Raw genomic sequence first — 133077 nt, 5'->3', positions numbered from 1 at the left:
GCAGCCCAAAAACAGACAACATCCTCACTCTCTCCAAGAGATCTTATCGACTGTTATTACAAGTAACACCTACGATTACCATAATCGAAAGAAAAACGTTCCTCCTTTATCTCATCAGCGACTTGGCTGCGCTCTTGCAGACGGTTTCGCTGCTCCAACTGCCTGGGCACCGAGCGGCGGGCCCCGAGAGAGGAAAGGGGGTGTTGTTCCTTTTCTATTGCTTTTTTTAAAAGAGAAGAAAAAAAAAAATGAGAGAGAGAGAGAGAGAGACACGGTGTTGCTGTCAAACCACAAAAGGCGCCTGGGGGATAGTCAGGGGCAGGTGGAGGCCCTGTGAGCGCTCGAGATGCTGCTCTGAGCCTCCACGGCACGGCGGGGGCTTTCCTGCTCCTTTTCTCCTGCAAAACCGGAGTGGTGCCACCGGACCCGATCATCCCAGAAATTCCTGCTGCCGGGTGGCGGTGGGGGACAGCGGGATGGACGGCACGGGAGGGCGTCCCGCGGGGTTTATCGTGACGCCGCTCGCTGTCGCGAGGCTTCGCGCTGCGTCGCTGCCATCCTTCCACCACCCGAGCCTCTTCTGCTCCCCGTCCTCAAACTCCATCCTCGGCGGGGCGGGATCCTCGGGGACCTCCTCCATCCGCGGAGCCTTGGGGATGCTCTCCGGGATCCGCACCCGTGGGTGCATGGGTGACTCCGGCGGGGTCGAAGCGAGGCCGGTGCTGTCTGGACAGAGGCTGGCAGCCTCCTCCTCTGCCTCCTCGGCCCCTGCTGCTCTCGGCGAGCACACCACAGACCGCAGCCGACCCTCCAGCACCTCTCCAACCCTTCGCACCTGCGGCGCAACACCGGGCACCCACCGTGGCCACCACCAAGCGCCTCCCCAGCGCCCCACCGAGCAAAACCCTCAGCCTCCTGCCTGCCCCCCTGACCCCCCCTGTGCTCGCAGCCCCCCTCGGCTCCCCGGGGGCCATCCCTCAGCCCCCCCCCGGTCCCCTCCGGTCCCCCCCGGTCCCTCCCGGCCCCTCCCCGCCGCCGCCTGCGGTGATGCCGGGGTGGCCGTGGGGGGGTCGCACGGTGCCCAGCCCACCCCCAGCCCCTCTCCCAGCCCCGGGGGGGGGCTCCCCGCAGCCGGTACTCACCTCCCCGCGGAGGCCCCGAGGGAGGGGTCGAGGCCGGGCAGGGGGCCGGGGCCGGGCAGGGGCTCAGCCCGCCGCCGGGTACTCCATGCGGTGCCGCCGGGGGCCTCCGGGCTCGGGGGAGGGGGGCGGAAGGGGCGGAGGAAGGCGAGCGGCAGCCCGGCGGCTCCCAGCCCCGCCGAGCCCGGCGGGGAGACGACGGGGACGGGGAGGCCGGGACGGGCCGGGACGAGGCGCGCCCCGCTCCGGGGAGGGGGCTCCGGGGGAACCGGGAGGGCTCCGGGGGGCGCCCACGGGGACCGGGAGCCGCGCTCGGGGCCGCGGGGGGGTCCGGCCCGCTCCGGCCCGGGCCTGGCGGGGAGGAAGCGGCGGCCGGAATCGGGGAGCCCGGAGCACGGCGCCTGCGCCGCGCCCGGGGCCGGCCTCCGCCGCCGAGGCCCCGCCGCGCCCCCTGCCGGGCACCGGCACCGCCAGCGCCGGGCCCCGGGGCGGGAGCCCCCGCTGGGAGCCGTGAGGCAGCGCCCCGGGGCTCCTCAGGCTGCCCTCGGTCCCCTCCCGCATCGCCTTGGTGCCCTTCTTACACCGCCTTGGTTCCCTTCACCACCTTCACCACCTTCATCGCCTTCATCCCCTTCATCACCCTGACTCCCCTCATCACCCTCATGCCCTTCTTCGTCACCCCCATTCCCTTCGTCCTCACTGTTATCCCCTTCTCACGTCGCCTTCATCCCCTTCATCACCCTCACTGCCCTCTTACATCTCCTTTGCTCCCTTCTTACGTTGCCTTTCATCCCTCCTCCCATCACCTTCTCTCCTGTCTTACATTATCTTTACTCCCTTACACATCTTTACCCCCTTCTTACATCGCTTTTGGCCTCTTCTCCATCACCATTGATCCCCTCTTACACTGTCTTTACTCCCTTCTTACATCACCTTTGGTCCCTTCTTCATCACTTTTGGCCCTTTGGCTCCCTTCTCACCCCATCCTCACCCCTCCATCCACCATCTGTGCTCCCCCGTACACCATCCCCTGTACTCGGCTCTGGTGAGGCCGCCCCTCGAGTGCTGGGTTCAGTTTTGGGCCCCTCGCTACAAGGACATCGAGGTCTCGGAGTGTGTCCAGAGCTGGTGCAGGGCCTGGAGCACAAGGCCTGTGAGGGGCAGCTGAGGGAGCTGAGGGGTTTGGGCTGGGGAAGAGGAGGCTCAGGGAAGCTTTTTTGCTCCCTAAAGGAGGCTGTGGGGGGCTGGGGCCGGCCTCTTCTCACAGAGAACCGACATTAAGACCGTAGGGGACCGCCTGGATGCGTGCACACGTGGGGGGTGAGAGCAGCCCTGCAGAAAAAGGTTTTGGGGTTCTGCTCGGTGTCAGGCTGGATCCCAGTTGCTGGTGTGCTCTGGCTGCCAAAATCCCAACCGTGCCCTGGGGCTGCGACAGGACCCAAGGGAACGGCATGGAGCCGTGGCAGGGCAGCTTCTGAAAGAAAACAAACCAAAAAGGAAAAAAAAAAAAAATCGAAGAAAATGGGCCGATTCGCAAGAAAAGATGCTTGTCACTTCCTGCCCCGTGCGGCGAGGCGCCACAGCCATGTAGGGCCAAGCAGGAAGCCTGGGCACGGCGCTCACAGCCCCCTGGGACCCCCCAAATCCCAGTTCTCGTGTCCTCACTGGGGTGGGCACTGGGCTCAGGTGACCCCTGAGGGGGCAGGAGGGGACAGTGGGGACACGCTGGCTCTGGGGACACGGTGCTGGCAGCTCTGCCTGCAGACCAAGGATGATGCCACCGTGCCGTGGGGGATCCCCGTGGATTTTCCTGCGCCGAGCACGATGTCCCCAGGGATGCTGAGCGGGTGCAGGACGGGTCCTGCTCCCCTGCATCGCCTTTTTGCTGCCGGTTCCTGCCCAGCCGCCGAGCAGAGCGGTGCTGGGAGGAAATGAAAGCGGCTGGTGTGGCTGCCTGCACCAGAAAGGCAGCTGCGGATGCAGGCACAGACCCGTGCGGGATCCTCTGCACCCTGCCCAGGGCAGAAGCGCTGCAAGAGGAGCAAGCAACTCACCTGCAGGCTGAGAAAAAAAGACACAAAATCCCCAAAGGAAAGCAAGCCCGGCTGGTCCTGCAGCACCCAGAGCTCCAGGGGCGGTGGGGATGTGGGGTCCAGACCCTGCCGGGTTCCCCCTCCCCAAATGAGCATCCCCCTAAAAAATAAAACCTCGGGGAGGCAAGGCGCCCCGTGCGCACCAGAGCTGCTGTGAGAGATCCACACGAGGGCGTTCACGTCCCAAAGCCAGCGCAGAGGGGACAGAAGTGCTCCGGGAGGGGACGAAAAAGCTTCGGGAGCGATTTAGGATCCCGCACCGCCCTGCCTGGTGCTGTGCCCTGCTGGCATTCAGTCCTGTCCATCGGGGGGCTTCTCCCCCGCTGCTGGCCCCCAAATCCCTCTTTGGGATCTTGCCCTCATTTCAAAGCCTCCCCTCGTGCCCAGGAGGGTTTTAATTAAAGGAGAAAGGGTTGGGGACCCTGCCCCCCAGCCCCTGAGCTGGTTTTGGGGACCTGCGGCATCCCTGTCCCACACCTTTCTCCCCTCCTTTCCTCCCCTCGTGGCTGGGGGCTTTGCCGTGGGGGTTCCCCCCGTGTCGGATTTGGGGTGCGGGGAAGGGGAGGAGAGGCAGGATGGGGGACAGTCCCCGCAGCCCCCCTGTCTCGGGCAGATCTGTGCCATCAGGGGACTGCCACCAGCCTCGAGGACAGGCAGCCAAAGGGAGGTAGCACAAAGGTGGGTGACAGCTGGGGAACGCGCTTAAACCCCCAGCCAGGTTTCAGCACCATCCCCAACTACTCAGAAGCTGTGGTTTTATTCCCCCTTGGCAGAAATTTGCAAGTTTGGCCGTTTCTTACAGGCACCCAGGAGCTGATCCCCGTGGGGAGGCGGTTGCTGCTAACAGCTCCCCTGGGAATGAGCAAACAGCCAAGGGAACGAAGGAGCCAGCTGCAAGAAGACTGGAAATAGGTTGGAAATACGGGATGGGCTTTAACAAGGAGGGTCACTGAGTGTGGGAGCAAGCCCTCCGTCCCCTTCCTCTCCCCCTAAAGCAGGACCCGCAGTTTCCCACTGCAATTTAGCTTCTCCAAGAGTTTCCATCCCCGCTGGAGGTGTCCCTGTGGCTTCCAGGGACCTCCACCGTGGCAGGGGGGAGCGGAGCTGCCATCACTCAGCCTGCTGACTCACTTTAAAACCTCCCATAAAAGCAAGTGATAAAAGCTGCCCCGGCTTATCGCGGTTCCGGTTCCCATAAAGAAATCACAGCACTTGCAAGCTACCTGGGGAGTAAGCGGAGGCTTTAATTGAGGAAGATCATTAGGGAAGAGACGGAGATAGGGGATGTGTGCAATCGGGGCCGTCGTGGCAGTGATCAATGGATCTGCTTATCGGGAGCTGGCGGGGAAGGGGAGAAAGGGGAGAGTGTGTGGGTGCAGCACGGGGCACCTTGTGGGATGGGAACTGCCACGAGTGTGCAAGGAGATGTGTGCGTGCTCCCGGCCAAAATGGGGGCTCTGGGGGCTCCCCGTGCCCCTTGGTGTCCCGTGTGGGATGCTGCCATCGAAGGGAGAAAGATGGAGCCCCATAAAACCGTGCATTTCACCTCCATCAGCATGAAGAGGAGGGCTGGGTGGGAAGCCTGCCCAGTTTTCTCCCCTCCAACCCTATCCCTTCCTTCACCATCCTGGCATGGGGGTAACTTTTCTGCTTTTTCTCATTTTTCTCCTTTTTTCACCTCCCTTTTTTTTTTTTTTTTTTTCCCTGATCTCCAGTGCCAGGCTCTGCAGTCTGTCAGCGGTGACCCTGGGGGAGGCAATCAGAGGAGACCTTCCACCAACAAGGGGCTGTTTCACTCAGTAACGTTAATATTAATCTGCTTATCTGCCCCGGGGCTGTAAACCACTCATCTCCAAAGGGAAAAAAAAACTACCCCTCTGTTCTTTATTTCTCTCTACTGATTGCGGGCCTTATCAGCAGCCACCGCTGGGACTCAGGGCAGTGGAGTCACGCGATGGCTCCAGCCACCGGGGCTCTGGTCCTGCACCAGCACCGGAGTCATGGGTCCAAGTCCACGGGAAGCTCCCCACCCCATGGCGTGACACGCGGCCGGGGTGGCCCTGGTGGTCTTGCAAAGCACCAGGCTGAACACCGAGACGCCCAGCCCCATGTCCGTGCTGGATTCGGGATGTCCCACGAGTCTATTGCCTTTACCTACACCCCTGTGGGATGTAGGGGATGTGCAATTTGGCCAACAGATCTCATGCCTTGTCCTAAACCATCCTTCCACACTTTGCCTGAGCTCAGCCCCATCCCTCCAGCTGTGGTTTGGATCTCGTGGAAGCACAGAGAGACAAAGAGCTACTCCCTTGCTTGTTTAACGGGTCCGAACACCTCCCTGCTCTTGCTGGAATCTCCCCCAAGCTCTTGGGCAATCGGCTTCCCCGTTTCCTTCCCTTTTGTTTTTTCTCCCTTCTTGGAAGTTTTTGTGCAATGCAGGGTTGTGTGCGTGCAACTGCTGGGGCCTGGCATTCGGACCTGGAGGGAGCTCTCATCGGCCAGGGTTTGGGATCCTGGCCCATGGGAACAGCTTCAAGAGCTGTGTGTTGCACTCATTGTTGTTCCCATATGGCTGCCTGTTGGCCTTGGTGGGCCTTCTCCTCCAAAATGCTGGTCCCTGAAGAGCTCCTCCAGCCCAGCTCACCTTAACAACCCCTCTCGTTTTACTGAAAAATGAATCTGAGCAGCAGCAGAACCCCTGATATGCGAGGTTTTCTGGCAGATTCTCAAAGAGAGTTAAAGACAAACCTCCCCTGAATGGGGTCTTGGAGTGACATGACAACTCAGTTGGGCAATTAAAAACACACTGTGGACACAAGGAAACAAGTTCAGAGGACTTGGAGAAGTATTAGTGTTTTTCCAAGATGTTCTCCCAAAATCTCCAAGAGGAGCTTTGTGGTGCTAAGCCTAGACGCGATGGAATATCCAACAGCAGAAACGCCAGGAAATGAAAAGGGAGGAAAACGGTAGAAGGCAAACAAGATAAAAGGGGTGCTTCAATGGCTTCAGGTTATTGAGTGGCCCTGCAAGGTTGTGCCAGCCCCGGGGCTGGTACGAGGGCACCCACGGCTGGGGATGAGCCCGCTGCTCAGCTCAGGCTCGCCATGGGGAAGCGCTGCTTGACCTGGAAGTGCTCGCATCGCTTGTGCTTGAGGGACAGTCCGTAGCGCGGCGTCATGTCCACCTTCCTGCCGTCACGGACACTGAACTCCAGCTGCTGCAGCAAGGTGGTCAGGAAGAGGAAGACCTGCCTCCTGGCGATGAACTCCCCGATGCACCTCCTCTTCCCCAGGCCGAAGATCAGCACCTTCTCCCCGTCCTCTTTGTTCACCTCGGTCCCTTCGGCGTTGAGGAAACGCTCCGGGTTGAAAACGTGTGGGTCCTTCCAAAGTTTCCTGGGGTGGAGAAGGTCAGGTGCTGAGATGGAGTCTCCCGGCCATGTATGCAGGGGGGCTCTCCTGGGAGCCAGTTAGGATGTCCCTGGGTTTAGTAGATCCCTTACCCACCCCTTTTTCCCTTAAAGCAGGAGGTTTTCTGCCTCTGCAGGTACTCACTCGTCGTGGTTCACCTGCCACTGGTTGACGAACACGCAACGGCCCTTTGGGATGTAGTACCCATTCAGCACTGTGTCCTTGGTCGTGCTGGGGGGAGAAGAGAGGGCTGTGAGGTTTTGGAAAGCAAAAAGGCTCTTCCACATCCTCACAGACTCAACGTTTGCCCACGCTGCCCTGCACGAGAGCGGTGAGCTCCCTGTGTCCATGATGAAGCCATTATTGTACTAATTGATAGAATTTTCCCTGCTCTGCTGCTGGGCAGGCTGCACTGCGGGGCCTCAGGTCCTCCCCCCGGCAAACTCAGCCCGTCCCCACGCAGCACCTACCTGTGTGGGATGGTGAAGGGCAGGAAGGAAGAGTGCCTGAACACCTCCAGGATGAAGGCTTCCGTGTAGGGCAGCGTGCCTTGGTCCGACAGCCGCGGCCTCCTCTCCCGGCCGATGGTCTGATCTGTGGGAGGAGGGGAGGAGAAGCTGCTTGGGGCCAGCCCTCTCCTCACAGGTCCCAGCCCCAAAGAATCGGGTTCATCAGCTCACCCAGTTCGGCCTGGATCCTCTTCTGGATGTTGGGGTACGTCACCAGGTACATGAAGCACCAGGACAGGGAGTTTGTCACGCTTTCAAAGCCTGGGCGGAGAGGGGAGATCGTGCAGACCCCATGAGTGTCATGCACAACACGGGTTATGCATGACCCCATACGTGCTATGCTCGCTGCCAGACCGACACGTGGATGGCTAAGAAGGGAGAGGACATCCCGGGCACGCTGTAGGGCTTGGGTTTGTATCCTGTTGGAGGAAAGGAAGCTTTGCTAAAAGGTTCAGTTCTCATTTGTCCAGGATCGCCCTGGGGTTATGCCAGGTTTGTGTAAGATTTCAACTTCTTTGGAAGCGGGGGAGTTTCCACAGAGCTACTTAAGGGTGAATCAGGCAGCAGACATCTCCCTCAACCAGGAAAAGCCACCCTGACCAAGCTACCAACTGTGCCCCTGGTTTGTTCCTGAAGCTTCCTTCCAGACCTAATATCCCACATGGTCTCTGGGGGTGTCCTAAGAAGGTCCAGAGCAGGGAGGTGGGTGCTTGGACCCAAAGTGGCCACCTGGTGCTGGACAATTGGGGTCAGAGCTGTAAGGTGAGGAGCCTGAGGTGACCTGCCATAGCTGAGGGAGCAGCAGGGCAAGATACCTGCTCCGAAGAGGTCGTTGACCAGGTTGACAATCTTCTCATTAGGGATCCGTGCGGCGGTGCTGGCTTCTTTCTTATCCAGGCACTGCTCGATGAGGGAGTCGGTGATGTCTCGGATGTTGTCCTGAGGAAGAGAAGAGAAGAGAGGAGAGGAGAGGAGAGGAGAGGAGAGGAGAGGAGAGGAGAGGAGAGGAGAGGAGAGGAGAGGAGAGGAGAGGAGAGGAGAGGAGAGGAGAGGAGAGGAGAGGAGAGGAGAGGAGAGGAGAGGAGAGGAGAGGAGAGGAGAGGAGAGGAGAGGAGAGGAGAGGAGAGGAGAGGAGAGGAGAGGAGAGGAGAGGAGAGGAGAGGAGAGGAGAGGAGAAGCCAGTGGCCAAGCAGAGCGTTGGGTTACCAACTGGAGAACATCATCTTTCAACCCCTGTGGTGGTCCCTACTGATTTTGCAGCCAATGGAAATGAGGTGGCTCTGCAGGGCACCTGTGCAAGCAGCCTTGCTGACAGATCAGAATATTGCCCAACCAACTGCTCTTAGCACACAAGGCCACCAAGGAGCATGTGTACTGGCCCGCAACACGAAGAGGTTACAGCTGGACAGGCTGTACTCCTAGATGGAGCAATATCTGCAGGAACACCGATGGCCGTGGCCACTCAGGTGCGGGAGGACAACCAAGTCCCCATCGCAGAGTGGGACCCATCTCTGGGGCAGGCGGGGGTCCCCAAAGCTCTCACCTTGTCATAGGTCTCGTAGTGCTCCTTGACAATCGCCTGCAGGAAGCGCACGAACCGCTGGTTGTAATCTTTGAAGAGATCCATGGAGCGGCTGGGCAGGTAGCGCAGCAGCGGGATGAAGTCCGAGGGGTTGCCAGCAGCCGCCACCTCCCCGAACTTCTCGCTGTCGTTGACCAGGCTGAGCAGCTCCTGGTCGTTGTGGTCGTAGCGCTTGCCGAAGCACATGGCGCAGATGACGTTGGCCACCGAGACCACCAGGTAGCGGTACGGGTCGAAGCTCTGCTCCTCCTCCATCACCTGCAGGAACTTGGTGACCAGGTAGGCGGCCTCCTTGGAGACGTGCTCCTCCAGGAGGCAGCTGGAGGATGATGTGGAGCTGGCGGCGATGGAGAAAGTCTTCAGGGCATTCTGGGCCAGCTTGCGGCGCGCTTTCCACACTTCCCCCACCTCAGGGCTGAAGCCCAGGCTCTGCCCATCCGCGATGTGTCGGAAGCTGGGGAGGTCGGGGCGCCCCATGAAGTCCTCCCCTTGCCTCACCAGCGCCTGCCGCAGGGTGTCCAGCCCGCTCAGCACCAGCACGGGCTGGGTGCCGATGGCCACCTCCATCACGTCCCCGTACTTCTGGCTCAGCCGCGTCAGGGCCAGGTGCGGGTCCTTCCTCAGCTCCAGCACGTTGCCCACCACGGGGAGCCCGCGGGGACCCGGGGGGAGCTTCAGCCCCTTGGGCACGCGGCGCCGCAGGGGCTGGGCGAGCAGCAGGAGCAGGCAGAAGGCAGTGGCCACCAGCAGGACCCCGGTGGCCATGACGCTGCTGGGGCTCCCTGCCAGCCCCGTTGCAGCCTCCATCCCCGCTGCCATCTAGAAGGAGATATCGGGAAGCGAGGTGCAGGATTAGCACGGGGAACCCCAAAGAGCTCAGGGAGAGCCATAGCATGAATCCTCCCAGCCAGCTTTAAAACCTTCCACATCCGTGCTCAGAGCCACACACACACACGCCCCCGCCTACCTGCGGGTCCTCAGGTCACAGAGGGCTGGGGTCCCCGCAGAGCGAGGAGAAGGGGTCCCAAACCCCCGGATGGCTTCCTCTCCTCCTGCCTCCTGCTCCACTCAAGGCTTTAAACAAGCAGCCGGGTGCTTGCTTATCTGCTGGGTCACGGCGAGGAGGACCCACGGGACAGCTATCCATTAACAGAGGGGGCCGAGCCCCCGGAGCCAGCCCCGCAGCCCAGGGCAGACGTCCCCCAGCTCCAGCACGCCGCCGGGGAGGGGATGAGCAGGGTACTGGTGTCCCACGGTGGCAGGACCTCGCGGCCGGGGCCAGCCTCAGGTTAACGATTGGCCAGGGTTGCGTGAGAAGTCGCTGGCACGCTTCCTGACCACGGCACGCGACCGCCGCCTGGGCTCTGCCCCACGACCCTGTCCCCCCCCTCCAAAAAAAAAAAAAAAAACCCCGGTGGGGGACACGCAGGGTCCCGGCTCAGCCGGAGGGAGCGGGGCTGTTCGTTAGGTGGAGGGAATTTTTTTTTTTTTTCCTCCAAGTTTTCTTCCGTTCTTTGGAAAGCACGGGGGGAATCGTGCCCAGGTAGAAGCTGAGCTAATATTTAATAAAGGGCTTTCAACACCTGGCCCAAGCGGGATCATTAATGGCAGTGAGTAGGCTCATTAACGCTTGGCAGGGACAGTTACAAAACCCAGGCTGCTAAAATTCAGCCCAATAATTGCACACGCTGACGAGAGGCACCGTGCGGACGGCTCACGCGGGAGATGCCTCCCAGCCCTGCGTGGGGAGGACAGGACGCCTGTGGAGACACGGGGGATTCGCTCAAATACGTGGGAAACCCTAAAAAAAGAAAAAACAATAAATAAATAAAAGGCTTTGGGATGGCAAACACCCCAACGGCGTGGTGCGGGCGGTGGGCACGGGGGATGTGGGTGCTGAAAGGGCACGGCTGCAGCAGCTGTGGGCGTGCAAGGTGCGTGTGCACGGCGCTGTGCGGCAGCAGGAACCTATAGAGGTACCTATAGACAGAGAGGTGTGCTGCAGGGGGACGGGACTGCATGCCCTGCGTGTCCTGCATGCCCTGCATGTACTGCATGCCCTGCGTGTCCCCTGTCACCGGGACGTCCCCAAGCGTGGTGGCACTGCTGAGCCCCCCCATCCCCTTCTGGGGTCCCATGGGGGGGACACAAGTGGGACCGAGCCCCGTTACCCGCTGCGGGAGGAGGAGAAGGGGATGGAGCGGGGGGGGGGGGGGGGCGATCCTGCCCGGCGCCACCCTGACCCCGGGCCGGGCTCCTGGACGTGGGGCCACCGCCCTGGCCCTTTATAAGCCATTTCCCCCCCCCACACCCATAGCGTGACAACGAGTGACCATCCCAGGTCCGTCCCGGCCCCTTCGCACGCGATGCTGTCCCCTTGTCCCCCCCCCCCCCCTCCGCCCCCCGACGTGACCCCAGCCCCCGTTGTCCCCGGGGGCCGGGGCTGGGGGGGGGGACAGAGGGCACGGCGGCTTCTCACGCGAACCTGGACAATTTTTAACCCGCAAGCCCCGGCCGTGACCCCCTCCCCCGCCGCCCCCCCCCCTTCCCCACGACGTGGCCCCCCGTGGACCTGCCCCGCATCCCCCACGGGGGTCTTGGGGGGATCGGGCCGGATCCGGGACCCCCCTTTTAGGGCACGTCCAGGGTGGGGGAGCCCCGAGAGGTGCGGGACGGAGCCGGTGCGTGCGCCCCCCCCCCGCGTGTTGGCGGATCCCCGTGGGGCTGCGGCTCCTTTAAGCGGCTCCCCGGTGGCGTGCCAGGGTGCCCAAACCTCCCTCCCGCTTCGCACGCGATGTCCCCTCCTTGTCACCCCTCCCCCGGGACCTCCGTATCCCCCCCCCGGTGTCCCCGCAGCCCCCGGTGCCGCGCACGCCCCCGCCGCCGTGCCGCCCGCCCCGTCGGGGCGGCCCCCGGGGAGCGCTGAGGGGGGATGGAGGGGGGGGGGTCCCGTAAATCCCGGGGGGGCTGTTCGGGAGATTGGCCGCTCGGCAGCTTTGATTAGGCTTCGGTCACGTGGGGGGGAGGCGGCCCGGCCAATCAGAGCGGGAGGCGATGCATATAAAGCAGGGCCGGCGGGGCGCACGGTACCTGGCGGCGGGATCGGGCCCCCGAGGGAACGCTGCGCCCCGAGGTGAGCACCGCTGGGAGAGGGACCCCCCCCGAAAATCCCCGAAAACCCACCCTGACAGCATCCTGCTGAGAGCTAGCGCTTGTGGGGTGCAGGGGGGCTTCTGTAGGATCCTCGCTGCCCCCTCCCTAATTGCTGCCCTTCTCCCCTAGGATCCTCGATGGCAGCAGGGATGGAGACTGCGATGGGGCTGGTGGGGAGCGCCGGTGGTGTCTCAGCCACCGAGGTCCTGCTGGCAGCCACCGTCTTCTGCCTGCTCCTGCTGCTCACCCAGCCCCTGCGGCGCCGCGTGCCCAAGGGGCTGAAGCCCCCCCCGGGTCCCCGCGGGCTCCCCGTGGTGGGCAACGTGCTGGAGCTGAGGAAGGACCCGCACCTGGCCCTGACGAGGCTGAGCCAGAAGTACGGGGACGTGATGGAGGTGGCCATCGGCACCCAGCCCGTGCTGGTGCTGAGCGGGCTGGACACCCTGCGGCAGGCGCTGGTGAGGCAAGGGGAGGACTTCATGGGGCGCCCCGACCTCCCCAGCTTCCGACTCATCGCGAACGGGCAGAGCTTGGCCTTCAGCCCTGAGGCGGGGGATGCGTGGAAAGCGCGCCGCAAGCTGGCCCAGAACGCCCTGAAGACTTTCTCCATCGCCGCCAGCCCCGTGTCGTCCTCCAGCTGCCTCCTGGAGGAGCACGTCTCCAAGGAGGCCACCTACCTGGTCACCAAGTTCCTGCAGGTGATGGAGGAGGAGCAGAGCTTCGACCCGTGCCGCTACCTGGTGGTCTCGGTGGCCAACGTCATCTGCGCCATGTGCTTCGGCAAGCGCTACGACCACAACGACCAGGAGCTGCTCAGCCTGGTCAATGACAGCAACGAATTTGGGGAGGTGGCGGCTGCTGGCAACCCCTCGGACTTCATCCCGCTGCTGCGCTACCTGCCCAGCCGCACCATGGATCTCTTTAAGGACATCAACAGGCGCTTCAACGTGTTCATAGAGAAAATTGTCCAGGAGCATTACGCCACCTTTAACAAGGTAAGAGCTTGGACGCTGTTCTGGGGCAAAGCTTTCCCTCACTTCGCTGCTTGTTCTCTTATTGCATTCTTTTTGTCATGGTCCCATTCATTGAAATCATTAGAAGAGGGCACAGAAGTAGAGCTTTGTGCTTAATGAAATTGAGCTTCTGAGGAGGAAGCCCAAATCCAATTCTGCTGCTTATGGGATGTGGTAGAGCCTCTTGAGCTGCTGACTTTGCTGCAGCTGGTTCCCAGTTCCCTAACGGAGCTGATCCCACCAGCTTGGCTCTGCAGCCTGTCCTCCACCAAACCCCGCTGCCCCTTGCTGGGTGCTGAACCTGGCACCCCCCTGCCTCCAGCATCCCCCTTTGTGCTCGTGAGGGAAGGAAGAGCTGGTGCCTCCTGGAGCTGGGTAACGGGGGGTTTCACCTGCCCTGCTGCCTCTGACCCCTTGGCTCTTCCCCAGGAGCACATCAGGGACATCACAGACTCGCTGATCGGGCACTGCCAGGAGAGGAAGACGGCAGGGGAGGACACCAACCTCCAGCTCTCCAACCAGAGCATCATTGCCATTGTCAACGACCTCTTTGGGGCAGGTGAGGCCATCTCTGTGGGTGCAGCCCCCTCCCCTGGCTGAGCTGGGGGCTTTGGAGCTGATGCTGGGCTCACAGGCAGTCATGGGTACAGGAGGTGGCTTTTGAAGGGCAGCTGATGGGGGAAGCTCTCCCAGGCTGTGTGTCACCAGCCAACACATGCAGGGTGCTGGGATTTGTGAATATCCTGCCTTTCGGTAGCTAAATGCCTTTCTTTGTGTCCGTCCAGGCTTTGACACCGTGACAACCGCCCTGTCCTGGTGCCTCATGTATGCTGCTTCATACCCTGACATGCAGAAGAGGATCCAGGATGAGCTGGGTGAGCTGACGAGCCCGATTCTTTGGGGCTGGGACCTGTGAGGCGAGGGCTGGCCCCAAGCAGCTTCTCCTCCCACAGATCAGACTATCGGCAGGGAGAGGAGGCCACGGCTGTCGGACCGAGGCACGCTGCCCTACACGGAAGCCTTCATCCTGGAGATGTTCAGGCACTCTTCCTTCCTGCCCTTCACCATCCCACACAGGTAGGTGCTGAGTGGGGTTTTGGAGGTCCCAGCAAACAGCACCTCCAGAACTTGTGCTTGTTTCACCACGAGGCTGTGAGTTTCCTCTGAACCTCTCCCCTCTGCCTGTATTTCTTCCAGGACGACGAAAGCCACTGCTCTGAACGGCTACTACATCCCCAAGGACACCTGCGTGTTCGTCAACCAGTGGCAGGTGAACCACGACGAGTGAGTACACCACGGCGTTCCTGTTTGGGGTGCAGTCGGCTGGCTTGGGATGAAGATTGCACGGATCTGTCCTTAAAAGTCTGATCAAGTCCCAGACCGAGTGCTTTGGGTCAGAAGCTTTGCTCTGCAACAGGAGCATGGTCTTTCCCCATGTCTGAGCGGCAGTTCCTTGGTTAAGGTGCTGGAAAAATCCCTCAGGTCTCCATCCTTCCTTTGTCAAAGTTCCTGCCTGATTCCTGCGCTCCCATTTCAGCTGGAGGCACAGGACCTCTCTAGATGTTACGTGCTGATTTCAGCCGTCCGTGGTATCTGCGTAGGCAAACACAATCCGGGGCTGAAGTGGAGCCTTCAATGGGCTGAGCTGATAGGGGCTGACATGCAGCTGGCATTTCGAGTGGGGAACAGGGGCCACAGCAGGCTGCCAGCCTTTCAGGGTGGTGAAATGAGACAACATTGCAACACTCTGCACAAAGAGGGCTCTCTTTTTGCCTGCTGTCCCCAGCAGCTCGCTCAGGTCTCTCCTTTCTGCTGCAGGAAGCTCTGGCAGGACCCCTCCGCCTTCAAGCCTGAGCGGTTTCTCAACACAGCCGGGACCGAGATCAACAGGACGGAGAGCGACAAAGTGCTGACGTTTGGCCTGGGGAGGAGGCGCTGCATCGGCGAGTCCATCGGCCGCTGGGAGGTCTTCCTCTTCCTCACCACCCTGCTGCAGCAGCTGGAGTTCAGCCTGGCCCCCGGCGAGGCGGTGGACCTCACCCCTCAGTACGGGCTGACCATGAAGTACAAGAAGTGCGAGCGCTTCCAGATAAAGAGGCGCCTCCCCTCCAACGGCTCGCTGTGAGGCAGCGAAAAATAAAGGCGATAAATGACTTTTTGGGTCGGGCGCCTCCGCTTGTGCTCCCGGCGTGGAGCTGCTCCTGGTACCACCTTGCTTCACCACAGGCATCCTTGTGCTCAGGCTGAAGAGGAATTTGCACAACGAATCCCTGAGGGTTTGCACCCTGGAGGTGCCCTGAGGACTGGAAATGTGTGGTTTAGGTCATGCTGCTCACAGGTCATGGTGTTAGCTGCCCCCGAAGGAGAAGCCTCCTGGGCAATACCAAATGAACAAGAGCCAGGGATGCAAAGCGATGAGAGGCACAGTAAAATGCTTCTGGACTATGTATTTGCTGCTTCAACTAGTATTTTTCTAACAATAGATTGGTATATTCTGCCTAATAAGAAGAGGAGCAGATCGAGGGCTGCAGGAGATGCATGGAGCAAGTCTTCCTGGCACACGGAGCAGGAATTTGTGCTGCTTTCTGGGGGCTGCATGGAGATGCATCCATCTGCAGAGAGAAATGGCACAGGATTTCTAACCCAATAAATGCTTTTATGAAAATTTCTTCCTCCTTGCTGCTTCTATTCCTCTAGGGGGGTGGATGGGGTGACACAAATCACATCTGTCCTTAAAGATCTAACAGGGCTGCGTTGGATTCTTCTGGGGGGAGCTAATTGGGATGCTCACATGAAGGAGAGCTTCCCTGTCCTTGGGGGTACGTGATCCAGGTGAGAAAAGACCTTTGAGGTCATCAAGTCCAACCACCAACCTGACCTGGGTCCTGTCACCAAGCCCTGCCCCTCAGTGCCACATCTGAAGAATGAGGTCCCCTCCTGGTGTGTACAGGGAGGACCAGGGTATTGACAGCAGTGTGTTTCCCTAAAAACCCTCTGCAGTGATCTTCTCCACCCGATAAAGCAGCAAAGGGACCGTGGGTGCTCCTGGTGCCCCCCAGCTGCTCTGAGCTTCTTGGGTGCCTCTTAAAGCGGTGATAAACTCACAGCAGTCACACAAACAATGAGCAGCTTCGTGTGTTTCAGGGATTCTTGTAAATTTTTTAAAAAGTGATCACAGTTGGCATGTGAAGAACTGAATCCAGACCCTGTGTGGGAAGAAAATACTGAACAAAGCAAAAAAAAAAATCATGTTTGCCTCACTGCATCCTCTGAGACAAGCCTTCCTCCTGCTGTGACCTGTCTTGTGGAGATCATGGGGGTGAGGTGGAGCTGTCACGGAGATGGAAGAGGTGTCATGCAGGTGTTATAGAAATGGTGGAGGTCTCATGGAGTTGGTGGAGGTGTCATGGAGGTGCTATGGAGATGGTGGAAGTGTCATGGGGATGCTGTGGAGGTGGTGGAGGTGCCATGGAGGTATTATGGGATGGGGGAGGTAGCATGGAGGTATTTTGACACCGTTTCCCACAGCATTCTCCTCAAGAAACTGGCTGCTCTTGGCTTGGACTGGTGTATGCTTCGTTAGGTTAGAAACTGGCTGGATAGCCAGGCCCAAAGAGTCGTGGTGAATGGAGTCAAACCCAGCTGGAGGCCAGTCACTAGTGGTGTTCCCCAGGGCTCGGTGCTGGGGCCGGTCCTCTTTAATATCTTCATCGATGATGTGGACGAGGGCATTGAGGGCACCCTCAGTAAGTTCGCAGATGACACCAAGTTAGGTGCGTGTGTCGATCTGCTCGAGGGTAGGAAGGCTCTGCAGGAGGATCTGGATAGGCTGCACCGATGGGCTGAGGTCGACTGCATGAAGTTCAACAAGGCCAAGTGCCGGGTCCTGCACCTGGGGCGCAATAACCCCAAGCAGAGCTACAGGCTGGGAGAGGAGTGGTTGGAGAGCTGCCAGGCAGAGAAGGACCTGGGAGTATTGGTGGATAGTCGGCTGAATATGAGCCAGCAGTGTGCTCAGGTGGCCAAGAAGGCCAACGGCATCTGGGCTTGTATAAGAAGCAGTGTGGCCAGCAGGGCTAGGGAGGTGATCGTCCCCCTGTACTCAGCTCTGGTGAGGCCGCACCTCGAGTACTGTGTTCAGTTTTGGGCCCCTCGCTACAAGAAGGACATCGAGGTGCTTGAGCGGGTGCAGAGAAGGGCAACGAAGCTGGAGAGGGGCCTGGAGAACAAGTCCTACGAGGAGCTGCTGAGGGAGCTGGGCTTGTTCAGCCTGGAGAAGAGGAGGCTCAGGGGCGACCTTATCGCTCTCTATAGGTACCTCAAGGGAGGCTGTAGCGAGGTGGGGGTTGGTCTGTTCTCCCACGTGCCTGGTGACAGGACGAGGGGGAATGGGCTTAAGTTGAGCCAGGGGAGTTTTAGGTTAGATGTTAGGAAGAACTTCTTTACTGAAAGGGTTGTGAGGCACTGGAACAGGCTGCCCAGGGAAGTGGTGGAGTCACCATCCCTGGAAGTCTTCAAAAGACATTTAGATGTAGAGCTTAGGGATATGGTTTAGTGGGGACTGCTAGCGTTAGGTCAGAGGTTGGACTCGATGATCTTGAGGTCTCTTCCAACCTAGAAATTCTGTGATTCTGTATTATGGGATGGTGGAGGTGCCATGGGGGTGTCACACAGGTATTATGGGATGGCAGTGGCACCATGGAGGTGCCATGGGGGTGTCACACAGGTATTATGGGATGGTGGGGGTGCTTTGGGGGTGTCACACAGATATTATGGGATGGTGGGGGTGCTATGGAGGTGTCACACAGGTATTATGGGATGGCAGGGGTGCCATGGAGGTGCCATGGGGGTGTCACACAGGTATTATGGGATGGTGGTGGCGCCATGGAGGTGCTATGGAGGTGTCACACAGGTATTATGGGATGGCGGAGGTGCCATAGAGGAGCCATGGGGGTGTCACACAGGTATTATGGGATGGCGGAGGTGCCATGGAGGTGCCATGGGGGTGTCACACAGGTATTATGGGATGGCGGAGGTGCCATAGAGGAGCCATGGGGGTGTCACACAGGTATTATGGGATGGCGGAGGTGCCATGGAGGTGCCACGGGGGTGTCACACAGGTATTATGGGATGGCGGAGGTGCCATAGAGGAGCCATGGGGGTGTCACACAGGTATTATGGGATGGCTGGGGTGCCATGGAGGTGCCATGGGGGTGTCACACAGATATTATGGGATGGTGGAGGTGCCATGGAGGCGCCCCTGAGGTACGGCCGAGGCACCTGGAGGTGTGACGTAGCAGCCCCGCCCCGCCCCGCCCCACCCTGCGCATGCGCCACTCAGCGCTCGGCGCTGCACCTTGTGCCCGCCGCCCGCCCACCCCGCCCCCTTCCCCCGCGGTGCGCATGCGCCACGCTCTATTCCTCCACGCCTCTCTATGATCTTCCGCCGGCGGCTAGAGCGGCGCGGCGCGGCGGGGCAGGAAGTGACGCAGCGGGCGGGCGGCGCGGAGGCGGAGGGGCGGCGGGCGGCGAGCGGCGGCCGCAGGTGAGGCGGGGCCGGGCCGGGCCGGGGGGGCCGGGAGGGGACCGGGGAGGGGCCGGGCCTGGCACGGAGCCGCCGGGACGCGAGGCCGCGGCGCCGGGACCCGCGCGGGGCCGCTCCGGTGGCGGCCGGGGCCTGAGGGGAGCGGCCGAGGGGGGCCGCGGCCTGGTCCCGGGCCTGGTCCCGGGCCTGGTCCCGGCCTCCCTCGGGCCCCGGCTCGGCCCCTCGCGGCCCGGGCCCGCCCCCTGCGGCTCCCCCAGCCCCTGCGGCCGCCCCTCGGGCCCGTCGGGTCTCGGCCCGCTGCAACCCCGTGCGGAGCCAGCGCTGTGAGGGGCTCGGTTCTGGGGGGTGCGGGGCGGTGACGGGCTGCTGGGGCAGCCTGCGGGGGTTGTGAGGCCCTCCCGAAGCACGGGCGTCGCCAACAGCCGCTTGAAAGGGGTTGGGGGGATGCAAGGGGCGTGCGGACAGTAACTCGTGATGTAAAGGTGTTGGGGGGGAGGTTTGGCTTCGCAGGCGGGGTGAACAAATGAACGTTTTCCTATTTCCCACCCGTGCCCGAGTAAATCATCTGCTGCCCGTGTGACTCCTTCTTTCTCCAAGTGACCAAGCACACGAGCGAGGTGCTGTGAGGCGGTTCCCCTCCTTTGGGTTTGTTTGCAAGCACACAGAGGGAGCTGTTTGTGTATTTGTAAAGGGCCAGGGCCTTCTTTAAAGGGTTCCTCTTGAAGTGGTCTCTGAAAGTGTTCTCTGAAAGCTTTGCCTCCTTTTCAAAGAGATGCAAACGGTGGGAAAGTGAATGAGGTTTTAGCCGTGCTGCAGGTTCTCCAAAATGCATTATCGATGTTCTGCAAATACTTCTTATCAGCCATCATCTGGGAGTCCAGGTGGTGTTGTCGTGGGTAAATATAAACACACAGAAATGGGCAAGGGCTGGTCCTGAGGAACACGTGGCTTGGTGACCAGATCCCTGTTGGTTTCTTCTTGAAGCCTCCCTGAAGTCTCCTGAAAGCTGGGGGAAGGGAGCTTTTATTGTTCCTGGTGGCATGCACATGTCCTAGCTCTCTCTAGGTGTTTTTTCTTGCATCTTTATTTTCCATAAAGCTCAGGACAGAAAGGGCCTGAAGAGACCTGAAATGTTGCCCACAGAAGCGTGCTTTATGTGCTGATTGTCCCAGGTCACGTCCCAGCCTTCCTACCCCTGTGTGCCCCATAACTGAGTGAATTCCCAGCGTGTTCCCTCTTCCCGAGGGTGACGGCACAAGAGGCAGATAACGTGCAGTGGCTGTTCTCTCCTGTGAGCCTGTCAGCTCTCCTGTGGTGCCAGCGAGGCTGTCACCTTCCCAGAGCTGTGTCCTTCCTGGAGCTCGGTGCGGGTGCTGGAAAGCAGCGTGGCTTTGTTTGGCCATCACATTGTGACAGCAATGCTAATCCTGGCCCTGGACAGCGCAAAGACTGCTGTGCTGGGCTCCAGCATTGTTTTCTTACCCCCTCTGCACTGTCTGTGCTCCTTAAGGTGTTGGTTTTAATTTGGAGGTGCTGAGGTCAATGCCCTCGCTGCCAAGTGCTCACAAAAGCTGTTCTGCTCCGCTGTGTGCACGCCAAAGCTTTACAGAGGGAAGGAAAAATTCCCTGGTTGAAGCTCCAGAGAAAACATACCCAGGCAAAGCTCAATGCTCTGTTTGGAAGCTGTTAGCCTTGAAATCCGCTACCGAACTATTTCTTCAGTCATGCAAACTGCGGCAGGGCTTCCAAATGTGCAGGCAGAGCCCTGCGCAGGGCTTTAACGTGTTGCTGAGGGAACAACGGGTTGTTGTTCCCTCACCTTACGGCCAGGCCTGTGCCTCTTTGCAGGATTCGAGTCCCGGGATCATGGCTACGGACTGGCTGGGGAGCATCGTGTCCATCAACTGCGGAGAGAGCCTGGGCGTCTACCAGGGGCGAGTGTCTGCCGTGGACCAGGTCAGCCAGACCATCTCCCTGACCCGGCCCTTCCACAATGGGGTCAAGTGCCTCGTGCCAGAAGTCACCTTCAGGTTAGTGCTGGTATTTCTCCCGCGTTTGCCAGTCTGGGTGGATATTTTGGGTCGTTTTCCCTCAGAAATGTGCTCGGCGCCTTAAATCTTCCTCCTGCTACTGAGGAGCTTCAGGTGAGAAGCACCACTGGCGTTTCTCTTGGCTTGTGTGCAGAAGAGTGCTATTGTTTGGTCTCTGCTCTGTTAGAAGTGCTGTGAGGATCCGTGTGAGCATGTGTGAATATATTTGTGTGGGTATTTTCTGTGTATTCTGTGTATGTGTGCACTTTTTGGGTAGTTGAGGGATTGGCCTACTCTTCATGCTGTGCCCTCAGCAACTCATGTTATTAAAGTGTCAGGGAAAGCAGAGGGGGCCACTTAAAATGATGGCCAGCACAGGTAAACGGCATGCAGGGGTTAAATCCAGAGCCATCTCCTTTCTCTCCCTGTGTTCTTCCCTCTGTGCAGACAGGGAATGGTTTGGGACCAGGGCGCTGGGTCAGTGCAGTGCTGTTGTGGCTCTCCTGAGTCCCTTCCCACCAGCTCCTGCTAACGCTGCGCTCAAAAAAAAAGAATAAATAGGAGTCATTTGTCACTGGACACCTTCCTGTTACCTCTGCAACTTCCATATCACAACAGCGAAGTGCCTGAGTCCCCGATTTTAAAAATAAGACCAAGTGCTGACTGCAGGGAATCTTTTTTTTCCTAGAAAACTCTGATTTTTGAAGAGAGTGGGAAGGATGATTCTTTCAGGGCTCTTGCTAACTTCCAGGCTGTTAGTTTTATATCCCAGTTGGACACAAACTTTAAAAGGTTAAATTGAACACCCCAACTTCTGGTTCCTGTCTTGCAGTCAGTGCAGATGGAGGAGAGGAGGTCTTCGTGACCACTTCTTTGTTTCACTTTGGCTCGTGCTCAGTGCTGTGTTTTTTTTTTTTATCCTATGTCTTGAGAAACAGCGAGCACACCCTTGTCTGAGCACGAATAGCACTCATTTAAGGAGAGCTTTATGTAGGAAGGGATTAAAAGTAGTAGCACCCTCCAGGCTGAGGTTAATTATAATAGCTAGAAACTGCTGAATTAACGCAGACTTTCTCAAAGAGCTGTGCTGGCTGCTTCAATTTTCTGCTTGACCAATCCCTGCTTCAGCTAGGGACAGAACCTACACCAAATCCAGGTGCAGTTTAGAAATACTTGAGATTTTATTTAAAGTTTATGTAATTTCAGGTGAATATTTCGATGCCTGGCATGTAGCCTGTGTTTGAGTATTAAAATGTTTTTTCCCTTTTGTTTTATTGACTATGACATCCAAAAACCTCTGGTTAATGTTGCACGATTTTCTTTCAAGGCTGTTTCTTTAAAAGTACCCCGAACACCAAGTTCCTGAATGTCTGTTTTTCTATTCCTTTTGTTATTTTAGGGCAGGTGACATCACTGAGCTGAAGATTCTGGAGATTCCAGGCCCGGAGGACAGCAGGCCATGCGGGGAGCTGCAGCAGACAGAACTGGGCATCCCGGGGGTCGGCTGCCAGGTGGGGCCCAGCCAGAACGGCACCGGCAAGATGTTAAAGAAGCCCATGTGCAGCAGCGCCCCGCAGAACATCCCCAGGAGGACGGACGTGAAGAGCCAGGACATCATCATCTCCCCCCAGCAGCAGTGCTCCAAGAGCTACATGGATCGCCATGTGGAAACCCTGACTCAGTCCAAAGGCTTTCGGCGCAGGCACAATTCCTGTGAGTATGTGTTCTGTGTTCTGCAGCTCTCCTCTTCGCCTGGGTCGCTGCTGCAGCGTGTGCCCCAGTTCAGCTAAAACATCTCAAACGGGTCTGGAAACTTAGGTTTGTTTCCTTTTGTACGTGTGTTGCCACCTGAAGGGCTGGATTTTACCAGTATAGATCTTCCGAGGGTCTTGCACATGCCTGACGTTGTACAGGGAGGTGATGTAACCTCTGCCAGAACCTGGGACGAGCATACAGACAGCAGCACTAAAAGGTGCAGCACCTGCCTTACAAACAGAGGTGTGGGTACTGCACAACAAGCCCAGTACAGCGATCCAAAACGCTTTGTTGGGTGAGTGTCATCAGCTGAAGCAGGCTGTTGGGTCTGATCTGTCGTTGCTGGCTTGATGTGGTTGTTTTTATTTTTTATGTTGTTTACAAAAGACGTTCTGTTTCTGTAAGCTTGCAGCTACCTTACTGAAAGGCCAGCAGGGAACGTTGTGCAGAGCTGCTTCTCTGCTGTCCCTGTTGCCGTTGCACTGCTGCTAAGAGTTCTTTGGAGGCAGATGCTCCCTACCCTTCCTTGCTGCTGTTTCCAGGTGAAACACCTTTCCTGCTGGACACAGAAGTCAGTGCTGCTCAGCTGAGTAGCGAGAGCAGGGAGCTTTAACTCAGGTGTGCAGCGAGCCTGGTTTGCAGGCTGGGAGGGCTGCAGCAGAACTCACAGTGCTGTCATTTGTCAGTAAAGGCTGGTGTTACTTAGGCTGCACGCAGGCATGGTGCTCGCTGTTTCAGAAGTGTCTGTCCAAACTAACCTGCAGAATCGTACAGGTAAGAGGGAACTACATACATGACTTCGTTTATTTAGTTCAGGAGCATTTTGGATCTGATGTTGGTTGTGGTGTGGGAATTTGACGAGCTTTCCAGGGCTAACCTGAGTTGAAACTCTTTTCCCCTCTCAAGGGCTGTTGAAGGAAAACCTCAGAACTTTGAAATGCTGCAGACTGTTCTGTGTGTCTCTTGTGAACGAGGTAGAATAAAGCGGAATGTTCACAAAAACTCTCCTGTTGCTTAACCTACTGGTGTGAGGTTAAGAGGTTGGGCTGAAAAGAAGAGGGAACCCACTACAGGAGGCGACGGGGAAAAGGTGTATGGGCACGGGGTGGAAAGGAGGCAGTTGTTTATCAGTGGGACTGCAGTTCTGCCGTGTTGCTGCTGTGTAATACTTTACCCATCCCTGTTTCAGTCTGCTGGAGAGCAACACGCTGGTGTCTTCTTTGCTGCAGCGTTTCTCAGAGAAGTGTGGTTGACACCTGTTTGTAAAAAGTCAATTCTTCAACCATTTCTTTGTCAAAGTGAATTTTCAAATCTAATTAGCGGAGATCTCACCCCGCGCATTAATCTGCTTCATCAGCATTAAAGGCTGCGAAATGTAGAACTGAATAGTGCTATTTCATACGAGTTCCTCATTCCTCTTGCGCTTCCTGATTGAAAACGGCCCAGTTGCCAGCCTGTTTTTCTCTACAAGGAACTAGAAACAACTGATGATGTTGCAAAGCTTTTCTATTTAAAGCCTGCACAACCATGACCTATCACAACAGCCCCCTACGAGTCATTACAAACGGTATTTGCTGTGCTGCATTGGTTAAAAAAAACACAAATTAACGCGCTCTAGTGAGGATGATGTAAAGATAGGATCAGCACGTCTCAAAGCCAGGCATCCGTTATTTTTATTTCTGATCATAAATCTCCAGCCAGCCCTCACGCTGTGCCAAGGCTGGCTGTGCTCGCTTTTTTTTGCCCTCAGAGCCCCCTGGGCTGCAATTACTGAAACATCAGGATACATCTAGTGTAGTTCATGACTCAAATGTTGAAGCATCAGGATGTATCAAGCGTATTTCCATGATTTAGTTCTTTCCATTGCCTTTTTTTTTTTTTGTTTTGTCTTGAAAAGAAATGAAAGCAAGGTGAGCAGGGCCAATTAAACAGCGAGATCAAAGGCTGCGCCTTATCTGGAGAACTTCCTGGGCCTCTGGAAGTCTTCCTCCCCCACCAACAGCTCTCATTTTCTGAAACAGTTGCAGCTCTTCTGATTTCTGTTAATTTAAATCAGTTTACAAGGTTGAGCAGCCTTTTGTTTTAAGTTTTCAGAAGGACAAATTCTTAAGTTTCTTATTCCCTTCTGTTTTAAAGTGATGGCCAAGCAGGGTTGGTAGGAGGAGGAAGGCCAGAAAGGTGGGGGGGGGCGGATGAAGGCATGTTTTGAGGAAAATCTCTTTTCAAACTACACTGCCAGCTACCTGGTTATCTGAAGTAACCCCTGCTTTGCTTTCTTGCTGGGCAGAGCCCAGCTGGATTACCTCGCGTAGCACTGTTCAGGCAGCACCTGGTAGGTGTGGGGTGAGCAGCGAGCCTTTCAAACCCCTTCAGCACACCAACAGCTCGCAGCAGTTTTACAGAAGCCTGACAGCAGGTCAAAGCCTGTAAGAGAAAATCTGAAACAGGTTGAGCAAGGTGCGGACCGTAAGTGAGGTAGAAAATTGAACCCTTGCTCTCTGCAGTGTGCGTGGAGAGCAAGGCGAGCGATGCCTGAAAGGCTCCAGCGTGGAACAGAAGAGGTGGCGGCTGCAGGGATCGAGGCAAGGCCGGGCTGTGATGTCAGCCTGACCCGAAGCTGTGCGGTGCCTGGGCTGGAAGCTAACCTCTCGATGCCCTTTAGCGTGCTAAGTCAGGGACAAAGTTCCCCCTCGGAGCACTTGTGTGACAGAAATCAATAAACAACAAATAGCAGCCCAGATTACACAACAATGGGTTGTGTGCCCTGCTGGCACGGGGCTCGTTCATGCCAGGGCTGGCGGTAAAAGCTCCTGCAGGGATCTCACAGGAAGGCAGCCAACTCGCTAGAGACTTTACATTTGCTTGTGTGCTATACGTGAGGTTTTTTTTCCAATGAAAAAAAAATATTTGGGAAGTATTGTTTAGAGGGAGGCACTTTTCTGTGCGGTGCTGAGCTGCCAGCTTGATGGGGAGCCGTGTGCTGTTCTCCTTAGCAAGCTGTGCACAGATGGAGGAGCCGGGCTGGGAGCTCAGGGTTTCGGTAGCCCTGGAAGGCAGTGATCCTCCTGCTGGCCTTCTCTCTCACATTCTTTGAGTTTTCCCCTGCTCCACGGGGTAACGCAGCCCCTCGGGTGGGTCAGCAGGATGGTGGGGTTGGCACCCGCCGCATTAGCGAGCTGCTTGGGACAACGCCAGCACGTCTCGATTTGATGAGGTCTGCTCTTGGCTCGCAGTCGTTGTGTCTGCAGGGAGCCCGGGAGCTTTCCAGCCATTGTTCCTGCAGCTTTCCTAACGCGCCGTTTGGTTCTGTCAGCATTGGCATGCTGCTCGCATCAGCTGCTTCTCTCCCCTGGGCCCGTCGCATGGTGATGCTGCCGGCCCCACGTTTTGTTCCGCAGGTCAGCTGAGGGGAGAGTGGAGTTGTTTGCAGAAGAACCTGGCAGGCGGTGTAGAACTCTTGTTGGGGAACAGGAACGGAGTTGCCAAAACGTTGGAGAGCTGCACAAGAGGCAGGCTTGTTCCCATTGTGCTCAGAGCAGGCTCCAGCTTCTTCATCTCAACTTTGAGTCCCTCGCCTGTTGCTTCGCCTGGCAGTCACGGAAGTGTTTGGAGGGCTCGGCCAGCTGTGTAGCTCTGGGCTTTTGTTTCTCGTGCCGCTGTTAGCAGTGTTAGCTGTGTGTGGTGCTGGCCGCCAGCTCCAGCCCAAGCTGTGTGCAACTTCGGAGCGCTTGGTGTGCCCCCTTTGGTTTGGGAATCAATGGGGCTACTGAAAAGCTTTCCCTTTCTCAAAGCTGTACGCGTAAAGGCCTGGCCGCAGCTTCTGGGCTGAAATCATCCTTGCCAGGAGGCCTCACCCTTTCCCTCCCCCAAGCTGTGTTGAGTTGCTAGAAATCCTTGAATTCTGTCCTTCTTGACAAAAGGTGCGTTGCAGCAGTCTGTTCTCACCCAGCTGTTTATAAAATCCCCAAAGTCCCGAGCAGCTTGAGAATCACTGCGTCTGAAAACGAGCTGCCTGCTATAATTAGTAATAATTTCAAATAATTATAAATAGGCTCCAGAAATAGAGTTCTGACAAAGTGTGGTGATGCTGACCGCATGACGCCGCGGCGCTGGTTTCGGTTGCCCCAGCGTGCACAGCAGAAATGTTCCTGACTGGCCCTCGTGCTGAGAGCAGCAGCTTTGAAGCGGCTTTGTGCTACGGCCGGTGGGGTTCTGGCATGGGGAGGTTAGCCTAAATCCTGCAGGCTGCAGGGAAGTGGTCACTGGAAAGGGATTTGCTTTGTTTCTTTACAGGGAAGAAGGGCTCCGCGAAGCCTTTGGAAGGTTTGGGGTCTTGTCACCCTCATTTCGAGGTGTGAAGAAGTGGCCTCTGGCTTGCCTGCGTTCTCAGTTGTTGCTGGACTCGTGAATTGCTGTGTGGTTGGAGACTGGAGGTGCCTGAGAGTGTTGAGGTCTGTTTTGTTCAGCTCAGGTTCTCGAGGCACTCTGCTGGCTGTTTCAGAGAGCATCCCTGCTGTGGGGGCTGGGAAAGCTTTTGGGTGAGTCACCTCAGCAGCAGAAACAAGTGACGGGCTGCCTAAAATAGGGGCAAAACTAACCAAGAGGGAAAATCCTTCCTGAGACAAAGCTTTCCTAACAGAATAAAAGCAGTGAGGTGTTCCACGCTGCACCGTGACTTTCCAGGGATAGGTTAGACGTGGTGTTAGGGGAGCTCATGGTGAGCTCTGGCAAATTTGTTTTACTGTGACAAAGTCCTCAGTAAGCACCTGAGAGACCCAGGTGAGGCCACCTTCCAGGAAGGGGTTCCCTGCTCTGGGCTGCAGAGCCTCTGCTGGGTAGGGAAAGTGGAGGGAACTGCTTTTTATGGATTCTTCTCTGGAGGATTTGGGTAGTTGTAAATGTTCTAAGCTAACTGCTGCAATTTAAGTGGTGTAATTGAGCTACTGAGTAACTTTGTGGTGGAGAAATGAGTTCTGCTCGTTAACTTGGCCAAAATCGACACGTTGGCCTCGAACAGACCGGTTCCTGGCCTGGTTCTGAAATGGGTGAGTGCTCCTGCAGGAGCTGGGGCCAGGCTCCTCTGCTGTCCAGGCGACGTGCTCTTCTGTTGCTGGAGCACAGGACTTCACGCCTGGGAAATGGGGGAAGTGAGAGATGAGATTTGGTGGGAGAGAAAGCGGTCTGCCAAGACCAAGCTGGACCTGTCTGTGCTTTTGAGGCTAACAGGTAACTCTGTGGGACACCACGAAGCTTTGGCATATTGCAGGTCTTCTGGGGTTGGTTTCTAAATATCCTCAGATGACTTGAAGTTCTTCTTGTGCCCTTTCATTGATTGCCAGTAACATGTAAAACAACAAAAGTTACGTTTTCAGCCAGAGCTGTATGCAGGGTGATGGACGAGAGGCACGTGTCATCTTGGTGACTTGGTGGTGAGTTGGTTGTGTGTCAGCAAACAGGTTCTGTCCGCAAGCTCATCTGTATAAATAACATTCAGGGGGGTAAAATCTCTCCTAAAACGTGAGAAATACGTTAGGGAAGCAAACGCTTCTGGTGTGGTAACAGTTACTCCATCTGTTGGGCAGTGGAGGTGATAACTAATTGCTGAAATGGGCCTGAAATCTTTCCTAGTGTCGGCAGGTTTAACGATGGGTATAACTAACAGGTTAACGTCGTCTGGTCTTGACTGCGTGTGGGTGACCTGCAGAATAATGTAAGAAGTGAATAACGGGGTACGTCAGCCTTGTGACTGCGTTTGGGTTTGTACCAGCCCTCAGAGTGAGACTTCTTCATCTTCATGTGAGGGAAATCCGGCTGGCATGGTTACTGATTGGAAATAATTCCCCTTAAACGTGTGATACGATGAATAAGTAGAAAAATGCAATATGGGAAAGGGCTTCATCTTGGCTTAGAGAAATACACACCTAGTGATGGCGAACGAGAGAGAAATACTTTCAGGGGCTTAAGTTCTCCATCAGTAGGTGGCTTACCTGTTTCAGAAGAAAACACCCACGGTAGCCTCTGAAATTTAGGGAAATTCCATGACAGTCTTGGGCCACATGCCTGCACAAACACGAGCCCAGTGCAGCAGGAATAGTGCAGCCCTAGCCTAGGGCTTGCTCAATACCTCAACACTACCATAACGCTCTCTTACGTTAAATGAGCAGAAATGTTTATTTTGCTACTGGGGTCGAGCTTGTTTTTCCTGCCCTTGCCAGAGGAAAGTCCCTGAAATCTCTTTCCCGGTGCCTCGCGTTGGGTTTTCTGTTGGTGTTACTCACGCCCAGATAAGCTAAAGACGAGGCCTGCGGGTTCTTTGGGAAGCAACAATCCCTCGAGTCAATAGGCACCAAACGTGAGCTTTCCTCTTACAAAATTTCCTGAGAAAGCAGGCAAGAAACATGGCTTTGTCCACTGATTACACTTTTTTTTTTTCCATTTGTGTATTTTCAACTTGCCTGTATTTTTGTTTAGGGTCGTCCAGCAGCCGCCACCCCAACCAGGTGACCCCGAAGAAGAGCGGCCTGAAAAACGGGCAGATGAAGAGCAAAGACGATGAGTGCTTCGGGGACGACATCGATGAAATCCCAGACACGGATTTCGATTTCGAGGGGAACCTGGCCCTTTTCGACAAGGCAGCTGTGTTTGAAGAGATTGAGACTTACGAGAGGCGGAGCGGCACCCGCTCCCGGGGCACCCCAAGCGAGAAGCCGGCTCGCTACCGGCACGACGAGAACATCCTGGAGTCGGAGCCCATCGTCTACAGACGGATTGTCGTACCCCAGAACGCGAACAAAGAGTTCTGCACTGGTATGCCAGATCCCTTACTGATAAGGATGCACACTCTGCAGCTCTGTTGGGGCACGTGTGGTGGATTGTTTTTCCCCCGGGGGTGTCTGTCAGCTTAACGGGGTACGAGCAGGGGCATCCACGTGTGTAAGGTCGGATCTGAGCCTTGCATCTCCATACAACCTTTATTTGCCATATTTCTGAGGTCAGAAATACTCAGGGCAACAAGGTAAGTTGTTTGCAGGGAGGGACGAAGCTGGAGGTTGCATTAAAAAGAACAGAAACCCAAGTGGAACCACTTGAATCCGTGCTTTGATTTCAGTGGCGTGACGAGCGTGCGTGGGCTTGACTGCTGGCTGCTGGGAAGGAGGGCTCTTCTTGGGGCTCCAGCGTACGGGAGCGTGTCGTAATTCCTGCTCTTTTGGTAGAAGGCAGGGGACTTCAGGTGTTCCTGGTGCTGCTTGGGCAGCAGTTAGAGACTTCTGTGTGGTTGTAAGGAACTTTAAATGTCATTGGTATGAAAAGAAATGGTTCTGGCTCTTCCTGTCCGTATTTCCAGCCACTAGAGTACAAACAGCTTTTTACGGGGGTTTTGGTTCCCCCTTGCCTCTATTGCCTGTGTGGTGTTTGTGTGAAAGAAGCAGAGCCTGCAAGCCTGGTGTGTGCAGAAGGGTTTGTGTGAGGGGCTGACTGTTAGGAATCTTCTCATACACGTGCCACGAGGCATGGCGTGTTCACTTCATGCTGCTTTGTACATGTTCCCTGTAACTTCAGTCTGGGTGTGGTGCCCTGCCCTCAGCTTGCATCCCTTGTAGCACTTGCAAAACGTAGCCGTAAAGGAGGTTCAGCATCCCAGCAACGTTTCTTTTCCACGTCAGAATAAAATCAAATTTCAGGTCTCTTTGTAGAGAGAGACTGAAGTGCTGCACCCTGGTGGTCTGCGTGCTGGGCACGAGGGTAAGCAGGTCCCTGGCCTGTCATTCCTTCTGCTCTGTCATTCTTCTCCTCTCAGAAACTCCAGCAGGGTGTGAAGTGCGTGGTGGAAGGAAGCTGATTTACAGTGATTGGCTGCTGTGCAATTAAAAAATGTCAGTTCTTAATGGTTCTGCTGTACTGCGGTATCTTGGCTTTCCACTTGTGTCCTCTGTTGCCCTGCTGATCCGTTGTGATCCAGGTAAAAATGTCCTGGGTCAGTCTGAACTCGTCCGACTCGGTGTTCTGATTCCAGCAGCTACTTAAGGACAAGTGAAAGACGGGAGGAAGCATGTGGTGAGACTTTCCCCTGAGCGCTCTCTTTGACGATTTTAAGACTTCCTGAAGCAGAAGTGGTATTTTAGTATTAAGAGCTTTTGATGACTTTTTTTTTTTCTTCTGCTTAATTTAACCTATTCCTCTTTGAGCCTGTGTGATCTCTGTGTTGCTGCAGCATCCTGCGGCATGAAGCTCCCGCAGCTGACTGTGTACTGTGTGAATAAGTGCTTCTTCCTTTTTGTGTGAGCTTTTCTTGGTGGTAAACTGGCTACTTGTCAATTCATCTCCCAGCTGGCATGTTCCAGAGGAGCCAGGGCCTCTGTGTGGGTCTGAAACAAAAGCTACCCGAGCGTTAGCTGCCAGTTTGAGAAGTACAGCTGATGCAGGATTCTAGAAGCACGGTTCCTGGAGGAGAAACGTTGTGCAACAACCAGTAAGCACCAGGACATAATTCAGGGGATGGAAATGGAATTGTTGGCTAATCTGTGTTGTCCTTTCCTTTGGAAGCTCCTGGCTCCCTGTTTGCAGCCCGCTGAAAGGGCTGCTCTTGGCTTGTTTTGCTCTTGGCAAGCCCACCCAGGGAGGTGGCAAACCCCTCTCCTTTGTAGTTGTGGGGTCTCGCCAGGCTCATTAACTCCTGGGGGGTGCTGAGACTCCCAGATGGGTTCTAGATTGGTTTGGAGGAGAAGCTGTGGTGTTAGGGGCACTGCCAACCGCTGCTCCCTGCCTCCCATGCCCAGCAGGGCACGGCCCCAGTCCTGCGAGCGGTGCTAGAAGGGTCCCACCGCTGCGTATCGGTGTTCCCACAGAGGGTGGCTTCCTTTGTGTCAGCAGAGGAAGTTTGCTTCTGCTTCGGAAATGCTTCGGGCCGTCTAGCAAAAGCTCTTGTAAACAGCTGTAACTGGCCTGCTGCTGCCAGCCTTCAGCCTGCTGTAGCCAGAAGGACAGAGGGATGGTCAGTGTGCTTGGGCAGTCAGGGGCTGTCACTCAAAAAGCCCAGATCTCTTTGTTTAGCAGCTGGAAGGAGGATGCTGAGCTACAGGCAGGCTGCCTCTCTCAGCAGCTCAGAGAGCAGCAGCTGCAGAAATGAGCTGAGAGTGCCAACAGCCCTGAATGCCGTTACTCTGGGTATATCTGTCACAGGATTTCTTCTTATTATTCTGAATTCTCTTTGTGGAGTTGTTTTTAGACTCCTATAGGGATCTCTGGAAGAAAAAAAAAAAAAACAAAAAAAAAACACAAAACAAAACACATTTTGTTAGCTATAGGGGAAATAAGTACTTTATATTTCTTCCCTAGGCCAGTCTTGAAGATGAGTATCTTAAAAGAGCTCTGGCCGACAGACTAATCGTTCTGTCTGCTGTAATCCCACAGAGTGATGCTGCTTGGTGACTGACAGCCAGCTAACATCCAGCTCTCGTCACCGTGGGAGAGGAGAAAGGTCTGTGGGATCCTCGCATGCTCTTTTATGCCGTGTTTCCATGGAGCTCGGAAATAAGCAGACCTGTGCAGCAGGAAAACCAGCAGAGTGCTGGTGCCCGTCCTCCAAAAGCTGAATCTGCAGGGCTCCCAGTCTGTGTGGTGGCTGCCGGCTGAAAGAAGCCGAGCCGTGTGGGATGTAAGCAAAGCTTGACAGGCACTCGAGTCCCTCAAGATGCTTCTCTGAGAGCTAATTTTGTGGTGCCAGGCACTCAAGTGTGCGTGCTAGTATGTTCGGAAGTAGAGCAGTAAGTCGTTGGGTCTGCTGAGGCTTTTGGCTCAAATTCAGCACTGGAGGTTGGATGAAAGCAGCTTGGGTTTGTGTTTCCTTGGGTCCCTTTGTGATTTTTCTTTCTTACCCTCCCAGAAGTTATCACGGTCATCCCCGACAGCCTGCAGGTCAGTTGTCCTCGGTGACAAGAACTTGGGAAAGGCAGTTTTTCTTCCCTCCTTTGCCTGCTGTCTTTACAGTATTTTGTGCCTGAAATGATCCTGGAAATGCTGAGGGCTGCTTGGTCCTTCAGCATATCTCCTCTTCGCAGGCCGTGTGCTGTCCTCCGTGGCATGAAACTTGTGTCTGGCCCAGACAAAACGTGGTCAGACTGTACAGGGCAAGAGGGCAGCTTCCCGTGCTGCTGCCCGCTTTCCTGGTGAGGAAAGGATGAGTTGTGCAGGGAGAATGGCAAGAATGGGCACGAGAGGGCTGATGTGGATTCCTCATTCAGCACACCCCTGGCTTCACCTGCATGCTGGAGGCTACCTCGGTGTTCCCACGGTGTGAAACGCTTTGGGGTTTGCCCTGCTGGCTCGAGAAGGTGATGCTGGGATGGACAGGAAGAGGGGAAATAGTGCTGGGTGTCTGCCCAGAGGTCTGGAGGAGGGGATTATGGTGGAGAAAGTGGGAATGAAGGTGGGGATCTGCTCCCAGTGTAAATGAGAGCTGGAAGCTGGGAGCTTGGCAGCTCTCTGGTGGTGACCGACTCGTGCCTGTTCCTGGGGGCTCCACGTGTGCCTTGTTCCCTGGTATTTCGCTGCTCTGTCCTCTGTGGGGCTGGGGCCTGTTGACCTGTCTCTCTGTTTACCATTAAGCTGCATTGAAAAGGGGAAGTGCAACTGTTTAACAAACATCTGCCTCCCTGGCAAGGCCGGTTGGTGATGCTTTCGTGAAGTGTGAGCTGTCTTTTCTGCTCCTGGAGCCGTGGGGGTGTGAGCTCAGAGGAGTTCCTGGCAGGATGGAGTGCCTCGGTTCACCATCAGTGGCTCTGTGTAATCTCAGGCATATCGGGCTCTCCAAACTTTCCTTTTGCATTTCTCTCTTCTTCCCTCCTAACTGTGCTTAATCACTGCTAGCACATGCCACGTGCGTACCGGGAGTTCTGGTTCACGATGATTAAACCAAATCAAAATCTCCCTTTTCAGCCCAGTTTGGGAGACATCCTCGCACCCCACAAGACCCAATCTTCCTGCTTTCGCACAGGTGCACGCAGTGGGCTTGCGCCCGAAGCCTGGCTTGGCGAGCAGTGGATGTTGCTGAAGCAGCACCTTCAGGGGCATGCCGGGCTGAGGAGAGGATGGCCGTGTGCCAGGTGGATGAGGTATTCCTTCCTTTCCCTGCAGTGCTGCTGAGGCTTTGTGCAAAGCGGGTTTTCTTCCAGATACCGCCGGTGGTGTGGGATGTGAGCTGTTGCCATCGCAGTGCCTCTTCTGGAAAGTAAGCAGGATTTGTTTCCAGCTCAGCTGCAGGAGAAATTTGAGCTATCTGTTTGTCAAGTTCAAGCTCAAATATCAGGCCAAGAGTTGATATTTGTTTCTCTGCTTTCCCTACCCACACTTCAGGCCTGTCCTTAAAGAAACTCCTTTTCCACGTGGTAAGGAGATGGAGGAAGAAAATGCGTGCGTTGGGGCAGATCGGTGCAGAGGGGCCGGGCTCCGGAGCTGGGGCTGGTTCTGTCCTGCGTGGTGACAGAGGCAGTGTGGCTTTTCTTGTGCCACGTCCTTTTCTCTCAGCTTTTAGCTCTTCAGGCTGTGGATGACTGGCTCAGGGACTGTGTATTGTGAATGTGGGTGGTGTTTTGGGATCTCTGAGTAGGGTGCAGGTGAAGTTAACTTCACCCAACCATGGGACAAAACAAAGCAGTTGTGGGGCAAAGCTGCTGCTCAGCCCACGTGGATTGTGCGTTGATGCTGGGAGAGGTTACGTTGGGATGGCAGCCAGAGCTTCCACAGAATGTGTCCTAATTAACAATAATGACAATTAAAAAAAATCAGTCTAGCCCTTAAGGTTGTGGGGGAGATGATTCCCCTTTGGAACAACGTGTGGGGCAAGTAGCTGTGTTTTCCCGAGGCCGCAGGCAGGTGGCTCCAGCCTTGCAGCCAGCACAGGGCAGCAAACAGCCCAGGGATGTTCTGTCTGCCCCAAATGCACGTGGTCTGTACCCGCCTCGTGTCGCTGCCGCATGGTCCTGCGGCCACGGGGGTGGTTTTCCTCCAGCCTCTGTGCGTGTAGCGTGGCACAGGGGAGCTTGAGGAGGTGACTTGTTTGTGCTGAGGGCACAGCGTGCCCCGTAAGCCGAGTGCACTTCGTGTGTAATCAGGCCCCAGCAATACCCTGCGTGTCACAAAACTGTTCAGTCTTTATCTTTTTTTTCCCAGGCAGCTGTAAAATACATTTATTTAATATTAAAAGGCCCGAGCTAATTTATTTTATTGCCTCCATTACCAAACAATAAAGACGCGCTGTCCAACCCAAACATAATTAAAGTTGGCAGGGGTTCAGTTCTATTGCAGCCGTGTTATTGTTTGTGGCTTTACACGTCGCCTCCTGGATTGCTTTCTGCCCGAGTTTGTTTAACTCCCTCGGCCTGGCTCCGATAAGCCCGTCTGACTGGTCGGCCCTTGCGTGAGCGCGGAGAAGGGAAGTTCTCTTGGCATCGGAGCCTGCTCTGGAGAGGGAGCAATTAGGACAAAGTGTAGCACACTAAATACAAGTCCCTCCCGTGCCAGTAAGCCCCTCTGCATTAACCCACTGGGCACTGGGTTTCCTCCGGCCGGTGGGAGCTGTGAAACCTCGTGGTGCCGGGCGAGGAGGAGCTGGAGATGGTGGCGCTGCACCAGGTAGGTAAGGACCAAAAGTTGGCTCTTCCACCGCCTCGTGCAAAGGTTGAGCAGGGAATTGGTTGAGCAGCCCCTCTCTGTGGGTCCCTCGCTTCGTGTCAGCAGAGGATGCGCCTCGCCAAGCTCGCGGGCGACACCCTGACCTCGGGTGGCTGGTTCCGTGCCCTCCCTCCGGCTTGAGAAACACAGCCCGGGGAAGGAGCAAAAATGTGAATGGGAACGAGCCCGAGCTGAGCCTTGCGTGACTCCGGAGGCTAAGAGGGTGTGTGAACGGCGGGCAGGTGCGTGACTGGTGTGACAGGCTTAGGATTATTAGTGGCTTATGACTCCAAACGTTCGGCGGCTGCTATCAGGAGCCTGAAATGACTTTGATAATGTGCATGCTTGCATGTGTGCTGCATGTAATAAAAGATTATTAGCAGAGGTAGCTTAATCGGCTGTTAGCATGCGAGGTCAAGTGTTTGAACACGTTTGGTCCCTCCGTGGCTGCGGAGCCCTCGGCTGGCGAGCTCGGAGGCGAAAGCCGGAGGGATTCAGCGGAGCAGCCAGGCTGGATGTGCTGATACCTCGCAGGAATACCTGCCACGTGCTCCAAAAACCTCAGGGTGCACAGACCCTGCCGTTACCGCGGCGGCTCGGCTTAGTGGTTTGTGACCAGCACCCCGAGGAAGCGTGGCAGTACGAATGAGAATCCCTTGCGATTAGCAGTGCGCCTTGCCTTGCCTTTCTCATTTGAATGTGGCGACTGCTCGTTACCGCTGGTTCTCATGCTCTTTTTCTGCAAAGGAGCCCGAGCCTGTGAGTAACTGTTAGGTTTCCTCTCAGCGGATGTGCGCTGTGGCTGTTCCCCTTTGAACCCCTATCGCTGCAGAGCATTTTCACCGGCCCTTTATTATTGCTGTGACTCTGCTCAGCTCTTCTCTCTGAAACGTGAGCGAGGAAGTCTTGCAAAGAATTTCCAGCGGAGCTGAAGCAGCTTTCTGCCTTCGCTTCTGTAAACAACCGGCTCTGTAATGCGGTCCTGGGCACCAAAAATGCCAGTAAGGTCCCAGTCAGTGCTGGTTTATAGGGCGAGCAGCTGGTGATGCTCTGCCGTTTGCCTGAGCTGCAGCAGAAGTCTGAGTCCTGAACCCTTTTCCACCCGTTGTGCCTGTCCCCCTGCACTTTTCCTGCCCGTCCCACGGAGCAGGAGCTACCAGCCTGTTTCCCAGTAGGTCCAGAGCCCTCACTCATCTGGATGCTGCTGGGGTTGCTTGTTGGGCTCAGAGCAGTGCTCGTGAGTGACCTGGGCAGGCACTCACGTTGGATTAAAGAGGTGGTGTCTGTGGCTGAAGGTATTCAGGGGTGTCTTGCTGGCTGCAGCAGCAGCAATTTTCTTACCCAACACTTAGCTTTTGCACTCTTTTCTCCGTGTAACTGGAAATAGTACTCAAGGTTCCTTGTCCTCTGCTACTGAGCACGCCAACAAGCAAGTGCTGTTGCCCTTCTGAGCAAGCTGCTTTTTTTTGCGGCCTGGAATCCTTGGTATTTATTTCCAGGTGAGTTTACTGCAGGGTTGATTTGTGAAATCAATGCCAGACTGACCTGCCTGGAGAAGGAGCATGTAAAGAATTGGCCAGAAATGCAGAAGAATTGTATCCTCCTGCAGGGGCTGCTCTCCGTGCTTGACAAAACCTCCCTTGTCTGTTTGTCTGTCTGCCTCCTCAGCCGTGTGCTGGAGCAGTTCCTGGCTCACAGACCAGGATCCAGGATCGCTGAAGCCTTTTCCAGGTGCTGCCATACGAAATCTCACCAGGCTGCACCGTCCTGGGAAACGTCTCTGATCATGTCTTTGTCTTCCTCCCTCCCCTCTCTGAATCCTAGACTCCGGGCTGGTGGTTCCGAGCGTGTCCTACGAGCTGCACAAAAAGCTGCTGTCGGTGGCCGAGAAGCACGGGCTGACTCTGGAGCGCAGGCTGGAGATGACGGGAGTGTGCGCGAGCCAGATGGCGCTCAGCCTCCTCGGGGGGCCCAACAGGTAAAGCTCTTCCCTCGAGCTCCCCGGGGATTTGCCCTCTCTAAGCAGAGCTCGCTGCTCTGACCTTGCTCCTCCAAGTGGGGGCAATGTAAAAGAGACTCAGAGGTTACGTGGGAGGTGAGTGTGGTGTGGCTGCCACCCGTGCCTTGTGCTGGCCCTGCAGCTGGAGGCAGCTGTCTGCTTCCTTGAAAGAAAAACCTCACCCAGATGCTGTGCAGACCTGTGGTACCTCACACATCAGCTCATGTCCCAGGGATCACGCAAACAAGCGTGAGGCTCAGGGTCCTGAAACGGGAGGAAGCCTTGCAGGTTTTTGTGTTCTCATTCCCTGTTTTTTAATATTCAGCCTCTCTAGGAAGGAACTGGTTGATTTTGCTATCTTGGATGGGTGATTGGATGCTTAAGGGCTTCCCTTTGTCTCCTTTGTCCTGGAAATAGAAGTCTCTTGGGCCAAAGATGAAGCAGAGCTGCTGTTTTCTCTCTCCATTTCATGAGCATTTTTTCAGGGAACTTAGTTTTGCACCAATGTAACCCACAGCTGCTGAAACCCTTTCAGAATTTCAGTGAGCTGGCCCTTTTTTGCAAACAACTCAACTTTTCCTTTGTCTAATGGCATCAACAAAACAAAAGTTGGCCAGTGAGAGCGAGCCGTTCAGCTCCTCACAATGCTGAGCTGGCTTTTAGGCGTCTGCGAACATCCTGCCCTTTTGGGGTGCCTGGTTTGGGGGCAGGCTTGGAGTGTGCTTGCTGCTCTTTGCACGAGTGATGTGCTTACTCTGAAAAAGGTCTGTTCTGGGCCTGCACTTACAGGTTTGTTGGTGTGGGCAGGCACTCACACGTCTTCTTGTGCTGCTGGTAGGTGCTCTGCATGATTTGTTCTTAAAACAGAAGGTAAACCTGAGCGGTCTCAGTCTCCTGGTCACGCAGTAGCACGGTACTTGCAGCCCAGGACACAAGTGCTGGATTTAAAGCAGTAAGGGGTGAGCTACCAGGCAGTGCTGACCCTCTCAGATGAGAAATCTGAGTGCAGAACTGCTCAGCTCTCGTGCTGGCTTTGGAGCACTCCTGTTCTTCACACTGCATCAAACTACTGCAGTTCTTAAAATGTCCTTCACAACCAGAGGGGCAGAAGGGGGAAAAGAAGCCTCCTGAAAGTGAAAAGGCACCAAATTGAAGCTTGCTTTGTGACTAGTGAAAACGCATCGTCAAAGCAGGGAACAAGCTGGCTGTGTGAGGAGCCAGGCGAGGCTGGGACTGCTCTGCTGCGGGTGCAGAGAGGTCTCGGAGGGAACCTGCAGGCAGAACAGCTCTCTGCTGTCAGCACTACAAAAGGATGTGGGTTCCTTCTTCTTCAGAGGTGACGGAAGGCTTGTAAAGCACCTGTTGATTTGCATCTCGCAGGACCAAGGCGGGAGATCCTTGGCTTTTACTGATGTTTCCCTTCGGTCTCCCCTCAGGCTGAACCCGAAGAACGTGCACCAGCGGCCCACGGTGGCCCTGCTGTGCGGCCCCCACGTCAAGGGGGCGCAGGGCATCAGCTGCGGGCGGCACCTCTCCAATCACGACGTCCACGTCATCCTCTTCCTGCCCAACTTCGTCAAGATGCTGGAGTCCATCACCAACGAGCTGAACCTCTTCAGCAAGACGCAAGGCCAGCAGGTCTCCAGCGTCAAAGGTAAGCGAGGGGCAGAGCTGCTCGTCAGCCCTGCGCCGAGCCGGCGGCACCATCTAGCGGCCCCGCAGGGCAGCAGAGCCTCGAGAGGTCCGACAGTGGAGCAGTTGTGCTGCTGCAGATGTTTCCGGTCTGAAGGAACACAAGAGCTGCTGTCTGGGGCTGAGTCAGACCAGCCATTCTCCCAGGATAAGGCTCGCCTTGTTCGGCACGTCGAAGCAGCAAGTAGATGAGCATCCAACTGCTGTTTCGCACCAAGCACGCATCCTCGCTGAGCTGTCAGGGTGCTGGTTTGGAATCCACCACACAGTGCGGCGGTGCTCTGCCTTCTGTGAGCCGGCTGGCTTCTGCTTGGCGCTCCACCAGCATTATTTTCAGACCTAGCTCTTTTAAAATGATTTCCAAACCTTGCTCTTTTAAATGTTGGGGGAGAAAGAAGCCTGGGAATTAGGGCATGATTTGTGCTGCAGCAGGGTGGGGGGCTGTGCAGTGCTGGTGGAGCCGTGTGCTCGTTATAATAAAATAGCAGACCTTGCACTGAGTGCTTCGTGAAGAGAGTGCAGCAGGTGAGTGCAGCAAGACCAACAGGTCTCGGTGGGGCAGGCAACACCTGCAGCTCCCACTTTGCCATTCCGTAGCAAAGCTAATCAGTGTGCTCCAGAGCAATACATGTTTTTTTCCAATCATGCAGGCTAGAAAACAGCTTTTTTTTTAGTGGACAAAGTCATCCCCTGCTTCCCTGGGCTGCCCGGGCTGGAGAAGCCAGCTCAGCAGTGCCATCTGGGGCAGGTCTGCTGAACTGCTGGCCGCTCAGTGAGGTTTTGTTTGGTATCTGGAAGGCTGTGGATGTTCTCCAGCAAGTTCAGGAGCTTTTAAATATTGATGTCGGTGTCTCCTGCAGAAGGACAGTAATAACAGCCTGGGAGGCCAGACTGCGTGCAGCAAGCCTGTGGGTGCTGGAGGCAAAAAGAAGTCTCTGCTGGCAGCAGGGGAGGAAAAGGGAAGGAAAAAGAAAAAGGAAAGAGAAGGAAAAGGAGGGAAGGCACCGAGCCTTGGATCGTGTTTTCAGGCTGGTCCTCGGTGCTCACAGTGCTTGTATTTCTTTCAGATCTCCCCGATACCCCCGTTGACCTAGTGATCAACTGCCTGGATTGTCACGAAAATGCCTTTCTGAGAGATCAGCCTTGGTACAAAGCAGTCGTGGACTGGGCCAACCAGAACCGGGCACCCGTCCTCAGCATAGACCCTCCCATCAGCGAAATGGAGCAGGGCATCGATGCCAAGTGGTCGCTGGCCTTGGGGCTGCCCCTGCCGCTGGGCGAGAGGGCAGGGCGCGTGTACCTCTGTGACATTGGCATTCCCCAGAAGGTCTTTCAGGAGGTGGGGATAAACTACCACTCGCCCTTCGGCAGCAAATTCGTCATCCCCCTGCACTCCACTTAGAGCCCGTCCAGCCCCGCGGATCTGAAGGGAGAGAAGAGAGCAGGATGTCTGTCAAATAAAGCTGTCTGGTGGATCCCGGCTAGTAAACTCGTGACGCCTTAAGGATGTGAAGTTCTGGAGAGTTTTCCTTCCAGAAGAAAAGTTGTGTATTTAAAAAAAAAAAAAAAAAAGTCATAAAGTGAAAGCAAAAAAGAAGAAAGCAAACCTTCCTGCAGAGCTGTCTTCATTCTCTTGTGCCATTGTGTGAAGGGACACGCAGGAAGGTGGTGCCTGTCCCTGGCCAAGGCAGCCAGCGCTGCCCCAGCCTGGCCGGGGGGCTGTTGGAGGGGCTGTTTGAGAGGGTCTGCTACAAGCAGCGGGTGGCTCGGAGGCTTGAGACTGATTTCCCAGCCCTTCAAGGTGTCCTGCTGGGAACAGCAGCCCTTGGTTGTGTAGAAATAACCTTTTGTTGCAGTCGTACCGGGAGGGAGGAGTTGGTTTTGCTCGGTTCTTTTGGATCCCCCCCTCTGTTTTTTGTTCACAAAGGCAGCTGCAGCTCGCTGGCTCTCCTGGCCCTCCGCTCCTCAAGGAGAGAGCTCCCTCTTCAGAAAGCTCGTGCCAGGGGCCAGAAGCTCTCAGGTAGCACATGCTCCAGGAACACCCGTGTCCTCAGCTAGGTTTTACTCCTGCCCTCTGGCTTTTTCTTTGTTCGGGGAGCGAGGTGTGGTTTGGAAAATAATTATTCTTTTTTTTTTTTTTTCCTTTCTGGCACAGTGGTTGTGTGAACTGGGGGAGGCGCAGGGAAGCATCGCTCTGCCTGTTCCCTGCTGCGGGTGATGTTCGGGTGAGCTCCCTGTTCGTGCTCTTCGTGCACCCGCAGCTGGCCCTGGGGTGACACAGGAGGTGCCGTGAGCTGAGCTGCGTCTGCCTGCTCCTGGTGCCGTGGGCACGGACAGGAGGCGAAGCTCTGCCACCCTCCTGGGCCCTTTCATCTCCCCAAAGCTTCTGCTGGTCCTGAACCTGCCCCAGAGCCTGTTCTGGCAGCTTCCAGAGCTTCAGAGGGTGCCTTTCCTCCGGGGTAGCCGGCTTCCAGCTGGGGCTGGAGCATGGGGACAGCTGCGCTGTGCGGGGGAACAGCAGCGCAGTCGGGGCTGGGCTCGTTTGGGTGGCGGGCAGCTGCGAGTCCACAGGTCGGGCACCTGCATTTATTTGCCTTTTATCTGCCTTAGAACACGGGCTGAGTGTCGGAGGAGGAAGGAGACTGCCCCGGTGGAGCAGGAATTTGCCTGGGAGTGCAGGTGTGACCCTGGGTATGGGGAGAGAGAGAGAGAGAGAGAGCGAGAGCTGCTTTCTAAGAGCACAGGAGCAGGAGGTGCCAAAGTGGCAGAACTTGAGCAAGGTGGGCAGGGATGTTATAGGGCTGAGGTGGAAAAGGGAAGGGTTTGGGCACTGGGAGTGAGGCCGAGCACTGCCGAGTGAGGCTGTGACTGCGGGAAGGACAAACCCCAGCACGCCCCGAGCGGGGTCTGCTGCAGCTGGGTGTGTGTAAGGCCGTGGCCCCATGGGATTCAGCCCAGGGTGCTCAGAGAGCTGGCTGGTGTCGCTGGGAGACCTCGCCAGTATTTTTTTTCAAGAGTCTTGAGAATCTGGAGAGCTCCCAGTCGACCAGAGGCTGGTAAAGGTCAGCACTGGTGAGAAGGAAGGCCCTGGTAATTACAGGGCTGCCAGGCTCACTGCAGTGCCTGGTGAGGTTAGGGAAAAGGTTATTCTGGAGCTAGTGAAAAATGCTTGAAAGACAATTTTACTCCCTTTTAGGGCCAGTTCTCTGTGATGCTTTTATAAATGACCTGGGCATGCATGAAGTGCCCCATCAGCTGCAGCTTCCCCTGCCACATCTACCTCAGCAGCACCCAGGCTCTGCCCCTTTCGGTGTCCGGACCCCTGATCCTAAAGCTTTTTCTGAAAAAATGCTCAGCCGTGGGGCTGGCTGGGTGATGTATAAGTGCAAGGCTTCTCTCTGCCTTTTTGTTTCCTCAGCTCATCTTTAACCAGGCTGAGGAGCAGCACCTGGGTGGAAAAGGTGGGCAGTCAGCTGCAGCCTGGTGCTTTAGTACAGCGTTACTCCTAATCCCTGCATTAATCCCTGCATTTTTCTCTTTCCTTACTCAAGACGCTGGGTAGGAGACCCTGCTGCTTAAATCCCTGCTTTTCTTGGCTCCTTGGGGTTTGGCTGCTGAACTGCAGATTGTGCCCGTGGGGCAGTAACAGTGTATAAAATATCCAAGGCTTAATCCCAGGGGCCTTGTCTGAAGCTGCATGAGCCAGGTACCGCCACCCGTGCAGGTTTGGTGGCTGAGCCCAGCTCTGTTCTCACTGCGGGGTGGTTTGGGGGAGCACTGGGGTCCTGTGCATGGCCAGCCATGCAGCAGGAGGGCCCCCACCTTTAAGAAAAAAAAAAAAGGAAGAGGTAGAAGGGGAGGGCAGGAGCCCTGATGTAAGGAAAAAGCTTCCCCATCCCTACCTGGGTGGGGTGTGGGGCACAGCAGGGAGCCTTTACACTGCGCTGCCCTGCTGAAGGTGAGAGATGGGGGTGTTGGGCTGGGCTTCTTCTCAGCAGGTTACTGGAGGAAGGACGCAGGGGCCTTGCCCACACGAAATGCATCTTAGTTACAGGGGTTACTCTTCTGGAACACCCCGCAGCACCCTGAGGGGCCGGGTCCCCTGGTTCCCCCTTCCCTCACCACACTTTTTAACTCTGTTTGAGGTCGTTTCTGTCCCCGCACAGGCCCTGCCCGTGAGTGCTGCTCTGCTCAGTGCCACGTGAAGATCACTGCCCGGCCTCACCGCTCGGTGTTCCACGTGTGACCCCTGTTTGTAATGACTGACTCCTGCCTCTGCGGGGGGCTGCCCTGAAATAAAGTGCAACTATTCATGTGTGCTACGCCCGTGCAGCTCTTCATTTGTCTGACCCCACAGGCACAGCAAGCCTGCCTGCTGCTCCATGCTGCTCCGAGGCACAAGGGCAGGGACCAGGGAATTCAGTTTTTGCCCTCCCCTGAAGCAAAGTATCCTGCTGCCTCCTTTCCTGTCTATTTTTCAACAGCTCCACCTTCTGCACAGAAAAGAGAGAGCTGGGAGCAAGCGAGCCCTCCACCCTGCCTACCAGGGAAGTATGAAACAATAAGAAACACTTTATTTTAACTTTACAACATATAAATAGACAAATCTGTGCTTTCCAACGGAGCTGTTCTTCCCCTCCCCTGCCCAGGGTTCGTGTCACAGTGTCCCTCTGAACTCCGAGGGGGTGGAGCTGAGCTGCAGAGGTCAGCCTGAGCCCGTCTGTCCCAACCCGGCCCCTGCCACCTCCCCGGCTGTCATCTGCTCAGGTCCCGGCTGGCGCTGCGCCCGCACAGCATCCGCTCCTCCGCAGAGAGGCCCGCAAAGAAGGGATGCAGGAGGGCTTCCGAAAACGTGATCCTCTGGGAAGGGTCGAACTCGAGCATCCTCCTCATCAAGTCGAAGAGCTGCGCGTGCTCCAGCGAGTCGTGCAGCATGTATGTCTGAAACAGAAGGGCGGGCGAGATGCGTGTAGGCTCCGGTACAACAGGGAGCACGCAGCAGCCCCCAGTTCTGTGACGTACAGCGAGGCTGTGGCTGTCACCTCGCCCCCAGCAGAGATGATTCCCTTCCTGACCCCTGTGGCTCTCAGGAAGGGAGCCTCAGAGCACAGCCAGCACCCGCTCAGAGCTGCCCTCTGCCACCTACCCGCAGGGGCTTGCAGTTCTCTTGCACGTATCTCCCATCGGATGTGTTCTCGTCCCATACCAGGTTCCCGTTGTGGAAATATTTCTGCTTCCTGGGGAGGAGGAAAGGTGCTCAGGGGGCTGCCCCAGGGAGCTCACCCCCACCACAAGGAAGAGCAGCAGCCTGTGAGACTCGATGACAATTAATACTAATTATTAATTACTCCCTCAGCAGCTGAACCACTGCCCCTAAAACCAGAGATCAGGCTCAGAACCCCAACTTCCAGCGAGTTCCCTGTGGTTATAGGGGTGGTTAGCCTGGGTGTGCAAACACAACTGGCACCCTGACTCGTTAGCCACCACAACCACTTAACCTGGGCGCTGGCGGTGCAGTTGCAGGCTCTCACCGAGTTCTGTGGATCATGTGAGAGGGAAGGGGCCCAAGGATTTTCTCCATCATGACCAGATGCTCACGGTTCTCGTGGGTCTGCGAAGGAAAAGAGCAGCAGCGCATTGCTTCAGAGCTTGGAGAGCTGCTGACACCAGCCCGTCACTTAGACAGGTAGAGAGGATGAGAGAGAGGCCAGGAGTGGTGCAGGTCCTGTCCAGCTCTGCTTCCTCTCCTGCTTTTTCTATCCTTTCATTTCCCCTCCCTGTACCTAATTGTAGCCTTTTTTTTGACAGTAAGAACTCTCAGTTTGGCCAAAGAACACGATGCCTTTTGCAAGTCATACCTGGAAGAGCGTGAAGCCCCGGTAGTACTCGAACAAGATGCAGCCGGTACTCCAGACATCACAGGGCTGTGCCCAGCCCAGCTCTGCAGAGAGAACAAAGCTAGCCCCGTGCTCGCAGCAGCTCCCACCACGCCTCCTTCCAGCCGCCCCCTGCCACCCCGCGCTGCTCACCGAGAATCACTTCGGGGGGGCGGTAGTGCCGGGTGGCCACGATGGTGGTGTGGTGCTCGTGGTCGAAGGTGGCACTTCCAAAATCAGCCACGCGGATGCTCGTGTTCCGGATGGATTTCTCCTCGCAGCTCTGCGAGCAAAGGAGAAGGCCTCGGAGCTTTTAGCAGCTGGTTCAGGCTCTGACGGGAGCCCTCTGTCCCCACGCTGTTAATCAGAAGGATCCCAAGTGGGAAGCTCTGAGCTGTTGACATCCCGTGTCCGTGTTAAGGGCAGCAGCTGAACTGCGGCTGGAGCCACTGAAGCAGAGCCTCAAGGCTCTTAAAAAACAGGGGGGAAAGAAGGGGCCCAGCTCCCAGGTTGTTCTTGCTGAACAGGCTTGTGAGGGATGCTCAGAAGAGGGAAGATCCACCTTCTGCAGCGAGGGGGCAGGCAGCCGTCCCTGCTTCTGTCACCTCCCTCAGCCATAACCCACCTTTTTCTCGTTGTACAGAGTGTCGAAGTCAGAGTTGACAAACAAGATGTTTTCTGGCTTGAGGTCAGTGTGAGTCAGCTGGTTGTCGTGTAGAACTGCACGGGGGGAAGAGGAGAGGGAAAAAAACACGTCAGAGCCCGGCACTGGAGCACCAGGTCCATGTACTGGACACCCTGACGCAAGCTGACTCTTTGCTTCCATCCCAGCCCATTCTGGAGAGGCAAAGCCTAGCAGTGACTATGCATTTCTAACAGGGAAGACACAAAAGAGCTCACAAGCCTCTCCTCCTTTCTTTTCACAAGGAAAAGAAAGCAAATCTAAAGACTACTCCACAGAAATCATCGTATCTTATCTTCTTAGAAGCTTCAGAGAAGGAAGCTAGGACATTCAGGTCCTATTAGAGGTTGAAACAACCCAAAAAAAGCACATGCTGAAGAACAAGCAGCTGCTGGCAACCCTAAAGGCTGGCTCCAGGTCACTCACATCTCAAGGCGTGGCAGAGCTGGTAGGCCATGTGCCGGATCTGAGGGAGAGGGTAGGGCTGGAAGTTGTTCTCTTTCAGGAACTCAAAAGTGTTCTTGCCGAGAAGCTCGAAGGCGATGCACATGTGGCCGTGGAAGTTGAACCAGTCCGACATCAGGACGCACAAGCTAGGCAGAGAGAACGGCACGAGGATTAACCGAGTTCAGAGGCTCGACACAAGTCATTCTCCCAGTTTTTGGTGAACAAAAGCCCTGAGCCGGCTGACCTGGAAGCACAGCAATCCCTCCACTGATGCTGCAGACAAACCTCCCGCCCACTTTGCTCACCCAGCGAGCAGCAGGTACATCCAGTCCTCAGCTCTGGGCGGCTTTGGACCTCGTTCAGGCAGGCTGAACGTCTCTGAGGACGCGGCACTGGCTGCCTGGGAGCTTCGCAGCAACTCACAATTTGTTCTCCTTGTCCTTCTCCTTGATCTTCTTCAGGACGTTAATTTCCAGCCTGGCTGCTTCTCGGTACTTCCCAACATTTTTTATGATTTTCAGTGCCACCTGGGATTTGCCTCTGCGAGGGAAGAGACAAAGGAGTCAGAGAAGAAGCCGCTGTCACCGGCACACACACCCCACAGGGCACTGCAGGAGCCTGCAGGATGATGAGGAGATTCCCAAGGGTACATTCAGACCACGTCCCCACTGGCTTCCCTTAGCTCAGCCGTGCAGCGCTGCGAGCAGGCGCGTGGCAATCTAATAAATAAAAGCAGGCGGAGGAAGGAGACGGCCTCCAGCAAGCTCAGGATGAGGGAGTGGTAGTGCAGGGAAAACAAAAACGAGGTCTGGGTAGGAGATCAGCTGTTCTGCCCTTGTCCCAACCTTGGCAAGCAATTAAATACCGCGGGGATTTGAAGTGCTCAAGCCACGTCCCGACCCGGCAGCCCCCCAGCAGGTCAGGAGAAGAGAGGAAGGGACAGGGGTCGGGTGTAACCACAGGAGAGGAGCAGAAAAAGAAGCACCCTGGCAGATTTAGAGGCCATCTCCCCGTCTGGCTGGCCCGTCCCGAAGCCCTCAGCCGCTGAGCGAGCACAGATCCTGCCACGACAGAGGAGAAACAGGGAAGGGAGGGCTGCCCACCTGGCATGATCGACGCACTCCACCACTTTGCCAAAAGTGCCTTCGCCAAGGCTGCCAACGATCTCATCTAGGAGAGAGAAGAGGAGCGGGCGTGAGCCTCGGGGGCCGGGCGAGAGCCGGGGTCCTGCAAATCTCCCAGCAATAACACGTCAAAACAGAAACGTCTCTGGCTGCTACGCTCTTTAAAGCTCACGCCTCTATTGTCTGCCTCAGGCAATTTACTGGCGAGTCCGTTATAACAAACGCTAGAGACCCCTCCGGTACGGGGGGGAGAGATCTCGGCTAACACGGGGGGAGGAAGTAGAGGTAAAGTTTTACGCAAGGTGGCTGTACATCGCTCGTGAAGCCAATCGCCGGTCCTGCACACCAGGTGGCCTTCCTTGTCATCTTCCACGCTCCTGCTGCGCTTACTGCTCTGCTGGCTTCTCTGCACACACCGCCCCCCGGCACGGCGTGCGGCCCAGCGCGCGCAGCGGGCAGTCCCCGGTGGCAGATTGTGGTGTCAGTCAAAGGTGGAGAGGCGGCGGCGCGGCGGCGGGCGGGTTTTCCAGATGCCAGCATTTCATAAGGCACACGGCATATATAACGATAGGGATAGTGCAAGGGACACGTCAAGACACAAACCGACTTCAACACAAAAGTAATCAACAGCTACAGGCACGTAAAGAACACCCTCCGTCAGCTGCGGCGCCTGCTGCCACCAAACGCCCCCCTCTTTGCTGCAGGGCAGCAGCTGGGGGGCTCTGGGGGGTGCCCCAGGGGAGCAGCGACCTCGGCAGCACCCAAGGGTGCCCTGGGAGGTGCAGGAAGGAGGGCTCGGCCAGAGGAACGCCCTCTTCTCCGCTGGGGAACCTGAGCTGGCAGCTCGGAGGAGCCATCCAGCAGCCGGAGCAGCAGCTCTGCCCCTTGGCTAACGGGTGCCCAGCTCCTGGTCCACTGAGAGGGGACCCAGCGCTGCTCCTCCTCCTCCTCGGGGGCAGGCTGAAGCCTGCAAGAGCCTGAGGGAGGCTTCGAGTGAGTCCCCAGGGAGCATTTTGCTCCCCTTCAAGCTTCCACTAAAAGACGCGAGCTCACGGTCACCCCTGCTACTGCAAAACCAGCCCAGCGGGCCCGCAAGGACCGGGGTCTGCAGAGTGAGCTGCCCTGATCCCTGGTGTTTCCTATTTAGCCCTAAAAATGGTCACAGTCTCTACAGCGAAAGAAATGCAAACAAAGCTCTGCGTTTCCACGCCTGGCTTTCTATCAGGCTTCTCTTCTGCACCCCTTGTCCCCCACCTGGTCCAAAATAAGGAGCTGCGAGCCCTGCAAGGTGAGCTGAGCCAGAAGGAGGCGCAGGGGAGAGCTGCGAGCCTCACAAGGAGCCCGCTCAGGCCACCCAAACCCCGCACACCGCCTCACCGCACGCGCACACGCAAACCACAGCACAGCATTTGAGCCAGAACCCTGCCTCTGAGACCTCCACGAAAACATCAGTGGGGGAGGAAGGAAAGCGAGGAGAGCAGCAGGCTGACAGAGCCCCCGTGCCATGCAGGAGTCCGCGGGAACTGCGGGGATCGGGACGTGGTCACTGTGCTGTGACAATATCTGAAGGGGAGCAGCGGACAAAACTGGCAGCGACAAGAACTTCCCCTGCCGCAGGGCAGCAGCGAGGCAGAGACGCTCGGGCCCACGCCTCGCAGCGCCCCCAGGCTGCTCCAGGCCCGGGGAGAAGCCCCCCTGCCCTGCCCCGAGTGTTCCCCAGCAGTCCTTGGACCGTCTCTGGCAGGGAACGCCACGAATCCGTACAGCCGGGTGGGAAAGCTGCACAGCACCAGGCACAGAGGACGCGGGTGGGTTTTTGGGAGGTGGGAGCCGAGTGCAGGGGGCCGGGGCTGGCAACCACAGGGCTCACGGCTCACACAAGGCTCGCTGAGGCTGACAGATGCCACGTGGGACGGGGCACAAACCACTCAGCACCCGCCAGCAGCGCTCCGAACCCTTGCTGCCTGCCAGACCCCCCTAGCAGCACCAGCACGCGGAGGCGAGGCCCTCACCACGGAGAGACCTGCACGGGGACGGGGACACCGCAGCCTGGCTGTCCCCGTGCCACCCGTGTGCCACCCGGAGCCTTGGCTCACCCCAAAGCCGTGAAGAACGCAGCTCCATTTCCTCACCTACCGCAGCTTTTGGGGGCTGGGCCACCAAAATCACCAGCCACCGCCTCTCCCAGCACCCCAGCACACAGGTTCGGGACCGCACGCCCCCCGTAACGAGGTGTACACGAGGAGGGGGCAGAGGTACTCACCCGGAGCGCTCCGAGCTGCAAGGAGGGGAGAAGGGTTAGGGCCCCAAGCGCCCCCGCGCTCGTTCCGGCTGCTACTCACCGAGGAGGCGCTGCTACAAGACCTGGTCCTGCGCTTTCTGCAGCGGTGCTGGTGCTGCCTGGCTCGGTGCTGCTCTCGGCCCCGCGGGCGGGGCGGGCAGCAGTCGTCCCCCCAGGACGGGCTGCGCTCCTCGAACCTGCAGGCGTCGCTGCCCCGCCTGTCCCGGTACCTCCTGCGCGGCGGCGTCCTGTCCCGGCTGCGGCACAAGCGACACGTCAACGTGCGGAGCTGCACCAGGATGGCAAATCCCCCCCCGCTGCCAGCCCCCACGGGGGCTGTCTCCTCACAGCCAAGTCGCTCAGGGAAACAGCAAAGCTTTGCCAGAGGGAAAATCGCGTGGTGCTCCCACCTTTCGAGGAGCCGGGGGGAAAGGAGGTGCCTGCTTCGAGCTGCCCGCCTCACGGAGCCTCCCCCTGCACCCACGGGGGCTCTCCCAGCACCGTTTGTCCCCCCCCAGGAAGGCCTCTCGGTTGTTTTTTTAATGAGCGAGGAGCCGAGCCAGCAGCGGTGCCCGAAACATCGCCCCAGCAGGGATGGGAGCCCCCAGACACCCGGCCTTGGGTGTCCGTGTGCCTCCGGTGATGGCTCCAACGAGCCAGGAGGAGAATTCAGCCCCTGCCCTCCAGATAAACCCTGCGGCCCCCACAGCGAGCCCTGCTGCCGAAGGAGCAGCCTCCTTTAAGGCAGAAAACGTCACAACGCAGAAGAAAACCACGGCACGCTGGTGCCAAACCCACAGAACGTGACCAAAGCAGCGTTTCGGGCACGTGTCCAGCCAGGCTGGACCAAGGCCTCGTCACAGCCGCCTCCCTCTGCAAAAAGCAGCTTTTGGGGTTTGTTTCCCCTCCGCTTTGGCCACGCCTGGCTTTCTTGCTGACGGCCCAACAGGACGCAGACGTGCACAGGTTCATTTCAGCTTGGGTCAGGAACCAAATCTCACCTTGCCTGCTAAATTACCCACAATGGAAAAAAAAACAAACACTAAAACCCCAAACCCACCTCTTTGAAACCTCAGTCTGAACTTTTAAGGTAGAGAGGACTCAGAAATAACAGCCCGAAGGACTGGAGGGTACTGAGGGACCTCCAGGAGGCTCACAGCCTGGGGATGGAAGGGCAGACAGGTTCTCACCCGGCAGCTGTCTGCTTTCACCCAAATCCCACCTCCGCAATCCGTTAATTAAAAAAAATGGGGAAAGCCAATTGTGGGCACAATTCATTTGCTTCATTAAACCAAATCCAGACCCCGAACGATTAAGGCATCCCCTCCCAGCTGCACCCGCCCTGGGGTGAGGATGAGCGCCGAGATCCTGCCCCCCAGCCCCCGGGGGAAGCCCCCCTGCAGCCCTCACCTTCTGGATCGCGACCTCCTGGCCGGGTCCCTGCGGGGCGGGCAGCGCAGCCTGCCCTCGGGGGCCCTGCTCCGGGACCGCCGCCGCTTCCACCGCTGGCCCCAGCAGGGCTCCTGCTCCGGGGACCGGTACCGCCTGCAGTGGTGCATCTGCGGGCACACACACAGCCTGCTCAGCTCCCTGCCCCAAGCCCCCTCAGGGTGGCCCCGATACCCTCAGGGTACCCCCAGAGCCCCTTCGGGTGCCCAAAGTTTCCTTTAGGATGCCCAAAAGCTCCCTTCAGCCATCCCCAGACCCCTTCAGGCCTCCCCCAGACTCCTTTGAGGTGCCCCTAGAACCCCTCAGGCCTCCTCCTGAGCCTCTTTAGGGTGCCTCCAGACCCAGTCAGGCCTCCCCCAGAGCCTTTTGGGGTACCTGCAGAGCTCTTAAACCTCCCCCAGACCCCTACAGGGTGCCCCATGACCCCCATAGGGTGCTCCCAGGCCCCTTTAAGACACCCAAAGCCCCTTTAGGTCACCCCCCGGACCATAAAACCACCCTAGACCCCTTCACAGTACCCCCAGACCCCCTTAGGCCCCACCAGAGCCTTCTGGGGCACCTGCAGGACCCTAAAACCACCCCCAGACCCCCTTAGGGTGCCCAAAGGCCACCTTAAGGCACCCCTGACCCCTTTAGGCCTCCCCCAGAGCCTTTTGGGGCACCCCCAGACCCTCCAAACCTCCCCCAGACCCCCTTAGGGCACCCCATGACCCCCTCAGGCTGCTTCCAGGCCCCTTTAGGACACCCAAAGCCCCTTTAGGTCACCCCCAGGACCCTAAAACCACCCCCAGATCCTCTTAGGGTGCCCAGAGGCTCCTTTAGGCCACTCAAAGGCCCCCTTAAACCACCCCCGACCCCTCCAGGCCTCCCCCAGAGCCTTTGGGGGCACCCCCAGCCCCCCTTAGCGTGCCCCATGACCCCCTTAGGCCACCCCCAGGCCCCCCAAACCTCCCCCAGCCCCCTTAAACTGCCCCCAGACCCCCTTAAGCCACCCCCTGACCCCTCCAGGCCTCCCTCAGAGCCTCTGAGGGCACCCCCAGACCCCCTTAGTGTGCCCCATGACCCCCTTAGGCCACCCCCAGCCCCCCCACACCTCCCCCAGCCCCCTCAGGCCGCCCCCTGACCCCTTCAGGCCTCCCCCAGGACCTTTTGAGGCGCCCCCAGACCCCTTAAACCGCCCCTGGACCCCTTTAGGGCGCCCCATGACCCCCTGAGGCTGCCCCCCGGCCCCTTTAGGACCCCTCCAGCCCCCCTGGGACCCCCTCCAGGCCCCCGCTCACCTCCGCCGGGCCCCGCAGCGCCCCCGGGTGCGGCCCGGCCCGGCCCGGCCCCCCTCAGCCGCCCTCCGCTCACTTCCGCTTCCGGTAGGGCCGCTCTAGCCGCCCGTCTCGTTGGTCCGGAGGTTAACCCCTTGCGCGCCGCGGGGGAGGCGAAGGGCCCTGCCCAGCCCCCAACACGGGGCAGGGAGCGCGGAGCCCCTCGGGCTTCGTGCCTCTGAGCTGCCCAAGGGGAGCAGCGAGGCCTTGGAAATTTGGGGCTAAAAGGGCTGGAAACCAGCTCCCGCCCGACATCAGAACCGCCACAGCTTGCTCCGAGAGTTTTAGGTTAAAAGCTTGAAGTTTAGGTTAAAGCGGCTGCAGCTGAGCAGGGCTCAACCAGTGCCCTGCTCACACCCAGCCCCATGCGGGAACCGTCCCAGGACACGAGGCACGGCCACACGGCCACCATGGTCCCCCCCCAGGCCCCAAATGACGCTGGCAGGGTCCCGGTGTGAAGAGGTAGAAGTTTATTGGAATATAAACATTCAGAGAACGTGTAAGATAGAAAAAACCCAACAACAACATATACAGACACTTGTTGGAAGGAGACGTTGAGGTATTTATCCACCGCCTAGGCTATCACATTTCTTTTTTTTTTTTATTATTTTTTTTTAATTTTTTTTTTTTCTTAATTTTCTTTCTTTTAAATAGGTAAGAAAACGAGTAGCAAGGCTGCTGCAGCTGTTTGGTGAGCACAATCCGGTCTGACTCCGCAGAGGGACGCGGTGTGAACGCCCCCGCGTAGCCCCCCCGGCCCCGTCCCCCTGGCCCCGAGCCTCTGCCCTCGCCTCCCCGCAGCAGGCTGGAGGGCGAGCAGCTTGGTTTTCATCCCCACCCGCTCCCTTAGCAGCTGGGGGCTTTTTCTTTGACTTTTTTTTTTTTCTTCTTCTTAATTTCTTTTTTTTTTTTTTTAATTTTTTGGCTGCTCGCTGTGAAACCTTCGCTGGTCCGGAGCTCGAAGAGAAGCAGACGCACTGCCGGGCGGGAACGGTCCCGAGCCCGCAGTGCCAAAACCCCTGAGTACTAATTACAATCCAACACGCGCTCGAGTGAAATGAATCGCAGCCGGCCTCCCCCCCGGCCCCCCGCTCCTCCACCCCCTCGCTGCTGCTGGTTTCTCTGCCCCTGTCCCCGCGGCCTGGCAGCTCAGTAGGAGACCCGGGGCTCGGCGTCGAGCCGGGCGCCGGGATCAAAGCCAGGCCAGGGGAAGGGTTCCTCTTCACAGTCTGAGTGGTCCTCGTCAGCGCGGGGCGACGGAGGACCGGGTATGGTTGCAGCTTATTTTACTGAGGTATCTGTTACGCATCCCGACTTGTTGCTTTCCCTGAATCGGATACAAAACAATCTGTTAGTCCCTGTCTATTTCCAGTCTAGTTGTGTAAAGCTTATAAACATTAATACTCTAGTAGTGTCGAAGCCGTTTAGCAGTTCAGTGATTCGAGTGCCTTTCTGTGCAAGAAAACACAATGTTAGCATGTGATACATAAGCAAAAACACCCATTACTAACCTCTGCTCCCCAGGACCAGAGAAGAAAGCATAAGGAAAAGCCAAAAGTCCCCCAGTCCCACTCTTAGGAAACAGCCCCCAAACCCACCCCCCATCTCCAAAAAAAAAAACCTAACCAAAAGGAAAAAAAAAAAAAAAAGGAAAAAATAAAAACAGAACAGTCTGAATGAGTCGGAGTCTGGAAAATCCTCTGAGTGGAGACAATGAAATGCCTCGGAGGTGCGCGGCCAAGCAGCAGCTCTGCCTCCCCACTGAACGCAGGCGGAGGTGGGACATCGTGGAGCAGAACCATCCCAGGACATGCGCCTTCCTGTCGCTCCCTCCCGCTGCAGGTAACTCGAGTCACATAAACTGACAGCCAGGGAGCGGGGCCGCTGCGAGCAGGAGCTGCTGCCTGTGGTCGTGCAGCCTCACCCTAGGGATGGGGCCACCCCTGCACCAGGGCTCTGAACAAGGAGAACCTCCCTGCTGCGCAGCTCTGCCAAGGGCAAGCACAGATCACGGGGGATGGAGAAATCCAACAGAGCCTCTGGAGACAGCCTCCTGTCCGAGGCGAAGGATGGGTCCTCTAACTCAGCTGTCGCCCTTGCCCTCTGTTCCTACCTCTACCTGTCCTGTCGTGCGCATGTCCTGGGATGGTGGTGCTCGGCGTGTCTCCTGGCTAGCCTAAAGGATGGGGAAGCCGCTGCTCCTTCGCTCAGCTTTGTGTTTTTTTGTTTTTTTCTGTCTTTGGTGCTACAATTAAAAATAAAAAAAAAATAAACACAACGTCAGCAAAACCACATATATATATATATATAAAAAATCAAGCGATAAGATATGCCAATACTTCCTGAAGAGGTTAAAAAAAAAAACAAACAACCCAAAACAAACAAACAAAAAAAAAAACACCCAACAACAAGTACATATCTGAGGTATTTCATCTGCTCAAAAAACCTGACTCGGGCCCGGAGGATGGAAAGGACGTCACCAGGGCAGGAGGGAGGGTGCTGGGATCTGACCTCCAGGCGGGGGAGGACGTGTGCGGGGCGGCAGGACGAGAGGGGACACAGCGAGGCCACGCCAGCAGGGGCTGAGCTCGCGGAGCCACGGGGTCTTGTGTCAAATGGGGCAGAGGATCAAACCCAAGAGAAAACAAGTTCAGGGGAAATGTCAGCGGGATGAGTTCGCCAAGGGCAGAGAGACAAGGTCGAGGGCATTTGGAACTTGGCTGAAAGCCTGAAAAAGGCAACGACAGTAGGGAACGGGTCAGCACCAGCCAGGAGAACGAAGCAGCTGAACGAGAGGGGGCTTTTCTGTGTCTGGGGCTCCTTCCCCTGCGGCCAAGACCTCCGAGAGGGGGAAAGGAGGTTCCTCAAGTCTCTCGGGACTCCGCAAGCAAGAACTGTTGGCCCGAGGGGAGGACCAGAGCACGGCAGAGCCTGAAGAAAAGCGAGGCAGCTCGCCTGCTCGGCAGCTGCGAGCCCGGCAGGAGAGGGGCAAGGCAGCCTGCCGGCCGTTCGGATTGTCAACACACGGGGTTGGTTTGTGGGAAGAGCCCGCGTGGCTGCTGGCTCAAGGAGAACCCCGCTGCCCTGCCCGGCCTCGGCCCCGGCCCCTTCCACCTGCCTTGGTGACGTCTCTGCCATCTCTGGGCCCGCCGCTCCTAGAGACGATCCCTGATTGAAAAACGCCAGGGGTGCCCCCTCTCCACGTCCCACCCCCAGCGGGAACACGGCCAACCCCGGGAGGAAAAGGAGGAGGAGGAGGAGGAGGAGGAAGAAAACGGAAGAGAAAGGGAGGAAGAAAGGGGAGAAGGGAGGAAAAGGCTGGACAAACGGACGATGAAGAACGACTCGCTGGCGCGGAAAGGTTTCAGCATCATCATCTTGCCGTCGGCCAGCCGCAAAGCAGGTTCCTTGAGATGAGGTAACGTGTGCGACTCCTGCCCGGCGCGCTCCCCGCCGCGAGCAGAGAGGGAGAGCTGCCGGGGGCCAGTGTGAGACAGCGAGCGCGGCCGGCCGTCAGAGAGACCAGCTGGTGGAGGGCTCGGCGCCGGGCGTTCCCCGCGATGAGGTAGGGCTGGCAGAGCAGTGGGAGCTGCTGCTGCTGCTGCTGCAGGAGCTCTGCGTGCTGGAGCCCGCGATGAGATGGACGACTGGCTTCTGGGCAAAGAGCACTCCTGCAAGGCACGGAGAAGGAAGGAGAAGGGTTACGGGGTGACACGGCTCAGGAGGATACGGGGGAGAGCAACCCCAAAGGGTTCACCCTAACAGAAGGGGGCCCTGTGCAAGGCCAGCAGGCTTTGAGGCAGATCAGAGCATCAGTGATGGCAAGGATACAAGAGGGGGTGCTCTGGGACCTGCTCTGTCAGCCCCTGCCATGGGATCTTTTGCATGCAGAAGGCTGGAAGATCCCAAACACCACTGGAAAGAGCAGCACCAGGTCTCCCACTGTGGGCTTTGTCACGTAAATGTGACCTGCACAAGTCAAATGGCTTGAGCTGAGTACAGCAACAACTCTTGCCTCCCTACAGCGTGTGAGGAGAAGCTGGGTTAAGCTCCTCCTGATTAGGAGAAGGGGCACATTGCTCCTTCCTGCCAACACTTAACACAGTTCCCTCTCTGGAGAAGCTGGATTTCTCACCAGGTTCCCTCCTCCCTGCCACAGCAAAATGCCATGTGCGGACTGCCAGCAAAGTGCTTCCCCGGGGACAGCTCCAGAGTAGAGATCACGGCAGAAACACGAATGCCATTACAGCAACAGCTCCTTGCACAAACAGAAAATCACCGAGAACCGGCGTTCAGGAGCATCTGAGATTAAAATAATACCAACCACCCCCAGCCCCAGGAGGAAGGAGCACTCATCTTGACCAAAAAGAAAACAAATCAGCTCCTGCTGAGCTTTCTGAGCCAGACGAGCTGTGAGCTGTGCTTCGGTGAAAGGCCAGCCCCTGGCAGCACGCCACCCTCCGCACAGCCCGCTCAGCATCCCCACATGTCCCCAGGGGGCGGCTCCTCCTCACCAGCATAAATCGTGCCGTTAATCTCCACCGACATGTTGATGCTCCCAATGCCGTTAGGTGACAGGTTCAGCGCTGCCGCCGCCGCCGAGTCCGGTTTATCTTCTTCCCAGGAAAGAAAAGACAAAGTTAGAGAGGAGCGACACCATCTCCTGTGCTACCCAGAGCTGATCGGGTACCTTCACAGCCCTCCTTTTGGCTCTTATCTGATAAGGAAAAAAAAACAACACTGTCAGTCCTTTTACAAAGGTGTTTAAGTGCCCAGGAGTGAGCTGCACATGGGCTGGGATCCCACTGAAGCCCCCGACTCGGGCCAAACGAACAACCCCTCCACAGAAGCAGCCACCAGCACCCGAGACGTGTTTACCCAGCTGGATTGTGGCCGGGTTCGCAGCAGAGCTGGGGCTCAGGTTGCTGCTGCCACTCGTGGCGTGCCGAGCTCAGGCTGCAGCAGCTCCAGCGGCCGCTGGAGGGGGACTGCCTGAAGCATGACAGGCTCAAACCCAGGACGAGCACGCTCAGCTGCCCCTGGTGCGTGTGAAATCTGTTTTCTCTGTCCCTTCCACACGGACAGCCCTTTCTAAGGCATCCTGGGCAGTTCTGGAAGTGGCAGTGCCGAGCTGGGATCCATTCTGCTCTGATGCCTAAGGGGAGCTGAACATCAAACCCTCCTGGATGTTTCTGAACCCTCCAACCAAAACAGCCTGAGCTTGAGCCTGGGATTGCTCCTCACGCTCATGAATTCAGCCTTAGTTTGCACAGTGCCATGGTTACCGGCCCCCCGGTGTTGGTTTTGGGGCATTGTGCTATTAAAACACGGAGAGACGATGGAGACAGTCTGCCCAGGCTCTGGCACTGCATGCAAAGTGCGTGCTTGGAGCTCCCTTCCAGTCTGCTGGGACAGCAAGGCCGCTGTCCCTGTGAAGAATACAAGGGGCTTTGTTAACATTTAACCCAAACGGTCCTAGCAAGCTGGAGTGAGCTGGTGAGGTGCTTTTCAAAAGTGCCTCCCAAAGCACCTCCCAAAGCACAGCATTATTTTTATTTTGCAATCGGGAAATCAGAGTCTGAAAGACAGCACAGACTTGCCCAGTCCCCTGAGGAAGGTGGGAATAGCATCACTGACTCCTGCTGAGGGCTCAGTCCTCTGCCTGTTACTGATCGTGGAGACTAAAACTGATCCTAGCCTTTTGATTTGGAAGTTCAGCATGAAGCAGAAAAAAATGAAGTGAGACAAGGGAATGAACGTTACTTGATAAAACTTGTATTCCTCTTTCCTCAATTTTTTAATGTGAAAGTGAAGTTGAGGTGGATGCGCAGCTGTCAAGACTTGCAATTTGAGGTCTTGATGCCATTTAACTGGGCAGCAGGAGCATATGTATCTCTCACAAGTATCTCCACGAAGCACATCACTGCTAGCAAAAGCCTCAAGAACAACTTTTCCCCATCTAAGCAGTGCCAAACCTGCCCGGCCTTGTGCCTACATGCAAGTGGACACTTAATGGGGCTCCGAGACCTTTAATTTGAATGGATCAAAAGGTTCAGAGGAAGCAGCTGTTGGGACTGAACCTTCTGAGCCTTCGCCGTGCAGCCCCGGGACAGGTAGGGAGCCGTGGCATTTATCAGCTTTTGAAGCCACTCCGCAACAGTATTGATTCTGACAACGTGACCTTTATGGGGTGACTCCCCTTTCCCAAAGCATTTCAGGAGGGCATTTCCCTGGCCATGAATGCTGCTTCTCTCTGACCTCCTAACCCAGCCCTGCCAGGAGTTCTCTGCCTGCAGGGCTGCAGCAGATGCTGGCAGGAACCACCTGACTCGCTAAAAGCTCTGGGATGTGTAGGGCCCCCTGCAGATACACAGGGCTTTGTAGCCTCCTCAGCACACCTGCCAAGGGGATTCCTAAAAGCCGGGCATCTCTCTCCCCTAACTGCCACTTGTACAGACAGAGCTGTCACCTCCAGGATCAATTAACAGGGTTCCTGATGAGAAAAGGACGGGAATTCACTCCCTGCAGCACAACCCTGGATGAGGGCAGGGCTGGGGAAAGCGTGCTCTGCTGGAGAGGCTGAGCACCTGGCACAGGACCAGGCTTCCCCTCCAGAAGTCACCTTAGTGACCACATAAACTTCCTGAACATGCTTAGGGCAGATCTGCATCCAGGCTGGGCTATGCATCACCCAAAAAAGAATAACAGGTGCAGCCGTAAACTCTAACAAAACACTTCTCCGGTTTAGCTTTAGAGTGGTTCCTGTGCTCCATTTTAGGAACTTCGTGACACTGACCTCTGCCCAGCGCCCAGAGGTGGCCAAAAGGTGTTTGACACCCTGGGCTGGGAGCAGCAGCCTGCAAAGACCCTTCGTGCACCTCGAGACGCAGCTTACCCTTGCCATTGATTTTGATTTTCATGGGGATTTGCCGCGCCATGCTGAAGAGGTTGCGCTGCAGAGCCTGCTGGACGAGCCGCTGCTCCTCCTCCGTCATCCGCGAGACCTTCTTCTCCGGCGGCTCCCCGGACTCCAGCCGCTCCCTCAGCTGCTCCAGGGTGGCCGTTCTCGCTGCCACCGTCGCCTGCTGGCTCGCCAAGGTCACCGGCACAGCGATGCGATTTGGCATAGACACGGTCAAGGGCACTCCGTCGCCTGGAGAAGGACAGAGTCACTCAGTCTCTCCCGCAGCCCTTCCTAAAGCAGGCACGCAAAGGCTCGGCTGCAGGCAGAATATTCCGCGTATCCTCCCCCACCCGAGCCCCGTTACTCTCCAATCCCACACAGTTTGGGTGGGCAAAACTGCAACTCAGTGCAATAACCGCGTTTCTCTGCCCGGGACACAGCCACCCTCTCCGCTGCGGGCGCAAAGCCGACCTTTTCTGACAGCTGCTGCTGGAGACACGCGAGGATTGCTGGTCCCGCTGCCGGGCGCGACGCCGATGATCGGGAAGCGGATCTTTGGGGGAGACAGGAGGGAAGGAGGCCCCGTGGCGGTGGGCGAGTAGCTGAACAAGGAGGAGCTGTAGCTGGGCCGCCTGCCTTCCCGCCTGTTGCCGTCGATCGCAGCCTGAAGCTCGGCGGGAGAGCTGAGGGACTTCTTCTCGCACTCATAGGCGTACAGGTACTTCATATACCTGGGAGAAGGGCGAGCACAGGGAGACTCAGGCAGGTTTCTCGACAGAGCACGGAACGACAGGCTGCAGCACCCGCTGGGTCACCCAGGCAGGCTTTTAGACTGAGGCCCCTGCAGATTTGGAGTCTTTGCATCTCACGACTGCTGCTGCACTTGGTGTCGTGTTATGTGGTTTGGGTGTGAGGCACAGCTCTCATGAAGAAAGCACATGGCTGCATACCACTGCAGCTAAAATTTTAACAAGATCTTGAACCACAACACTTACCAGCAAGGAGGGTGACCTAGGAGTTACCTTGTCCAATTTGTACTGGGCAGCACCAAACCCATCACTTTCTCTGAATTCTGCCACACAAACTCGCAGCAAGCAGTCTGTTTGTACCAAAGGCTGGAAGAACAGCACGGATCTTCCCTCCCTGGGACTCCACAGCTCTAAAATCTAACAGCTAACTGCTCTCTAGAGTTACCAGCTCTAAGAACTGAGTTTCATTTTAACTGGGGTGTGCATTCCCAGAGTCCAGCCTCGCGTGCTCTAGTCACCTGAAAAAGCGCTGCTTTGCCTCGTTGCTTAAACTCTGCAGTAGGTTTAATTTACCAACCTCGTCTCATTCTACTTTTTCTTCCTTTTGGCTTGCCTAATCAACATGAGGTACTGCAGGCCAGAAAAGCAATCCTCACAGCAGGCAGGCACTAAATGCAAGTTTCCACAGCTTAGCAGTGCTGACATGAAATGATCGAGCTCATACTTGATGCCTACACATCAGCAGCCCCCCTGCCCGCTCATGGTGCCAAGGGGGACAGAGCAAGAGACCCTCCTGCCCCGAGGAGTTCAAGTCCCAGGGCACAAGGTGGTGGTGTGTAAGTGCTGGGGTTGTAGGGAGGGAAGAGGAGAGCGTTCAGGAAGGATCACTGCTCAGCAAAACAAGAGAAGGGATAGAAAGGGAAAACTGCAAGCTGTGGGTACGAGAGGAGGGATAAATAAAGCAATTCATCAGCTCCTCCCCAGCCACAAAATAGGACTCAGTCTCATTTTTAACACCTCAGTCCCTATTTTGTGCTCCCCAGATCCTGCTCTGCTCCTATCCATGCTTTTAGGCTCTCTAGACTCACTGGGTTCGAAGCGTGAACGCGGCACTGGTGATGGAGGTGGGCAGGTTAAGGCCTTTGGTGATCTCCCTCCAGATCTTCTTGTTGATGATTTCCACCAGCCCTCCTTTCTCGGTCACCAGTTTGTAGAGCATGTAGAGGTCCAGGATCTGCTTTGCCATGATGGGGATCCGATTGATGGGAGTTCCTGCAGGGAAACAGCAGGGAAGAAAACATGGAGGGAGAGAGAAAATGAGGCCGAGAAGGCTGGTGGGCTGGGGCTATCGATCTTCCTTCTAATAGGAAAGTCAGGCAACTCTATTTGTAGCCTGACTTGAGGCCTCTCTACGGGCGAGTAAATGAGCCAGAGAAGTGTAGCTACATGGCACGTCCTTTTCATGAAAAATCCTTTCCTGTAGGCAAAAGCAATTATCAGACAAATAATAACCTGCAGCTAAGAGCAACTCCTCGAATAGGAGAGGGGAAGTGGGGACTATTCAATCCTAGGGGCGAGGGAGCAGCAGAGAGGAATCATTTTTTATGAGCTCCCAGGGCAATCTCAGATAAAATCTGGATTGCTTGTGCTCAGGAAGGGGCCGAGCAGCCCGGCGGCTCGAGCTGCTCACGCGCTGGAACTCTGCTCCCTCGCTCCCCAGGATTTGCTCGGGAAGAGCGAACAAAAAGGGGACGTGACACTCGGCAGCATCTCCCCCCTCCACGCACATTTGCCTCCGTCCTCCCTCACGAACAGGCGCTCAGCTCTGGATCCTGCTCTTACAAAGCATTTCCAAAAGCTTCTGAAGCTCCCAAAAGATGCCCTGCTGCGGGTACGTGTCCCTCGGTGGGATGTCACCCGGGAGCAGTAACTTGTTGCAGGGTGGGGATGGTGCAGGTGAAAAAATGAAGGGTGTAACGGAGCATCTGCAACCCAGGCACTGCACTGACTGCGTCCCCATCGGTTTTAACCCGATAGGGCCCTTTTGGCTGCGCCTTTCAGCCCTCCAGGGTCTGAAAAGGTCAAACCGATGAGATTTCGGCAAGGAGAGGAAAGGGGAAAAAGATGCTGATGCAGCAAGCCTTTTATTTTGCATAGGAAATACTGTCCTGGATCAAAGAGCGGTCCATCGGAGGTCAGTATCCTGTCGACCACAATGCCCAGCACCAGCCGGTGCAGGAAAGCCGGCAAAATGCCGTAATGGACAATTATGGGATACCCAACCCACAGGGGAGGCTCCTGCCACTGCTCATCAGCCAGCGAGCCGGTTAATGCCCCGGAGCAGAGCAGTTTATGGCCCTTATAAATGGGTTTTATTCTGGTTAGTGAAAAGGAGCTCAGCGAGCTCTGCAGATGTCCTCATTATACATGTAAGTGTAATTTTTTTCCCCCCCCCCTTCCTTTTTGAAGCCTATTACGCATTAGCTCACGGCACCAATTCCCACAGGTTAACGAGATGCCGGATAAAGGCAGCAAACTTCTTCAGCTTTGAAAGGGCAGCCTTCAATTTCCCCCAGTCACCAACCCTTAAACGTAAACAGCAACCCGGTCAGGCTCACCCCGCGCGCCCCGTTACTTTCTCTCTCTCTCGTATCCTTTTTTCCTTCCCTGGCCGTGAAGCTGCCATTCCCAAGCTGCCATCCACCAGCGCATCAGGTCCTCTTCCTGCATTTCCCATGCGACAGCTCCCCGCGGGAGCAGAGGCTCCTGCTTGTTGGATGCCTTCTGGCTCCAGCCAGAGCCAGTCTGCCCGTGTAGACACAACCCTCGCTTCACTTCGTTTCTCCCCGGCACCATTTTGTCTCGGCGTGTCGCGAGGAGGACGAGGAGCGCGGCAGCAGCAGCGTTTCAGGCTGGGAGCGATCATGTTACCAGCCCCAAGTTATCATCCATCAGCCGAGCTGCAGCAACCAGTCACACCCAGCCCGCTCCCAGTGCAGAAGCAGGGGAAGATTTGTCTCAAAGGACCCCAGACAGAGCTAGGACTCGCTCTTCCCACCCCCAGAACCTCCTTCAGCAGCAGTTCAGCGTTTGTGCCCCGGCAGCGGGGGAAGCCAGAACATCCCAACAAGGGAAATCACCAAGAAAATGATTTGGGGCAAAGCCTGGGCGCTGCCAGAGCACGATTGAGACCTTTTCCTCCAGCAACCCCACTGCTACCCACTCGTCCCAGTCCCATTTAACGAAGGGCATGAGCTGGTCCAGGTGAAACTTCAGTTCAGCGACCAGATGGGGAGTTTAAGGGGTCATGTGTAAGGCTCCTCAACCCACTAACATGGAAGAAAAATTAAATACCTCCTTCTTAAAATGCTCCACTTATCCTCATCAGTTTTAGCTTTCTTCTAGACCTCCCCACCTCAGCAGCTGAAAACGTAAATTTACCCAAAAGCTCCGGTGACAGACGTTACCTACACGGGTGGGAAGTAAGGGCTTCACCAGCTCCTGAGAGCCTGCTCACAGCTGGAGTGGAAGCAGCTCCCAGAGCTGACCTCACGTTACCACCCCGTTGACACCCTGCCTTCCTGCAGTTTTCTTTTAAACAGACCCCACGGCCTGAAGTGCCCCAGAATTTAATCAGCAGCTTCATAACCCAAGCTAAAACCTGTTTTTTTTTTAATTCTTTAGTTTCTTGGAGCAGGCTGAAGAATTTTACAGCAGGGACACGACTTCCATCCTCACGCATGGGCACGCACTCATTTTCCTTCTGGGCTTTCCCTTAGGTGGAGACCACTCCAAGGAACACCCTCGGGCACGGGACGAGCGAGCCAAGCGTGATTTGCATCCCGCACCCCGTGAATTCCCCGTATTCCTCACCGCCTCGGCCCATTTCATAGCAGCTGCCTGCGAGCAGAGCTGGGAAGCCAGGACGAGCTGCTCGCGGAGCCCCCTCCTCCCCCAGCCCAGCTCCGAGGCGATAAAGTCTTTATTGGAAACCCCCAGCGCTCCAACAGGAAGGGCTGAAAAACGAGTGCCATGGGACGGCTGGATGCTGAAGGCGAGCGGATCCTTTCACAGGCGGCTGCGAGGCTTGTCAGGGGCCGTGATGGATTACTGTCATCTGGCAGCATCAGGATTAATGATCCCGAGGTCAGAGGGGAGAATTCCAGAGGGAAAGGTCAGCAGCCGGGGGCACAGCGTAAGACTTGTTGCCTTTTGATGGCAAACTCATTTTACTGTACTTTCAAGCTTGGGTTTTGCCGGCTCGCAGAAATGCTCCGCGTAGCACGGCTGCAAAGAGCCGGAAGCCTTGCTCGGCTCCAGAAGGGGCTGGGGAGGACGGGTGGCTCCTCTCCTCGGAGTTTTCCTGGGAAACAACTCGTGGTCCTTTCAGCCAAACCCCAGCTAGGCCAGCGTGGGCATCCCTGCAGGGCAGCAGCCGGGGTGGGGGGACACCGGAGGCTGCGCCCCCTGGAAAAAGGGGTGTGTGGTTGATATGCGTGGGAGACCTCGGGAAGAGAAGCTGTAGGACAAGCATAAATGTTCCCCCTTTCTGCTGTGTTAACTGCTGGGCTCTGAGCAGGGGACACAGCAAAGAGCCGAGAGTGGGAACACAGCCCCAGGGCAAGAGGCTGCTGACTCCAGCCAACCTGCCTCCCCCTGTGCTTACCACAGGGGCTGGGAACAGGACAAAAAGCCCCAAAACGGCACTGGAAGGAAAAGGACTCAGCCCCCAGCCCATACCATAGGGGAAGGGAAAGACAGCTGCAGCTACAATTCAGATTTCTGGCATAAAGAGGTTCCCTGGAGGAAGCCTGACTGTAGCTATAAACATCTCCGTCCTTCAAGGGAAAACAGCAGCCCCTTCTGCCAAGCTGTTTCACCCCTTTCAAAAGCTTCTTCTGTTTCAGGCAGACACAACAGAAGCCTAAAGGGCTTATATGGAGGGGCTTGAATGTCCCCTGTGTCGGAGAGGCTGACGGGGAAGCTGATGCTCGCTCTTTAAGAAGAGAGGGAGGAAGAAGTGAGCCCCAGATAATCCCTGAGTGACTGTTTTGACATCTTGTGGCAACGAAGCATTATCTGAGGAAGGGGTGCTGAGCACTCAGCACACGCAGGCTCTGCTCCCCTGCTCCCCTCTGATGACAGCCAGCACCCAGTGCGGGGGCTCGGCCTCCCCTTGTGTTCAACGGGACCCTATTTCCGACCAAAGTCTTCCTCGCCCACCCAGGCACGCTGCCCAAGGTGTTTTTTTCCGTGCTCTTCATCCTGACACAGCCAGGCTTCAGATTTATACCCAGATCTGAAGAGGCAGACTGACGTTAAACAAAGACAACTGCCCCCCTAAGACTGTAACAGGATCATGGAAGATGAGTTCCCTCCGGTTCGCAGGGATTTCCTCGGCTTTACGAGCCCTCCGTGACAGAGATCCCCTGCCAAGAGACTCACTCCTCTCCTTGGGCTGAGCAAAACCCACTGCAGGGAGTTCCCCATCACCAAGCAGCCTAAGCCACGACTTGTCCTGCACGCAAGAGACAAAGAGCAGTTAATTATACCCAGCCCCAAGCAGTATTTTTTTCAATCGCCTCCCAGTTTGTTGTTTTTTTTTTCCTACCCAATTTACTTTCAGAAGTATCCATTTTCAGGTAAAGAACAAAGCAGGCACGACTCCCAAAGGCTTACCCCACAGAATAACATTCGGAGCGTGATACAGCACATTCTGGAGTGAAAAAGTGCACGGGCAGAGAGGGGGCATTTAGGTGATACCCTGCACAAGGGAAGAGCTGCTCCTTCCCGTCTCCAGCAAGCACTCAGAAGAAACAAGAGACACCAGACGCCAAAAGGAAGAGGCTTTCCTTTTAGTCTGTGCGGATTTACAAGAATAGAATAGTTTTGAACCCAAGCTTGAAGAAATCTTGGTGTTCCTTCAGGAGACAGCACAATGACTTGGTGCGAACATCTCCCCACGCTCGAGCAGGTAAAACCCATTTCGACAGAAACCCAGCCCGCAGGGAGCATTCGGCCACCCCAGCTCCTCTACCTGCAGGTTTTACTTCTTGCTTTGAGCCCATCCTAAGGGCTAAGTCAGCGTTCGAATAAAAGGAAAGGTAGGCACAGAAGGGAAACAAGCTCTCCTCTCCTCGGTGCCCCAGCTGATCTAATCTCTCCTCGCATTCGTGGCATCTCCACAGCGGGCATTCGCGCCTCCCAATGGGAATGTCACCACCTGATCCGCGAGCCTGCAGACCATTAGACACTCCTCTCAAAGCGGGAGCCAGGCTGGAGGGTAATTAATCACCCTCTATTTGACAGGAGGCCCGCTTCTTATCGGCACCCCTCAAAACCCCATCAGTTTCGGCTTCCCTCGGCGGTAAGCGAGGCTGACAGCAGCCCCTTATCAGATTTCGGCTGCCGAACCGGAGGCAGCCTAACAGGCAGCCAGCAATACTGGATGAGGCTCCAGCTGCCTTAACCTCGCCTCATGGGGTGCTCCTCTGTCCCCCGAAACCGAGACCCCACGGAGATGGGCGCTCTCGCACCAAGCCCAATATCCTCACCCTAACAGATTTCTTCCCCCGATGTGGGACAGCCGTGGTGGGGGGGTTTCCAGGCGTACGACCTTCAAACCGAGCGGATAAACTCCTCTAGGTAGAGGTTGAGTTCCAAATACAGGAGGAAATGCAGAGAAATGGGGGCAGCTGGGGAGAATAAAGGGGGTCAGGCTGCGCCAAGTTAAAACCTGGAGCATCTTCACGCCCAACTGTTCCACCTTCCATCCAGCTGGGTATCTGCGGGGTCATCTCTTCAGTGCTGAGCTACCTCCGCTGGTCAAGTGCTCGAGTTCATCAATCATTGGGAAAACACGCTGTCAGGTTTAGGGGGGGAGGCTAAAACACCCATAACAAAACGCCCATATACAGAAGAGCTCTGGGAGTCCAGGATTTGAGACCCAGACACCAGTTTTCTGGGGAAACGTGTTACAGTTTGACATCTCAATCTTCAGGGGAAGGGAGGAACGACACCTTTGACTCCGTCACTCAACTCTGTATGCCCAGGAGCGCCTGGGATTCAGGGATCCCCCACTGGCAATCCTACAGCAAGCCTGAGATCACATTAATAAGCTACAGAAAGATTCATGCAAAGCCAATCACACCAAATTATTTTATCTATCCTGTCCAATACAGAATAAAACAGCCAAGCTGCTCAAGCATTCTTCATGCTGGTTAAAGTTGAAACAAATCTGTAATCCACATAAACTCCTATTTTCCCATTTACAACCACAGCTTCCACTAAGAGTTTGAGTTTTCCATGGAGCTAAAGCAATATTTAAACATTTCAGCTGCTAAAAACCCATGGATGTTCAGCATTGGAACTGAGAAGTTACTGATGCTGGGTATTTTCCCAGAAAAGATTTTGTAGATCTTTCCAAACGGAAAGCTGGGGGCCTTATCCCAATCAAGGAGAAAGTTCTCACATCTCCACGTGTGGAATGAATGCTTAGTACATAAAAAAAAAGAAAAGCAGGAGGAGGGGAAAATTTGCTTCTGATGGGAAAGAACCTGCTTTTTTTTACAACTTGGAAGCTACCCCAAATTTGGCCCAGGTAAACTCCCCCCAGATAACTTCCATGTCTGGTGGAGACTTTCAGTCACCTGCAAGGCATTCCGTGCAACAGTCTTCTGGATGCTACCGAGGAATTTAAACGGGAACATCAGTTCCCCCTAAAACCCGAGGAAGTAAAGGCTTGTTAAGCAGGGCGAGGAGGCAGAGATGTAGCTGTGCACAAACGGAGGGCGTTAATGGGGACAGGAACTTTGCCTGGTTGCTTTGGAGCATCCAGACCAGAGCTCTGCTGAGGGGTGGCTCAGGCAGGAGATGCTCCAGCTGGGCTTGGTGCAGTGCCTCAAGTGAGAATTTTCCACTGCAGAACACCGGCTGCTATTTGGGGAAGCATTTGCTGCAGCTCAGCGTTAGGCAGCCGGCACAAACAGAGGATGCTGAGAATTTATGTCTATTGATGTCTCATTTACAGAGCTGCACTGCTTAATTCAGATTCAGAATATCTCCAGAGGATGAAAGGAAGAAAGCGGCAGAATTGAATCACTGGGACGGAGAGAATTCCCTGGACAAACATTTCATAAACACCACTTGGCCTAAAGATAAAAGAACCCATCAGTAAATGCTTTTGTCAATACCCTGGATTTGTTGCATTTCCACATCTAAAATGTGCAGGGCATACAACAGCAGGAAAACATTAAAACCACGCGGTCAGGCTGACAAAGCCCCTTCTATGTATATACACATAAAAAACCAGAATGGTCAAGCCATCTGGGAAAACCAAGGTCACGCAGAAACCTTGAACAAAATTAGTAGAGCTGTACAATCGGAGACGTTTTATGAGCTCCTCACAAAGGCGGTACTTAAAATGAACAAAACAGCTTCCCATGAAAGGGAGCCCTCCCTAATACGCCATAGCACGCAGTTAGATCTCTTCCCCATCAAACCTTTTCTCAAGAGGAGTTTCTTGCACGAACGCTGCTGATACCAGGGGTGCAAGTCCTGCTGCTCCAGCTCTGTCCTGGCCAGTGGAACGTGCTCAGCTCGGTGATAGCTTGGCTGCTACAAGGAAGAATCACACCACTGACAGTCCTTCACTGTTAGGGGACTAAACAGGCTAGCTGTGCTGCCCAGAGCACACTACAGGGTTAATATCGATGTTTTTCTGCTATTTGTCTTATCTACACCTTTTATCCCACAAAGACAGCCAAAATTTAGCTTCAAGGTATGGCCCCAGGGTAAGAAAGGTCTGAAAAGTGGAAGATGCCCTGAAGATGAAGTGCTCCTCTCGAGCACTGAGAGCTGAGCACACCAAGTCGCCCAGCTGGCTGCTCGGTGTTTGTGTTATTGAACCCGCTGCTCCACAAACCACGAGCACTCCTCCGGGAGGGCTGCGATACGGAAAAAAGGAGTTTCAGAGGCACCACAAACATCTACCGTGCCAAGGAATCCACGCCCACAGCGTGAGAAGCTCATTTTGCACAGGTTCACGACACGTCCCTCGCCACAGACGTTCCCAGAGTTAGTTCCTGCGTTAATGTTTTAGCCTTGGCACTCGAAAACCCTCTTTCCCCGTTCATTTCGGATACACGAGTGCTGCAAAATGATTGGCGGTGCAGGAGGAGGAGCTCAGAGAGGAAAGAGCCTTTGGCTTGAGCTGAGCAAGGGAGCGGGGATGCAGCAACCCAGCGTGGTCCCCGTGGAGCTGCAGCAGGTCGGTCGTGGCGTGGGACGGGTCCCCAGGGGGCCGCGCACCCAGCCCTGGTGTCCCCTCCTCGCCCCATCTGCCCCTTCAATCACCGCCAGGGTGGGGCCCATTCGCCCAACCCCACACGGGGAATAAAAAGCCCAACAAAGGAAGAGTTACAGCCTCCCTCTCATCTCCCCCTTCCATCGTTATTGCCACCGAAGGGCCATTTTATCGCTTGCAGCTGTGGTCGTTCAGCGACAACCTGCTGTGCTCAGAGGCAGATGAGACCTGCACATTTGATCTGCATTAAGCCTGTTTCATGGCTTCACATTTCTAGGTACATTCCAAACGGCAGCACCAACAGCCAAATCTTTTCATCCCTCCTCTTACTCAGGAGCTCCTGAGATCTGCGTTTCTCTCTCGCATCAGGCTTTTTGGTTCAGCATCAGCTAGCAGCCCGTGCTTTCCACCAGCCCCAAGCAAGGGCCAGCGCTCCGGATGCTCCCTGATGGCAGCAAAATCCCCACCTTTCCTCCAGCAGCGTTTATTAGCGGGGCTGCCTTCCATTCCCTTCAGACACAAGGTGCAAATGAAGCAGCTCTTCACACCTAGAAGCTAAGAAGCACAGCACTTGGCTCTCAGGTGCAATGAGGCCTCAGCTTTACCCAGCTTTGGAGGACCCTTCAGAGCAAGGCAGCTGCTCAGCCTCGGTTGTTTGGGGTTGCTTTTTAGGGATGTAAAGTGAGAGGAGCAGAAGTTGAAGTCTGAATGGCACCCTGTGATAGCTTTGCTGTAGAAGCCCCCAGATTTTGGGACACACCAGAATATGGCACACAGTGGGCAAGCCCGTCTGCTCCCTACAGAAACACAGTGCAGCTGCAGAGGGCGGTGGGGAGAGGAGACGTGGCAAATAAATGCACAAAACAGCCCCTGAGAGGGGGGCAAAAGGTTTACTTTGCAGTTAGGCACAGCAGCTCCCACCAGAGCCAGAAGGTGCCTCTCACTTCAACACACACCTCTCGGTTTTCCTATCAACCTAAAGCAGTTCACCTCCTTCTTCCTGTTGCTTTTGGGGGTGGCCAGAATACAAAATAAGCCCCAAACTGCCCCACTCCCTGCGATCTAGCCAGTTTCCCCAAGCAGGGCCAAACGTTTCCAGACCCTCTGGCAGAAAGCTGGCAGCTCACTCCGCCTCTCCCCCACGGGTGGTGGGGCTCTTCGATTTCATTTCCAGCCTTCTCGCGGGCAAGAAAACAAGGGAGCCTCCAGAAAACAAATACACTTGGAAATGCCCAGATGATTAAAAGCTGAACTCCTACAGCAGCCAGCTGGTGACCAGCTCAGCCCCTGCACCAGGAAGGTGTCAATTATAAATAATTAAAAGGTAATAGGAAGGAGACACTAAAGTATTAAGCAGATTTCTCCCTGGGTATCTGGAGGTTTCTATTGCTGCCAATCACACCCTTCAGATTGTCCAGGATGTCAGTCATCCCAGCCCTTGCATCAATATGTGAGCTCAGGTTAACATTTGCAAGTCAGCTAATTAAGCCTGGTTATGCCTCTGCACATGAAAGCCGAAAATATCAGCAACACCCAGCTCCAGGCTTTAACCGACTTGGAAGTGGAACCTCAAGCTCCTGGATTAAAATTCACCAGGCCAGCTGTTAGCTCCAGCCACGCCAGGGAGAAAGATATGCAGAGGAAGAGGACTTGGGATAATTGTGCCTGGATTTCCCATTTTGAATAGCTGAGCGGGTCTGGTGGTCTAGTCACGCACAGAAGGGGATGCATCCCAAAGATTCGGGGCTCAAATACCAGCTGGAAACAAGACTCCAGCTCCAATCCTGCCAGCAGGTAATCTTCAAATAGACGAGACTGATCCTGCATCTTTACACTTTATGAGATTCTCAGGGCACAGCACTGCTGGTGGCACTAGGGCTGCCCCCCTCCAATTGCACAGGAGCTGGCTCGTTTGGTCCAGCACGCTGCGTGCTGTGCCAGCAGGGAGCAAAGGGCCCCTTTTATGTCTGCTCTTCACACTTACCTTCACAACTCAGCACTTTTGGGAAACAATCAAAAGGCCCATTGCACAATTTAGTGCTTTTTGTCAGAAGAAATCTCTGTTAGACAAGTCAGACTGGCCTGGCATGCTCGGAGAGGTAAAGGAAAAGAGCACCACAAAGGATTTACCAGAAACACTCAGAGGCAGGTGACTAATCAGCTCCCTCCATGGGCACGTCCACCAAGGTCAGTGCTAACAAAGCACCCTGTAGGAAGCCCCAGATGTGAAAGCCCCTCACTGAGCTCCTGGCAAAGCTCAGCGCTGCCCCTTCACACTGGCAGTGCCGCAGCCGTTCAGTGCCTTGACACACACACTCAGAGCCCCTGGGTGTTTCAACCAACAGAAGGTTCTGAACCATCAATAAAGCTTGAAATAAAACCATGACATGAAACAGTGCCGTTGATTGCAGCTTCACATCCTTTGTTTCATATGAAACCGCACCTTTTACTTTTTTATTTTATAACACTTTGTAATGAGGGAACTCAACTTTGGTATCTAGGGGCTGGAAAGACAGGGTATCTCAGCCAAGCTGCTTCACACATGCAGCACCATCCCTGTAACCAGGAGAGACACGAGTTGCTGACACCGTAGGCAGGAATGTGAGAACTGTTTTGAACTGTTTGCTCCCGCACTCAGTTACACGGCGTTACTACGTGGAAAGCTGACATGCTGTGAATCTGAAGGAAAACCTGGCTTTATCTATTTTTCCAGGCCCCAGCTTGTGAACTCTGTACGGCGTGTGACGGCATTCACACTTGGCTTCCACATGCCACGGAAGCAGAACAGGAGATGTGTGATCGTGCCACCTGAGCAGCTTATTCTGGAGGGGAGACCAGAAAATCCCCCGTGGTACTCAGCCTCGTTTCAAAAACCCTGGGGGAACCAGGTCGCTCAGGCTCTTGGTGCGTGGACACTTTCAGTACTAGGTGGGAGTGTGGGAACAGAAATACCGTCTGTGACATTAGCTTACAGGGCACAAGAGTTCTGTCCTGCTGAGCTCCTTATTTCCCAAGGTAAATATCTCGACACTTACCCTGCCCTTCCATCTGATCTGCAAGTTCAAGGGCTGGATTTGTTCTTTCAAATGCAGGGGGGAAGGAGTCAGCCTGCTGGGGCAACCCCCCGGCCCTGTTTTCCCTTAACCAGTTCCAACAAAAGCTCACTCACCCCTCTTCTGCATGAAGATGAAGAGGTCGTCCAGGAACTCCTTCCGTTCAGGGTCGCTATCCAGTTCATAAAGCTGGAAGGGGAAAATAAAAATAAAAATAAAGGCACAGTCCACAAGGAAACAGATGAAGTAACAGCATTAGCCTGCTCCAGCAGATCATCTGGGGTTTGTATTGGGGGAAAGAAAGGCAAGGAAGCAAAATGAGGATGGACTCCTGAGCTCTTCAGTGGACAGTGATAGTTTGAGGACCCACTTCATGGCTTGTTGCCTTTCCGAGCCCCTCAGGAACTTGTCCAGGGGCCGTGCAGACTGGCACCTGGAAGGGAACAGGGTTTAACTCGGGTAGTGGAAGCACTGCTGCAGAGCAGGGTTTGAAACCAGCTGAAAGCAAAGGGGAGAGAAGCTATATGTATGAAGACAAGCTGGGAAGAGATGAGACAACCAACAGGAATGCAACAGTGGTTAGGGCAGGTTAGTGGTCTGTACCTTTGGGGCACTGCGTGGGAAACTTCTCTGCAGCTTCTCCTAGCCTCATAACTCCCCTCTTCGGGGATTGTCACCTAAGTGACAAATCAAGTCCCTTGGAAGGGGGAGGTGAAAGGACAGAGCTTCCCTGTAACTAATGCCTGGCAGGACAGGCTGCTCTGAAAGAAGCCAGAAAAGCCTCAATAGGAACAATCAGCCTGGAAACACTTTGTTGCTGAAATTGTTTTACCAAAACGCTTCAAAATGCCATCAGTTCCATAGGAAGCTTATTCCAAAGGAGAGGCGCAGCACATTGCTGTTACCTGCTGATTTTCCAGAAGGGACGGGCACAAGCATCACTTCTTGCACAGAAAATCTAATTTTCACCTGTCAAGAACCCTGTGAGGCCACAATGTGACAGGGTTGCAGTCTGTCCCACCGAGATACGGGAGGATAAGGAACAAGACAGAAGACAATGCTGCATGTAAAGCAGATTTTAATTCCTTCTTGCTTGCATTGAGGAAGACTCAACAGAACTCCATGCAACCTTTTGCTGGCTGTAGTTACTCATGGGAACCAGATCAACAGAAAAGCAGAAGATTCACTGGGAGAAAAATGTAGTTCAGAGTGCCTATAGGTGCTGCTAACTGCTCAGTACTCATCTAGCCCAAAAGAAGAGGGGCTTTGGGGTGCTTTTCCTGTGCAGCTCTGTGCTTGCTCACACACTGAGCCCTGGGAAGAAAACACGCCGCTGTGTTTGTGAAGCAATTAGCTGCACCCTTTCAGAAAGGCACCTCGGTTCAAAATGAATTCCTCTAGCTGATGTGACACGTTGCTGCCACTTTCAGATCTATTACCACAGTGCGAATGGGGTTCCAGAAACAAAACACTCTTCTCCCAGCCAGAGAAAGTACTGCCCAAGGTTTTAAGCATGAGAAGGCCGGTTACAAGGCTTAGCTCCGGCTCCATTCCAGAGACCACAGGCAAACCAGCCAACTCTGAGCCCTCAAAACAGTGAGGGCTCAGTAGTCGTCTTCTGCCACAGCTCAGGGGAAGAAAACCCCAAAGCCAGTCCCTCCCCCCCAATCCCTGTGACCGCACTGACCTTGGCAAAGTCTCGTGAAATTTCTCTTCCTCGGCAGCCGTCACCTTCATCGCTCCAGGTCACGCTGCCGTTCTAGGGGGAGAGAGGAACGAGAGGCTGAAAGAGGTGCCAGGGAAAGGCTTTGGGGACAACTCCAGAAAGCTTGCAGACACACATTCATGGGCACAACACCACGCAAAGGCAGGGAATGGCTTAGACCAAAGAAACTAGAAAGAGCTTTGACCAGCGTACGTGCTAAAAGCCCCCGCTGGAAGGTGGGGGTGCTACCCAGCCATCCCCTGCTCACACAGAGCTCTCCTTTCTGTCCTTTTAGCCAGACGAAGGACCTGCTCCCTGCTCACCTGGAAATTCCCTTCTGCCCTCCTGGCTTGTCTGCAAAGCCAAAACCCGAGTATGCCAAAGGGAAAGAGGGAGATGCTCCAAGGGAACGCTCCTCTCCGCCCCAGCACCTCCACTCCTGCAAGCTGCCGAATCCGGCTGTTCCACAGAGAAAAGGAAACACAGCTCTGCTGGATAAAGATTCATTCTCCTTAGGCATTAAAAGGCTTCCTCTGGTTAGGCTCGCTGTGCTTGGTAGCTCAGCATCATCCCGCAACCAGCACCAGGGCTGGAAACCAGCAGAGGCGGCCCCTGGCTGCGTGGCAGGACTGAGAGCAGCAGACCGACCCTGCCAGCTGCCCGAGCATCTTTAAACCACAAACTTTACACAGGATGTGCTCCAGAGCCCCGCGAGGATGGAGCGCAGCCACCTCCACCTGGCACAGCGCCTCAGCCCACCCTCTGCCCCCACAAACACGCAGCAGGCAGGAGAGAGCTGAAGCAAGCGAGAGGCCCCGGCACGAAAATGCGGGTGAATTAGAGAGGTGGTCCAATACCCGAAACCTCCGAGTCATCTGGTTGTGACACGTCCATTGAATTAGAAAGATGAATAGCTCTTGTCAAGGCCAGCCAAAGCCACATTTCCCCCTTTAAAACCACTGCAGTGAGCCGCCCTAATGCCTGCTGATTTAGTTTGAGCCAGTAATTCCTGCTGGAAAGTCAATTATCCAGCGAGTCCCATCAACTGAGAGATATTTAATGGGGGATTATTGCCACTTCTGTTATGTCAGCTGTTTATTACAGCAGATCAATTCCCAGCCCTCGCTAGGAAGAGATCTGAAGGCCGGTTTTGTTCGCAGGAGGATTCACGGGGGTGTCCTTTGCTAGCAGAGATTAAAAACATGGGTGTTTTGCTTTTTTTCTTTGCCAATTATGGTAACATCCAGCTGCTCCTAAAACCCCACTGACTTAACTCAGATCAACAAACCTGGGCGAAGAGTCAGAGCAGGAAACAAGCTCTTCAGAGGGCAGCAGTTATTTTATATCCCTGAATTTACCCAACCCAAGGCAAAATGGCTCTCAGAGGGTTGAGCTGCCTTCTTCCCAAGTTGGTGCTTGGCTATAAATCCCCAGGGCAACCCTGCTCACGGTGTTAGAGCCTAAAGAGGGTGCTCCAGAAGCCAAACACTTGTTTTCATCAGGAACTCAGGTCATGCTGAGAGCTTATTCCACTACATTTGAGGACGAGAGAAGAGAAGGGAGCTCTGAGAAGACAATTCTCCACTGCCAGCGGGTTTGAACTTGATAAAATTTCGGCACATGGGATTAGAGCCTCTTCAGGAGCTCTTTTGTTGTTTTCTTTGAAGAAAAGGTGGTTAGAATAAGGCACAAGGTGAAGGGTCGATGCACAAAGTAAGCAGAACATACGTACCTCCATCGGGAGGTGTTTGGGAGCACAGATGTAGTTCTCCCCCCACCCTAGCTAGTGAAAAGGAGCTTAAAGCTGGCCGTGTTTTGCCATATGTCCAGAAAATTGGCTGTCACCTGGCGTGACATGGAGTGATCCGAGGTGAGGGACTGCAGGTGGCATCAGCAGCTGAGGACGAGCATCTTCAGTCCTCCCGCTACTTTTATTACAGGCTGGAAATGGTTCCTGGCAGTGGCAGTGGTTGGAACAGAGACCTGAGCACAACTGGAGCAGGGCAACCCACGAAGAGCCCCCTGAAGGTGCCGCGGGTGCTGCACTCGGAGCACAAAATACATTTTGCACAGAGACAGAGCCCGGAGGAAGCGTGGGTATCAAACTTCCTCTCCGTTCCTCCTAGAAAAACAAAGTTGCCCTGTGCTGAGAAGCCTTCTGCACGAGCAGCAGGAACCTGAGAAATCAATATATCCTCACAAGTCATTAAAAGACCTTTGTATAAGGCAGGCAGCAGGAGCAGGAAGGAAAAAACACCGCGCGGAGAGGCAGCTCGCTCTCTGGGGAAAGCCCTGCCTCTCCCTCCACCGCCCGGCGTCGAGGGAATTTGTGGTGCTTGACAAACAGCCGTTCCCACTGCTCCCAGTCACCACGGGAATGGGTTTACCCCGAGTTCCTTGCAGAAAAAAGGCAGGAGGAGCAGCCGGGCACTGCTCGGGCAGGGAGCAGCCCGCGCCCAGGCGCACCTCGGGGGCCACCGGAGTGCTCCCCGCGAGGCTGCGGCCCTGCCTTCAGCAGCAATTATATCTGCGGCTATTTTAGGATTACTCCCCAACCACCTGGAATATCTTATTAGAGGGAAGCTCAGATGTCCAGAGCAATTTTGGTTTCCAATCCCGTGTTTGAAAGCCAGAGTTAACCCCTTCCTCCAACGCAGGAGTTACCCAGCAGGCGGGGAGGAGAGCGCCAAACACTCTCCTGCTTCGTCCAGTTCACCCTTTTGAGGACAAAAACCTTACAAACAAGCAGCCTGAACTCCTGCCTGCAGGACATCCCTCCCTCAGATGCTGCAACAAGACACTGTGCTCTGTAAAAGCAAAATATTAAGGGACAAAATCTGAAGGAAATACTAAGGGACAGAGCAAAACGGCTCAGCTGGTCTGGTCTACCAAGGTTTCACCAGACTACAAAACCATTCCAAAGGTAAACCCTAACCTGCTGAGCAGGAAAAAGAAAAGAAATCCTCCTGGCTTGAAACTCAGAAATCAGTCTGCGCCCCTCCACTGCAGACCTGCAGCCTAGATGTGGATTTCAGGCCAGAAAGCTGCCGAAATCTCCACGTAGAGACCTGGCAAAGTGTGGTGGTGGAGAAGCGAGCCCCTCCCTCACCCCCTGGGTTAACCGAAAGCAGCGAGTCAATGAAAAGGTACAGGGGCAGCAATTTCAGGATTATCAGGGAATCCACAGAAATTCCTTTTGTGGGTAGAGTTAAGCCTTAGGAAGTGAAACAGATGCTATTATAAAGCAAACTGTTGTAGTACAAAACACTGATAAGATCAGGACTACTGCCCTGAGCTGCAAGTTCTCAAGCGTGGAGCACTGAGTTATAATTACTGCGGACACAGCCCGCCTGGTAAAGCCCTGCTGGAATTGGAATAAACCCTTCCCACTCCGCCTAATAACAGAGCTCAATTCAGGATCTCCAGCTTCAAAGCTGGTTGCTGAAAACATTTTAGTGATGTCAGGAATGGCGGGGAGGATGGGAAAGGAAAGGGAAGAAAGGACCCGAGTTAACAGATTAATTACCCGTTTTTATAAAGTTTCTTTTGTGCTCCCTCAACCTAGCGACTGCAGCCCCGACACAATTACTTGCAAAACAGGAATCTATTTCCTCACCCGAAAGGAAAAGTCGGACTCTTTGTGAAGGGCTCCTATTCACAAACACTCCGAGTTAACCACAACCCAAGTGACAAGGAGGCGCGTTCGGCGTTAACATGGCTATGGGAAGAGAAATTCTCACCGCCACCCGAGAGGTCCTCAGATCCACCCTGAAGTGAGAAAGCAGAAGCAGAAGAATGCAACACGTTGGAGCTCTTGCCACCTACCATCTCCGCTGTCAGCTCAATATCTACAAATTGGCACCAGGAAGACAAGCTGCGACTGTTCCCGAGGATAAATTTAGTGCCTGAATGAACCCAAAAATGAGCCGCATCTTCCCCAGGATATAAATGAGCTCCTTACCCCGTGGCTCTGCTGCCAGATACAGCCCAGCTGCTGCTACGCAGCGAAGCCCCGATGAATCCTGTGCACTTGTCCCATGAGACGAGGATCTGGGGGAATGCCCCGATTCAAGCCATGTCCCAGGCGGGCAGCAGCAGAGCGGGTTCGGGATGCCCTCACCTGCTGATTTAGGCAACTCTGTACCCCTGCCAGCCTCTCCCTTTTGGGTGGCATCAGCAGCAGCTAACTGCAGGACTTCCAGCCAGGGAGAAGGCAGATGGGCACGTGAGACTTCTTTTCAAGGCTGCCTACAGACAGACACCTTCCCTGTTGCTTTCTGCCCGCAGGTCCCTTTTCCTTTCGAGCACAAACCGCGGGTTCTGCACTGCAGCACTGAAAGCCAGGGACATCTTCAGTCCCTGGGAGCGTGCAACCACGCACACCCAGGGCTGGAAACCTGGCTCTTGTGGTCATTACCACAATGGTTTCTTGGTTCTCCTCTCCCCCCTGTTCTTTGGTTATTTTGGTGTCTTTTCTAAGCCGAGCCCCAGCCACTGATGCTGCTCTTTAAGCAGCAGATCCATACAAACCCCAGTTCAGTTGCTACAGCAGAAGCAGGCTACCCCAGGGACAAAGACTTTGCCAAAACAAACCTACACCACGAATTAAGGAGAAGCAGCCATCGGCCACTTCAAACCCACAACCTGCTCCTGCAGAACAAAGCTGTTAATACACGAGAAACCAAATGTTGGCCGTCACCTGGCAATGGGGAACCCTCCTTCCACTACAACGTTAAAGAACGGTGACCCACGGGAATTCAAATTGAATCAGCCCTTGAACTGGGCCCTGGATCTCTGAAATAAGCAGGAGGCAAGAAACGAGCTGCCCCAGATGCAGCTTTTTTGTTCCTGGGACCTTCACCCCCCGCGGATTAATGAGTGTCTCCCGAGCAATACCTGGATACGCGCGGCACTCGAGGCACATACTTCAGGTTATGGAATCTCAGCCACTCGTGCCTAGAGCAAAAGCCAAGTAATTATTTTAAGCTGACTTCTCTTAATCAACAGCGTGACCTCTGTAAAAGTTTAGGTCAGGATTTTCAGGAGTGACTGGTGATTTCGGAGGCTCTAACGTGAGACAAGCCTAGAAAAAAACAGCGCAGGAGCTAGGCTGAAATCAGATGCGTGCTTTACTGAGACTTTACCTCTCTGCGTTTAGGAGGGCACGAGATATCAGCTGGTGCCTCAAAACCCTGCCTTTGTTTCTACATTCCGCGAAGGAATGCACGAACTAACTGCCTGCTGGAAGAGCAGCCTCACAAAACCGCTCGTGCTGCACCAGCCCGGGTGGGAAAAAGGAGTTTGGGCAGGCAGCAAAGAGACAGGAGCCGGGGTGCTGCCCCTCCTGCCTCTCCCCGGTAACCTAAACCACTGCCAAGCTGTGTGAGGGACCGCAGGACGAGAACCCACAGCCCGCCAGCTGCCAGTTTTCACCTGGGGGAATTCAAAGCTGCTTTTTCTTCGGGGAGAGGCGGGCGGCCCCAGCGCCCTTGCGAGGAGGGACGTGGGAGCGGCACTGGATTCGGGCAGGGGTTGTGGGCCGAGCTGAGCACACCCCCTGCTCGGCTTTCGGCCCGCCGAGCAAGTCCACTCCCTCCCTCCGTGTTTTGTGCTGCCGGGATTCCCACCGCCCCTGGGTCAGAAGCTGAGCCAGCTCTTTTGTCTGCCGGCTTGTCGTACAATTATTTACTTGGCTGGCCGGCAGTGAATGGAGCCGGGCTTCGCCTCCCCGGGAGCCTCCCTCCACCTTCCTGCCACCTCCACGCCGCGTGCCTCCCGGGCAGCCGCAGCCTGACGCGTTCAAGATGTGCTCCTCTGCGAGGACGTCGCTTTTGGGGGAACGAGTCACGCTCAAGGAAGGAACAGGAGTGACTTTCTCCCCTCCGCGAGCAGCAGCCATTACGCATACCACAAATACTCCCCGGGCAGACCTAGCTGGGAGCAGCGTAAACTCGCAGGTTATTCGCCTCCAGCCTCAACGGCAGCTTAAAAAAAAACACACAAGGGGAGGAACCCTTTGGGAAATCAGCCGCAGAACGCAGCCCCTTCTGCATCTCACCCAGATTTTCCTGCCCAAAATCAACCATTTCACAGGAAAACAAAAGGAAAAGCCGGGTACCTCTGAGGTACACACCTCAAATGGAACACCTGAAGCTGGGCAGCGTGCTGCAGCTCGGAGCACAGGATTTTACGGGGGCAGATTGCAGCCGCAGGCACGTTTTGGTCCCCCCTCTGCAGTCCCGGCAGCAAACTGCCCCCCTGCCTGGGTATTCCCACCTCCTCGCAGCTCCCCGGCTCCGGTCCCGCAGTTAAATTTTTACTCCCTGGTATGCAGGCTGCGCTGGCGAACGCAAACAAGCTGAGCTGCAATATTTACCCTCCTCAAGGTGAATATACCTCACCTGCAGCATGAATATGAGCCTCGACGGGGCCTTTGGAGCGCGCTGCAGCACCCCAACGGCCCCGCTCACCTGCAGGACTGGCACGGGGACACCTTGGGGCACACCAGGCGCCCCTCCAGCCCAGCACTCCACCTTCAGGGCCAGGAACAGATCGACCTTGGGGCAGCACGAGAGCCTGCCCGCTTCCTGCCATCCTCTCCCACCCTTTCCCACCCCTGGAGCTGCTGCGGCGGGGCTGGTGCTCCTCCAGGACTTTGACATCCACAAGTTTCACCAGCTCCTTTCTTTACCTGTTGTACTGAAAGGGATCCATTTGACATGGCAAGGATTAAGTTTTGCTTCCCAGAGCTTTGTGCACTTCTCCTTCCCCACCACACTGGCCTGAAGTCGGAGTAGTTTAGGCTGCAGCCACCACGCAAACACTCGATGGCTGCAGAAATGCCACGGATCTGGGCCGAAGCAGCTGCCTCAGCGCCAGTTCATGGCACATCAGGTGGAAAACAGCTCGGACAGCGCTGCTCTGCCACAACACGCTTGGAGCTACCCTCCCGAGCCAATTTGTTGCGACTCACAGACTCTCACAAGATAGGCAAGAACTGCCACGAAGCACGATGCCATCCCTGGTGGCACCCGCCAGGCTAGGAGCACAAACAGCCGAAGCCTCGGTGTATTTTTGAGGCTGAGCCCCTGAAACCAGAGTCCTGCCCAGCATTCCCCAGCCCAAAAGAGGAAGTTTTTGTCAGCCATTACAATCCAGCAAATCCTGAAGGAGTTTCTGTAGTGATTGTGCCCCAACTGACACAGCCACCCTTCGTTTCCCTACAGCAGCTCCTCGTTCGGGGCAGCTCTTCTGGAGAAGCCAGCGTACAGAAACCACAGGGCAGGAGCCTGCAGCGGGCTCTGAGCAGGCTGGGAGAAGTAGTAAGGCTTGTGGAGGTTTAACAGTTCCCCCTCAAACCACTGCCCATGAAAGTGTAAAGCAAATAATCCCGTGTGTGCGACCAGCAGCAGACTTTTCACCGTTTATCAGCCGCCGCTGCGCAGCTCGGGCCTTTTTACCCCATCGTGTTTGCAAGAGGGGAGGAGGGAAAGAAAACAGATCTGGTTTTGTCCGTACGAGGCTTCTGAGCTCAGACAAAAAATGATCTGAAAACCTAACCCCACTCACGCTCGGGCTAACACCTGTAGGAGAGGACAGGTAAAGCCCACTCTTCATTTTGTTCTTTTAATTGAAGCCACGCAGCCCCTCAGCCCCATTTCTGAACAGGTACAGATGCTGGAAACGTCCCCAAAAGGCTGTGCAGGCCAGCTCTGCACCAACACAGCCCACAGGTGTTGCACTGCCCGAAACACCTGCTTATAGCAGAAAGAAATCACCGATCCTCTGGCATTGAGCTACGAAACCTGCACCTGCAAAGCGAGCTGAGCTGCAGGCCTCAGAAAAAAACAAGGGGAATGCAGTGGGGAAGCACAGCTCTGCTCCTGCCCAGCTCCTGCCCCCTTCCCACAGCAGCCGGGCTGCAGACACGGCCCCGGGAGGGAGGAGGGACCGAAGGCAGCACTCACCTGCTTGAGCTGCTCGTCCAACCTCCAGCGCGTGGCCGGGGAGCCGGAGTAGGGCTGCTTGGCAGTGTCTTTACCCTGTTCTTCTCTGCCCTGCTGTCCCCGCGGGTGCCCCGCGGCCGGAGGAGGGTTGGAGGTCGAGGCCACTCTTTGGTTGTGCTGGGCGGCTTTGGGAGCGTGGAAGTATTTCAGAGCGGAGCACGGCTCCTTCCCAGTCACATCGGCGCCGTCCTCCAGATCTCCGCCTTCCAACCCGCCTTCCTCCTCCTCCTCGTCTTCCTCCTCTTCCTCGTCCTCCTCCTCCTCCTCCTCTTCCGGCTCCGAATTCATGCTGCTCTCGTCGAAAGCCCGCGCGGCCCCGGCGCCGGCCGGGCCTCTGCCCAGGGAAGCCCCGCTGGAGCCGCCCGAAGGCCGGCCGGCCGTGGCTGCCAGCACTGCCTGCTGCACCGCCAGCTGCTGCGTGTAGAGCAGCTGGGCCTCCCGCAGCTGCCTCTGCTGCCGCTCCCTGGAATCCATCTGCAGAGGGCTTTGCTGCTTCTGCTGCTGCTTCTGCAGCTGCTCGACCACGGCTTCCAGCTTCATCCCGCCCGGAGCATGGCTGGGAAGAGAGGGGGGCGCCGGGGCTGCAGCGGGCAGGGTTCGAGCCCCGGCCTTGGGAGACGGGCGGAATCTGAAAGAGAGGCAAATATTTGTCCGTATGAATATAAACCGCTTTCATCTTTTCCCCAGGAAGAGGATAAATAGAGTGCAAAGCCAATACTCTTTCCTGTGCAGGAGACCGTGAAACAATCAGCTCCGTGTTTAACAGCCCCGGGCTCAAACTTGCATTCAATTTTCGGCCCGTTTAATTGTATTTGCGAGCCGAACACATTTGCTAGAACCTCGGCTTCGTGTGCCCTGCGGACAGGACAGCAGCTGAAATGCCTTTGTCCGCCGGCCCAGCCGCTCGTTTTCCCCCGCAATCCTCCCCTGCCTGCTCAGCAATCGCTCCTGAAACACTGGCTTTAGCGTTTGGGGCTCGCTCCTTCTGAAAACACTGCCTTAAAAGGAGACGGCCGGGCCCTGATCTCACCATATTTCTATCAAGAAACGTGCAAGGCTTTATCGTGGGCCGCTCCTCTCCCGGGTCTTTAATGCTTTCGTTGTTTCACCCCTTTCTTTGCGCTTCCAACACCAAACACTATTTTTAGCTGTTGTTTTTTTTTCCCCAAGGTAAGGAAAGGCAGCCCAAAACCCCCAGCAGGGCACGGGGCAGCTCCTGCCTCCGCTCCCACTCCGATTTTCTTGGGGAAAACGCCCTGGAAACCCTATTCTGAGCCAGCACCAGGCTTCTTTTCAGGCAAAACCCCCCAGAAAAGACACAGAGCTCCGATGGCTGCACTTCTGCTCGCCATCAGCCTCTGCCGGACTCCTCGTCCTGCTGGCAGGGAGGGCCCCGCCGAGCTTTGCAACGCAAGGAGCCGCTGAACCAGGTCTCCCCGCTGCCCCCCGGAACAAAATCCTGCCTCCTGGGGGAAACAAAGGGCGGGCGAACCTCCGGCAAGCCGAGGCACCTCCCGGCCGCCTCCCGCCCCAAGCGGGGCCGGGTCAGAGCCGGGCGGCCCCCAGCAGGCTGAACCCACAGGGACCCTCCGAAAGCCAGCACCCCGGGGGAGGCGGCTCCAGGGTGGCCTCGAGGGGAACTGAGGGGTCTCGGAAGCTCGTGTGAGGGAATAGGGGGGGAAATAGGGCAATAAAGGGGGAAATGGGGCAATAAAGGGGGAAATAAAGAGGGAAATGGGGCGATCAGCGGCCCGATCGCCTCGGGCAGCTCACGGTGAGCTCCCTGCGGGGCCACGCCGGGTTTTGGGGGACCCCGGAGAAGGCGAGCTCCGAACACGGAGGCGTCGCAGCCTCACGACATGTCGCGATAGCGAGAGGGAGGGCGACGGCGAGGGGGCTGGCGGGGCAGCGAGCCCGCTGCGGGCTTCACCGCCCGGTTCAGGGCCTGGCACCGTCCCGGTGACCCCCCCGGGTTCCAAATTTGGGGTGAATTTCCACCAATTCAACCCCCCCGGCGCGTCCCAACGCCGAACAAAGCTCCAACAGCCCCCAGACCCCGCGGGCCCAGCCCCGAGCCCACCGGGGGGGGGCCTCAAACCCTCCCCCGGGGCTCCCCCAACCCCGGTCCCGGCGCCTCCCCCGCCCCCCGGCGCTGCCTCCCCGCGGCCCCCAGCCTCCCCCCCGGGCTCCCCGGGCTCCGTTACCTGTGCCTCGGCCCGGCCGTGCCGCCTGCGGCCCCCCTCGCGCTGCCGCCCGGGCCCCGCCCGCCGCCGCCACCGCCGCCCCCCCGGCCCCGGGCCCGCCCCGCCTCAGCCCCACCGGAAACGGGGCCGCGGGGGAGGGGGGGCGGTGCCCGGCCCCGGAAGCGAGGCGGGAGCTTCCGGGTGCGGCCCCGGCAACGGCGGAGCCCGGAAGGGGCGGGAGGGATGGTGAGGGAAAGGCGGTTCGGCCAATGGGACGGCGAGGATGGAGCGGCTTCCGGTTCCGGGGGGATAAAAGGAGGGGAGCGGGGCGGGGCCCGGCAGTCGGAGGCGAGGCGGCGGTGGCGCAGGTGGGGTTGAAGGGGGCGGTGGTGTGGGGGGTCCTGGGGAAATAGGGGGCAGGGGGCGGCCCTGGAGGGTTCTGGGGGATGTGGGGAGGAGAAAGGCAGCCCCGAGGGGGGGTTTTGGGGGGTAGGGTGAGGGGGGCAGCCCTCAGGGGCCTTTTTGGGGGGAGGGTTTGTGCCCCCCGGGGGTTTTGGGAGAGTGGGGGGGTGTCCTGGGGGTCTTTTTGGGGTGGGGGGAAAGAGGGGGTGTTATTGAGGGGTTTTGGGGTGGAGGGAGATGGGGTGCCCTGAAGGTTTTCTTTGTGGGGAGGAGGGTGGCCCTCAGGAGGCTTGGAGTGGGGGTGGGAAGAGAAATTTTCTTTGTTTTTCTCCTTTTTTTGAGGGAAAAAGGCGGGGGGTGTCCTTGAGGCCCTTTTTTTGGTAAGGGAAAAGGGGATGTCCCTAAGGTTTTTTGGGGGGACCAGGGGAGAAGAGGGCCTCTCTGGGGAGGTTTTTTTTTTGGGGGAGGGGGGGAGGGGGAGGATGTTGTGGGTGGCCTGGCTCCTCAGGGTGTGCGTGCTGTGGGTGGGGGTTAGGTCACCCTGCTGCCTTTCTGGCACCCTCAGGACCCGTCTTGGAGTCTCCTTATTGCCCTTCTCACTCCCTGGCCATTTCCAGTGTCCTGACCCCTCCGGTCCTTCATCACACAAAGGCAGGGCCCTTGCAGAGGCGCTCTGTGACCCCCCCCTCCTTGTCCCCCAGGTGCATTCAGCATGGCAGACGAAGAGATCGCTGCCCTCGTGGTGGACAATGGCTCAGGCATGTGCAAGGCGGGCTTCGCGGGGGACGATGCTCCCCGGGCTGTGTTCCCCTCCATCGTGGGGCGCCCCCGGCACCAGGGCGTGATGGTGGGCATGGGGCAGAAGGACAGCTACGTGGGCGATGAGGCGCAGAGCAAGAGGGGCATCCTCACCCTGAAGTACCCCATCGAGCATGGCATCGTCACCAACTGGGACGACATGGAGAAGATCTGGCACCACACCTTCTACAACGAGCTGCGCGTGGCCCCGGAGGAGCACCCGGTGCTGCTCACCGAGGCGCCCCTCAACCCTAAAGCCAACCGGGAGAAGATGACCCAGATCATGTTTGAGACCTTCAACACCCCGGCCATGTACGTGGCCATCCAGGCCGTGCTGTCTCTCTACGCCTCCGGCCGCACCACCGGCATCGTGATGGACTCCGGCGACGGCGTCACCCACACCGTGCCCATCTACGAGGGCTACGCGCTGCCCCACGCCATCCTGCGCCTCGACCTGGCCGGCCGCGACCTCACGGACTACCTGATGAAGATCCTGACGGAGCGCGGCTACAGCTTCACCACCACGGCCGAGAGGGAGATCGTGCGGGACATCAAGGAGAAGCTGTGCTACGTCGCCCTGGACTTCGAGCAGGAGATGGCCACGGCCGCCTCGTCCTCCTCGCTGGAGAAGAGCTATGAGCTGCCCGACGGGCAGGTGATCACCATCGGCAACGAGCGGTTCCGCTGCCCCGAGGCCATCTTCCAGCCCTCCTTCCTGGGCATGGAGTCCTGCGGCATCCACGAGACCACCTTCAACTCCATCATGAAGTGCGACGTGGACATCCGCAAGGACCTGTACGCCAACACCGTGCTGTCGGGCGGCACCACCATGTACCCGGGCATCGCCGACAGGATGCAGAAGGAGATCACGGCCCTGGCGCCCAGCACCATGAAGATCAAGATCATCGCCCCGCCGGAGCGCAAGTACTCCGTCTGGATCGGCGGCTCCATCCTGGCCTCCCTCTCCACCTTCCAGCAGATGTGGATCAGCAAGCAGGAGTACGATGAGTCCGGCCCCTCCATCGTCCACCGCAAGTGCTTCTAGAGGGGCTGCTGGCAGCCACCCGGGGCGCCCCCACACCCCTTGCAGGGAAGAAGTTGCTGCAGGTCTTCGGGGAGCTCTCCCTTCGCTTCGGACCACTCCTGTTTGACTGTTGGTGTCCTAATCCGGTGAGGTACCGAGTAGTAATGAGCAGTAAGCGTTTTAACGGCCCTGCCATGATTCGGCCAGTTTGTGACTAGAGGTTTGGTTTTGTTTTTAGCAGAGGAAGCGCAGCGACCCCTCAGGCTGAGGTTCAGGGGCTGGCGGCTCCTCCTGGTAGCTGTGCCGAGGCTCTGAAGGTAGAGGGAGGGTTGTTCACGTTTCCTGTGTAACACTAATAGGATGACACTAAAGTAGGCTCGTCACCTTTAGGTTTGTCCACCTTTAGGTTTGTCACAACTGACTTATTTGTAGGAAAACAAATAAAACATTAGTCTTAAAACTACGCGGTGGTATTTCTTGCCTTCTTTAGGGAGGGGCTGGGTCTCCTTGCTCCAGGTGCTGGGTAATGCCAGGCTTTGCACTCGGGCTGAACCCTGCGTGTCTGCAACTCCGAAAGCAGAACTGGGAGCACCGCTGTGCAGAGCATGCCGTGTCGCTGTCTGAGGCACGAGCCATTTAAAGAACTGTTAGGAAGGAAAACTTGCCTGGTATGTGGCTCTTGCAGCCTTTCTGGACTTTAATGGTAACTTGGCTTTTTTTAGAACATAAACAGCCCTTCCTGTCAGAAAAGCGAGCAGGCTGGCACAGGTTTTGGGGGCAGAGGAGCAGCTTCTCCTTTTTTGGGATCCCGTGAGGAGATGGAGCAGCAGATGCTCCTGAAGCTCCCTGAGCCTGGGGAACTCAGCTCCTTTTGCTGTGGGAGGGTTGAGCTGCCCTACAGAAACTCCTCCTCAGCAAGAAGAGCCGGGGGAAGGACGGGAACATTTAATTCAGTGCTGCTGACACAGGTAGCCAGTGCACATGGGGAGGGGAGCAGCGGGGATGCCTCCCCATGGGCTCCCAGCCCCCAGGACAGCTGCCCTCCTGCCAAGCCTTGCTGGGAGCGAGGGGCCTGCTCCTGCCGTGCCTCAGGGCCTGCTGCCAGCCCCCCGTTTCCATGCAGCCCCCCCTTTACCCTGCAATCCCACCCCCGCCGGGAGGCGCCGCGGGGCCGCTTCCTTCCACCGCGCCCCGGGCGGCAAAAGGGGTATATAGGTGCCCCTCCCGCTTTTAAACCCCCAGCCGGCCTCCCATTGGCTCTCCCTTCCACCTCCCCTCCAGGCTGACCAATCAGCGGAGTCTCCCTTAGCGGACTACACTTCCCAGGGCTCCCCCGCGGCGGGGCGGAGGCGGTATTTCCGTTTCCGGCGTTGTGTTGCCGGAAGAGAAGCGGCGGCGGCGTGTGAGGGGAGCTCCGGGGCCGCGCTCGGCCGGGACCCCCCCCCAGGACCCCCCCGGGGAGCTCCGGAGCGGTTCTGGAGGCGTTCGGCGGCCTCGCCCCGCAGTTGCCGTCCCCCGGCATGGCGCTGCCCGAGTGGCACATCGCCGTGAAGCTGGCGGACCAGCCGCTGGCCCCCAAGTCCATCCTGCGCCTGCCCGAGACGGAGCTGGGCGAGTGCCCGCTGGGCGGCTGCAGCATCTCTTGCCTCAAGCAGCTCATCACCGGCCGGCTGCAGGAGTCCGTGCCCGACCCCGAGCTCATCGGTACCCGCCGGGGGGGTTTGTGTGAGCGGGCAGGTGGTGTGGTTCTCCAGGGGGGGTCCGGAGGCTCTGCTGCAGCTGTCTGAGCGCATTGTGGGGTCGGTGTGCTTGTTAAGGAGACTTTTGGCGTAGTTTACTGACCAGCGTGTCTGCTGGAGAGAGCTCAGCTCTTCTAAAGGAGGCAGCGAAGATGTATCTGTGAATATCAGCTGGGATTTCCTCTCGTTTTTCCTGTCATGATGAAGCAGCTCAGCGGGCAGGGTGTTATCCCCGTGGGCAGGGCAATGTCCCCACACAGTTCTTGGTTCTTAAGGACTCTGAGCACTTTCTGAGCACATTGTAGGTGTTTGTCTTGTCTTGACGTGTTTTTCTCTTCCTCTAGATCTAATCTACTGCGGCCGTAAGCTGAGGGATGACCAGACGCTTGATTTTTATGGCATCCAGTCGGGCTCCACTGTTCACGTGCTGCGCAAGTCCTGGCCCGAGCCTGACCAGAAGCCAGGTGAGGAGGAGGAGGTGTGTGAGGAAGAGCCCAGCTCCTCTTGGGGATTTGCTTTTGGGAGGCTGGTGCAGGATTTGGGGGCGGAACCGACCTGTTTGTGCACTCCACCTGTCACAGCAGCAAATGGGGTAGAGTTAGGGAATGAATCATGTCACGGGGCGAGCAAACATCGCTGCCTTACGTGGGTGTGCTCGGTTTTAGGGTGTTGCCAGAGAATCAGGAATGAAATGTCTCGTTACTCTAGGTTGAGGGGAAAACCAGGCTTGCGTGTGCCTAATTGTAGAATAAATTGTGTTAATTTAGGGCCGTTACCTTAATACGCTTCCTCCTGTGCACGTAGGAAGGTACATATCTATGTTTTTGCATGCCTGGGAGCTGGGAGTGCTGTCTTTCCTCTCTCAGAGCCCGTGGATAAGGTGGCAGCGGTTCGGGAGTTCCGGGTGCTTCACACTGCCCTGCACAGCAGCCCTGCCTACAGAGATGCGGTGAGCGAGGCTGCACAATTTGTCTGGCTGCCTTTTGTCTGTCTTCCTCGCCGAAGAAAGGCTCTGAGTGGGGCCTTGTTGCGTGCTGCTGCTGATCCCTTCTGATTTCTCTGGCAGGTCTTCAAAATGCTGGGGAACAAGGAGTCTCTGGATCAGATCATTGTGGCTACTCCTGGCCTCAGCAGTGACCCGGTTGCTTTGGGTGAGTCCAGACGTCACCCAGAGGGTCTGAAGGAAGCCAGATAAAGATGGCTTCAGTATAAAACAAACACTTTAATTTAAGCACTAAAATAAACTATTAAAGATTGTTTAATTCCTGACGTATGGGATGGGGTCGCAACTTCTCACAGCCAGCTGGGTGCCAGGGTTGATCCTGCTGGGGAAGCCCCATCCCGGGGGTGTGGCTGTGATTCAGCCTCTCTCTAGGAAGGCACAAAAGGTTTCAGAGAACAATAATAGAGTGCTTACTGTGTTTTTTTGTGACTCACTCGCTTCCTGAAAAACAATTCGTTTGTTTTCTTCCCATGATTTAACCGGCTCCTGTGGATTTGTATCCTGTCTCGTACTGGTCACGTCTCCTGGTCCCTCCCAGGAGTGCTGCAGGACAAGGATCTCTTCTCAGTGTTTGCAGACCCCAACATGCTGGACACGTAAGCTGGCGCAGTGACTGGGCCGTGCCTTTGTTGTGCTCCTGTTTAGTACTTTTCCCACCCAAATGGGGAGCACTTTGCTGCTGGGCAGCCACAGTCAGCATCTGAAGTGGTGTTGGCTTTATTAATTTCTTTGCTTGTATCAAGCTGCTGCTTTCTCAGCCCCCTCATGCACGTGATTTATTTTCCCCCCCTCTCTCCAGGCTAATCCCAGCTCACCCTGCCCTGGTGAACGCCATCGTGCTGGTGCTGCACTCGGTGGCGGGCAGCACCCCGCTCCCCGCCCCGGAGACGTCCTCCCGAGGCATGTCCTCCGGCTCCTACCGCGACATGCCAGGTGCGTGCAGCCTGCGGGCCTCATCTGCAGGAAAATCCCTGCTGGGGCTGACGCAGAGCCTTCCCCGGGCTGGAGGCAAAAGAAGTTTGGGCTCCTGAGCGAGGAGGAGCGTGTGTTGTGGTTTGCTGGGTTGTGTTGACAGAGGCTGATCCTGGCCAGGGCAACCTCAGAGCCTCTCCTGGCCACACACGTGTAATCTCTGTGGGTAGCAGGGTGCTGTGGGCTCTGTTTTGCACAAATTAGGGGCTTAACCTGTGCCTTAGCTGGGGCTGAGCCTGGTTGTGTGGCCAAGGCCTCTGTGGGATTCTCATCCAGTGCCCAGTTCCTGCCAGCACCTAGTTCTCTGCATCTGGTGATTCTTCCTTCTCTTGCAGGTGGCTTTCTGTTTGAAGGTCTCTCTGATGACGAAGATGACTTTCACCAGGTAATTGGCAGGCCAGGTCAGGTGGGGCAGCTGTTTTGGGCTTGCTTTATGGGTTTAACAGGTAGCTCTTAAAGACTTTAAAGGTTTTCTCTCTTATCTCAAGAACAGCACGAGTTCCTCTGCCTCACGGGGGTGTTGTGAAGATAAATGTCTTTTGTTTTTCAGCTGATGGATGAAATATTACAAGGCTTACAGCCAGTTCAGCAGCTTTAGAATAGTTGGGTTTGGAAAAAAACACGGCTGATCGCCAGGTGTGCTTCTTTTAACAAGTTCCACGTTTGAATTTTGAATACAGTAGAGAAGAGATCCCTGGGAATAAGCACACGAGCTATGGACCTTAGTGGGACATGGGCACTGACACCAGAGGTGCTTTTCTCTCCTTGCAGAGCACGAGATCGACGCCGTCCAGCAGCACTTCTGGCTCCCGCCCGGCTTCCCTCGGCTACTCGGGGGCTGCAGGGCCCCGGCCCATCACCCAGAGCGAGCTGGCGACCGCGCTGGCACTGGCCAGCACCCCGGAGAGCAGCTCCCACACGCCTACCCCTGGCACCCAGGTACAGCAGCTGGGGGTGTCCTGCACTGCAGAGCGAGCCCTGCTCAGCTCCGGGAGCCCTCTCAGTCTGGGTTCTCCTCCAGATGGGCTGGGGGAGCGCCCCCCTGACCCCTGCGCACCTCATCTCCTCCTAGGGTCACTCCTCTGGGACGTCCCCGATGTCATCCAGCGTCCAGTCAGGGACACCCATCACCAACGACCTCTTCAGCCAGGCCTTGCAGCACGCCCTGCAGGCCTCGGGGCAGCCCAGCCTGCAGGTCAGTGGCTCAGCCTCTTCTTCTGGGGTCGTGCGAAAGCTCCGCGTGGCGTTGGGCGCTGCAGGGTGGAGGTGGTTCTTCCAGCTGCCTTCTGTGGCAGGACAGCGAGCTGGAAGGGGAGAAGAGCTTGGAGGAGGCGCAGCAGAGCGATGTTAAAGGGCTGGGTAGAATGGGAGGGATGGGCTGGGGGATTTGGGGTGTGCTCAGCAAAACTAAGAACTTTCAAGACCTGTTTGCATGCTTAGCATTGTACTTCTGAGTCAGAGAGGTGGGAGAATCCGGTGTGGCAGAGGGGGCTGTGGGGAAGGCTGTCGTGTTACTGCTTGGCCTCTCGCACCTACCCTTGGCTTCTTTTGTTTCCTGTCTGTAGAGCCAGTGGCAACCCCAGCTGCAGCAGCTGCGAGACATGGGCATACACGATGATGAGCTGAGCCTCCGGGCCCTGCAGGCCACTGGAGGGGACATCCAGGCTGCCCTGGAGCTCATCTTTGCTGGCGGGGCTCCCTAGCTTTGGGCAGGCCCGGTGTGTGGCACCGTGACGTTCCTCACCCTGGGACTCGGCCCCACAGCTCAGCTGGGAGCTGCTGGGGCTTGGCTCCTGTCCTCACAGGTGGGCTGTGCGACCCTGGCTGAGAGCACCGAGGCTGTTTCCTTCAGCTCCACTGGTAACCTCCCTCTGGTCTCCCCCTTCTCCCCGTTCTGCCCACCAGAGACGAGACCTCAGAGCTCTGCTCAGCACACAGGGGCAGCTCTCGTGTGCTGGGGGATGCTCTGGTCTGGCAACACCCCCCCTCTGCCTGCTGTTTGATCCCTGCCCGCCTGGCGTGCCTCGGTCTCGTCTCGTTCTGTCCTTGTGGTTCCCCTGTGCCTGACTGCATTAAAGGGTCTGTATTCACCTGCCTCGTGTTCTGGGTTGTCATCCATCCCGGGGGGGTGTGCTTGTTGCAGCCTGGCTGCAGGATGGATCTGCCTGTTGTAGGGCGGCTGTGTCGGCAGAGGGCACTCCCCTTACAGAGCAAAACGCCTCCTCTGTCCCTTAGTTCCTAAGAGAACGCTGTGCTGGGCATGAGGCTTACCTGCAGGCCCTCCTCCTGCGAGTTAGGCCTGTAAAAACTGTGCTACGGGTGCTCTCAGAGAAGTGCCCCAAAGGAGCATCGCATCTCCTTTTCGGCACAAACCTCTGTTCTCAGCTCTCTGGTGGTGGCTGGTACAGTCCTGCACGGCGCTGTGGTGCAGGAGTTCACGGCCACCAGCAGGTGACAGCAGGAACGTGACCAGCAGAGGGTTGAGGCAGGTGCTGCCTGGGAGAGGTGTGTTGTTTCTGACACCCCGGGTTACTCTGCGGGGCTGCAGCTGGTGTTTCCAAAGTGGTTTCTAATCCCTTGTGTCCCGTTTGAGGCACCCAGGACCTGCACTGCAAAGGCAATCAAACGATCTTGCCTGTAATTAGCTAATGGGAACTGAGATGCTGGAGCCAGAGGCAGACCTGGCTTGGCTCTGCTTGTACCATCAAGGTTAATAAGGCATGGAAATGGGAACTGGCCTGCCCCAAATGCTGCAATATGGCAAGAGGGAGGCTGAAAGCAGAAAACGATCCATTACCTTCCGGCCACCTGCGTGGCTCTAATTTCCAAGTGCTGTCATTGTTTGCTGATAGTGTCAGCTATCACCCAGCCATGCTGGATCGTTCTCTCCAGGACAGTTTATCGACTGATAGATGTAATCCCGGCTAGAGGATTAAACCTCCCAAGAGGGAGGGACTGGCTTTGTTTTTCAACGTGCAGGCGATAAGAGCTGATGGCTATCGTAAGGTCGGGCGGCTTTCCTGCCTCGATACACCCTTCCTGGACACGGCTCCCACCACCTGCCTCAGGAACCCGCTCCAGAGGACGGCCGTGACTTCACGTGGACAAGAACAGATGAACTGGTTCCCATCCCTGGTGCCCTCACCCTTTGCTTTGCTGGAATGGGTGGCATATGCCCGGCAGCCTCCCTCCCTTTCCCGCTGTGAGATGAGCCCTGCTGTCAGCCCTGAATCCTCCCGAGGCGAGCTGGGGATTAGCTGTATCGCAGCTGTCGCGGCGGTGCTGGAGCTGAGTGTCCTGAACCCCCAAGACCCATGCAGGAGTTGCTTTGAGACCGGGGCTGGCTTGTTTGCTAGGCTGTGCCCTGTCAGTTCTCAGCACAGACTGGGAACAGCTCGGGGCAGTTGGTGTCCCCACTTTATTCCTTTATCTTCCCTTGCTATTATGATTTGATCTCTTTGACCAAGGCTTTGTGTAAAGCAGCTTCTTTCCATTCTATGGGCTGTTCCTGCTTTCCCCCGTGTTCCCAGATAGCTGAGAATCGCCTGGAGGTTTTGCATAAAGAGGATTTCTATTTCTTTCGCGAATCATGTTACTTGGCTTGGAGCACCACATCAGACGCGTTCTCTGCCTGAAACGGCTACATAGCAGAGAACTTGGCACTGATGTCGTTCGCACCCGACTGATGCGTGTGCTGCGCTTCCCTCATCTTGCCTGTCCCTGCCTAGAATAGAAATGTTCGGCAGCCAGGCGCATTTAGAGAGGCTCTGCCTGGCCCCTGCGGGGCTGCTGATGGAGGGGGAAGGACTTTGATGCGGGAGGCTCTTGGAAGAGGCGAGCAGGAGCTGCGAGTGCCTCATCCCCAGCTCCCCGGCAGCCAGGTGAGTGCTGCCTCCTCGCCTGCTCCGATTGCTGAGCGCCTCCTGCCCCCCAGCCCCGAGCTGAAAGCGGTGCTGTGTGCAGAGGAAGCTCAGCCTCGGCCCGGGGGGAGGCTGCAGGAGGCGGTGTGAGGTCTGTCTGAGCCTGTCCCGGCCCCTCCAGCTGCTGGAGCCCTAAGCTGGGTATGAGGCAGAACTGGAAGGACTGGGAGATGCTGATTCTTGCTGAGAAAGCAGCTTGAGCGAGGCACCAACTTGCTGCAGCTCAACAGATTGTGCTCTTTACGAGCAAGTTGCAGCGAGCTGCCTCCCACCTGCCTGCTCCCTGCGGTCCTCCCTTGGGGTCCCTGCTCCTGTCCCAGCACCCGTCACAGCCTCAGCACTCAGCCTAACGGTGCAGCCGGTCCTGTAGGGGCTCAGCTTGGCCGTGTTCCCCCTCTGCTGCCCCATTTCCCCGCACCTCAGCCATCAGCCAGCGCCCGTGGCCTGAGCGTCTCAGCGGCTGTGCGGTGGGAGCAGCTGCAAGGTGTTTGCTGAAAGCATTTGGCTGACCCAGCGGGAGGGGTGGAGGTCAGGCCGCAGTTCCCCGACGTAAGTGCTTTCATTAGGGACTTTCTGCTTCTGACATCAAAGAGAAATTTTTGGTTCTGTTCCCACCTAACCTCACAGTGGAACTGCCGAGGGAAGCAGCAGCAGCGGGTGTTTTCAGCAGTAATGGCAGCAGCTGGTCCTACTCCCGGATTCTGGTAATCTCATTATTTGTTCCACTGTCTGACCATCAATGCTGGCGTGTCACGGACACCTGCAGGGGCTGGCAGCTTGGCTGGGACGTCGGCTCTTCACCAGATGAGCCCTTCTCTTCTACTTTAGCCACCTTGATGGCTTTTTGCCCGTCCGCCTTGTTTCTTTTTGCCAAAGGCAGTCCTGGGCTGGCTGTCTCCGCGAGGAGCAGAGCGGTGCTGTGGGAGGGTGATTCTGCAGCAAGAGAGTAGAGCTGACGAAGCAGAATCTCCCAGGCTTCACATCCATGACTGCTTCTGCTGTACCCCAGCCTGTGACTGCCCACCCTCATCTTCCTGTGCTTTCACAATGACTCTGGAGCCTTCCCCTGTGTGAAAATAACCAGCGAGATCTCTACCAGGAGCAGACACTGACATTTAAGGTATTAAGTCTCTTAGGTGCGAGCATGCTTGGGTGGTTTGTTGGATCACATCTGAAACCTCCAAAATTCCGAGCTCCTCATTTCAAGCTCCTCAGCCTCAGTTTCTGGCTTCATGTGACTAGGCTGAGAAAGATTTCCCCTCACCCTCCCATATGCCTCTGTGATATTTTGGAGTGAATGTTTCTTCTGTGCTCCCCCAGCCAGCCAGGCTCGGAGTGTCCCCTGCTAGCAGGACTCATACAGGGATACGCTGCTAAAGGAGCCCGATAACCAAACCTGTGCTGAGGGAAGGCAGCCAAGCACCTTAAAACAGCATCACCAGCTCGGCCCACAAAAAAATGTGGGGTCAGATCTTGCCCAAACTGCTCCCAGAGCTCTCGTGTCCTTGGGAAACGCCGTGGTCTTAGGTTTGGGTTCACTGCTTGCCCCGGTCTCCTGACTTGGTGGTGCTGCCTGCCTGAATATCCCCGCTTGCTGTGGGTGTCTGCTGAGCTGGGGAACGCCATCCTCTGCTCCCCACATCCTGATGCAGTGTGGGGTGCACATCTCGGCCCCCCTGCTCCACTCTGACCCGCCATTGCTGGAGGGGACATTTCTCCAGCGCTGCTTTGCCCAGGGTGCAGCATCTTGTGCAGACTTTGCCAGGGAGGGAATAACCTTGGGCAGCCAGGCAGGAAACATCCATGTCGTGAGAGGCAGCAGCAAACTTCTGTCAAGGCCTTTGTCTAAGGGTTGGCTTTATTTGCAAAGGGCCTGGTGGTTTCCTGGCTCGTTTCGGCTTTGTTCTTCTGAGGGAATGCTGAAGAATCGGGAAATACAGAGTTGTTTTTGGTTTCTCTTCTTGTTAGCTTTGTGCTGCTTGGTGAGCTCGACAGTCTCACCGAGGAGGCCAAGACAAAGGGAAGAGGGGCGGCAGGAATTGCTGACGGCCACAAGCTATGGGACTTCCTTGGCAATAATGAAATCTTGGTTTCATTCTTCCTCACGCAGGCTTTCCGGGAACGAGCTGGTGGGACTGCTGCGCAGGAGTCAGGTAGGAGTCAGGATGGGCGATGTGACCCAGCAGCATGTGTCCTGTGAGCAGGTGGGACTCAGCCCCTTTCAAGGCACAAGACAACGTTCTTCTTTAGGCACGGCAGGAGGGGACCTCTGTGGCTCTAATCATCCAAGCGTCTTTTTAGGGAACTGTGCTTGGTGCAGCTCAAGTCCCCGTGATGCTTACCGGGGAACAGCACAGTAAAATGTTTGAGTGTAAAAGGCCACTGGTTCTATTTTAGCTCGGTGGAAGCAGAAGTATGCTGAAAACGTCACACCATGAAACATATTTCCTAATATTTACTTCTGTAATTATAAATATTCTAATTTATGGATGGAAAAGTTTACAAATAGCCCTTGCGTGTCATGTGTGCAGTTCTAGTTCTGCTTTGGGAGGTCGATTGTAATTAGATTACGGTAAACAACAAGTGAAGTTCAAAGGGAAGAAGATAAACATTCCCTCAGCCATCCTTGGAGGCCAAGGTGCTGACCGAGCTACTAGCTTTGAAATTGAAGCTTCCTGGCTCGTCTGTTTGAACTGAACCTGGAAACTTAAAAAGCAAACAAACAAAACCTTTAGCAGTACTGATAATAATCCAAAAAAGAATCCCTGTTAGGGGGAGCCCAGGGATTTGGGGGAGTGTTTCTGTCCATACGGTCTTTCTGGCTGACTTCTGGGAGTTGCAGGCTGTCAGCAAGCAGAGCAGTTGTCCTGAAGTAATTTTGAGACATCTTTTTCCTGAAGCAAACATCCTCCTGATTTAAAAGCACGATCCACTCGGTTCTGCAGGGCACATTAGCTCAGCTATTGAGTTTGAGGAAGAAGCTGGAGAGCTATGGAATTCCTCTCTGGGGGTGATAAAAGCATCAAATGGGTTGTGCAGGAGCAGAGCCAGAATTCCCTGACTTCCAGCGATGGCCAGTAACACAAGCTGCAAAAAAAAATAACACTTGAGAGCAGAATGAGCAAAGAAAGGCCCACCTCTAGTAGATTTTCCAGCATCCACTGGTCCCAGGCTCAGAGGCTTTTAGAGCCAGAAATGGGAGTGTAAATAATTAACAGGCCCCACTGAACTCTTCTTTTCTCTTTGAACGCAGAAGCTGGTAGCTCCCGTGTCACCCTGCATGAAGGAGTCCTGCAGTTTAGCTGCAGATTGTGTGAAGATCTGACCCAAGAGAGCACTCAGCAAGTTGAAGGAGGAGATGAGGAGCAACAAAGGTAACTGCTTGTATGGCCGACTCAAGGGGTGGTGGTGCTGTGGCAGTGCTAAAGCTCTGAGGTTTGATTTCTGGCTGCCTGGAAACAGCCTGGAATTGTGGGCACTGGAGCGGCAACAGGTGATAAGGAGAGCTGGGCACTTGAGGAGAAAATTGCCATTAAATCTGTAAAGGAGATACTGTTGCTAATGACAGCGGAGCTCTGTAATCCCTCAGCAATGCTCAGCGTGCTACCTTGACATCCCGCAGAGCAGCCTTCAAACCCTTTGCTTCTGTGTTAATTGGGCTGTTTGCCTACAGCCCAGTTCCAGGGAAGAGGAGGACGCTGGCCGTCCTGTCCCCGGAGGATTCCTCGTTGGGGCGCAGCTCCCTCTGATTAAATGTTTCCAAAATGCTTCCCAAAGGATCTTCGTTATGCATAATTTGATCATTGCGTGGATCCTGCCAGCTGGTGTCTGGCTGGGCACTCGGATGTCCGTTTATTCTTCCTCCACCTCATTTTCTTACTCTTCTCTTCCTTCCTTCCCAAAGGCTGTGACTTGGTCACTTGGGGCTTCCTCCAGTTGCTTTCCCAAACGAGCCGTGTGGGAACACTGTGGAGTTGTAACAGCCAGGAAGCAGATGATGGTCACGCGTCCTACGCAAGGCAGGGCAGATGGGAAGCAGGGAGACAGGGGAGCTCTTCCCTTTGACAACCTTTGACAGGTCACAGGGAAAACAAGTCAAAAAGGTCGAGCTCATGGTGAGATGCTGAGCTGTTCCCACTCTCCTGCTGGAAGAGATGGTGGATCTGGAGAGAGAAACCAGAGCATCTGTGGTGCCGAGCCTTTGTGAGACCAGACAGGCTCTGAGTTTAGAGCCAAAGACAGTGCTGAACTGCTGACTGCCTTCTGCATCGTTTGGCCCAGGGTCCTCGAGCAGAGGCCAAGATAGGAAGGAGGATCGGGGGAGGTAGAACATCTCAGACATTTCTCAGTTCCTGGCAAGACAGAAATAAGTGCTTAAACGTACTTGAACACCAGGTCCACTTAATATCCTTAAATTAGTTTTCTTTCCTGAGCAGCCTCCGCATCCTGCGTGTCTGGCCAGCTTGTCAGAGACTCTTGGTGTTTTTTTTCCCCAGCAGCGCTTTGAAGTGACTTCTTGGGGGCCAGGTGATCTGTACTGATTTCCCAAAGAAAAACAGAGACTAAAACCCCAGCCCGTGTTATGGCAGGGGCTGGGAGAGCAGTTTGTGGAGCAGGAACCTTAACTTGGGTATAACTAAGAGGACTCGGGGTCTAATAGGGCTGATAAAAGGCTCTGCTAAACTCGTGTATGGGGCGGTGGGTGCCAGACCCTTAGGACAGACCCTTTCAAAGCAGAATTGGGAACTGGAATTGCTAAGGGGTCTGTTTGCCAAGTGCTGAAACACAGCCATTCCTGCAGGAGAGCACAACGCAATGCTGCCCTGAAATCCAGGCTCTTCCAGGAAGCAGAGGAGCGCAGCGTCCAAAAAAAGAAATGCCAGGAGCTGCAGGTAAGCCAAATAGTCTGCCCTGCAGGGCCCTTGCAGGAAGACAGAGCTGGCACGCTGCGCAACGTTAATACATCAATATGCAGCTCTCGTGGTGGAATTGCAGCAGATCAATCTCACCAAAGCAACTTGTTTGTTCTTTTTGTTTTAATTCCCTTCCAAATGGGAAGGACCGTGCACTGCGTCAAAGGAGGTGATTCTCCTGCTGTATTCGGCGTTGGTGCAGCCTCACCTTAAATATTGTGTGCAGTTCTGGGCTCCACGACAAAAAGGATGGAAGCATCCTTTTCAAAAGGACTGTCCTGCCATGGTGGTCCTTGGAAGCATCCAGAGGAGGGCCACAAAACTGGTAAAAGGTGGGGTGGTGCCAGCCTGGGACAATGCCCTCACAGATCTGCTTTAATTTTGGTTAGCCTGACGTGCTCAGGCAGTTGCTCTCTGAAAGTCCCTTCCAACTGAACTGTTCAGAGTTCTATTAACTGCCTAAAACCACTTCTGAGGGGCACGCACAACCTTGGCAATCTGAGCAGGAGACGTGTTTCTTGCTGTTTTGCTTCCTGCCTCGTCAGCAACTCGCTGAGCTGCTCGTCAACAGCACTGCTTGTTAGAGCACTGGGCATTGCGTTGTGACACATCTGCCAGACAAATAGCTGCCTTTTAGTGACAAGGCTGAGCTGTGCTTTGGGGTCACGTAGAGCTGAGTTAATTTGTGCCCGTTCCTGAGGCAGGACCCCCGCAAGCTGCTGGGTCAGTGAATAGCGTCGTGAAGCGCTGGCCTGGGATGAGGCACTGGGATTTTTTCAGCGAGGGGACCCATGCTGCAGAAGGGAGAGCACCGAAGAAGGGACAAGGCAGCTGGGTTTGTGGTGCTCTCCGAGGAGATAAGCGTGAGACCGCTCTGCCGCAGGCTTCCTTTGGCAAGTGAAGGAGTAAATTTATCAGAGAAAAGCTGCCCAGGGGCACGTGGTTCCTCCACTGGCTGATTTTAAAGCCCTGAGGATGGCACGTGGGGACTTCTCATCCCGTGGGTGACCCTTCCTAGAGCAGGGATATACCAACCGGTCCGGTCCAGCTTCAGGAGGTGGAGCAGAGCTTGTATCAAAACAGGGTGCCAGAGAGATTGAAGCGAGGGCTGCGGCTTTGGAAGGCAGTGGTTGAGGTTGCCCCGCTGGTGACCGCTGAGGCTGTGTGGAAGGAATGTGAGTTGGAGGGTGGTTTGTATGTTTTGAAATCAGAATGTGGCAGCTTACTGGTAAGTGATCCACTTTACTGCTTTTCCATCTTGATTTATGCAAGAACTACAAGTCCTGTAGGTCAGTGCCAAAAGAAACAGCGAGTGGAATTTCACTTTTTTCCTCTTCAAATTCTTCTAAGTCTACCTGCTCCCAAAGGTGAAGTGCAAGGGGTAAAACGTAGCAGCTCTGGTCTGCCAGGGCTCTGTAATGCTCATTTATAATCGTGTCCCGGCCTCGTGGGGCATCAGCCCATCCAGCAGCAGGGTCTCTGTGCCAGCACGTGCAGATTAGCAGTCCTGATCTCATCCAGGGAGGGAGTGTGGAAACACCTGCATGCATCAGCAGTGACCGTCCTGGTGAATGTCCCCAGCCCTTTGTGCCCCATTCGGAAAGCTGCTCCTCTGGCCTTTTCTGAAGCTGTCACAGCCAGAGATTGAGCTACGCCTGTTAGCTTTCTGGAAGAGAAGGCACAGCAGAGAGAAGATCTCACCTGGTTTTCACGGCGATAAGCAGCTCTACGAGCTTGGCTGCTCCTCCATCCAGCCTCAGGCACTCAGCGTTGCTCCGTGCTGCTTCGTATCTCTCTCGGGGCAGCCCTGCCTTCGGGTGGCTTATAGGTGGGTTATTTTCTCCATGCGTGGCACAGCGTGAGGCTGCTCCCTCCAGCCTCCAGATCTCATCTGTATGCTGTAACGTCCTGTGCAGGCTGGGTGTTTGTGCATGTGAGTCAGGCTCACCCCAGCTGATCGCAACTGTGCTGCTGCACCGGGGGTGCTTGCAGGGAGGAGGAGGAGGAGGAGGAGGAGGAGGAGGAGGAGGGATCCTAAAGAGAGCTGCAGCTGCTGGGGGGAGCAATAAATCATTGGGGTGAACGCTCGCTTTTAATGGGGACTGTTGATTTAAGGAGAGATGTAATCAGCGTGTTGGGTGGGATGCTTGTGTATGCCTACGTGTTCCACTGCATTTTTTTTCCCTTTGCTGGCGAGCTGACCCATAGAGATGGCTTAGCAGCTTTGTGTTTAACGACGTGTGATCTCCTGCAACCCAAGGGCTGAGGACAAGCACCCGACTGTGCTGACGGCTGGGGCTGACTGCTGTGCGCTGGAACTGGCCTGGCCTACCCCAAGACCTTTCTCCCGGGGATTTGTCAGCCTTCCCCTGTCTCCAGGCGTGGAGCCCTGACAGTTACGATCCAGCACAGCGATCCCACGTAACAGGAGCCTGCAGCAAGCTGTCTGCTGAGTCTTCTGCTCGGCGTGGGTGCTGCAGCATCAGTCTGAATCCAGGGCCACAGCGCGGTCGTGCTCATGGGGTGGCTCAGCCGGTGGCACGGGAGATGGAGTGAACGTTTCCAAACTCGTGGGGGAGTTGGAAGCTGGATTTTATACACAGGAGCATTGTCTTTAGCTGTAGGTGGGGGAAAAAAAAAACACAAAACTGTAAGCTAACCATGCAGGGTACCAAGCTTTGTTAGTCAGAAGCAAGGCAAAGGGCAAAGCAAAGGATTTACAGCTCTAATAAGGCAGAAACTCGCCCAGTTCATCTCTGAGCAGAACCCCTCTGTGTCACCACGTGGTGACTTTGTTGAGAGTGGGAGTTCAACGCCAGTCTCCCGGCCCACCAGCTGTGTCAGGCCGTGAAAGACAAAGCAGATAATGTATGCGACTTTAATAGGGTAGCCTAAATTTGGGGTAGGTACAACATGCCAACTCCCTGCGTTTATTAAGGAGCCAGCATGGGTTGTACGGCTTTGGCTGGTGGTTCATGAATGGTGCCCTGATGTTTCTTTTTCACTTCTGACTGTGTGAAAGAGCCTTAATGGATTACACATTTTTCAGCAAGCCTTCTCTGACCTTTACTGCACGAAGGCAAGTGCGAAGGGGGGTTAGCACCTCTGGGGGCCCCGGGGTGGGTAAAGAAATACCCGCTTCTGGGGCAGAGTGGGCGGTTGCTTCGATGCGAGCAGCCGTGCAGAATGGTTCAAGGCTGGGAATCACCATGTCCAAAAGTGAAAAACCAGAGATGATCTGTGTGTTATCACGCCGTAATTACCCAAGCAGATATTTGGTTAAAGAGAGAGCTGAAACCCCATGCTTAAGCTTGGAGGGAAATTCCTCAGGGTCCTTACAAATTCACAAGCAGCTGGCTCATTAATTTTTTTTTGCTTCCTTCAGAATGCCCCCTCGCCCTGCCGCTGTTCATCTCCGTCAGGTGTGGGGCGGCCCTGGGTCTAGCTTCAATACGGACTTTGAAGAGCACAGCTGCATCTCTCAGCCCTGCGAGTTCCCCACGGGGCTCTCCTATTCTGGTCACGTCCGACCTTGCTTTCCTTGTGCGTAATTCCCTGCTCTTCTCATTAACAACCCTCGCAGCGCTCCACAAAGGCTGTCAGCCCTTGCTGGCCTCCTGATGGCGAGAAGAGGTCTGGCAGAGCAAAGTGACTTCCCTCAGCCCTGCGGCAGGCTGGCCCCACGACCAGGTGTGCCTGGCATCTCCTCCTTTCGGAAAAGGGGAGCGCAACGGAAGTCGGGGCAGGGTCCTAGGGAAGGGAATATGTACTCACCACGGCTCGTAGGAGGATTTCATACACTCAGTCACACCCACACTCTCATCCAAATATGTGTAAGCTCCGGGATGTGAGTTTGACTGGTTTAGCAAGGATCACTGACACCAAGGAACGCTGTCGTCGTGTCTGGTATTTGTGTCAGGAAGAATACCAGACTCTTGATGACAGATTTTAGGGTCATCTCGTGTGTTATTAGGACTGAGGCTTTGTTATTATCTTCTCATAGTGCTAGCAGCAAGAAGGCTGATGCATGAGATCAGCTCTGTCCATGAGCTGTCCCTGCTGCAATGCCAGAGCAGGGCTGTGCTGGCTCCACGTGTCCCCTGAGTACAGGAGCAGCACCCTTCGTTAGCAGTGGCTGCACCCTTGGGGGCTGCTGTTGCTTCTTGTGCTTTCTCATACAGGTATTTTCATTCTTACTTCATTTATACCAACTTCAGTGTTCCTGCTATGAGCCTCTTTGCTTTCTGAGTTTACTGCGGGCCGTGTGCCAGCTGCAGCTTTTTCAAGAGGGCGATCGAAGCCGTCAGACCCCCACCTTTCCCTCCCAGAAGCGGGGCTGAAAGACAGGAGGACCAAAAACTCCAGCAGAGCCTGAAGATACCACGGGCTGAGGATCCAGCCTAAGCTGAGTTGCTTAAAAAAGAAATCGAAAGGGCTCAGCCACGCCTCCGCCTACAAATCATTGGTTCTCCTTCTCCATTGTATAAGGCAACCGATGCGGCTGTCAGCTTCACAAGCTCAGGATCTCAGCTCGCCGAAGCGCTGAAAATGGGCAGCAGGTCCCTGGTGGCCCTCCTGGCGGCCCTGTGTGCCTGCCGGCTGGGGGTGCGTGCGGCGGGGCGCTCCAAGGTGAACCCCAGGATCATCACGGCTCCCCAAGGTGAGTCCTGCCCCAGACGCAGCGCCGGCGTGCGCAGCTGCCGGCTGCTCCCCGTGCTGGTTTGTCCCCTCTTTGGAGGGCAGTCGGGCTTTTCTGCATTGCTTTTGTCTCCTCGGGGGGACTTGGGGCTCTCCCTGAATCGCCCGTGATCTCTGGAGGGGCTTCTGGTGTCCTTGATAGCTTTTGGTGAATTTCTACAGCCGCCTCATTGCCAAATCCTTTCCTTTTTGTATTCTAAAAGCGTTTTCCTACAGGCTGGATATGTTAAAGGCTGTCAAAAAGCCCACGTCCTGAAACGGGCAGAGTAAGCATTTCCTCTAACTCACGGGGAGAAATGGAGAAGTGTATTTGCATGAAAGTTACATTTCTAATTAATCCAGCTTGCTTAACCTGCTAACTAGCCGCACGTGAGTTCGGTAACTAATTATTTACAGGGGGTGTCTGTTCTCAGGGGCAAATATATCCAACGGCAGTGACACAGGAGGACGGGGCTCTAATGCTAGCAGAACTGAACAAAGAGCTGCTCTGGAGGAGGGGGCTTACGCGGAGAGCGCAGCCCGAGATTCATGCGTTGAAAGGAGCAGGGTAGAGCTTGCTGGTTTTATCACGAGTCTTCCCAGCTCTTTGAGGAATACCCTCCAGGGAGGCTTTAACAAAAGACCCCGTCTTGTCCCCGGTGGTTATGGTGTTTGTCTAACCCTGGGGCTGAGCTGAGCTGCAGATCTCATGCTGCTCTGCAGTACAACAGCTCCTCTGTGCGCAGAGAACTTCAGAGGACACGGATTTTCTGTGGTTTCTTCTGGACCATCTGTTATTCTTCTGCCGGGCTCGTTTCTGCCTGGGATGAGGGGCCAGGAGCAGAGGGAAAGGCCGGGGGTGTGTGAGCAGAGGTGGCATCTAGCTGTCAAACCTCACGCTGGAAGGGAGAGCGGCTAAAGGTTGCCATTAGTAACGCCTCATTAATTTCATCCCCGGGTAAATGAAGCGGGTACAAAAGAAACTGGTACAGAAGTGGAGCCGGAGGATGGGGTCACACGTTTCTCGGCAGGAACTTCCCCTGCCCCGCTTAAGGGAAGGGAAAAGTTGCGTTGCTGCTGGGTGCTGAGGTTGGAAACGCCTGTTCTGGGGTAAAAGTGGGCTTGGGGGGGGGGGCGGAAGCGGGCTCGAGGGGTTCCTTCCCACCTGCTCTGTGCCGCTCTTGGCGTGCACGCGTCACACGCTCATTTGGCCTTTCCGAGCATCTGTGTCAGATGGTGGCTTCCCTGACATTAAACGCAGTGAGGAGCTGGCGCCGAGGAACACCGAAGCCAATTAGCGCTGGGATGCTTCCCTCAGAAGGGATCAGCTTGTGCTTTTCTCTGTGCTTTCTTTTTTTTTTGTGTGTGTGTGAAAAAGCTAAAGTGGGACACGACTTCAATTAGGGAGCTCGCAGGGGCAGCTGCGCGGCACGCTTGCTGAGAGTCACTCGTGGGGCTCGTGTAACGGGTTGCGTTGTGCTTGGCATCACCTCTGCCCTTTGGGGAGCGGCTCTGCCCGGGGTGAGGCTGGAGCATGGCTCGGGGTGGGAGGAGAAGTGGGACAGAGGGCCAGCGGGGCTGTGATGGAGCCCTCTTCAACTTCCCCAGTGCCCCAAACCCAGTGAAAGGCAAGCACAACGCCTTCAGGGTGGGTGACCCGCAGGTCAGTGTGCTGGTGCTGGGGCTGGTGCCGCTGTAGGGTTTGGTTTCCAGGTCGAGCCCTGGCACCAGGTGGAGCAGGGCAGCCGTCGGGCTCCTCGTGGCTCGCCCTGGCTGTGCTGGGGCTGTGTGCTCCGAGCAGTGCAGTGCTGGCCTCGGCCCTGGGCTCTGCAGGAGCTGGCAGCTCTTTAAGTAATTAAATTTCTTACATGCCACGGCCCAGCGCTAGCACCAGGTACGGAGGACGGAGAAATTCCCTCCTGGCACTGGCCTGAGCCCAGCCCTTTCCAGGAGGGGAGGGTAAGTGTGCAGCATCCCTCCCCGGGCTGCTGCTCTGGGGGAAGAGAAGGAAAATGGCACTGGGAGAAGCTGCAGCTGCCCTTTCCTCTCTCAGCCCCTGCCCTGCTCCCCTTGTCGTCACCCTGCCGGGTCTGGGGAGATCCCCAGCCCCGCTGCAGGCAGCCCAAACCCCTCTCTGCTGTTTCACCCCGCGGTCCTTCATTGTCTGATCGCCGTGGAGGAACTAGGTGAGGTGACATTGTGTGCTGTCAGCAGAAAGAAAAGGCTGCTGGCTTCGGTGGCACAAGCCAGAGCTCCGCTCTGAAGACAAAGAAACCGAGTTGGCCTGCCTCGGGGTCGGGAACGGCCCGGCCTTAAGTGATTCTGCAGTCCTGGGGACTGGGACATGCAGCACTGGGTGCCTGGAACAAAGTGTTCTGCAGCTCTGCCTTTATCTCTCCTGGAGTGCTCTGCACATAAACCCAGCCCCGAGGCTCGGACAGGGCGCCTGCTCTGCCTTTTTTCTCCACTCCTGACTCTGTAAGGCAGCGCAGGATGGGGCGAGGCAGGGGCACGTTTTCCCAACCAGCACGTTTTCACCCGAAGGCGGTGGGGAAGGAGCTCTGGAGCTCTGGCAGCAGCCAGCGCAGGTGGCTGGCTCCCATATAACGCTGGTTAAGCAGTTCTTTGAAAGCACGTCTGACTCTGCAGGATTTCTTCCTCTTGGGGAGAAGGCAGAGCAAAGGGCTGAGGTCAGCTCCTGACCAGGGGTCATGTCTGAAGTGCTTCAGATCCCTTTTTCTGCTGGGGAGTTTGTCACCTTCCCCTTCGCATCTCACCCGGCACACATGGGCAGGGGTCTGCGGTGCCACGTCCCCGATCCGCTGAGATCTGCGGGGTGGGGGCGAGTGGAGCCTTAGCAGCCTGTGCTGGTACAGAGGCAGGCGTATCAGGCGAGAACACGGTGTGCAAGGTTACATTTCCTTCTGTTTGTCCTCCCCTTCTTTCCCTAACCAAACACCGGCCAGCTGGGCTTTGTTTGGGGAGGTGCACGCAGCTCCCACGCTGAGCTCCTGCACGCCAGAGCCCTGGCAGCAGAGCTGGGCAGAGCTCTCCGGGTGCCAAACCCTGCGTGGAGCGGGGAGGTGGCCCCCCAGGCTGCTGCCTGCTGACCGGAAAGTCACCGAGCATCGGGAGAGCAGAGGAGCGCAGCGAGGAGCCCGAGGGCAGGGGCAGCCAGCTCCTCTCACCGGGGGTTCGTGCGGCACGGAAATCGTTTTTAGCCACCACCACTCTTCAGCCTGCCGTGTCCTGGCTTACCCCTGCGTGTGTAGACCTGAGAGAAGCTCGCGGCCTTTCCCTGGCTCCCTGCTGCAGTCACACCTTGGGGTGGGATGGAGGCTGATCGACAGACGAGGCTAACGGGGCTTTCAGGGCTGGAGGGGACTGGTTTTGAGCTGTTCCATAGCTCGCAGGAGAGAAACCGGTGTCGCAGGGCAAGAGGAAGATCATACACTTGACCCTTGGCTGCCTCAACCGAGTTGAGGAGGCTGGGGCCGGTTCAGGAGGACTCAAATTAGAGTTCCTGGAAAAACCCCACGCTGCCCCTAGTCCAGAGGCTGTGCCAAGCCTCAGCTCAGTGGGCTGGGAGGAACGCTGCCAGCAGCGAGTGCCCCTGCCTCCAGGAGCTCTTCCAGGAGCTCTTCGTGCCTCCTCGTGCCTGCAGCTAGCAAAGGAAGGTAAGAGCTGATGGGGGACGGAGGTAAGAGGAGAGGTGGCAGTGCCACCACCAGCTTCTGCTCCGTGGTGCCACTGTTTTCGGAGGTGCCACGGTCCCAAGAGTGTGAAACATCTTGTAGGGTACTTCTACACCAAGCTCTCGCAGCATCAACATTTCCAGGAGAAAGCTTCTCACTTTCCCAGCAGTGCTATTTTCTGCAGCCGGCTCGTTTTCACAGGGTGGGAGATGCTGGTATCATAAAATGTTGGTTGAAAATAATTTCTTGCTCTTCTGTGCAGATTGGAGAAAAAAAAAGACAAACAAACCGAGTGAGTGAATCACAGCCACCTCCTGTTACCAGAACGTGACACAAAACCAGCAGATACGGGCAAACTAATAAAAAAAAAGAAAAGTTGTGGCTGCCTCACTGCAATGCTCGGGGCTGGGCCAGGGCCAGAGCCGCAGCTGTGCCAGCCCTCAGGCATGGCCAGGGGCAGAGCTGGGGAAAACGGGGCTGGAAACCCTTCACAGGTGATATAGTCCAGCTCCGTGTCCTAAGGCAGTCCGAACTAAATATAAACTTCAAGGCACGATGCTTTTTAAAGAAGCAGGAAGGCTGGGATTGGAGCTGCAAGGAGGAAATTGCGCATTGTGCAGCTCAGCTCAGCTCAGCTCCGTCCTGCTGAGCCGCAGCCTCTGGAGCGGAGCTATTCCTGGGTGCCCCAGAAATAGGACTTGTTTCTCCTGTTCCTCATCTTCCCTTTCTGCCTTGCTGTGCCAGCTCCACCCGGCGTGCCCGTGTCCGGTGTGTGCAGGGAGGCAGGAGGAATGCTGGCAGGCTCACAAACACCTCCTGCAATCTCCGAGAGTTTCAGAGCAGCTCCGGGATGGAGCAAGAGGTACTCCGTGCCCCTAATAAACCTCATCCAGCCCTTAGCAGAGCTCTGGTTCTCTACTGCTCTAACCACCCAGCCCCAAACCCGAAGCCAGTTGTCTTGGCAGCCCCCAGCAGCTCCGACTCTGCTTAGACTGGAGGGAATTGTTTGCCTGCGTTGGCCGCGGAGAGGAGCAGGTGCCATGGGCTGGAGGAGCCGTGGGAGTTTCCGTGCTGAATGCGGGGATGTTTGCAGGCAGACACAACAGCCGGGGGGTTGCTCACACTGGGAAAGGGTTGGAAAGTCTGGCCAGGGTTCGGATGCCTGGCCAGCTTTTACGAGCTAGCAGTGGTTTGCTTTCCAAATCTGACTAATGCAGCCAAAAATGGACAGGGAAGAGGGGATGTGGTGTGTGCTGGGGACAGTGGGATGGGGATGCTTGAAGGTTTGCGTAGCCTTCCCAGCACGAAGCCAGAAGGGATGGGAAGCCTGCGGCAGGGATGCAATGAGTGTGGCAGGGCCCTGCTGGCTCAAGTCCCTTTGCTGCGTGTGTTATCTCATCTGCTTCGTGGAGGGAACTGGAACTTGGTCCTCGCTCCGGAGCCACGCATCTCTCCCTGCTCCGTGAAGCTGGTGCCCTGCAGGGGCTGGGGCATGCAGCAGAGGGCTGGCAGCCCAAAGGATGCTCAGATGCTGCAGGCTGTGCTGCTGTCAGCGGGGAGATGGCTGCTGGTTAGGATAATAGGGAAAGAGGCTTTTGCACGGGGGTTGTGCGCAGAGGTGCTCGCGGCGGTTTTCATCCTGGAAGGCTTTTTATGAGAAGCCGCCCTCTGGAAGTTGCTGTGCCTGCTAGGAGGGGCAGCCGCGCTCCGCAGATAGCTCTCCTGCTAAAAACATCCTTTTGTCCTGGGTTTTCCAGGGGCCGTACGACCAAACACCGTAATCACAGGCCGAGGCTCCCCCGGCTTCCAGCGGAACACGGCGCAGCTCGGGTCTGTCATTACGGAGAGCCTCTTCTGGAAAGGAACAAACCCTGGCTCTAAATTTAGCAGCCCCGGTCGGTGGGGTGCAGCCTGCAGCTCGCTCGGGGCTGGCAGGGGAAGCGTACCTGCGAGATGGCAGCCCTGGCTGCAAGCTGCCCCCTGGGGCACCCGGGAATCAGCTCTGCTCTGGGCTCGGCTTGCAGAGGCACGGTGCTGCATGATTTTGGGAGGGGGGACGTGCAGAAGGGGCCGGGGCATGTTGGTAGCGTGTTAGCCTGCCTCCTTCCTGCTGCCTGAGCGTGGAAAGCACCGCAGTGCCTGTCACACAGTCATTTTGCGTTTAATTAGGAGAAAGCTGCCTTTCCTGGAGCGCCAAACACTGGCTCGAGGCTTCAGAGGGCTGCGCGGTGCTGCCTGCGCTCGCAAAATCCCGGCTGATGGCTTTGAATTCAAGGCTCGTTTCTTCTGGCCGCAGGTTAGGGGGCTTTTCTCATTGTTGCTCGCTGAGGGGGCGTTTGGGACCGACGCCTGCTCTGGCTGCAGCTTGGCAGCCCCTCGCAGAGGAAATAAAGGCTGTGCAGCTCACAGAAAGCCTTTGGAGCAGGCGTGCCCGTGCCCAGCAGCTGCATTACCAAGCGGAGAGGTTTTTCCCTTTCTTCCTGCCCTGGCTCACCCCTGTGCTGAATAGCGCTGCCAGGCCGCTGCAGAGCTTACCAGAAAGAGTAGAAATCATTAATCTGCCCGAATGCTTCGTGCCTTTGATGCTGCTTTAAGAAAGCACGTTTGTCTGGCTTGGCTGTGCTCTCCGAGCTCGAGCCTTTCCTCCCGCGTTAGCGCAGCCCTTCTGGGCACGTCGGGCCACGCAGGGGCTGGGAGCTCGAGCAGGAACAAAGCACTCGACATATCCCCGATAACACCGGCTGAATTGTTTCCTCTGCTGCGGAGCATTTTGCTTTTCATGGCACGAACATCCCGCGATTGCAGGGGCTGCAGGAGCGGCCGGGGAGGAAGCCAAAGAGCAGGCAAGCAGCGGGGTTCGGAGGGAACCTGGCTTGGCTCGGGGCAGCCAAGTCCCTCTGCAGAGAGGAGGGAAGACGGCGGGAGGTTTCTTGGCAGGTGATTAAACGGGGCTCGCCTCCAAGCTGTCTTGGGGGCGAGACAGGCTGAGAAATAGCAAGCAGCTGAACTGCGCCGCTCGCCTGCTGCAGACTTAAAAGAAGAAAGAGGAGCGAAAGGCGTGAAGGCAGGCAGGTGTGGTTTTGAGTACCGTGGGCTTCCCAGCTGCGTGTCCCCCCTCTGTGCTTTTGCACCTCCTGTGGTGGCAGCAGCAGCTTTCTGCAAGCGCTGAGCCCTTTGTGCGTCCCCTTGATGCTCTTCTGCCTGCAGCGGGCTGCTTCTGCTGCCCGGTGCTGGGCTCTGTGCTTTTCCACGTGAAGGGATGGTCACGGGTGGAAAATAAAGACAGCAGCCCCAGCGCTCGCTCTCAGCTCGGTCCAGCTTTCAGGAACCAAACCACAACAGTTTCTGCCGGATGGAGGCCATGGGCACGTCACCATCAGGGCTTTTACAACCCAGGCTGACGAGAAAGCACATTGCTTCCGCGGGGAGCCCATTTACGCTATCCTTTTGGACACACCCTTGTTTTCTAGGGTGCAGGAAGTGCATCCTTGGGAATGTGGCTGCAGCAAGGCAGCGTGCTGACCCCATCTGGCCAGGACCCTTCCCTGGCCCCACGTCATGGGGTCACAAAATGCCTCAGAGATGACTGATGGCCCCAGGATGGTTTGTCTGACCTGCTTTCCTGGTCCCTGCCGTTCCCAGAGCAGCTGGCCACAACCTCGTGGACTCCAGCTGTACCAAAATGCTTGTGCTGGTGTTTTTTTTCCTGCCCACGGACCGGAGAGATGGGGGCAGGCTGCCCACAGCCCTGCTGTGTAAGGCTCTCGTGGTGGGCAGGCGGGCAGCAGCTGCCAGGCGTGGGGCACGAGTGGGGCTCCCCCCGTCACGGGGAGCTGTGTGGTTGCCGAGAGGGCTCGGAGGAGCAGGAAACACATGTGTCTGCATCTGTTTTTTTTTGTTGTTGTTGTTTAAAAAGACATTTTTAGCACACCGGCTGCCTTGTTTCCATCACTGCTGCCCCACGGCTCTGGAGTGGTTTAGCCCGTGCCATGGGAGACTTGAGGGATGAGGCAGGGAGATTCAGCACCCTAAAAACACCTCTGGGGAGAGGAGAGACCGGGAGGGGAAAGCAGGCAGCACAACCCCCTTCTGGGGTGCTCTGGAGGGAGGCGAGCTCGGAGGGGTCAGGGGTAGGAGCCTCGAGGGCTGGCTCAGTTCTGCTCCTTTCGGTCTGGTCCCTTCGAGCAGTGGCTGCTGTCACCTCCAGGCCAGGTTTTACCTGAGCAGTGCGAAGGAAGTGGTTTTACCTCTTTCTCAGAACCCTCCCTCCCTCCCCAGGGAAAAGGTTATCGCTTTCGGCACCTTGAGCTGGCTGGGGGCGAGCTGGAGACCTCATGATTCACAGCCCTCCAATTCCCCTGCAGCAGGTCAGAACAAAAACCCCAGGGCGCCCCTCCTGGGTTGTCTCATCTAGAGAAAAAGCATTTCTCCAAAACCAGTACTTTTTGCAGAAAAGTCCCAGAAAGAGCGCTCCCAAGGGGAAGGTGAGCCAGCTCTTGAATCACCTCCCCTGCCCAGCCGGCCGTGACGACAGGAACTGGTTTCCTTGTGTCACGATCCCATGTGATTTCACGGAGCAAGGGAAGCCTCATGGTGAAACTGGAAGCGTGGCGTGGTGTCGGGGCTGGGTGAGGAAGGCGCTGAGGCTGGGATCTCCTCCCTGCCTTTAAAGGACAGCTGCCGACAGCCCGTGCCCCGTGCCGTCTGTCGTGCATCCGCTGAGCCTGGGTGGCCCCGATACTCCCAAAAGAGAGGCGATAAGTGGAGCTCTCCACATTCCTGGGGTTGCTCAGCCCTGACTCACGACGGCACAGGTGTAAGTGCCCGGCCGTGAGTCAGCACTGAGGGGAGGCTTCTCCTCCTGCCTCCCAGCCAAGCTCAGCCCGTGCGGCGAGGATGGATGACGGCGGAGACGGTGACGTGCCACGGGGAAGGTCGTATCCCCTCCCGTCAGCTCAGGAAGGAACACACAAAGCCGGGGAGGCGAGGGGGAAAGGAAGGAGCCAGCAAAGGATGGGCGCTGTGATTCAGGCAGGCCCTACGGGCAGCAGGGCAGGTGGCGGTGTCACCGGCGTCACGCCGGCAGGGTTGGGTTCATGATGGTGTTGGCACAAGTCCTAGTGCCACTTAGCAATCGGGTTTGGAAACCTCTGTGTGCCCCGAAAGGGCTCAAATCCTCCTGTGGCTGCCTGGATGGGAGCTTTTCCAGCTGGGGCTGCACAGATGCTCCCCAGTCCCCGTGGTGCAGAGCAAGGGCAGTCCCAGGGAGCAGGTGAGCTCCCTGCTCTGCCTGATTTTCCCTCTTCATTTACCCAGGCAGAGTCCCCAGCTGACAAGAGTTATCAGCAGTGAAGGATTTCTCAGGGACATTGCTCTCGGCTGCATCAGCGCTGTGCCCGAGAGGCGGAAGGTCCCCATCTCTTCTTTTTTAATCCTAATCTTTATTTCAGTTCTTCCTTTTAAAACGCTGGCGTCAGAGCAGATCCAAACAACCCCGTCCATTTTAGGGCAGCATCAGGGACTCGTCGCCCTACAAGGACTCGCCTGCTGCCCGTGGCCCTGATGAGCATCGGGGGGCCGCAGAGGGGCTGGCAGGATTCCCCTTCAGCCAGGAGGACAGCGGAGCTTTGCAGCTGACTCAGCCCCCGAGCTGGGGATGGAGCTGCTCTGATGAATTTGTCTGTAACGAGCCCGCACTCCCATGCTGTTTCCCTGGCTGGAGCATCTGCAGACAGCTGCTTTGAGGAGGAGGCTGCGAGCAGGCTTCTCCTGCATCCAGGGCACTGCCCAGGCTCTTGGCTCCCGGATCCGCAGCAAAGCAGAGCCCTTTGGCTGTCCTTAAAGCACCGATCCCCCGAGCCTTGCCTGAGGTCAGCCTGTGCCGACCTCGGCCCCACTAGAAGCAGAATTTATCTGTGCCACTCTGTTTAGGGTGGGCCTCCCTGCCCTTGTCTGCAGCATCTCTTGTCCTTCATCTCCTCCATTACCTCACCCTCCAGGCATCCTCCGAGATGCACTAGGCTCCCTCCCTCCCTCTCTCGTTTAATATTATTATTATTCTTCAATCTGCTCCGGCGTTCCTCATCTCGCCGGCAAAGCACAAAGCTGCTCTTTCTCCTATTCATCCCTCCGGCCCCGGGTTAGCATTTCAATTGACAATTGTGCCATTGATTTGTGTGCTGACAGTGGGCTTTGCATTAAATGCCAGGCGGAGAGACTCGACCGGGTTAGCAGGGCCCTGGAAATCTGCCCGCCCCCTGTTTTCCGAAGCTTGGGGTCGTCCCCTTCTCTGGGAACGTAGCTTGGGCACTGTGCCGTGCCCTCAGCCTTTAGATGCCCTCATCCTCATCTTCCCCATGGCTCTTGGAGCCTTTCCTGCCCCAAAACCATGGTATGGGACCACAGGGCTGCCCCCACGGACCTGCTGGATGTGAAGGGGATCGAACCTGTCGCCAAAGCCCGGCTGTTGAAGGCAGAGCAGGGCTGAAGGCCAGCTTCACAGGCCAGCCAGCACCCTGACCCAGAGGCAGGGGCACCCTGCTCCCGCTCACGGAAACACCTTTAGAAGTCTCCCTTCCAGATCAGGGTAAATCAAAGCTGGAAACGCCTCTGGGCCCTGGCTAGCAGCGGTGTTTATCCTCAGCTCAGTGATTCAGAGCAGTCCCTGGGGAGCAGCAGGATAAATAATGTGTTGGCGCCAACCGAATTATTGTTTTGGGCTTGTTTGTTTCTGGCTGCTTGAAGAGAAGTGTGTCCTTGCTAGCAAGCAGGTTGGCACAGCTCTCGGAGCCGACCAAACGGGGCTTACGAAAGAGGAGCTGCGAGGGAAAAGCCCCAAAACGAAACCGAGGGTAGCACGATCGCAGCGCCAGGTGCGTGCAGGAGGGCGAGAAGTGGGCAATGGCCACGGATCGAGGGCTGGAGGCTTGAAAAGAAGAGCAAAAGCGTGCTGAAGTCCAGCCAAACCTGCCTGTGGTGTGCTGGCCATGGGTTGTGCTGGCTGGGGAAGCTTTCCTGCAAGCGCCCCACGCGTTAGCCAAGAGCTGCAGCCCGGGGGGTGTCCCAGCCAGCCACCCCGAGGAGCTCCCCTGCACCACTGGTGTGCTGAATTGGGGGAAAAAGCCCTAAATAATCAGGCATTCGGGAGGCTGAGAGACCTCTAATACTGCTGGTTTTTGGTTTTTTTTTGTGTTTTTTTTTTCTAACTTTGGGCTCTGTGGGGTGTTGGCAGGACCCCTGCACAGCGCGCTCCAGGCAGGGAGGAAGCATTGGGCTGTGCGGCGATTGTCCTCTGCCCCTGCCAAGTGGCCCTATAAATAGAGGGACACGTGCCACTGATTAATTGCCTGTCTGTGCAGCCAGCCAGCTCCCGAGGCAAACGCAATCTTTGTCTGTCTGCTGGGAACAGCAGCACTTGGCAGGAGAGGCCCTCTTCTTGGGAAAGAGGGAGAGGAGGCAGATGTGGAAAGGGAGAGCCAGCGAGGTCGGTCCTGATCCGAGGTTTTTCCCCTCGTCGGAGCTGGATTCCACTCCCTCTTGGTGATTGCTGCGAACTGCAGCTAGGAACAGGGCAGCGTCCAGCTTGCGGCACGTGCTGCCGTGGTGCTGAGCCCTGCAGGGCTGCCGCAAGCTTCAGAGGAGGCAGCACCAACCCGGAGGGGCTGCAGGACCTCTGCCTCCCACCGGGAGAGAGCAAAGAGCCCGGGGGAGGATGCTCGAGGCAGTGCTGGCTGACCGTGAGCTGCTGCAGCCTCCCACACCTGAGCTGGTGATGCAGAGGGGAGAGGAGGACGATGCAGGGAACAGGAGCTGGGAAGGCTAGAAGGTGAAAGAGGAAGGTGCGGTGGGGAGGACGAGCTGCCCTTCCTCCCAGCTGGGCTCGGGACGCTTCCCGTTTGCAGCAAGCGGTTGTGACACGGGGCCTGCCTCTTGCAGCTCACCTCCGGGGCGTGCAGCTCAGCTTTACCTGCTTCCTTCCCCTGCACCATCGGGGCTTTGACCCCGGGCGTTGTGTTCCCCGGGGGGCTGGTGGCTCCAAACCTTGTCAGTCCCACCTCAGCCTCCAGGGCAGGAGCACGTGCACGTAGCACCACTGTCACCTCGGGGCTGGGGGGCAGGAGACGCACCTGGCTGCCGGGGAGCTGGGGATGAGGCACTCGCAGCTCCTGCTCGCCTCTTCCAAGAGCCTCCCGCATCAAAGTCCTTCCCCCTCCATCAGCAGCCCCGCAGGGGCCAGGCAGAGCCTCGCCGTTGCAGAGCTGTGCTCTCCGTGGGGCCGGCAGGATGAGGGCACGGCTCCGAGCCCGAGCACTGCCTGGCGCTGTCCCAGCCGCCCCGCAGAGCCCTGTGTCCTTGTTTTTCTCCTCGCTCGCCCCAAGGACGCGGGAAGGGAGCCCAGCAGCCTGCGTTGGCTGCGGCTGCTCTGCAGCAGGCTGCGCTTGTGCTGATGAAAATCTTCTCTCTGCTCCTCCCAGGCACGAGGGAGTATGCCTTTCTGAGGAGCGAGAAGTATCCTGTCTTTTACCACGAGGAGAACACCTCGGCCATCTACGTTGGGGGAGAGGGGAGGCTTTACTACCACGACTTCGCGACCTCCGAGAGCTACATGGTAAGGGTGCTCTGCCTGCAAGCCTGGCCCCAGGGCTCTGTCACCAAGCACTCAGCATCCTTCCTGCAGCCTTTGTGGGCAGCAAAATCAGGACTGGAAGGGTTCGGTCTGTGCCCAGCCTGCCCCACCTGCCCACACCATCGCTGCGTTCAGTGCCTGCAGCGCAGGGGAAGTGTCCTGTGGCAATTGTAGGTGGGTTCTTCCCAGGCTGTGGTCCTCCTGAGGTCTTTGCTGCTAGGATTTCTCAGGTGGGGCACCCTTTCTTTAGCATGGGAAGGGATGCTCGGACTCGTGGCACTGGGGAGGAGCTGGGTTCCCCTCCTTTGCCACTGTCACTGCCCAGGCTGCTTTTTCTCAAAAGCAGCAAGTTCTGGATCAGCTGGGCACCAAGTTGAAACAGCAGGAAAGCCCCAGGGGCAGTTAGCTTTCACATGACCCATTCTTCTCCTTCTCAAACAACCCAATTGCTGCAGTTTGTGCCCAGAAACTTCCCTTCTCATGCCCAGGAACAGCAGGGGTTCGTGTGTCCCAACCCTTGGACCCCTCGAGCTGGGGGCTTTGATGGCCTTCTCACTGACATGCTGGCTTTGCTTTGTGCTGAAAGAGCAACTAACACATGAGACGCAGCCCCCGTTAGCTGTCTTGGAGAGGGAAGCAATTAAAGCTTCTTTCTTCCTCTTTTATTCCAGGAAGACTTCCCTGTGGAAAATGGAGGACAGTGCTTGAAACCTGGGAGTCCGGTAGGTCCTGCCCGTGGGGGAACAGCGTGTGAGGTTTGGGGGGCTTGGGGAAGGGACTCTGTAAGCTCCTCATGTGCTTCCTCTGGGTGAAGAGCTCCAGTGGAGGGCGGGTGGGATGGTGTCGGTACCCTCCTTTGGGTTTAACACCTATGGAAAAATATGAAGCCACATAGCAGGGTGCTTGGTAGTGCTGCAGGCTCGGAGCTGCAGGGCCGTGCTCTGCCATCAGCAGCTGCTCACGGGCCTCTTCTTTCTCCTGCAGGAGGACAACAAAAATTTCATCACCTTAGTGGCGAAGCACGGAGATGGGATGTTGGTGTGTGGGACCGGCGCCTGCGCTCCCACCTGCTGGAACTTGGTACGCTGGGGTTCCGAGCTTGCTTGGCTGGGGGAGAATGCAGGCACCTGGCTCTCCTGCCCTGTCCTGGAGTGATTGTGCTTCTTATCTCACCTTATCTCACAAGGCCCTTTCTGTCCTTCCCCAGACGCAGAGGCAGAAGAGCTCTCCGCAGGACGGCAGAGGTCTTGCTCCTTTCACCCCTGACGCGAATTCCCTTGTCGTCGTTGACTGTAAGTCTGACTGCTCGCGTGCCATGCAATTAGGGTGGGCTCTCCGTAGCGAAAAGGGGCACCTGGGAACCCTGAGGCTGCCCCGAGGGCTGCATTTCCCCTGCTTTAGCTGGCACTCTTGCTTTTGCCTCATCAAGATGCTCGTCCTTCTGCCAGCCCCCTCCGCCTGTCTGCGTGCCCACGCACTTCTTGGCCCTTTGCTTTCCTTTCCCAAACCCTCCTGCCCCTGCTGGAAACCAGCCTGCTGCAAACGAGCCTTCCTGTCCAACAGATCCTGACATCTACTCCACCATCAAGAAGAGCCAGCAGAACGGCAAGATACCCCGATTCCGGCGGGTCAGGGGGGGTGGAGAGCTCTACACGAGCGACACGGTGATGCAGAGTGAGTACAGGAGCATGGGATCCATTGCTTTGCCCTTCCCAGCAGAGAATTTGGGCTGATTGGGTCCTTTCTGGTGAGGAGGAACCCAGTGGCTGCCCCCAGCTCTGTTGCTGCCAGCTGGAGGAACTTCACCTCCTTGTTTCGGGGCCAAAGCAACTGGCACACGAGTTCCTCTTGCTCAGGGCGGGGAGATGGGGAAATGGAGAGAAGTGGGTGGCGAGTCCCGTGGCAGAGGCTGGTTGTGTAAAGGTGCCCATCAGCTGCTGGTGGAAAGAGGAAGAAGGGCTTCCAGGCGGGGCAGGGACTCTTTCCAAATCCCCAGCCGGCCGTGACTGCAGGGCAGGAGCCTGTTGGTCTGCACGTGGGGTGGGTAGGAACAGAGGGAAGGGACCCACCTCCACTTCCACGGCCTTACTGCTTCCCCCAAGCCTCCCCGGGGAACGGGAGATTGTTGAACCCCTGGCCAGACAGAAATCAAACCCAAACAACACCGGGGCAAAACAGGATTTGGGCATGCAGAGCACTGGCAGGGCAAGCCAGGCAGCAGCAAACAAACCCACTGATCCCACGATGACAGAGAACTCCCTGCCGTGGGGCTTCTGCCTAACGATGCCCGGAGGGACCCTGCTGCTGCTGGGGATGCCCTTTGTGGCAGCGGTGTATTAATAGGAAAAGCATCACTGGGTTTTCCACGCCGAACACAAACACCGGGGCAGCTCTCTCCACCGAGGGAATCTTCCTGTGTGCTTATAGCTCTGCTGTGCAAAAGGGAGAAGGGGTTTGCTTTGCTGCTAAGCAGCCGAGGCTGGGCTCTGGGGACTTGGCCTTCAAGGAAATGGGTGCCTGGGGGAGGGAGGGGAAGGAGAACCCACTGGGATGGTGGTGTATGAAGCGGTGGGAAGGTGGTGCATGGTCTTCCATGTGCTGTGATCGGTCGTGTAGAGAAAAAGGGCTTGGGCATGCCCTTTACCCACCGGAGGCTTTCAGATGAGCTTGTGTTCCTGGAGTGTGTGTGCTCAGGACAAGGTTTTCTGACGGCTCGCTTCCCTTTTCAGACCCTCAGTTTGTCAAAGCCACCACATTAAAGCATGAAGAGAGTCACCAGGACAAGATTTACTACTTCTTCCGTGAAGACAACCCCGACAAGAGCCTCGAGGCACCCAGGAACATCTCCCGAGTGGCCCAGCTGTGTAAGGTACCATGGGAGCAGCGTATGGTGGGGAGGTGAGAGTGTCACGGGGTGCTAAATGACCCTGCCAGCTCATCTGGTGTTACCAGCGTGTGAGTTGGCCCCACGGGCTCCCTGTACCCATGTCCTTTGGCCTCCCATTGTGCCTGTAGGGGAGACAAAGCCCTGTCCTGTCTCGCTGGGCTGTTAGAGAGGTGCACAAGCATTGCAGTGCCCAGTGTCAGCTCTATCTCTGGAGAATCCCCCAGTTATCCACCCAAGATGCTGGACGGAGAGGGCTTTGTGCTGTTCTCTGCCAACCCCTGACTCCCTGCTCCTTCTCCCCCCCCAGGAAGACAAAGGGGGAACCAGTTCGCTCTCCGCTTCCAAGTGGACCACCTTCCTGAAGGCCAGCTTGATTTGTGTCGACCCCGCCACCAAGGGCAACTTCAACTGGCTGCAAGATGTCTTCTTTGTCCCGGCGAGCAACTGGAGGGACTCCAAAGTCTACGGGCTCTTCACAAACACCTGGTGAGGGGCTTTGCAGGATGAGGGGATGCTGGAAGTCCTTGCTTTCAGCCCTGTGTTCTCTCTGGCAGGCACATGGCTGGAAAATTGTCAGAATGGACACGGGGCAGAAAAGTTTCAACACGTGCAGCCATGTCCCAGGTGATGGCCAGTGCCTCCCTGACCCTTTCTGCCTTATTGCTCCCAGGGGAAGCTCTGCTGTGTGTGTCTACTCCTTCGGGGACATTGATGACGTGTTTCGGACCTCCAAACTCAAAGGCTACAACGGTCCCAACCCAGAGATCAAACCTGGGCAGGTGAGTGGGGGATGAAAGATGCCCACGTAATGAGGAGAGCTGCTCCCTGCCCTGCTGCTGCTGCTGCCGGAGTAGCTGGGGCAGGTGAGGGTCCCAGCCAGGCGGGCGCCAGGTTTGTACGGGGTGTAGGCACTGCGGGAAGGATCTGAGCTTTGTTGCTGGAAACACGAGGAGGCTGGGTAGGGTCCAACACCTTTGTAGAAAGAAAAGGGAGAGAGGCCCTCATGTGCCGTGGCAAACAGGTCTGAGTGCTTCTGCGCGAGGCTGGAGGACAATGTCCTGCATTGTGCTCGCCAACACAAGGCGTTTGTCCACCCCTATCTAGCCCAGCCCTTAATTTTTTGATACGCAGCTGACCTGGCAGGAAATAGCAGCGTGGGGAGAGGCTGCTGTGGGCTGCTGGGGGATGGCAGGGTCTGAATCCCACAAGCTGCAACTTTTGCAGCAGGGGAAGGGCTATGGGACCGCCAGGTTTGTGGCTAAGGTGTTTGCCCTGTGCTTTCCCACCTGCTTTGTGATCCCGTGCACCTGACGGGGCAGGCAGCGGGCTCTGTGTTGGGGTGGGAGGCCCTGTGCCCTGTCCTTGCCCTTCTGCCCCCAAATGCCACCCCCGGGGATCTGCCTGCCTCTGACGGTGCCTCTTGTTCCCTCCCGGCGCAGTGCGTTTCCTCGGGGCAGCACACCCCCAGCGAGACCTTCAAGATAGCCGACAGCCACCCGGAGGTGGAGGACCGGGTGGAGCCCCTCGCCCCCAGCAGGAGCCCCCTGTTCCACAACAAGCACCGCTACCAGAAGATCGGGGTGCACAAGGTCTCTGTGAGGGATGGACAGCAATACACCGTGCTCTATCTGGCAACAGGTACTGGGAGCCTTTGGGATCCCCTGGCTGCTTTCCCCTTGGGGCAGGGAGCCAAGGGAGCTTGAGAGCAGAATCCCAACGCCTGGGATTTACCCTGCTGGGTGGCACATAGGTCTCAGGCTGAGTGTTTTTAGGGCAGACGAGGGGCAGCAAGGCCCTCCCCAGGTGCAGTTTTTACAGTTTTATGCTGCCAAGCAGAGATCCTTTGACAAAGGGCCCCGTGCTGTCACCTCCTGTCCCTGCTCGCTCTAGTGCAGCGGTGCAGAGTTCCTGCGGCTCCGGCTGGAGGCATGGCCAGCTCATCACAGCCACCGGGGTCCCCACGGTGCTGGGCCAAGCCCGAGGTTCCCCTGCAGGCAAACAGGATGGCAGAGCAAAAGCTCCATCCTCTGTGCGAAGCTGGAGAGCTGAGTCAGGGCTGCCTGGCTTCTCAAGTGGTCTAAAAAGGTGTCTGAAAGGTCCCTAGCGCAGTGCTCCCCTCTCTTGCCCGTCTTGCTGCCCAGGCTGGCTCCCTAGAGCTTGGCTCATCCCTTTTCTGCACCTGCATTCTGTTCCTTGGCGTTTCTGAGAGGACTTTCCCCAGCTTTTGTTTCCCAGTCTGTGATTAAAAAACACAGACGAGTCTCCGTAGGTGGCCTGGGTTGGGCTAGGGCCCACCCATGCTCGTATTGTTCCTGTGCTCCAGGCGTCAGCTCAGTGCCTGCAATGCCTTCCAGATCCCTGCAAGGGAGCTTGTTCCATGCTGCAGGGCTTGGCAGGCAGCTTCCCACCCACGCTGGGGTGGGTGTGAAGGCAAGGGCCAGCACCTGGGGCGAGAGGGGGGTCCTATTCCCTGCCTGGCCCCTCCTGGGGTCACCTCTTTCTGTTCAGTGGGGAAGGGGTCAGCTATTTGAGAAGAGAAAAGCAGGTAAAAACTAAAAGAGGGTAAGCGGTGAGGATGCCCAAGCCCTCTTCTTCCAGGATCAGTCTTCCCACACCTCTAACAGATAAACCGACTTTCTTAAATCACCAGTTTGTGAAGTCATTTCACCGGGGAGGGAAGTCGGTTTACTTAAAATCCAGAAAGGCAGAAGTCCCGGTCTCAACCTCAGGCAAGTGGTGAGCCAGAGCAGAGCAGTGATCAGATCAGAGATAAGTGAGAGAGCAGTTGGTTTGCCTTCTCCCAGGCCATTGTGGTGTGGCTGAACACAGCCAGCATGGCCACGTCCCAGGGGGTGACAGGGGAAATTGGTTCCTCATGGCTTTCGGCTGGGAGGATGGCAAGGCTCTGCCGTGGGAAGCACTATTGTTTGTAGGATGATTTCCCAGAAGCAGAAAAAAAAAGCCCCTTCTGAGAAAGGTTCCAGGCTCCTCTGGGGTGCTGGCTTCAGGCATACAGCCTCGCCTGGCTCTGCAGAACGGGCCTCGTCTGCCACAGCGGGGGCTGAGGTCCCAGAGCTGGTTCCCTGCCCTCTTTCCCCCCCTGAGGCCGCAGCCCCCTCTCCTCGCCTTTCCGCTCAGCCTCCTTCACCGGGGCTCTCCCGTCTTTCTTTGCAGACAAGGGATCCATCCACAAGGTGGTGGAGCTGCCGGAGGGGGTGCAGAACATCATGGAGATCCAGGTCTTCTCCAGGAAGGAGCCCATCCAGTCCATGATCCTGGACCACGAGAGGGTGGGTCTCTGCCTGGCCAGGCTCCGGCGTTAAACACGGCAGTGGAGGCAGGCACGGACAGCTTGATGCCAGCCCCGAGACCTGGAAGCAGCCTCTGGCTGGGTTTGGGGGGGATCCTAGCAGCCAGGCTGACGTCCCCAGGGCTGGATAACCGTTCAGACCTGTGGGCAGAGGAGCTGCTCAGGCACCACCTCTTCTGGGGGCGAGGGGAGGCTGTTTGCTGCCTGGGTCAAATCCCAGCCCGGTGTTCGGCTCCCCCTGTGGTTCCCCTCTCGTTTTCTGGCCCTGCTGGCAGCTGAGCTGTCAGACGGCGCTGCTGCTCCGTCCCGGAGGCGACAACTGATGCAGCAAACTTATTTATACCTCGGGCTGCTGGGGGGAGGATGGCTGCTTGCCCTCCCACGACATGGAGCAAGCTCCGTGCGGCTGCGCTGCCTGGAGAGCAAGCAGCCCTGCTGGTGGGATCCAACCCGGTGCCACAGCGACTGAAGCTGTGGGAACATTTCCTCCGAGAGGTGCTAGACGCTCCTACGGCGGTGCCGGGGCAGGGTGCTGCCACGCTCAGCCCCTCTGCTTCTTTCCTGCAGGCGATGCTGTACGTGGGCTCAGCGAGCAGGGTGGTGGAGGTGCCCATGGCCATGTGCGGGCTGTACCGCAACAACTGCGAGAGCTGCCTGCTGGCCAGGGACCCGTACTGCGGCTGGGCCGGCGGGCGCTGCCAGGCCGTCCATCAGAACCCGTACGTGGCTCTTGTATCTCCTTTATCTCAAGAAGTGCCTAGCCCGTTCCCCTTCCTGGCCCCATTCCCCTTCCTGATCCCGTTCCCCTTCCTGCGGCTGGTTTTGGGGCCGTTTTGCCATCAGAGGCAGGTCCCGTCGTGTCCCGGCAGTACCAGCACACACCTCTGATCCGGTCCTCCTGCACCACCCCTGCTCCGTGGGAGGAGGTGTCAGTGGGTTCCCTACAACCCGAGCACCCGGCTCCTCTCCTGCTGCTCGAAATGCACGCGGCTCCATCGCACCACAGGTTCTGCCCTGTTACGCTCGCCCTCAGAGATGAAAACTAAGATTGTGGTGGTCGGTGGTGGTGAGGTGAGGCTGCTGGGTCTCACGTTTGTCATCCACCAACCTCCTGAGCACGGGGGTGGTGTTTTTCCCCACCCAGCTCGGTGTTTAAACTTTCTGACCCACCACGTGCCTTAAGGGCCATCCCTTCCGTAGCCCCAGAGCGCGGCTTCCCTGCTGTTACTGCGTTGCTAACGCTTGTTCCTGTCTGCCAGGGAGGTGCACCAGAACCTGGACCTGAACCCGTGGCAAGGAAAGTGCCAGAAGGGCGAAGTTATGGAAGGTATGTAAAAGGTTTGTCCATGGTGTGTCTGAGACAGGCTGACTGGTTCCCAAATGTTTGTACGGGTTGGACAGGCTGTTACAGCCCACTGCTGGTGAGCTCATGGTGACTGCACTGCAGCCAGGACACCGAGCGTGTCTCAGCTTGGAGCTAACCACTGGGTGATGTGTTTGTTAGCTAAAAACCAAACAAACAGTGTGGGTCAGGCCTTCAGGATTCAATCCCACGAGCTTGAAGCCTCCGGTGGCCAAGCTTGGGCCCTCAGGCTGAGGCTGAGACAGGCACGACCTAAATGACCCTACCCAGCCTGCAACTGCAGGGAGCAGCAGACGTGATGAAACATTTAACCTCCTACCCTAAAGCGAGCAGTCTGGCTGCTGTGCAAACATAGCAAGCTCACAAACAGCCCTTCGTGTCCAAGGAGCTGTCAGCACATCTGGAGACATCTACACTGCCATAAACCATCTTGCTTGGCCTCATTTCTCCTCTGTGGCAAGGCTTGGCGCTGCCGTGGGGGGAGGTCTCGTAAGCTGGGGGCTCACGCTCTGGGGATGCTGATGCCCAGGGAGAAGGGTCCCGAGGACTTCAGGTGTGGTTCACGCCCTGCTGTTGTCATTAATTGGCCATGTAACGTGTCCCCATTGACCCACATGTTCTTCCCTCTGGACTTGTGTGGCTCCCAGAGGCGCCGGTCTCATCAAACCCTTCTCCCTCTCTTCCAGCAGACACCTACCAGAACATCACCGTCGTCCCTTTCTCTCGCTACTACCTCAACTGCCCCGTGGAGTCCCACTACGCCACCTACAACTGGTACCACAACAACAGCCTCATCAAGACCTGCAACAACACCCACCCCCAGATGGACTGCTTCTACTTCATCCAGAACGTGAGCCACGCTCACTACGGCCACTACCTCTGCGAATCGGAGGAGGACGGCTTCAAGCAGGCGCTGGTGCGGGAGCGCCTGGTGAACCAGCTCCGCTTCATGTCGCAGAAGGGCCGCGCCACCACCACGCTTGGCTCCTGGCTGCAGCTGCTCCTGGCGGCGCTGCTGGTGGAGCTCTTGCACTGACCAGGACGGGGAAGGGTTCCCAGCTTCCCGGCTGCTGCTGCTCTCCCCGCACTTCCCGTCCTGCCCCGAGGCGAGGTCCCGTTCTCGTAGGCGCTCCTCGGACGTGAATCTTTGTCCCCAGGGGGGCCCTGCCGCTGCGGGCAGCAGCCCCTCATCTTCGGCCTTGATGGAAGAGAGAGTGGGAGGAAGAGGCAGCTACAGGGCCAGGCGGAGCAGGGGATGGGGGGGGGGGAAGGGAAGGGGCACCCAGTCGCACGGGGGACGCTCGCTGTGCCAGAAGCGTGAGCGGGGTGGCTTCAGCCTGCCCCCGAGCGCATCCTGAGCGTGCACTGGGCGCAGACTTTGTTCAGGGGACTATGCAGATGTGCATGCACTGATCCTCAGGGCGCGACGGCTCCTCTCTTCGGGAACCTGCATGTGATGAAGAGGAGGAGTCAGCCCTTGGCCTTTCGGACTGTTTGATCTGTGCTTCCCTCCAAGTGGGGACTAATGCCTCCAGGTTTTTCGCGGCTAACGCCTGCCCGAGCTGGCAAGCAGCTGGATTTGCTCCCAGTGACACTCGCCAGTCCCCTCCTGCTCCAGAAGGGTTTTGTCCTTTCTCTGGCAGGCGGCTGTGCCCTGGGGGGCCATCGGGGCTCGCACTGGGAACCTGCACGGAAGGGCAGGCACAGAGTCAGCGTTTTGCATGGAAAAGGCTTGGAGGATGACTAGCTTTGGGGTGTGGGGAAGGGACAGACCAAAGGGTCCTCGCTTTCCCGGAGCCTGAAAGGAGAGGTGGAAGCGGAGCCCCAGCCAAACCTGGGAGGCCCTGGGAAGACGTTTAAACGCACAACTCTGCCGCAGGCAGCTAAGGGCATTGAGCTAAGCAGCAGGCAGCCCTGCTCCCGGAGCTCCCTCCTCGCCAGGGACTGGGCTCCCTCAGGGAAAGAGGAGCCAGGCTGCAGATCTCAGGGCGCTGCAGGCAGGCAGGGGGGCTGCAGCCACTTCCACCCGCCGGGAGCTGCATGAGGAGCCAGGGGAGGGTGGGAGATCCCTTCCCCTGGGCTCTGAGGCCTCCGAGCAAGACTAAACTGTGAAAAACGGGATGCCCTCCCTGCGCCCACGCGCACGGGGCGATCCCACACCTTGTCCGAGCCTTCCCCAGCCCTCTTGAGTTCTGAAAACCCCCGGCCTCGGGCTGTGCAAGGCAGGGGCATCGTGTCCAATGCTTCTGCTGCCTCCTCAGAGGCTCTGGGTGGGAAGAGCACTGGGCGGGCTGTGCCCAGCCGAGCCCCGGGGTTTTTTGGCAAGGGGGAGAGATGCCACGAGCGTCTCATGATTATGGACAACAGGCCAGAGCTTCCTACTGCACTACATTTCCACGAAACCTCCCCGAGTCTAGGGCAGAGCTTCTTACATCTCTTCTCAAAGCACTTTAACTTTGTGAACTAACAAATATCTATTTATTATCGATGACTCAATACCATACTTCTATAGTTTTTTTAAAAGAGAAAGTGGGTTCGAGTTAGAGAAAAGAGGAAGAAAAAAAAAAAAAAGAACAGCTACCAAAAAACCCTTTCAGACCTGTCGACCAAAGTGAGAATGAGATCAGTGAAATAAAGAATGGAAAAAAAAGCGTGTGGGTGCCGTGCTTCTTGCTGGGAACCGAGGGGTGCTCGGTGCTGGGGTCCCCCCCCGTCCCCACACCGCTTCCCACCGGGGGTTCACGCAGAGAGCGTCCTCTCCACGGCACTTTGAACCCTCCAGGTTTCCTGTTGATATTTCGTGTGCTGCTTTTTTTGCGGCCCTTCCTGTTCCCGATGGGTCAGACCTCGCTGCCCTCCCCTCCCCTCTGGCAGGGTGTTCGCCCCCCGTGTGAACGCCCCGCTCCTCTCCGGCTTTCGCATTTGCGCGGGGGAATCGCAGGCACGAGAAGGGAGCGGGCGCTGAGCTCTCCCCGTGGGGGCTGTGAGGATAAAAATACCGAGTGCTCGTGGGCGCCGAGCCGTGCCGCTGCCTTCAGCTGGCGGCTGGGGTGGGAGCGCCTGGCTTTGACTTGGAAATTTTATTTTTCCTGGTCAAAGAGCCACAGCCGCCTGCTTTCGGGGCTTCAAAGGGTCACAGAATTATTTTAGAGCCGTGCCTGGCCGCGTTTCCTCGTGGTGCTCAGCCCCGAGCCCCTTCCTGCAGGTGGTGGTGGAAAACGTTTGGGAATTATCTGGGTTTGTGGGAGCTCCTCTTGCGCCTCCCTCCCTGGCTGCTCGGAGTTGTAAATCAGGGGGAGATTCAGCTGCTGAGACCCAGCCGGGTTTGGCAGCCGAACGTGAAAGACTCCCCTGCCCTATTTCTTCCTGAGCGTGGGGTTTGGCAGCGAACTTGGCGGCGGTGCCATATGCGGTGCCTTGACGTAGAGACGGAGAAAGGAGCCCGAGAGGCGGCGTTTGCAGCCGGAGCTAAAACGAGAAGTGTGAAGGCAGAAGGAAGGCAGGATGGCCGAGAACAGGGACGCGGGGCTGTGGGAACGCAGCTCGGGCTCTCTGGGCTCCACCATCCTGCCCCTTCCCCAGCCCACCCCTTTCCCAGTGTTAACGGGACAAAAGAGAGTGCCGTTTGTTATTTTTACTTAGAATATAGTGTCAAGTGTTTTTATTCTTAGTTGTTTCCCCCCCCCAACCGCCGGCTGTTTCCGACGGATACAATGAGACGAAAACCATGGGGCTGCTGAGCAAACACGCGTGCGTGGTCACGGCGGCCTTCGGGGCTGCTGGAGGGAAAAGGCAGGCGTGGAAAGGGGAAAAACCAGGAGCTCGGCACCTCGCCCCGACAATGGCCCCATTGTTCCAGCAGCTATTTTTGGGGAGGCTTCTTTGAATGCGGGTGGGCGTGCGCAGGAAGGCCAGGTACGGCGCGGGCTCTGCAGCTCCCCACCAGCTTCCTCTCGGGCTAGAAAAGGAGGGGATGAATGCAACGAGCGGGTGCCGTCAGCCTGGAACAAAAGGCTTGTAGGGTTTTGCCTTGCCCAGGCTTTGTGGGGCTGCCGGAGGGAGCCGGCGCCTGCTGCGGTGTCGGCATCCGGAGGCTGCGGGGATTATTTGTGCCGCTGACCTTGTGTGCAGCCTTGGAGGCTGCTCTGCACGGAGGGCTTGCCGGAGAGGACAATAGACCCAGGAAATCCTGCAGACGCAAGGATTTGGGAGAAACCTTCCCATTTCTGCCCCTGATCGCTCACCCTGTGCGTGCACACGGCCAGGAGCGCACGGTGTGACCCACAGGGTCTGCACCCAGAGCGTGCCCTTCGCAGCCGAAAGCTTTCTCTTTCTAAACAAAGCAGGCTGAAAATCACCTCCTCCAGCCCCTAATTGAAGCTCTGGGGTTTTCTGGGCAGGAGTTTTGCTGGTGAAACTTTCCCAACCACTAAACAAAGCTGAAATGAATGGATTTGTCACCGGCTCGGCTCGGGGGAAGACCGCACAGAGAAATCACTGCAGGAAGAAAAAACCCACTGGAAAACACACGAGAAATGCGGTCTCCATCCCCACATGTGGCTATGGGCTGGGAGTTTGGTGTAGGGAAGCAATTTAGCTGGCCATACACCTTTCCTGTGATAAATCATGGCATTCCCAGCACTGGGCACTCCGGGCTTACGGGCAGTGACGGGGATTTTCTAGGCAGGCCGGGCTTCCTGGGCTGTGCAGGGGCGAGGGAGGGTTTCGCCCCCCTAATCCCAAAACCCAGGTGGTTTTCAGCACCTCCTGCTGCTCAAGGTGTGATTTCGGGCAGTGGGTGCAAAGGGCTGGCTGTCACCTCGCTTGGGAGAGGATGGAGCGAGGAAAGCCCCACAGGGGAAGAGTGACAGTGTGACGCCCACGTTGGGCTGAACGCAGCCCCCGGGGGAGGCACGGGGACAAAACCCCACTGGAGGCACCCTCCTTGACGTGGGGCAGGCACCAAAGAGCGGGGCTCCGTGACGTTCAGCAGCCCCATGAGCAAACGCGGTCACAGCCACGTCCCCGCTTTTTCCGAGTACCTCTCCAAAACCATTTCCTGCCCCCCATTTGGTTGGGGACCCCCAACCGCAGCAGTTCCTGGGCCCGGAAACACCAACCTTATATGTATATATATATATATTTATATTTATTTATTTTTTTTTCCAGGAGTTTCATCCCCAGCAGCACTCGGGGATGAACTCCCTGAAAAAGGCGCCCCCGAATTTTGGAGATGTGCTGGAGAGGCGTGGGATCCCAGTGGGGAACGTGACCCCTTGGGGACATGGGGACCACCTTGGAGCTCCTGCCAGGGGTCCTCCAGCACAACTGAGCCAAATTCTCCCAAATTTTCCCAAACGGCCCGTCCTGGAGGATGAGCGGCGGGGACAGGCGGGCTGGTGGCAGTGGATGGGGCAGGCGCGCCACCAGGTGCCCGTCGCGGGGCTCGCAGCCTGCTCAGCCTCGGATGCTCCCTGGGAAAGTTTGCTCCCTAAATAATACAAAAAGGGGTTGCTCCTCGAAGAAAAAAAAAAAAATATATTAAAATTAAACTAAGGGCTTGCTACTAAAAGTAAAGGGGGTTTGCCCCCACGGTGCCCGGGGAGCCCTTCGTGCCCCCCAGCCTGGGGTTCCCCGGGGGCTGTGGCACCGTTAATCCAGCTCGGAGGGGCTGGAGCTCATCCCGTGGGCAGCTTTGGTTGAGACCTCGGGAACTTTCTCACTTCAGGAGTTTCTGTAGTTGCACAAGGCTTTAGGGCTTGGCCGTGTCCTCAGCGTGAATCCTGGATTCCTGAGGGGGCCGTGGAGTGGGGCTGGTGCCCACGCAAGCAGCTGAAGGCTGCCGGATGATTTCCTGCAAGCTGCCTGCCTGCTCCCAGCCCTGGTCACCTCCAGCACCCCAAGGATCCCTCAGGGTCCCCCCTTTGAGCTTCCCCCAGGGACACCTCAATGAGATGCCCCTGATTGTGCACTCCAAGCTCCAGCAGCACCTACAGCAATTTTATCATTTATTTTTGCAGGGGAAACCAAACCAAACCAAACCAACCAACACTTTGATGCCGGGGAGCTCGCTTTAATTTCAGAATAGTTTGCAGTAGGGTTGCAGGAGCCACCAGCCAGCACTCCCTGCGTTGCTCTGGGGAGCTTTGCAGCACCTCCAGGGCAGGACCGTGCTCCCCAGGTGCTGCCCCCAAAGCAAGCCCCCACCATCCCGGCCCTTTTGGGGCACCTCGCCAGCTCCCAGCCCCGTGACGCAGCAGGAGGCGTCTCCTCGCCTTGAGCCTCGGCTGGGTGGGATAAGAGCGAGGTCACCCTCGCCACCCCCTCGCCTGCTCCCATGCTCGCCCGGGCTGTACCCAAACCGGGCGGCTTGTGGCCCCGCAGCCACCCCGGGGGCTGCCGCCGGGCTGGGGGGGTCCCCATCCCTGGGGGGGTCCCTGTCCCATCGCACGGCCCCCCAGCCCCGGCCCTGGCGGCTCGTCCCTTCGAGCAGGTGCCGGGGGAGCGGCGGGGCGGCTGGCTCAACCTCTACCACTTCTGGCAGGAGGGCGGCTTGCACAACGTGCACAACATCATGGCACGCAAGTTCCAGCGCTTCGGGCCCATCTACAGGTGAGGATCCCGCCCCGATCCCGCTGCTCCAGGCCGGGACAGGAGGGTGTTAATGGGGTGCATTCACCCTGACGCTATGGGGATGGGCAGGAGTGGGGTGTTCACCCAGGGAAGGGCTTTGGGTGGTTTTGGGGTGAAACCCTGCTGTCTCCTTACCCCCCCCTGTGGTGGCAGGGAGAAGCTGGGTGTCTACGAGAGCATCAACATCATCAGCCCCCGGGACGCGGCCACGCTCTTCAGGTCGGAGGGGATGATGCCCGAGCGCTTCAGTGTGCCCCCCTGGGTGGCTTACCGCGACTACCGCAACAAGCCCTACGGCGTGCTCCTCAAGTGAGCCCCCAAAACCATGCCCCGGGGTCCCACCACCCCCCGAGCCATCCCTGGAGCTCGAGGTGGCAGGGAGCTGCCGCAGCAGGAGGGAGCTGGGGGTGTCGGATGGGGGCTGCCCCCCGCCCCGTGCCGCTTGTGACCCCACCGTGTCCCGCAGGACGGGGGAGGCTTGGCGCTCGGACCGCCTGACCCTGAACAAGGAGGTGCTGTCGCCGCGGGTGGTGGAGGGCTTCGTGCCCCTGCTGAGCCAGGTGGGCGAAGACTTCGTCCGGCGGGCACGGGCACAGGTCCAGAAGAGCGGCCGGGAGCGCTGGACGGCCGACTTCAGCCACGAGCTCTTCCGCTTCGCTCTGGAGTGTGAGCCCCCCCCACATCTCTCCAAAACGCACAGGGGATGGGTGGTGCAATGTGCCCTCCCCTGCTGCAACCTCAGAGCACTTCTTCCCCAAATAATTACATTTTTAGGGCTGTCCTCTCTCCCGCTCGGCAGCAAACCACCTGGCAGCAGCATTTTACCAGCACCCACACTGCCGGGGTCCCCATAGCCACGGGGAGGCTGCGTTTGGCCACATTGGAGGGTGGAGGGGCTGCGTTTGGGTCTCCCCCATGTGCTGGGTGGGCTCACGGGTGCCGTGCTTGCAGCCGTGTGCCACGTGCTGTACGGGGAGCGGCTGGGGCTGCTGCAGGACTTCGTGGACCCCGAGGCGCAGCGCTTCATCGACGCCGTGACGCTGATGTTCCACACCACCTCGCCCATGCTCTACCTGCCGCCCGCCCTGCTCCGCGGCCTCAACGCCAGGACGTGGCGGGACCACGTCCACGCCTGGGATGCCATCTTCACCCAGGGTGAGCTCTCCTCCTCCCCGGCGGCTCCCGAAGCCACCGGCACGGGGCAGGGACATCCTCAGGTGCCACCTCTGGTGGTGGCACCGGCACCACCCAGCACCATGCCCCTCTTTGCCCCAGCCGACAAATGCATCCAAAACGTCTACCGGGACCTGCGGCTGCAGCGCAAGGGCAGCAGGGAGTACGGGGGCATCCTCTCCAGCCTCCTCCTGCAGGACAAGCTGCCCCTGGACGACATCAAGGCCAGCGTCACCGAGATGATGGCGGGCGGCGTGGACACGGTCAGGGGCAGGGCGCGGGGTGGCGGGGACGGGGCGGCGGCGGCGCTGAGCCCCGCTGTGCCCCGCTGCAGACCTCGGTGACGCTGCAGTGGGCCATGTTCGAGCTGGCGCGGTCCCCGGGCACCCAGGAGCAGCTGCGGGCGGAGGTGCTGGCCGCCAAGCACCAGGCGGCGGGGGACAGGGTGAAGATGCTGAAGAGCACCCCGCTGCTCAAGGCGGCCATCAAGGAGACGCTCAGGTAGCCGCGGGGCACGGGGATGCAGCCAGCCCCTTCTCCTCCCCAAATCTCTGGGGGAAGCCAGGGTGATGCTGGTGGGACGGGCATCCCGTAGGGTGCTATGCACAGAGGAGGGAGGCAGCTGTCCCTAAAAGCAGGTGTGTGTGTCCCCCTTTTTCCTGTCCCGCAGGCTGCACCCCGTGGCGGTGACGCTGCAGCGGTACACGGTGCAGGAGGTCGTCCTGCAGGACTACCGCATCCCCCCCAAGGTGAGCTCCAGACCATGGGGTGAGAAGGGGAATGGGACCAAAATGGGGCTTTCCTCCCCTCATCTGCTCATCCCCGAGCTCCGAGCACAGCTGGGAGCCCGCTGTGGGGTGCAGAAGGGGCACAGGGTTGGGTTTAGCGTGGGCAGCTCCCCATGGGGCTGATCTTTCCCCCAGACGCTGGTGCAGGTCGGTCTCTACGCCATGGGCCGGGACCCCGAGGTCTTCCCCAAGCCGGAGCAGTTCAGCCCCGAGCGCTGGCTGCTGCCGGGCTCCAAGCACTTCAAGGGGCTGAGCTTCGGGTTCGGGCCAAGGCAGTGCCTGGGGCGCCGCATCGCCGAGCTGGAGATGCAGCTCTTCCTCATGCACGTGAGCCTCGGGGCTGGGGGCGGTTTCGGAGGGTGTAGAATCATAAAATCTACGTTGGGAAACAACTTTCCATCTAGGTTGGAAAAGTCTTTCCATCTAGGTGGGAAAAGACCTTCAAGATTCCCCCAAAATCACCAAGTCCAACCATTAACAATAAGTCCCATCACTAAATCTCGTCCCTTAGTGCCAAACCCCATCCCATAGTGCCCCAACCCCAATCCCTAGTGCCAAACCCCTCCCTCAGGGCCAAACCCCATCCCTTAGTGCCAAACTCCGTCCCTTAGGGCCAAATGCCAACCCCTAGTGCCAAACCCCATCCCTTAGTGCCAAACCCCGTTCCTTACTGCCCCAACCCTGCCCCTTAGTTTCTCCCTGTAGGGGACCGGGCAGGATGCTCTGAGCATCCCCGTCCCCGCCGCCTCCCTCCTTCTCTTCCTTCCTCCCACCCCAGATCCTGGAGAACTTCAAGATCGAGACCAAGCGGGCGGTGGAAGTCGGGACCAAGTTCGACCTCATCCTCCTGCCCGACAAACCCATCTACCTGACGCTCCGGCCCCTGCAGCGCCCGGCGTGAGCGGGGCACCTGGTGGCCCCCCTCCGGTCCCAGCCTGGGGACGCCTCCAGCACCTCCAGCCCTGGCTCCAGCCCCACGGGACGAGGGGGGAAAGCTGCCCCCCTCCCCGTTTTGCTTTGCCTCCCTTTTGCTCTGTAATTTCTAAAAGCAGCAGCTCTTTGCCATGAGCATGAATTTCGCATCTCCGAGTGTCTCCGGCGTCCTGCCCCCGAGGACCCCCTAGGGCAGGGGGTCCAGGGTCCGGGGTCTCCGTGGGGGGAAGGTGGAGCCTGGGGGGTGTTTCTGGTGGGAGAAGCGAACACATCTTGGGGGTCTGCCACCCCCCTGGGGTGCTTTAGGGAGAGGGGTGCAGCCGTGACGGGGAGGGCAGCAATACGGGGGTGCCGGTGACCCTTGGGGCCACGCTCCCGCCTCCCTCCTGCCCCAATCCTTCAGGGAAACCGAGGCACCACCCCCAGTGTGGGGCTGGGCGATGAGCCCCACGGGTGCCCCCGTGTCCCCAGGGTGCTCACCGAGGTGGGGATGTGGGGAGAGCGGGGGGCCGAGCCCCCGAAGCCGTGCTCCTGCTCCAGCAGCTGCGTGCCC

The 133077-nt window shown here is 56.8% G+C and overlaps 10 protein-coding genes across 15 annotated transcripts in view; 6 read left to right on the top strand and 4 right to left on the bottom strand.

Moving 5' to 3' along the window:
* CSK (C-terminal Src kinase) overlaps window positions 1-1537 on the bottom strand; it is a 9260-nt gene extending 7723 nt beyond the window's left edge. The window contains exon 1 of one of the 2 annotated variants that reach the window (XM_082768710.1): window positions 1143-1537. Coding sequence is in view for 1 of the 2 variants with exons in the window: in XM_082768709.1 (XP_082624835.1) it covers window positions 80-82 (3 nt within the window). In the remaining variant the exon portion in view is untranslated. Of the gene's footprint in view, window positions 1-79; window positions 120-1142 lie in introns of those variants that run through there. The other variant, XM_082768709.1, reaches the window with a different exon arrangement.
* Window positions 1538-4468: 2931 nt separating this feature from the next.
* Window positions 4469-9959, bottom strand: LOC309882105 (cytochrome P450 1A5-like). The gene is made up of 7 exons (XM_082768795.1): window positions 9701-9959; window positions 8695-9552; window positions 7967-8090; window positions 7323-7412; window positions 7113-7236; window positions 6787-6873; window positions 4469-6627 (listed from the first exon to the last, which is right to left on the bottom strand). Exons 2-7 carry the CDS (start codon window positions 9550-9552, stop codon window positions 6321-6323), a joined length of 1590 nt encoding a protein of 529 aa, XP_082624921.1. The 5' UTR covers window positions 9701-9959; the 3' UTR covers window positions 4469-6320.
* A 2025-nt stretch (window positions 9960-11984) lies between these two features.
* Window positions 11985-15534, top strand: LOC309882405 (cytochrome P450 1A4-like). Its single transcript, XM_082769482.1, has 6 exons — window positions 11985-12881; window positions 13329-13458; window positions 13685-13774; window positions 13853-13976; window positions 14097-14183; window positions 14718-15534. The coding sequence occupies exons 1-6, from the start codon at window positions 12024-12026 to the stop codon at window positions 15022-15024; spliced, it is 1596 nt and encodes a 531-aa protein (XP_082625608.1). The 5' UTR covers window positions 11985-12023; the 3' UTR covers window positions 15025-15534.
* Window positions 15535-18329: 2795 nt separating this feature from the next.
* EDC3 (enhancer of mRNA decapping 3) lies at window positions 18330-41436 on the top strand. Of its 2 annotated transcripts, none has more exons than XM_082769405.1 (7): window positions 18330-18444; window positions 20293-20474; window positions 21874-22187; window positions 28701-29036; window positions 36723-36876; window positions 38334-38551; window positions 39657-41436. In XM_082769405.1, the coding sequence occupies exons 2-7, from the start codon at window positions 20311-20313 to the stop codon at window positions 39989-39991; spliced, it is 1521 nt and encodes a 506-aa protein (XP_082625531.1). In that variant the 5' UTR covers window positions 18330-18444; window positions 20293-20310; the 3' UTR covers window positions 39992-41436. The 2 variants fall into 2 exon arrangements, with proteins under 2 accessions (XP_082625531.1, XP_082625532.1); XM_082769406.1 differs by lacking the exon at window positions 18330-18444 and adding an exon at window positions 18677-18767.
* A 1705-nt stretch (window positions 41437-43141) lies between these two features.
* On the bottom strand, window positions 43142-51774 carry CLK3 (CDC like kinase 3). The gene is made up of 13 exons (XM_082769367.1): window positions 51729-51774; window positions 50410-50558; window positions 49061-49256; window positions 47031-47124; window positions 46698-46764; window positions 46018-46134; window positions 45574-45740; window positions 45091-45185; window positions 44619-44748; window positions 44448-44530; window positions 44121-44200; window positions 43736-43826; window positions 43142-43530 (listed from the first exon to the last, which is right to left on the bottom strand). Exons 2-13 carry the CDS (start codon window positions 50556-50558, stop codon window positions 43345-43347), a joined length of 1455 nt encoding a protein of 484 aa, XP_082625493.1. The 5' UTR covers window positions 51729-51774; the 3' UTR covers window positions 43142-43344.
* Window positions 51775-53358: 1584 nt separating this feature from the next.
* ARID3B (AT-rich interaction domain 3B) lies at window positions 53359-83783 on the bottom strand. 2 transcript variants are annotated; one of them, XM_082768731.1, is made up of 9 exons: window positions 83690-83783; window positions 81447-82113; window positions 73462-73533; window positions 71891-71963; window positions 60506-60689; window positions 59140-59399; window positions 58660-58917; window positions 56279-56377; window positions 53359-55435 (listed from the first exon to the last, which is right to left on the bottom strand). In XM_082768731.1, the coding sequence occupies exons 2-9, from the start codon at window positions 82023-82025 to the stop codon at window positions 55278-55280; spliced, it is 1683 nt and encodes a 560-aa protein (XP_082624857.1). In that variant the 5' UTR covers window positions 82026-82113; window positions 83690-83783; the 3' UTR covers window positions 53359-55277. The 2 variants fall into 2 exon arrangements, with proteins under 2 accessions (XP_082624857.1, XP_082624856.1); XM_082768730.1 differs by having other exon boundaries at window positions 53360-55435; window positions 56279-56380.
* A 225-nt stretch (window positions 83784-84008) lies between these two features.
* Window positions 84009-86355, top strand: LOC309882064 (actin, cytoplasmic type 5). The gene is made up of 2 exons (XM_082768732.1): window positions 84009-84036; window positions 84772-86355. Exon 2 carries the CDS (start codon window positions 84783-84785, stop codon window positions 85911-85913), a length of 1131 nt encoding a protein of 376 aa, XP_082624858.1. The 5' UTR covers window positions 84009-84036; window positions 84772-84782; the 3' UTR covers window positions 85914-86355.
* A 929-nt stretch (window positions 86356-87284) lies between these two features.
* On the top strand, window positions 87285-91700 carry UBL7 (ubiquitin like 7). Its single transcript, XM_082769501.1, has 10 exons — window positions 87285-87596; window positions 87976-88095; window positions 88498-88580; window positions 88698-88782; window positions 89173-89230; window positions 89434-89567; window positions 89942-89991; window positions 90378-90545; window positions 90679-90801; window positions 91172-91700. The coding sequence occupies exons 1-10, from the start codon at window positions 87413-87415 to the stop codon at window positions 91307-91309; spliced, it is 1143 nt and encodes a 380-aa protein (XP_082625627.1). The 5' UTR covers window positions 87285-87412; the 3' UTR covers window positions 91310-91700.
* Window positions 91701-94155: 2455 nt separating this feature from the next.
* SEMA7A (semaphorin 7A (JohnMiltonHagen blood group)) lies at window positions 94156-125615 on the top strand. Of its 3 annotated transcripts, XM_082769522.1 has the most exons (18): window positions 94156-94646; window positions 95637-95679; window positions 96780-96900; window positions 98328-98418; window positions 102657-103099; window positions 115286-115419; window positions 116109-116159; window positions 116422-116517; window positions 116645-116729; window positions 117001-117111; window positions 118167-118306; window positions 118632-118810; window positions 118995-119103; window positions 119764-119962; window positions 121499-121614; window positions 122202-122353; window positions 122894-122961; window positions 123684-125615. In XM_082769522.1, exons 5-18 carry the CDS (start codon window positions 102988-102990, stop codon window positions 124031-124033), a joined length of 1902 nt encoding a protein of 633 aa, XP_082625648.1. In that variant the 5' UTR covers window positions 94156-94646; window positions 95637-95679; window positions 96780-96900; window positions 98328-98418; window positions 102657-102987; the 3' UTR covers window positions 124034-125615. The 3 variants fall into 3 exon arrangements, with proteins under 3 accessions (XP_082625648.1, XP_082625649.1, XP_082625650.1); XM_082769523.1 differs by lacking the exons at window positions 94156-94646; window positions 95637-95679; window positions 96780-96900; window positions 98328-98418 and having other exon boundaries at window positions 101841-103099; XM_082769524.1 differs by lacking the exons at window positions 94156-94646; window positions 95637-95679; window positions 96780-96900; window positions 98328-98418 and having other exon boundaries at window positions 101918-103099; window positions 123687-125615.
* Window positions 125616-129334: 3719 nt separating this feature from the next.
* CYP11A1 (cytochrome P450 family 11 subfamily A member 1) lies at window positions 129335-132637 on the top strand (the record flags this gene model as incomplete). The annotated part of the gene is made up of 9 exons (XM_082769149.1): window positions 129335-129609; window positions 129784-129939; window positions 130097-130296; window positions 130582-130785; window positions 130906-131066; window positions 131138-131304; window positions 131474-131552; window positions 131727-131918; window positions 132370-132637. The coding sequence occupies 9 exons, from the start codon at window positions 129335-129337 to the stop codon at window positions 132490-132492; spliced, it is 1557 nt and encodes a 518-aa protein (XP_082625275.1). The 3' UTR covers window positions 132493-132637.
* Window positions 132638-133077: the final 440 nt, after the last annotated feature.

This window comes from Aythya marila (genome assembly GCF_965140915.1).
Source record: "Aythya marila genome assembly, chromosome: 11".
NCBI lineage: Eukaryota > Metazoa > Chordata > Aves > Anseriformes > Anatidae > Aythya > Aythya marila.
This window is presented reverse-complemented; position numbering and strand designations above follow the sequence as displayed.

Coding starts and splice junctions, on each gene's coding strand:
- LOC309882105 (XM_082768795.1), bottom strand. CDS start 9,552: ATGGCAGCGGGGATGGAGGCTGCAACGGGGCTGGCAGGGAGCCCCAGC. Junction 7,237..7,322: donor GAGGATCCAGGCCGAACTGG/GTGAGCTGATGA, acceptor CTCCTCCCACAG/ATCAGACCATCGGCCGGGAG. Junction 6,874..7,112: donor CCCTTCACCATCCCACACAG/GTAGGTGCTGCG, acceptor TTCTCCCCCCAG/CACGACCAAGGACACAGTGC.
- UBL7 (XM_082769501.1), top strand. CDS start 87,413: ATGGCGCTGCCCGAGTGGCACATCGCCGTGAAGCTGGCGGACCAGCCG. Junction 87,597..87,975: donor GCCCGACCCCGAGCTCATCG/GTACCCGCCGGG, acceptor CTCTTCCTCTAG/ATCTAATCTACTGCGGCCGT. Junction 89,231..89,433: donor GACCCCAACATGCTGGACAC/GTAAGCTGGCGC, acceptor CCCTCTCTCCAG/GCTAATCCCAGCTCACCCTG.
- CLK3 (XM_082769367.1), bottom strand. CDS start 50,558: ATGCACCACTGCAGGCGGTACCGGTCCCCGGAGCAGGAGCCCTGCTGG. Junction 49,257..50,409: donor AGGAGGTCGCGATCCAGAAG/GTGAGGGCTGCA, acceptor CTTGTGCCGCAG/CCGGGACAGGACGCCGCCGC. Junction 45,186..45,573: donor GCTCTGCCACGCCTTGAGAT/GTGAGTGACCTG, acceptor CCCCCCGTGCAG/TTCTACACGACAACCAGCTG.
- SEMA7A (XM_082769522.1), top strand. CDS start 102,988: ATGGGCAGCAGGTCCCTGGTGGCCCTCCTGGCGGCCCTGTGTGCCTGC. Junction 118,811..118,994: donor GGGCTCTTCACAAACACCTG/GTGAGGGGCTTT, acceptor TATTGCTCCCAG/GGGAAGCTCTGCTGTGTGTG. Junction 122,962..123,683: donor GAAGGGCGAAGTTATGGAAG/GTATGTAAAAGG, acceptor CCTCTCTTCCAG/CAGACACCTACCAGAACATC.
- ARID3B (XM_082768730.1), bottom strand. CDS start 82,025: ATGAAGCTGGAAGCCGTGGTCGAGCAGCTGCAGAAGCAGCAGCAGAAG. Junction 71,964..73,461: donor TTTCACGAGACTTTGCCAAG/GTCAGTGCGGTC, acceptor TTCCCCTTCCAG/CTTTATGAACTGGATAGCGA. Junction 56,381..58,659: donor AATCAAAATCAATGGCAAGG/GTAAGCTGCGTC, acceptor TTTCCTGGGAAG/AAGATAAACCGGACTCGGCG.
- LOC309882405 (XM_082769482.1), top strand. CDS start 12,024: ATGGCAGCAGGGATGGAGACTGCGATGGGGCTGGTGGGGAGCGCCGGT. Junction 13,977..14,096: donor CCCTTCACCATCCCACACAG/GTAGGTGCTGAG, acceptor TATTTCTTCCAG/GACGACGAAAGCCACTGCTC. Junction 14,184..14,717: donor TGGCAGGTGAACCACGACGA/GTGAGTACACCA, acceptor TTTCTGCTGCAG/GAAGCTCTGGCAGGACCCCT.
- LOC309882064 (XM_082768732.1), top strand. CDS start 84,783: ATGGCAGACGAAGAGATCGCTGCCCTCGTGGTGGACAATGGCTCAGGC.
- EDC3 (XM_082769405.1), top strand. CDS start 20,311: ATGGCTACGGACTGGCTGGGGAGCATCGTGTCCATCAACTGCGGAGAG. Junction 22,188..28,700: donor TCGGCGCAGGCACAATTCCT/GTGAGTATGTGT, acceptor ATTTTTGTTTAG/GGTCGTCCAGCAGCCGCCAC. Junction 38,552..39,656: donor GCAGGTCTCCAGCGTCAAAG/GTAAGCGAGGGG, acceptor TATTTCTTTCAG/ATCTCCCCGATACCCCCGTT.